The 121896-nt window shown below is 43.2% G+C and overlaps 3 long non-coding RNA genes across 3 annotated transcripts; 1 reads left to right on the plus strand and 2 right to left on the minus strand.

Annotated features, from left to right (window-relative positions):
- Positions 1-51455: 51455 nt before the first annotated feature.
- LOC129784226 (uncharacterized) lies at positions 51456-66955 on the minus strand. Its single transcript, XR_008746690.1, has 3 exons — positions 64780-66955; positions 54350-54441; positions 51456-53423 (listed from the first exon to the last, which is right to left on the minus strand). It is a non-coding gene; the product is annotated as an uncharacterized LOC129784226 (long non-coding RNA).
- A 72-nt stretch (positions 66956-67027) lies between these two features.
- LOC114013248 (uncharacterized) lies at positions 67028-121012 on the minus strand. The gene is made up of 3 exons (XR_008746694.1): positions 120111-121012; positions 107987-108105; positions 67028-67864 (listed from the first exon to the last, which is right to left on the minus strand). It is a non-coding gene; the product is annotated as an uncharacterized LOC114013248 (long non-coding RNA).
- Positions 102501-109824, plus strand: LOC114013247 (uncharacterized). The gene is made up of 3 exons (XR_003556135.2): positions 102501-102660; positions 108901-109010; positions 109145-109824. It is a non-coding gene; the product is annotated as an uncharacterized LOC114013247 (long non-coding RNA).
- Positions 121013-121896: the final 884 nt, after the last annotated feature.

Consider the following 121896-nt stretch of genomic DNA (forward strand, 5'->3'; position numbering starts at 1 on the left):
CTAAATATTATGTCTTTAAAAGCATTTAGTTTTATGCTAGCATTCAGCAACTGTTTACTCTCCAGAATTATTAGCTATTTCATGGTTCTGCTGCTGAACTGTATCTCTTATTTACAGATCATGCCAGCATGCGGGTTTTTATTCATTAGGAACTCTATTGGAGCACCCACTGTATTGCATTAAAAACAAGACCATCTATACGCAAGCTGTAGCTATAGGTAGGTGAAATTTTTATACAGTATTTCAATAAAACCAGGGTAAATTAGATTACCCCTAATAGTCTCCTATTGCATTACTGCTATTAAGATGTAGATGACACTGCATCATAGAGCCTAAACTGCTCATTCCTCTTTCAGCAGCACAGACTGAAATTTGCCACTTGCTCCACTTTCATATTCAAGGCACTTTTGCTTCCCTGCTGAATTCTGCTTAATTCCTGGACCCTGAATGCTGGTGCTGTGCTGAAGCTTACTCATGTCCTGCTTTGGGTGCAAAGGCAGGTGCCTTGTTCTCAAGGGGCATTTCAAGCAGGAAGGTGGGAGAGGCACATAGATTACTGCAATCGTCAGGCCTTTGTGTGAAATCTGTAAAGGACTCGGTGCCCTCCCTCACACCCCCACCCCGCAAGTCTCTGACACATGGCCACTTTTTTTTAAGGACACAGGGTCCTCCTACAGCATGGAAATGCAGGGACCAGGCACAGGGACTGGCAGGGAGAAACCTCTGTCAGCTGGTGGAAGTGAGGAGAAGAGGGGTACCTCCTTAAGGTACCTATTCCCCCTCACCTATATTCTTCTTAGTGAAACAATGGACACTAAAGACCCCGAGGTTTTAGTCATATTCTCTCTTCAAGTCTTAGCACCCTGGTTTGCATTAAAATGTAGCTCTGCAAACTCAAGACACTTTGCAATAGCAGGGCTAGTGTTAGCTGCATATTTTGAGCAGCAAAGATATTTTTAATGCTGCTTGAGGGAAACAAACCAGCCCTTATTTCTTTATCATAACTATACTTTTTCATGGCTAGGTTAAAGAATGAATTAGTTGCAAATCACTACTACTACTATATCATTAATTCATCATCACTGTTTAATCATTAGAGTTTCTCAGCAATGCAAGAATTATTAGGTTTTGTTTCAGATATTAAAAAACAGGCAGCTGATAACTTTAAGTAGCTTCATATGCACAGAGCTGAGTAAATATTCATAACTACGTAAAATAATCTGAGGAATGCTTAGTAGAAGAGACAACCAAAATCCTATTTAGATTTCATAGGAAACTTCAAATAAAACATCTGTGTTTCAAAATGTACCATGACCATAATTTTCTAGAAATAAATTAAATTCCATTTCATAAAATTGCCTCCATTCCAACAGGATGGAATTGTAATTAAACAGAATGTTTTTACATTCGGCCTTTGTCAAAAATAATACAGGAAAAATTGAGATTTCTCAGGCAAGCACCTCTATTTTGCTTAAAGTTATTTTTTCTTTTTTAAAAAAATCTATTCTAAAAGTTAGAAGTAGTTCCATCTACAATAAAAGTAGCAGATGACTGTCAGTTTGCACCAGATTTCATACCACTTCAGCATCAGAAGATACAACCAGAACTGGTAGGTTTGAAGCCCACTGGTTTGGAAAGATGCACATCAAATGGTCACGCCCCTGTACGCTCTATATATACCACTAAAGAAAACATGGTGAAGGATTATTTTGTGTTACTTGAGTAGGTATTGTTTCTTAAAATGAAAATTGTTAAGATATCATAACATTTGTGATTATTTTTTTTTCAGTGTCTGAAATATCATGAAGGCTGTGCTGCCACCCAGCAGGGCAGCGTTTTTATGTCATGCAACTGAGGACATGCCAGTGTGGTGCTAGGGCATATGGAATGTGGAGGATGCAAAGCCCTGGTAGGATAAAACTAGGAGACTGTAAAGCAGAGAGGGAACCAAACCTACTGCAGCTTTGTCCAGACTGTCTTTTGGAAATCCTCCTGGCATGAGCTATCCCCCAAACCGTGGACGGGTACTGTCTGGGAACCACTAGCTGGTGCAAGTCAAAATTATGCTGGGAGGGTGTTAGTAATTAAGCAAACTGGGCATATGCAGAGCTTGTGCTCAAAGTGGCACTCCAGCCCCATTTTCTTAACTAATACAAGCGCTGCCAGGATTGGAGCTGGTAACACAGGTATAGGGATCAGAGCAAGATCTTTGCCATGACTAGACAAGAAGAGCACAGCTGTGCCTTTCATTACAAGGGAAGCCAAACAGTATATAAAAGTCAGGGTAGGGAAACTGCCTTTATTCAGGAAGGAAGCTAAAGCACATCGCTAGCTTCAGGCGTGTGCTCAAAGCCCCACTGAAACCCCTGACTCTGAAGCACATGGTATAAACCCTTTTCCCGAGTCCAGACTTCAGCAGCTGCTGGGCGATTCCTGCAGGTGAACAGCGTGTGCACTGCCTGTTCACAGAGCCCAAAATGCGGCCAGAGGAACTGCAAGCAGTGTCTCTGTCAAAATAGTTGCATGCATCAATCACAGTCTTCAGGGGACATGTTGTCAAATGCTTTCCTCTATTTCTGGATCTTAATGTGGGACTTGGAACATACATAATGAAGTGGGAAAACAATGGGCTTTTTTATTTTGTTTTATACCAAGGCACCATTTCCTCACAAAGAACATTAAGAAATTATCTGCTAGGCATCCAAAAGCCTCGTCCTACTCTTTTATTACATGTTTTCTTTTCTAGGGAATATTACACATAGTATCAGTGTTAAAAGATATTTAAAATTCTTCCTTTATCATGCAAGCAGCAGCATGAAAAAATTCTCTCTGGATTGATATATCACCACAGTGGTCTACCAGTCTGCACTTTGTTGTTCAAACAAGATCAAGTCCTCATTATCTTACACTGCATAAACACATTAAAAAACAATCTGCTACTTAAAGGGCTTTTAGTTTAAATAGAGCAAGTAGCCAGACAAAGGATACATTTCTATCTTTTATCTATTCTACTGAGAGGAACTGAGGCACAGAGAAGTGATAAGACCAAGGAAAGTCACACAGGAATTTTATCATATAGCCAGGATCTGCCCCCAGGTTCCCAGAATATCAGTCCATGTCTTAATCACAAGTTAGGCTTTTGTATGACTGGTGCATTGAAAATTTTTCAAGCCAAGAGAAGTGGCAAAAACAAACACAATGCGCCAACAGTGTAAACTAATTACATTTTAATAATTGCTTCAGTTTCCGTCATTTGAACCGTTATTAGCAGCTCAAGCAGGGAACGTGTGGGCTGTGCTTTCGAGTTAGGTTATTTAATCTTGTATTCTTTCTTTTCATGTTGGACAAAATTGAATTCTATTTTGCCATATTCATTCCCTGTGTGTGATTAATGCTCAGGTGCTAGCCTCTGAAGCACCACAGCAGTTGAAATACAGCTGTATTTCCAAGGCACAGAGTGGCGACTGACAGAGATACCTGATAAAATCATATTGAGCTAATAAATACAACAAAAGCACTTCAGCCTTGTTAACTGTGCTTGATGGGACCGGGGCTGTTTGACATCTTTGTGGGTGACAAAGACAGTGCAATCAAGTGCACCCTCAGCAAGTTTGCCAGCAACACCAAGCTGTGTGGTGCGGTCGACACGCTGGAGGGAAGGGATGGCATCCAGAGGGACGAGGACAGCCTTGAGAGGCAGGCCTGTGCAAACGTCATGAGGTTCAACAAGGTCAAGTGCAAGGTCCTGCACTTGGATCAGAGCAATCCCAATTACAAATACAGGTTGGGCTGAGAAGGGATTGAGAGCAGCCCTGAGAAGAAAGACTTGCAGGTGCTGGTAGATGAGAAGCTCAGCATGGCCCAGCAATGTGTGCTTGCAGCCCAGAAAGCCAACCATAGCCTAGGCTGCATCAAAAGCAGCATGGTCAGCTGGTTGATAGAGGTGGTTCCCCATCTCTGCTCGTATGAGAACCCACCTGGAGTGCTGTGTCCAGATGTGGGGCCCCCAACATAAGGCGGCCATGGACCTGTTGGAGCGAGTCCAGAGGAGGGACGTGAAAATGGCCAGAGGGCTGGAGCACCTCTCCTATGAAGACAGGTTGACAGAGTTGGGGCTATGCAGCCTGGAGAAAAGAAGCTCTGCGCAGACCTTACTGCAGCCTTCCAGTACCTAAAGGGGCCAACAAGAAAGCTGGAGGGGGACTTTATACAAGGGCATATAGTGACAGGACAAGGGGTAATGGCTTGAAACTGAAAAAGGGTAAATTTAGATGAGCTATTAGGAAGAAATTCTTCATGATGAGAGTGGCGAGGCACAGGACCAGGTTGCCCAGAGAAGCTGTGGATGCCCCATCCCTGGAAGTGTTCTAGGCCACATTGGATGGGGCTCTGAGCAACCTGGTCTAGTGGAAGGTGTCCCTGCCCATGGCAGGGGGGGCTGGAAGTAGATGATTTTTAAGGTCCCTTCCAGCCCAAACCGTTCTATGATTCTATGAACGGCATCCACAGAGAAATTGCCCAGGAAGGGCTTGTGCTCTTTGACTGAGACAAGGCAGTACTTGATGCTTCTCCATCTTTGGGGACCTGGCAGTTTCATCACCCCCTACCAAAAGCCAGGGAAATACTAGAAAGACCCAGCTTGTTAGCCAGTGGATCCTTTAATTTGCGCTTGGCAGACAGTCATGGGGATGGAGGGAGGGAGGCCAAGGGGTTGTGCTGCTGCTGTGCTCGTGCCAAGCAGCCAGGCCTCCTGGAAGGATGCTTCCTGTGTGCAGCCTATATCATCTTTCAGATGTTTTTGTTCTTCTGAAGCAGCAAGATGATTTTATTTCCTTCAGTAAAGTTAATTTCAAAAGAACAGAAAAACAAATAATATAAAACCCAAACAAAAAAAAAAAAAGCCCAGTCGGGTCTGACAGCTCAGCAGATGGTTACCTAGGACTAGCACAAACACCACCAGCCGAAGCATGACTTTGCCAACTCCCTCCCAGTCTCCAGCTGATTGTGCTTTCCTATGCAGGCAGTAGCTTCTTCTGTGTTTTAGCAGTGGTATCCTCAAATCTTTGATACTTTGCTGATAATTCTCACCCTCCTTGTCAGAGCCACTACATTGATTTCTCGCTTCCTAGCACATGCTTGCATTTCGTGCAGGGATACTTGTTTAGAAAGACCAACGAAGGTCACAACAACACCGTTCAACACATACTGCAATTCGATATGCAGCTGGGTAGGATGGAGAAAGATCGGGGTAATGTGACCCTTCCTGTGTGCTGTGGGAGAAACACCCCAGCCAGCTCTGCAGCTGCACTGTGGACTGCAGCAAAGGACTGTTCTGAGGAAGGACAGGCAATCCCCTCAGTGGGACACTCACTCAGCCAGATCCTCAGAGTTGTTTCCTCACAGTCACCTGTCCTGATGGAGAATCCTGACCAACCCTGTTGAGCTTGTAGGGTCACTGCAAGGCAGCAAGACGGCAGAGCACGGCATCAGCTGAGGAAGTGCCTCAGCAGGACCCAGTCTGGCATGGTTTTGGGTTCAAGGTGAAACGGACTTGAGGTCATCAGAAGGGTTCCTATTTGCAGGCAACCTGTAGGCACCATGAGTAGTGTCAGAGCACTCCCACTCTGCCTCTGGATCTGAAGGGGGGGGATTTCACCCCTACAGTCACTCCTCAGAAATTTTGCTACATCTTATATGTCCATCTTGGAAATCTTTCTCATCTTCAGCAGCTTCCACAGACCAGTTTTGAAGGCTTACAATGTGGATTTTTGCAAGGACAAGCCACATACTTCTTCAGCCAGCAAAGGCTGAAGTGCAGGAACAAAGGAACCTTCATCAGTCTCAGCTTGTGTTTTACTTTGCAGGTGGGAATAAACATGTCCTAAAAGACCCACACAAATGAGCTGTGTTGGGCACTACTATCCTTATGCAGAGCACCAATATATCTGTCCTGACTGCTTTGGCTTCTGAAGATCAGGATGTTGTCAAGGTCCAGTAAATGGTGCGGGCAATGGAAGGAAGGAGGAGCCATCTTCATACAACCTAGCAGAGGTAGCTTACTGAAGCATTGCAATTTCTCTTCTCTCATGCTGTAGGGACTTATAGCCTGGCATCTCTAAGGAGCAAGAGTGTGAACTTTATTGTTCTTTTGAACTTAGAGGAGATTGTATGCCCAGTACTCTCTACAACCACAGCTTCACCCTCTACACAGCCTTACACCTCTACATAAAAGACCTATAAGAGCACAATATAGTGTGGTAGACTGGGACGTTTTCTATCAAGTTGTGTGCAGGAAGGAAGGTTTCCTATCCAGATCCATCCCTGGGTAGATCATGTCAGTTGTCAGGTTTAAATTCATTTTTTATTTCTCTCTTTTCATTGCAAAACGGCTGGTGAAAGGGCTTCCAGGGCAGAAAAGCAGTTCCTGTTTGGCCAAGAGAGCCCAGACAAACATGACTTATGTGGTATTTTTTTGCAAACTTCAACAAACTAATAGATCTCAATAATTTCAAATATTCGACACTGAATATAGATTATGCTTGTGCTAATGGTAATTGCTGAACTTGACCTTTTTCTGTGTTTTGTTTTGTTTTTTTTTCTTCTGTGTCCAAAATAAGAGGAGCAATATCTGTGCATCGTTTTTTGGAAAGCCACTGCTGACAGGTGCTGCATTAACACGGTATTGCAACAAACACAGCTCAACCCAACAAGAAAGAGATCCCTGCTTCAGTGGTGGCAGCAGGCCTGTAGCAGAGGAAACCCCCACACAGATCCAAGCACAACTTCAAAATCCTTCCCTTTCTTGCTTTTATTCCCTAACATCATTTTCCAAGTACAACCCGGTGTCCTGGACCAGGCCTTGGGCCATCAATAAATCCATTGCATGACTGAAGGCACTCAAACCTCACACTGAATCCACAAAATTCAGCTGTGCAACTCTGGAGCATCTTCCTGCTCAATTACATGATTTGGAGAACCTGCTGTGCTCCACCAAGAAGCCATGGGATATGCAGTGATTACCAATGTGGAGCCTGAATGAGTCCTGAGCTGTAGATCTGATCACTCTGGAGTGACAGCCATGGGCTCTCCTGGCACAGAGGCCTGGGCTGTGTTTGAAGATCACTGTTTTGGTTCTCTAGCCCCATATCTCCAACAACAGCTGCTAAAGATTAGGAAAATAACATTAAAGGCCTGGCTGGCACTTCTAACCCAGTCCTTTTACGTAAAGGTATAACTGCACATATGTCCCCTATCGCAGCGCTTCATGGGGCTGGGAATTCCGCATCACCATAGCTCAGTTCCAGGCAACAGTAGAGTAAGGACCAGCATGGCAGAAAGAGAAATTGGGAAAGATCTTAACATCAGAGAGTGCAGTCACACCAACCAGTGAGAAATTTTAAGAGAGCTGTGAGGGATCTAAATGTGCCTCATTGTGATGTCAGGTAATTTTTATGAAACTCTATTTACTTAATTACAGTGACTATTCATTTTTGCTAACATTTCAGAGATCAAATATGTGTCCAGGGTTTATTTTCATACCCATGTTGTTTTGATTAATGAGTGATTCATCATCAGCTTATCAAGATAGAAAAATACTGAAAAAGCATATATTTGGATTTTTAAAATAACTACTGCATAAAACTCAGTTCTACCTGATACCAAATGATTAATGTGAAATCAGTCTTATGGCCAAGCTCAGCTAAAAGGGTTTTCAGAGAGCTCCGATCTGTTGTCAGTATCTGTGAGCTCCCATTAAAGTGTATCCCTGTGATGGTGGAAGACTCTTGCCCTAGTACAGTTAAACCGGGAGGGGAGTAGGTAGTTTGCTAAGCTACATCTGAATCCTGAAATTTGTGATACCTTAAAAGTCTTCCAGAACCCTTCTGAATCCCATATATAATAACAATATAATTCTAGAGGTCCTGCTAATAACCCAGACAAAAAATTTGGTGTACCAGTCAGCAGTTCCTATTCCCAGATCCCTTACACCATCAATTCCAGCTGTGCTGTATGGATCTCATTAAAAGACTTTTCCTCTTGTGCTGTAATTTCTCCTGAATTTCCTGAATTGGCCCCATTAATGTTCACAGCTGGGCTAATAAGATCTTAGTTTATCTCAAGGGGAGCCATACTGAAATTATTCAAGCCAAAATGGGATTGTCATAGTTCAGATTGCCTCTTGATTCCAGGTGGTTTGGTTATTCTATCAAAACACAGCCTGCATGCCTTTCTACTGCTACAGTTTTCTGGGAGCACACAGGGTTGTGCCCCTCTGACAGCTGTACCTGCTGAATTCCCCCTTTTAGCCATCCATGTCGTGCCAGTCAACAGCATGAGGTACTTAAAATGACTCTAAGAATTTGGCCTAAAGGGCATGCCTGCACGGTGTTGTACAGTGCTACACACAGTTCATACACCAGATGTGATAACAGCCAGTGCAGCATAGCGATCCAACCAGGCTAATCAACTGGGCTAATTAACTCAGACTCACCTTTACACCAAGATCACTTCCAGTTTGTCCATTGCTAGCTCACAGCCCAGCCCAGCTCTGTCCTGCAAAAACATGTCCCCACTTCCACGAGGATGCCAGGCTGGAGACCTGGCCAGGTGCACAGCATGTCTAAATCCCCTGGAGCTAAGAAAGCTCATGTCCAAGGGGATTCCAGTGAAACCTCTCTATGCACATGAGTGCCTGTACTCTGTTTTAGGGACCAAGCTTGATGACTGAGTTCATGGAGTTGAACTTCATCTTTTAGCACTCCAGAAATGGCATTTTCTTGCACCCTGTGAAAGCACTCTGAAAATCCAGGGCTGAATTATTTTATGGTGTTGGGAACACAGCCCGGGCTCATCACTGGTGGTAATTACAGTCCCTCTGGTCTCATGTACTGCAATTCAATAACCCATTATTAACAGTTGGAGGCGGTGATCTAGCCCTTCTGATTTTCACTTCTGAATGCAGCTAATTAGTTATGATAATGAGCAGAATTGCACCTCTCCATTCCCCACTTGGGAGTACAACAGTCACAATCTTATAACCACCTACTTTAGTCTCCATCCCAGCTTCCTTCAGAAACAGTCAAACACCTTGATTAGAATTTCAGTCCCACAGGGCATAAAAGGCAGAACAAAACAGTAATTTTGCAAGGCAGGTTGTTAATATAATTTCAGTTCTTTCTCCATTACAGCTTTGTTCCAGGGCTACATACCAAGCACAGGGCCCGTGCAGAGCCCAGTCCTGCAGGCTCTGTGGCAGCATTTGCAGGGTCTGGCTCTAATGCGATAACAAATTTTAGTGAAAATCTAGTTCGGAATCCTTGCCAACCCTTGGTGACCCAGAACCAGCTGCTTTCAGAGGCAAGAAAGGAGAGAAAAGTATCTTAAAATTTGATTTTGATGTTTTTTGACTGCTGAGGTGTGTCCTCTAAGATGAAGGGTTTAATTTCACTCCCCAAAGTTATTAAACACTATGTTTGACAGTGCCAGCCCTCTCACAGTCCTTGCCACATTCCAGCTTTCGTATCACAAGGTCACAGAATGGTCGGGGTTGGAAGGTATCTCCCAAGAACATCTAGTCCAACCCTTTGCTAAAGCAAGTTCACCTTCAGCAGGTTGCACAGAGTCGCATCCAGGCAGGTTTTGACTGTCTCCAGAGGAGGAGACCCCACAGCCTCTCTGGGCAGCCTGTGCCAGTGCTCTGTCACCCTCAAGGTAAAGAAGGTCTTCCTCATATTCAGGAGGAACTTCCTGTGTTTCACTTTGTGCCCGTTGCCCCTTGTCCTGTCACTGGGTACCACTGAAAAGAGCCTGGTCCCATCCTCCTGAATATGAACCTCGCCTTTAAGATATTTGTAGGCATTGGTAATATCTCTACTCAGTCTTCTCTTCTTCCAGGCTAAACAGGCCCAGCTCTCTCAGCCTTTCCTCATCAGGGAGGTGCTCCAGCCCCCTCATCATCATCACAGCCTTCCACTGGACCCTCCCCAGTAGTTCCCTGTTCCTCTTGAGCTGGGGCGCCCAGAACTGGGCACAGCACTCCAGGTGCAGCCCCACCATGGCAGAGAAGAGGGGGAGGATCACCTCCCTCAACCTGCTGGCCACGTTCCTCCTAATGCACCCCAGGGTGCCATTGGCCTTCTTGGCCACCAGCGCACACTGCTGGCTCATGGGCAGCCTGCTGTCCTCCAGCACTCCCAGGTCCTTCTCCGCAGAGCTGCCTTCCAGCAGGCCAGCCCCAGCCTGTGCTGGTGTGGGGGGTTGTCCCTCCCCAGGTGCAGGACCCTACGTTCGCCTTTGCTGAACTTCATGAGGTTCCTCCCTCCCAGCCCTCCAGCCTGTCCAGGTCTGGCTGAATGGCAGCGCAGCCTCTGGTGTGTCACCCACTCCTCCCAGTTTTGTATCGTCACCAAACTTGCTGAGGGTACGCTCTGTCCCTTCTTCCAGGTCGTTGATGAATAAGTTGAACAGGACTGGACCCAGCACGGATCCCTGGGGAACACCACGAGCTACAGGCCTCCAGCCAGGCTCTGTGCCGCTGATCACAACTCCCTGAGCTCTGCCATTCAGCCAGTTCTTAATCCACCTCACGGTCTGCTCCTCCAGTCCACACTTCCCGAGTTTACATCCCAGGAATTTATGGGTGACCGTATTACAAACCTTGCTGAAGTCAAGGCAGACAACATCCACTGCTCTCCCTTCCTCTACCCAGCCAGTCATTCCATCACAGAAGTCTATCAGGTTAATCAGGCAAATTTTCCCCTTGGTGAAGACATGCTGAATACTCTTAATAACATCCTTTTACTCCACATGCTTTGAGATGACCTCCAGGATAAGCTGTTCCATCACCTTGCCAGGGATGGAGGTGAAGCTAACCAACCTATAGTTTGCTGGGTCCTCCTTCCAGCCCTTTTTGAAGACTGGAATGACCTTTGCTTTCCTCCAGCCCTCAGGCCCTTCTGCCTTTCTCCATGACCTTTCAAAGATGATGGAGAGTGGCTTGGCAATAACATCTGCCAGCTCCCTCACATAAAGTCATGGGTCTGTAGTCCATTTTCTAGCAATCCCCACTTCCAATGCTGCTTTCCGTTTTAAAGTCCCTTCCCACCAAAGCAGCCACAATGCTTTATCTGCAAAACTGTTTCACATTATTATACTGAAACAGAATCTACACAGAATGACAAACCCCTTGTGTCAACTGGGGACCACTGTTACGGGCACCAAGGATATTCTTCAGCTAGCAAAACCCACTCTTCCAAATCTATTGTGTGCAGACAGTGAGAGAACTTTCCAGTTCTTTAACTGTACATCCCACTGGTGTCCCTCATAAAACTATGAAAAATGATGTTTAACAATGTGCTTGTGTTCAAAATTTCCTGTATTGTTTCCCTCTCTGAGGACATGCGAATGACAAGCAATATTTTTTTATTCTCTGCAGTTTATTTTTTCCTGCCTCTTTTGCTCTTGCTAGATAGCATAGCAGGCTGTCCACCTCTGGTGGGACACACTTATTTCCCACTACAATCAATTCTAATATTATCAAGTAGTATTATAAATTGAGATATAAAATGGGGAACAGGAAAAATAAATATGAACGACGCAGGAAGAGGCAAAGTCCTGCAACTCCTAAGTCCCAGCAAACTCCTGCGAACTTACACAGAGGAGGAAGGCCCGAGGAAGAGCTCAAGTCCTGGTTATGCTTTCAAGGCCTTGTAAAGAAAGCGTACCTTTGCTTCCTCCAAAAGGACAGTCAGTCTCCACTGCTGTACGACCTCTCTGGAGGAGGAGTTAAGATCATCCCCAAACTGTGATGTGTAACACCCAAGTCTAGAAGGATTTGGAGAGCTGAGGCACACATGAAAATGCACAGAGATTATCTGGAAAGCTAATACAGCTTTTGCTGGGAATTCCTGACAGTCTTACATGCAACTAACGGGCATCTTTCTGAACAGAAATTATATAGGTCATTACAGGTGCTCATGTGAACTTGAGGAAAAAATTTAGCTGAGGTGAGAGTACACGGTCCCAGCATTCAGGGCAAGAGAAGACCCTCATGCTGGCGCATGATGTCAGAGAGCCTGGGGAGTGCACAATGAGACTTTGATTAAGGACAACAGGATTTGGTCAGTGTCTCCAAGTGGTTTTACTTAGGCTGAGAAGTTAGAGGTGTAATGCAAGTTTAACAACACAGTGAACATTCCCAGAAACGCCTGTCAAGTCATAGATAATCAGGAGTGTTTGTAGGCTTCAAATAAAAATATTTACTCCCCAGTGACACACAGTAGCTGTTCCCCAGTTCTCTGAAACCCAGCCACCATAAATGGTAAACAAATGACACTGCAGATGAAGCTACGAAACTTGTTATGTTATTTAACATCGACCATTCCACATAATTAAGGGAGCACAATTACTTAAACATGCTTGTGATGTAAACAACCATGCAAATTGCATTTCCAACTACTTTGACTGTACCCACAGCATAATTAGAAGTAGCAATTTATTACTCAGTGTAATAATTAGAAGTAATTAACTACTAGGGGTAATTAGAAATAGTAATTCATTTCTTAATGCAATGAGCTGCTTTTGCAGCATGTGTGTACTCGCATGCAAGTGCACATGCAAATATTTAGCAGTGGATAGATAGCTACCTCGAAGATGCCTTTATCCAAGGCTTCTGATTCTGCCTTGTATGGAAATTATTTTATCTATGGGGAAGATCGATCATAACTCTCTACTAGGTATCTCCAGACATTATTTGTTCAGCCAATATATTGGTGTTTTTTCTTTCTAAGGTCAAGTAGTGGATGGACAGCCTCCATGAAAAAATCAATAACAATAACCAGATCCAAGAAAATTTGCATTTTTTTGTTTGCTTACAACTCTACCTGCAATAGCAGGTACAGGAAAAGCACATTGGAATAGAACCTATAGGTCATTAACAGTGACACCTAATAATAGAAAAATTATAAGGGATCTGTACCATGGCATAACTACTGTGTACTTATTGGAATTTTAAAATATTCCCTGGCCCACCTTAATGAGTAAAAGCAAAATAAGAAAACTACTAAAGAAATCTAGTGAAACTGTGTTTTGCTTTTTGTAGACATTCAAAAGGGAATGGACAAGCTCTTTGTATCAAGAACCCCCTTTCCTACCTCCAGATGGTTGCAAACCTTAGAAGCATAGAGCAAGGAGCGTCAATGAGCTTTCCAGGAGGCAAAAGGGGGACCCACAGTGGTTTGTGAGGGAGACCAGGTGAAAGACACTGTGTCAAGAGCAAGAAATATTGGACCAGTCCCACTCCATGGAACAGTGAGACTAGAAAATGAACATATGAAAATATGAACTAGAAAATAACAGATATGTTGTCATATCTATTATTAGTTTAGTAAATTACCTCCCTGAAAATCTTTTGGTCTTATTAAATGATACTTTAAAAAAAAATCCACCTGTTGCCCAGGGTGGCCTGAGTTAAAACTATGCATTAAAACCCCCTCCTCTCTTTCCTGCATCCTTTGGCATAGCGATGCTACCAGTGATGGACTTGGCCTGGGAAAGCTGCAGGAAGCTGCAGCCACGGGCAGACAGTGGAGACTTCCTAGCCTCTCTGCAGTCTGTTTGCAGACTACACTACTACCGCCTAATCTGAAACTCTCCTGTTCTTTTTCACCAAGCTGCACGTGAATGATCGTACCTTGGTCAGAGATTCATCGGTTAACTCTTTTCTCAAACAAGCTTCACCCACAATCCAAACATTACCAACAGTGTCCAAAGTCTTGGCTGTTCACTTGTCTGTTGCTCCAGCTTCATTTTTCACCCAACGAATCTTCTCTTCTCACCTTTTAAACATTGTTTCTAAAGCAGATTCTCCCTCCTCATTTCTCACTGGCCAAAGCTGGCTAACGTTATTGAAGATACTGCTGGAAAAGAACAAAAACATTCTCACTGACCCTAGTTTTCTACAGAAAATGCACCCAAGGCAGGTGATTATGGTTTCTCCCCCCAGAGAGTCATAGCTTTGAAACCATGCAATATCTGTAAACAATGTCCAAAGGTATACAATCAGAAAGTGCCATAAAATGGTAAAGGAAGTGCTTAACTGCAGGAATGCAGCTGCTTGTAGTACCATAGCTTTAAGCCAAAAGGATCTCAGAGAGGAGAACTCACAGTCATTCTCTGCATTAAAATCACTTTCCTCTTCATCTTTTTCTGATGCAGCATTTTTCCCAACAATTCCTAGAGTTCCACCCTCAAAGCAAACTTCTTAACATGACTTGGCATTCATTACACCACATCAATTAATCCAGTTCAGTGAGTTGTGAAGTTAGGGAACAAGCCGTCAGGTACATTACAACTGTGAAAGGTGAAAGGGAAATCCACCAAAGTAAAAAGAATAGCAAAACCAAATCACCTTTACATTTAAAATACAAATGAAAATTACCATAGCATAACTGGAAGTCCATTTCCTGATTGCCAAGCCTTTGGCTTCAGTCCAAAGTTTGGGCATCTGTGATAGAACAATCATCTTGCCTGGAATTCCTAAGAGAAGAAAGAAAAGCAGTTAGGAAACACTTCTTTACCATACTCCTTTGCTCATTTAACTGTAGCCATGGCTGAGGTACAATGCAGCTGTAGAAAAGAGATAGGAGACTCCGGAGTTGTCTATTGATTTTGTTGCCATTATTCCTGATTTCGTTTTAGTTATTGTACTTTCACTGTAGTTACTGCTAACTGGGAAAAATAAACAGTTCTGCCAAAGATGTCCTGGATCAGGGACCTTCCCCAGTCAGAGAAAGAACACGATATTCATTGAAAGGTCATCCTGAACTGAAGCCGTGGGTACAGCTGTCACTGAAATGAAAAGCTGGAATCTGTTGCCAGATAACAGGTGTATAAGTACATGGAAGAGTAATTGCTTACATCTTAGTAGCCCTAACAGTTTCCAGCAAGGATCATGGCACCATTATCCTGAATGTAGTATGAACACATAATTCCCTACATACAGAAACCCAGAGTCAGGCTTGTTCTTGCAGTTCTTAATCTTCTATACTTGTCCTCTAAAGGAATCTTTTACAGTCCCACATCTTTCTGCAAAACCCCTTCCCTCCATGTGCACTTGGATGTGCTGTGGCTCTGCAATCAAGCTTGCATGTCCTTTAGAATGGTGAACGAAGGTGCACGCCAGGAGAAATAAAAGCAAGGTCACCTGTGGCACTTCCCTTTAGCTCTTGCTAAAGACCACTCCAGAGCAATGCATAATTTTATAGCCCTAGAGAATACTATAAATAGCATTAGGCCACCTCTGCACTCTGCAGACCAGGGATTACTCCAGATACTTGAAAGTCTTCTAACGTACTAGCAACATCCCTCAATACTTGTCTTCAGCTGTAGCAACCTGCCAGAATTGCCTTCTGGAGAATGTTTGCCTTTCTAAGATTCGTCTATTCCCAACCCAGGATTGTAAAGGCACTCTCAAAGCAGTCCCAGCTAGATTTAAACTTTTAGGCCTTTTATCTGGTCTAACACAAGCAAGATGATAGAAATGTCATCCTCAGTTTGGTATTTTCTAGGTCTCAGGCTACAGCTGATATAGCATAGGGTACAGTGAGAGGAACGGATGGTAGAACAGCCGTCAACCGTTGTCCCTACCTGCACATCTGAATACAAATTTGACGTTTCAACAGTGGCTTCAGTTTGTCAGTGAGGTTGTACCACAGTACCACAGACAGGACTACTTTTTTTTTTTTTTTTTTTTTTTTTTTCTGAAATAGTGAGGTCAAGGGAAGATGAACTTTGACCAAAGGCTTTAGTCAGCATGAGTTCTGAAATTTCCCTTTTATGCAGTAAGCATGACACACAACAGAAGTACGCCCACTCTAAAAATGAGATGGCTTGTTCACTGGACTTACTAGCTCAGTGGCAAAGTGTAAGAAAGTGCAAAGGACTGCTGAAGTCTACATACTCCTTGAGTCTTACTGATGTTGTTCAAGCAAAGAACAAGCAGCATTTCTATGTGAAAGGGTTTCCAACCACTCAATACACTGGATTTCCACAGGCAATCAGAAAGAGCTAAGCAAATCTCATTTGTGCAGCTGAATACTCTCTTACGGTGCACAGATCCTGAACTAACCCTCTAAACCCACCTGCATTTTCTCTCCTCTCCGCCTTTGCTTGAGTTTTCAGCTTACCAGCTAGATGGAGTTAAACAACTATATTTCTAACATATTTTGCCCATATTTTGTTTCACTTGTATTGTCTTCTGGAACCCTTGCCTGCATACAGCTGAGAAGATTATTTTTTAGAATTATGTGTACTCTGCACACATGCATGAAGAATATATCAGGTAACGTGAGTGAATACAAGGTATTTTATTTCAAAAACACCCCAAGATGTATTAAAGCCTACAGACTTTTGTTGGTTTATAGCAAAGAATCTTTGATTCATCAAAATCAGGTTTTGTGTTTTGGAATAAGGCATGTCCTCACAGTTCAGAACACTATAAATGTTCTCAGGTATGGTGCTGACATGCCACAGAACACGTTCCCCAGCAGTGTAGGAGCAGCTGTCCCTGCCATGATGGAGGTACCAATTCATACAGAGCTTTGGGTGGTGGACTCAGCTCTGTAAGTCCCCAGATGCAGGGCAGAGCTGATGCCTCTCCCTGAGTCTGGGAGAGATTATTTTCTTTCCTGGTATGTTCTTCTTGCAGCGCTGTGCCACCATGTGGAGGAGTTCTGGAAAGGAGTCAACATCAGAGATTATGAGAGAGGTAGACAGGATCTTCTCAGAGACTTCGTGGCTTCAAGAGCCCTGGACACCAACTGCAGTGGAGACACAGGTAGAACCTGTCCCTAGCAGGATCGTAACTGCAAACTCTAAGGCGGGTGAAGGCTGAAAGCTGGTGACTTCAGGCACTGAGAGGAAGGCTTCTGCTCCACCACCTGAAGACTTAAAACTATGGAATAAGTACATGCCCCTCAAAGCTGAGGAGAAGCCAGGTATGCTTTCAAGTGAAGTATCTGGGCCAGCTGACACAGACTTGTGCAGGAGCACCAGGACAAAGCGGTAAGCAACATTGTGGGTGGATCTCGGCTGTCGGAGACACAGGACCCATTTGCTGACCCAACCTGTCATCTAGAGAAATTTGCTGCTTGCCAAGGCCTGGATCTGAGATATTGTGGAGAGACTGCCAAAGTTTGTCCAACCCTCTGACTACTACTCCCTGCTGTTCTTCCATGAAGGCACCGATGATAATTACTAAAGAGCTGTGGGGATGATAGGCAGGGGTATGGGGGTCCTGGCAGTGTTCTCCTCAATGCTGCTAGTGAGAGGAAAGGGTGTGAGGATGAGGGACTAATGCTGCATGTTAACAACTGTTTGCAGAGATGATGTTGGCAAAAGGGATTTGGTTTCTGCTGCCACATGACCCTGTTTGAGGACCATCATCTGCCTGGGAGAGACAGGCTCTACCTCATTAAGTGGAGCATAGATCTCTTTGCCAGCAGGGTGGCTGACTTGGTAAGAACAGCTCTAAACTAGGAATAATTGGGAAAAGGGAGAGTTTCCAGCAGCCCTGTGAGGGAGTGATGGACAGGGTAGACAGATAAAGGTCCTGGTGTGATGCAAACAAAAGTGAAGACAAAAATCAACAAAATGGAGCTTAAATGGTGTCACCTCAAACATATGCACGTAAACAAGGACATGCCTGCAAGGCACGATTATGGGAAAAAACTCAGAGCCTTTCAGGGAGAAAAGGAGTTTCCCTCTGCATGTCAGCAAACACTTCTATACCATGAGGGTGACCAAGAACTGGAACAGGTTGCCCAGGGAGACAGTAGAGTCTGCCTCCTTGGGGATATTCAAAAGCCACCTGGACATAGTCATGAACAACCATCTCTGTGTGGTCCTACTGGAGCAGGAGAGGGATTAGATCAGATGACCTCCAGAGGCCCCTTCCAACCTCAACCATTCTGCGATTTTCAGTCATAATATAATCAGAGTTTTGAAAGCTCTGTGTACTATTTTCGGTGTTCGAGTACAAAATATTCTTTGGAGAGAGTTATTTCTCTTTGATGAATAACAAAAAGTATTTAATTAAATGGTTTCACTGTAATCCAAAGAAGAAATCCTTCAGACCTATTCAGCTTCCATTTAGCAAACACTCCTATTCTGCTCCTGCTGACATTACAATCAGTGGCAAGACTACCATCCACTTCAGACATGACCCTTCATATAAGTCAAGTTCATCAACAGGCTTGATGTCAAAGTCACAGCAGTACAAGTTAAAAGCAGATGAATGAAGGTGAACACCATGCTTTAATCATAAAGCAAAGACAGGAGGAGAAGCAGGCACAATCTTTTTAGCCAGTTTTGCTATAGCATGGAGGCTTTAGAAACCTGCTAATCAAATTTAGCCACGCCTGGGTAAATAGCGGACTCCTCACTGGTAACTAGGTTCCTACAAGATTTAAAAAACAAGGCAGCTCATGAGAAACAGGTAGAATATTCACAGATTCACCCCAGCAACTCTTAAGCCCCTCAGCTAATTTCTATGATCATATGCAATCAGCTGTTCATCCACCACACAACAGTCCTAGAAACAATGGTCATGAGGGATGAGATTAAAAAAATGCAAAGACAGATGCAAAGATTACAAACAAATGCTAGCGTGAGTCAGTTACCAAGTCGCTCATCTGAGTGATGCAAATCTGTTCCAAAATCAGGCTTCATTAGTCTACTGCTCACAAATTACTTGTTTACAGATTTTTGTTTTTGTCTTCTTGTAAACAAGATCATGAGCTTAATTGGATGGGATATTTACATTCGTGTTTTATCTGAGTAATTGAAATGGGCCCTTTTACTAATCATAAAGCATTTTATTACTGTAACTTTTAGTAATGCAATATGGAACCATCATATATACCGGGTGAGAAACAATTAAATGACCATTAGTAGAAGCCTGGCATTAGAAAGGACTGCTCTTGCTTTTCTGGATACTGAGTCCTGCAAGGACCTAGGTGCTAATTTCCATGGGGTTGCATGAACATGAACAGACATATCAAAGTGTGAGTCTGTGTGAGCATTTTAATTTCAATCACAAACTACTTCATGCATTGAATCTCCAGATCAATCCCATTTCTTTGTTTTCACTCCAATGTAGAGTTGTTACAGGCATATAAATGGGGTTCCTGATGAAACTGAAGTGGAAATTATGCTTTAAGAGTGCACCTGATGCATTCCAACCTCCTATGGGCATTCATTCAGTCCACGGAAACAGGCTGGAGCTAGTCCAAAATAGCCTCTGCACCCTGAAGAAGATACAGGGTGAACTGCAGGTCTTTGGCATCCAGTGTTCCATTCTACAGATCTGCTCCTATCGCACCACAGTGCTTGATAATGTAACTATAACTTCTGTGACTGCCAACACTGGGACCTAAAATGAGGCTTAGCTCTGCAAATAACGCCTGAAAAATAATATTTACCATGTATGTGCCATCAGAGACTGTATAAATGGGACTTGAGTTGTGCATACAGCAAGTATTCTGGCCTTCTCTCTAGAAACAAGTTTTAGACTTGTTCATTACACATTAGAACAGTCAACTCCTAGAGATTCCTCATAATTCAAAAGTTTTGATTTTGGAAAGTGCTCTCTCTTTGTCACACACACCCACAACAAACGCATGTTCACATAAACACATTCAAATATTTATATATAATGACATTTAAAGAGTCGTTGTTGGCTAGGTCTTCTACTTCAGTACTTAAATAGTTCCCTACACCACATGCACGATGTTTATGTAATTGCTTTTCTAATAATACGATTGGTTTCTTTTCTCCTTCAAAAATGAGCAAATAAAACTTTTTTTTTTCCGCAGCATCACCATTCTGTAACACAATTTAGCTACATGCAACAGAAAATTCTTCTTAATGAAGACTTCTTCTGTCCCTTCAAGCACAGAATCATTTTGTTACCAATCCACCACAACCACTGTTTTGACATTAACAAGCCCAAAATTCACTATCTGGCTAGGAAACTAAGAGGACACCAAACCCTGCATGGATTCTATAATGTCAGAATATTTTTCCCTTGCACAATTTGATTATCTCATCTCAGAACCTGGAAGGAAAGGTATGTAAAATGTTTTCATGAAAACCTTGATAAAGTGTGCCCTTATTGTTACTTTGTTCAAACTAATTGGCATAATGGGCTGTGTGAGTTACTTCTACTTGTGCCTACTGCTGGGAGTTCATTACACTCTAGTTAAAGGTGGCTCCTGGTGGGAAAAAAAACAAGCAATATTTTAAAGGATCGTGGTTTTCAGAACTATTCTTGTTGGAAACACTATGTACATCACACACAATTGTTATATCATGGTTGTCATATCATTGTAGCTCTCCTAAAATCACCGGTGTAAAGTCCCGACTCAACCACATCTTAATTGGTGAGATCTTGGGGACTTGCAGGGGGTTGCAGCCCCACACCACCACTCTCCCTACTACCCAGTACAGCCTCATCACTGGAATGTGTACCAAGAGACAGGCAGCGCAGCACCTCCACCCCCTCCACATCATGGTAGGAGCTATGAAAGATCCTGGGCATGGTGGCATTGGTCCCTGAGACATACAGACACACCACATCACACAACCAGCACATGCAGAGTACATGGAAAGCACCAAAGTGACAAGCCTTCAGCCAGCCCTCCTCTTCCTTCCCTCATGCCCTCCATAAACTCATAACAGATAACTCTTTCAGAAAATAAAGGAGGTGCAGAATTGCCATTGCACTTTTTGTTGAATTTTTGGTGGATTTTAAATGAAAATGCAGCTTTTTTAGGAGAATGTTTTCAGTAGTATTGTCCAGATTTGTATCAGAAAACCCCACTTTTTTTGCTGAAAGCCAAAACGCCCAAAGTTCACTGTTCTCAGCAACAACAAAAGCAGAGAAAAGTGTACTTTTTGTCCCAGTGGCATTGGATTTTGCTGGATAAAACCTGCAGCAATTTTGAAAGCAGCACCAAGTATATGCCCATAGTCTCAAAATGGCACAGTTTCTGGCTAAGTCCAGTGGGATTTTTCCATTAAAAGGAGAATCCAGCCTACCTGCAGGCATTTGCAGCAGATGAGGGAGATATACAGTCAAAAAGCAAATCAAACATCAAGGGAGTCACTAAGCTAAAGACATCCCTTATGCTTCACTTCACTAACACTTCTCAGGAATCACTGATCTTCTACCTAACAGGATCTTAACCACAGGAGCCAGATAAGCTCAATATTATCATGTCAATTTGTACATTAGTTAAGAATTAAGTGAGGTCTCAAGTTCTGTGGAAGCTTTTCTTGTTCAGCCCCTGGAACTGTTGCTTCGTACAGCCGACTAGCTTCTCCACCAGCTCCAACCACTAAAGCAAACTTCAGGATCACTTGACAGAGACTAATGTGAAGCTACAGCAGGAGCAAGTATCACACAGGACAGACACCATTGCCTTTGGGAGAAATCATTTATTTTGTTGGAAGGCTGATTTCTTTTGTTATTCTGTAGAAAAATTGATAGAGTACAAAGTTCTAGTACTTCCAAGACCTGGATCATTATTTTCTTGCAACCCATGATGTTTCAACGGTACCTAGTTCTGTCCCTTCACAGGAAGTGCTATGCAGGGATTACTTGCAATCAAAAAAAAATATTGGCAGCACATAAATCACACATTTGGTGCTTTATGTGGCACCAGAAAAGGCATCTCAAGAGGAAAGCTTAGCAATCAAGGTTTCCTCTGCACACACATCACCTGCCTGTGAGCTGCTATTCTTATTATTAAGCAGGAGTGCCATTTAACAAGCTTGATTAGCAGAAAGAGCTAGAAGTTATCCATCAGTCAATGTCAAATCAATGTCCATCAGTCAATGCATTGCCTGGCACCTTCAGGTTGACTGTGAAATGAGTGGATGCAAAATTGAGAGGCCTTGACTTGTTGTTAATGACAAGAAGAAGACAGGGGGTGTTAATAGTGCAACTTGGACATAGCCTGGGTTAGGTAAGTGCAAGGTACCTGGTGAATTCTCTCCTGTGGTTTTTATTGGTCACAGGGCAATCTGTTCTTGCCTTTCTGCTCTCTGTTGTGCTGCGTACAATTCAGCGCCAGCTGGGCTTGACTCCAACAGCATCAGGGATTCAGGGAAGAATAAGGAAAGGCATGCTGTGCCAGTGAAACATAAGATTTCCAGTAACTGATTTCTTCAAGAAAATGCAGTCAATTTCACCTATCTCAACTTCTGCGAAGCTCTACAAATTAAATTTGTGAAGATAGAGATTAGCACAGGAACCCAAAAGTAGAAACAGTTGTAGTGAAAAGGAGAGCTACAAGGCTGGAGGAAGGCATCCCACAAAAGCAGAGTTCTTCAGGGATGGATCCATGCTAGCAGTTATAAAGGATGAAAAGGGGGGTACAATGACAACACAAAGATGGAGGACACTGTCAGCAAGACAACTGGACAACCTTAAGAACCAGTTAAAAGGTTAAATTTTCATACAAGGTAGAAAATGCATGCACAGGAAGATGCATTAGCAATGAGTTATAAACTGTGGTGAAAGCAAGTGCTGCCAAAAAAGTCATGGCAGCCACAAAAAAAGCAAAAGCAGTCATAGGATGCATTAGCTGAAGTATTTCCAATGGACATGGGCAAATATTAACAACTTTCTATGGGGCATCAGAAAGATCTCATTTGGAGTGATATGTACTATACTGGTAATCTAGTCCCAGGTCAGTTAATTCAGACTGAAGCAGTGCAGGATAACAAGGAGAATGTGAAGGCTGCCTTATGAAAGGAGCCTGGGAGAGTCTGGTTTGTTTAACTTCTCAGATGAAAGCTGAGATAGACAGAATTGCTTTCTACCAACATATCCAGAAAATAAGTGCCAGAAGAGCTATTTAAACCATAGGGAAAAGATGGCAGCAGAACAAAAGGGTATAAACAGGTCATGAATAAATTTAAGCTATAAATTAGAAGTTCTCTAACAAATAGAAAGTAGAGATTCTGGAATAGCCTTGTCACAGGAGTAACAGCAGCAAAATATTAACCGATTTTAAAATAGGAGGATATTTTTGTAACAAGGGAAGATATGTCATGGCTGCCTGCAATAACAGAGGTCAATGGTCAGAAACTCCTGCACTGCTTTCCTGTCCTGTGTTCTCATGAATCCTCAGCAGTAATATCTATGTAATTTGTACTGTGGCTGGGGACCCATCAAAAGCCGATGTTCTCTAGGCTGCGTAAACTGCTGATGAAAAATAGGAAGCCATCGTGGCTTTTCTGTGACTTCCCATTTCCCTGATGCTGGTGTTAAGACCCCAAAATGGTGCTGCCTCAAAATTCATACTTCATACAAAAAATGTGCCAGGGAAAAATTCATAGAATCACATGATCATAAGATAATTCAGGGTGAAAGGGATCTGAGGGCATCCCTAATCCAACTTTTAGCTCAGACCAGGGTTAGCTTTGAGATAATACCAGGCTGTCAGGGCTTTATCCAGTCACGTCTTGAAAACCTTCAAGCAGAGAGGCTGCACAACATCTCTGGACAAATTGCTCCACTGCTTGACTGTCTTCATGGGCAAAAAGTTTCTCCCTTATAAGCAGTGTGAACCTCTTCTCTTTCAGCTTACATCTGTTGTCTCTCATCTTCCCAACACGCAGCTGTGAAGAGCCTGGCTCCATCTTCTCAATAACATCCCCAGAAGTACCAAGGGACTTCTGTTAGCTCCCCCAGAGCTTTGCTTCTTCAGGGTGAACAAGACTAGCAACCTCAGCTTGTCTTCATATGGCATGTGCTCCAACTCCCAACCATCTTAATGCCCCTTTTTCTACCACTTTCTAATTATAAGGTCTCAAGAACAATGTGGACATGACAACCACTTCCTAGAAATAACCCTTATGCAGAAGGCCAAGAAGAAAAGCTCTAAACACTTTTACACCAGCCAAATACATCTCATGTGCAAAAGAGGGAAGGACCTGCTGCATGTCCTGTCCTTCCAAGGATTGCCCTATAACTCATATTCCCAGTATCCAAGCAGCCTTCCTCTAAAATCCAGCACTTCAACATTACCTTGCATTAGAAGAAAAGCTAACATTGTGGTTGCACAGCTCTGTTCACCTGTGTTTTCCTGCAGAACAAGCAGCAAGCACAGAATTGCAATTGAAGGCTTACAGCAGAGAACAAAACTCAGGAGGCAAATGTGGGACTTGGAAGAGATGCACATTTTAAACATTCCTCAGTTAAGGCTCTAATCACCCAATTTTGTTTCCCATGAACATAAAAAAAAAAAAACCTAAATCAAGAGAAACTAAAATCACATTTCTAGATCAAATCAAGTTTTCCAAAATGCCTTTTTATTCGGAGTCAGCTGACTTCAGCAATCACATGGCTAGAAAAGCCACTGTCTTTTGACAGAAGACACAAACCACCAAGGCTTTAAAAGTGTATAGTAGGGAACCTGTGAACTAAAACCATGCAGATCTTCCCTAGTTCTGAAATAAGACCTGATAAACCTCTGCATTCACTTAAATACATAAGATGGGAGATGACACAAAGGACTCAAAACATACCATGTCACAGCAGATGCTGACTACTCTATACTGACACAGTTCTGTTCGTTTGGGTTCAGTACCTTCTTCTGGTTTAAATATTTCAGCTGTTCCTTTGCTGTTGCCTGTTACAACTACAAAAACACTGCAAGCCTTGAAGCACGGTGTGAAAAGTTAGGGCTAGTTTACAGGTACGGTAGCTGGTAACTTGGAATCCAGAAGTGAGACCAGCTCAAGCTGTTCCCGTTCTTCCGTCTCTGACGGCTCCAGCTGCTTCTGCTGGGGATAGCAGGGCTTTGGTGAACATTACAGCTGCAGTGCAGATACTGCCATCTGCACAACCACAGGTGGCTGCACAATTAGCCAAGCACATTCCCAGCGTTATACAGCCATCTATCCACTACCTCCTTCTCTAATATATGTCTGTTCACTGTTACAATTAACTAGAAACAAATCTGTTTCTTAGCTAAATAAGTCAGTTCACTTGCACCCATCCCATCATGCAAATATTTGTAGGATATTACTGATGATGATGCCTCACTAATTCTGAATTACAGACCAGTATTACTTCAGCACTACCCTTGCTTCTAAAGACTGAAGTCTCGGAAGTGTTTGTGCTAAGAATCCTTATTAGCAGTGGTTTGCAATAGAAAGATTTTTAAAAAGGCATAAAAAAGCCAAAATATTTAGCCAATATGTAATATGATCCACAGGATGGCTTTTCCATCCTGAAGTTCAACACAGTCACTTTCACTGGTTGTTTTTTGAGTTTTCTAAAACATCAGACTCGGGAGACAAGGAAAAGTCACATAACTCAAATCACCCTGTAGCAGCAAAATTTTGTGCTTTCCAAACATTCCTGACATCTGAACCCACTTCAGATTATAAGAACAGATGAAAGCCAGAGAGTGAAAACAAACCTTTCTGTTTATGCTAGTTTTTGTTCTTGTGAGTCTCCTTCAAAGCATAAAAGGTGAAATTAACTTACAGAATGCTAGAGTCATTAGAAATCACAAATTGTCTTGGCATGGCATTGTATTTGAAGGAATAGAATTGATTATCAGGATTAAAGCACCAGTGATCTCAAGTAAGTCATGTTCTACATGCAGATATTTAGTATGAACTATGCTTTCAGACAGGATAAAAGAAAAAAATGTGGGACAATACAGGTATGTAACAGAGGGTGCTACAGTCAGACTGGAGGCTCTAGAGCTACAGGAGCATAGTCTGTACTGGGAAAGACATGGTGATGTATGAATTTAGTCATAGGAAATATCAAGATAACTGAAATATTACTCGCTTCAGTGGGGTTCGCGGGGGTGGGGGTGGGGAACAAAAAACAAACAAACAAAAAAAACCCCACACAAAACACCACCCAAAAAACCCACAAACCAACCACACACAAAAATCCCACAGACCAGTATATCAATGCAAAAGTTCAGAAAACTAGGTGTAACTCCATCCATCATTCTCCACCCCCCGCCAGCCTCTAAGTTACTTTGGTTTCTGTTCTCCTCTCCATAGCTGCAGTAGCTTAAACCAGTCATGTCACACGGACACAGAGGAGTGAATGGAGCCCCAGGCTCAGCCATGACCTTTTCCTCTGCCTTTCCAGTGGATCACCTCAGCTTCTCCTGTCCCTGGGGACCCACATCTGAGCGTTATGCAATTGTACTTGCCTTACACAGAGGGGAAGCCTGTGAGAATACACACATAAACAACTTGAAGTGTTCCAGTCACCTAGGAATAAGCATGCAAGCACCTGGGAGAGACAGGCAGGTAGAAGGTAAGAACCCAGCAAGCTGCATTTCCTTGGACTGCAATGTCAAGAAGCAGGTTTCCTCACAGAGATGGGGAGGAAGTTAGGAAGCTCTCAGCTCCAGTCTTTGCTTTTACAACATGTGCATAAATCCCTCAAATTGTGCAAAGCCATCCAAGGAATTCTGAAAAGAAGGCTGAGATCTCTACTGCTGCAGAAAAGGAGAGACTCTGCATACGGGTCTCATAAGCATGATCAAGCACCTCCTTTGACACAGGAGGACCAAATCCTTGAGAAAGAATCAAAGCTGACTTGTAACAGTATTGGTCTTGCTGTGTTCAAGCGACACTTGGCCTGAAGATATTTCTTGGTTTTTTAATATAAACTGTTGCTTAAAAAACTTGTTTACTGCATAGCTGAGCTGTAATCAAATGAACACTGCAAGCAAGAGAACAGTAACTTTAAAGACCATGTGTTCAAATATTTACCATTCCATTAGATAAAGCTCTCACTAACAGTGCAATACTCTTCTGCTTCATTTATGGTCCTCAGTAGTCTACAGTACAAGTGTGGTATCTGACTGTGTTGAGAATCTTTTATGAGACCTCAGAGGTGAAAACTCAGATAACAAAACAAAGAACCCACCTTGCAAGCACAGCTGCTAAAACAAAGTCTAAAATCAAATCTCTTACTAGCAATGAAAAAAAAAACCACCTTCCAGGCTTTGGGACAAATTGCAAGACAATAGTGTCTTTCATGTTGTGTTATTTAACTACGAAGGCTCTGCAGATCTCTCCTTCCTCTACCCCATAAAAGCCACACTGTCTTCATCAGTGATCCAGCAGATGGGAAGTGACACAGGTGAAGGAGAAGGCAAAGCTGCACTTAGCATCTGCCAGCACAAAACCATCCCTCGCAAACTGGAAATGCAGAAGCGAGAGCAGGTGAATACTCCCAAAGGAGGTGGTGCATATCTTTTCTTTTTTCCTCCTAGAAGTGGCATGAAGTGTGAACTAAATCAGAGAAAAGATTTCTCACCATTACAGCTTCTTCCAGGAGAACTGGTAGCCCTGAGAGTATCATTCTGCAAGCTGCATGAAAGCAGAAACACAAGAAAAACATAGTCCCAACCTCAAAAACATGCTGTGCTCATAGCAACAATGGGCTCCCACAAAAAACCACTGCCAGCCTGCATTTACTGGTTAGTCCTGGTTAGTCCAAGAGGAATTAGATACGTGGTTAGAAGTACTGAACACTCCCAAGTCAAAAACCGAACTGATGAGATCAATGAACCAAGAAAAAGCTTAAATAAGAGAGCAAGAATCCATTTTCAGTTTTCCCACAACGATGGGAGACAAATAGCAACAATAAAAAAACCCTATTTTTCTGGAAAAAGTACTGGACAGAGCAGGACTTGGCAAAAGATCTGAATAATGCGTATACTGACTGAGAGAATTTATTTTTTATTCCTGATAGGGAGAGAAGGGAAGGAAAAAGGCTAGGTGTGTGCGCTGCCACACAGAATCAGCTGTTGGAGTAATAAAGGTCAGACCCACATCTTTTCTGCAGAGTCTGCTGAAGGTCACACAGACACACGCGGTGTCTGGAGTCAGCATCTCTCTTCCTGAAACAAGTTTGTGAAGTGCTTGACACTTGCTGCAATCTGCTGCCTTTCAAGGGAGAAATTTTAATTGTTTTTTCTCTGTAGCTTTCACTAACGTTGCTGTTGCCTGGGTTGGGTGGGAAGGAAGGGATTCAGCCAAAGAATTGAGGAATGACTACATTTTTCACCAGAGAAGAACAGGGATGGGGGATGCAGAGATTAACAACCTACTTAGAGGTCCTGGAAAAAAATGAACAGCCTGTTGTAGTTGTAGTGACAAGAGACATTCTGCAAGTCCTGTCCTCTGCCTGGAAAGAGGGATGAACACCAGGAGCAAGGAGTCCTGAACACTTTGCAAGAAGACAGAGGCACCTCCCTCTATCACTGCTCAGCTGCCTGATAACAAAAAAAAAAAACCACAAACCACACACGCACCCACAAAAAATATAGCAATTTTCTTTTTTTCCCCTAACAACTTCCAGAGACTTGGTTTTTTAGAGATGCAGCTGCCCCACTTGAGCTCTCTCCTGCACCAAAGCTGGCATTGCAGTTTGAATGAGGGCAGAGCAAGAAAAGAGCTGGGAGCTTTCACAATGGCTTACCGTGAGGACCAGACTGGATTTCCTTGAAGCAAGCTCCACCACATATAAAATGCTCCTTGTCATAGTTTCTCCAGCATGCACTGTCACTTGAGTGACGAAGACAACATACTGTGTGTTACCCCATACCATTCTGCTGGTGGCAAACTTACCCTGGAATTTCATCCCAAACGCTAAACGGCGGCTTTTCTCTGTAGTCTGAGCGATTCCCTGTTTCACACCCTGTGCCTCCTTCTGCTGATGTTTGCCTGAACTGCAAAAAGACATACAGCAATACCATGCGTACAAAATAATTCCTCCGGCAATTTACTAGCAGCCAATCTACGACTATTCAGCTCAGCATTGCTTTTGCTTAACTCTCACAACTTTCAGAGTCGTAGAGCTTGGTTGGATCCACCTTCCTGGGCAAAACCACTCTCTGGCAATGAATAAAGCTCACAGGATGCTGGGCCTCCAAGGAGGGGAGATGACCCTACCAGAGGTTTTTGCTTATTTGGAGCTCAGGAAGCGCCAGCTCACATCAGTAAGCAAGTGATACAAACAGCAGAGGTTAAAACAAGTCTGTCCTCATGCTGACTGTAGCCATTTGAAGCCCTTCCCATGGGTCACCTGGGGATTCCTTTAAAACTGGGTGTGAGATGCAACCTGATCAGAACTCCCAGTGTCAGATGGGAAGTTGTAAAATAAATCACTGAGCCAAAGAGAAAATGGCTCTTCCTTACTGTTTCCTAGGGCAGTTCCTCTTCCCAACCTACCCACCCACACAAAAAAAACAAACCACTTGTCCTTCATGCACCAGCAAGTTTTACCAACACCACAGCTGTTGAAGCTGCCATTTGCTTTAAACTGGGCTTCATAAGGCAACCGGGTCATCTCAGTGCATCCTGTTTTCCAGGCCATTTTGCCAAGGGTGGCCATGCCAGCACCCACACTACGGCAGTAGCCTGAGCCAGTAAACCCAACTACAGCCAGCTCTGGCTCACACTTGCTTTTGCATGATTGCAAAACAGCTGCTCACCTGCAAACTAACACATCAGTTTGAGCAGATGCTCTGGCAGAACCCTGAAATCTCCAAGTAAATGCTTTTCTTATCCATGATAGTCCTTCAGGAGCAGCACAAATAAATGTTCAAGACAAGAGCTAGCCTCCATCCTCTTCTCAGATTCCACCTAGCACTTGTTCTGAATTAGGTTTTATGTGTTATGTACAATTGGGGCATGGGAAAAAAAGAAAAGGAAACCATCAGGAGAAAAATCTCTCTTAGGACTAAATTCTGTTGGATGAAGGGTTTTTTGGGTTTTGGTTTTTTTTTTGTCTAGAAGTGAAGCCATTCAGTTCTGTGAAACACCAACAGCTGCTTTGCACCAGATCATGAGCAGATTGAAAGCCTCATGGAGTATGAAAGAAATGTTACTTACCAGTGTGTTCAGTGAAGGGTGTCTAACATTAAGCAAGCTCTATTTCATGATTGAATCATATCCAAGCGTGAATGAAAGTGACTGCAATAAAGCTACATCGCTTCCATGAGGTTTAGGTAACTAACTCATCCTGTGTTCCTCACCAGAAGACCAAGCAAATGGAGGCTCAGTGGCTGCCACAAAAGATGGGCTTGAAACAGGTATGAGTGGTTGACAAGCCATGACCCATGAAATGGAAGGGGTCATGTTAGATAATCAGAAAGGACCCTCTAGCATGAAAATGCATTAATTTATTACAACATTGCTCCCAGATTAGCCACAAGCCCCATCAGGTCACAGGATATGCCGGATAAACTTGACAAGTAATCAGAATATATGATTATTGGATAAGAGTCACAGTTGTTAGAAATGAACCAAAGATGTTCATGCGCAGTAATTGAAGACTTGGCTTTATGACACCAGATAATTAAAGCATTATTCATTTGTCCTTTATGACCAGTATATTACAGTTTATTTTTCAAATGCTTCAAGCTATTAAATATGATGAGGAATTAATAATAAAAAGTAAAGCAATAAGATAATTCTATTGAGCCAAGTCTCATATATGTAATTGATGTTCATTTCATTACCAGGGGCCAAAGGTTGCTTGTTTCACTGACATGAATAGCCCCATTGATATAGTGCAAGTACAAAGTAAAGTCCAGCCTCCAATGAGATGCTCACATTGTATCCCAAGCTTGAACAATATTGTGTTAATTTAATGGAAGATAAATTCTAAGGGACTGAAAAATATTGATGTGACCCTATGTGAACTAAAAAATTCAACATTGTCCAGTATTTTGAGTGCAGGGACTTTAAAGCAACAGCCATTACTAGAGATCTTTTCCCAACATTTCTTAAAGAGTTTGTTAAAAACATTTGGAATGTAAAGTATTCACAGATAACTCAGTTTTCTTTGGCTGAAGAGAAGCCCTGTAAAGTAAGAACACTCCTGGAAGTTTTTAAATAATACTAATGGTAACCAGTGTCCTTTTTGGAAAGAAAAGTTGTTGCTCTTGTTAAAATCTGATCCAGCTTCCTCGCAGATAAAACAAGACAAACTACATAAAAGCGGGGGGTGGGGTGGGGGTGAAAAAAGATTGATGCTGCATCTGCCTCAGATAATGGCTCTTTCTTGTAGTTCTCTTTTTTTTTTTTTTAATAAGTTTGAGCACAACACTCAGTTTTACAGGCCAATCTGAGACTTAGCAGAATTGTTGCAGTATCAGACTCAATAAAGCGTTGTTTGTCCAGGCTCAGAGCGATGGTCTCGGCTGGCAGATTCAGGCTTAAAAAACAAAAATAGAAGGAATAAGCAGAGGAGATGAAACAACACATGAGCAAGAAGGTGACAAGGGGAAATTCAAATCCTGTGCTCTGGATGATATATGTTAACTGAAGTTTAAAGTCTGTGAACGCAGCATATAAGGCTCAAACAGAGCATCCTGGTGAATGCCAAGGCTGCATGATCCCCACTGCTGTGAAGAAATTTCCCAAGGGAACATGTTAATGCTATACTGGAAAGGAGAAGTGAAATCCAATCAACTGTCCAGGGTCACATCACACAGACATCCTTCTTCTCTAAATTAATTGAAGAGTATGAGATTATGAGTTACTCCATCCATCTGTAACTTGCAATACCCTGTATTTCAAATCATGTGTCCTAGATCAGTGGAAAGCTAACTTGAAGGACGATCCATGTATCTTATGGAACCATTCTAAAAAATTTAATAATTACCTTTTCTTCCCCGAGGGTGTTCTCTGAAGCTGCAAATAGCAGTGACTGAAAGAAACTGTAAAACATTCGGACTTGCAGGCATCTTCCTGAAATGTTACAGGCCATGTTTTTATGTCTGATTAAGGAGAAATCTTTTTGTGCTTATTTCCTGATTTTCATAGAAAATCCAAACACACTATTCAAATAGGCATCCCTTACGCTTGAAAAAGGATGCAGAAAAGCAGGGGTGTTAGACATGTCCTGCAGGTAGGTAGTCTGAGGAAAACTTAATTTTTAGTGCTTGTCTTTTATTCCTTGACACTTAAACCATCTGACTAAAAATCAACACTGTTTCAGAAATTCTGAGTTCTCACCATTATCCCTGTATTTCAGTGGTAGCTTTCCAAGACGAAGATCTGATTTTTGAAAGAAAAAATGAAGCCTAATTCCATAGTATCTGCACATAGTGTGGCTGCTCTCAATGTCAGGAGCAGGGCTCAGCCAGCTCTTTAATAGCCAGAGCTTTGCACTGTTAGTCAAAGATTCATATTTATGCCGAACTCCATAACCATATCCCCAGAATGCTTGGTGGTATGCTGAGTTAGAATGGAAATAGATGCTTTTCCTGCTGAGTAGAGAAGTAAATCAAAAAGAAGCAATAAAATGAAAGCTTTATTGCTGTCTAGCAAAGCTATTTTGTATTAAGAATTTAGTATACAAAACTGTAGTCATGTTGTGCAAAATGTTTGGTATACTTTGATAAGAAGCCAGTGGTAATGGCTTTCTTAGACAATTTATTTTATACCAATTGCAAAACCTAACAAAAAAAAAAAATCTTGACTTTGCATGCATGAAAGAAAACATAATGAAAAGCTGCAAAAGACCCTGTGAGTTTGCCAGTATCTCAGCATGCACAAAGAATCCAGCAGCAGCAAAAAGTCTGAGCAGAATAAGGGAAAGGACAAGCAGCTATAAGCAAGCAGAGTATGGATACCATCAACATTGAGACTTCACTAAACAATATGTGCACATGGGCAGCTGCCATCTGCAGTGCTCTTGCTACACACTTTTGGAAGTTTTGCCTTGCTGATGAGTTATACTCTTTCTACCATAATAATCAACAAGCTAATGAACTCATAGTGATGAGTCTGTCTGATCTCCCCACCTTTTCCAAAAGACAATAAACCACAAGTGTCAGGTGAAGAGTCCAAAGGATGCCATCTCAGTAGTCACTTTTATTACACTGTCACCAGACAATAACAACAAGGAGCCAAAGCAGGAAGGAATTCTTGCCTCAGAGGGTTCATATCCCAAGGGCTGACTTCTGCAAAAATTAATGTAAAAATGATTTATTTTTTTTTTTATTAAATACCACCATTGTCTCGCATGAGCAGAATCTGATGCCAGGCATTTGGGGAGTTTTCCACTTCAAATCTCACTCTCTCCCTTCAGAATTTTGACACTGCCATGCACAAGAGGTTATTCTATCCAACTGCAGATCCAAGCGTGCAGGTGACCTGTCACCTAAATCCCAACTTATATTTCTACCTTCTATACACATTTAACAAAACCCGCTGCTGAGATTTTCTGCAAGGAATGTCAAGAGACCTGCAGCAGGTCTGGTTCACTTGTTATTTTATACAGTCATAAATCAGGAGTAACAGCACAGGAGTGCCAATGGACACAGGAAAGAATGGGAATTACACCCTAATTTAGCATCAGTCTGTTGTGACCAGGTTTCCTTCAGGACTTTTTATTTTATTTATTATATTTTCCTCTGTCATTTTGGCATCAGAAAGCACAAGAGTTATTTAGAAGAGCAGCAAGTAATCCAAAGTAGCAGGGTACTTTTGTCTTCATGATTTGAGGGGTATCACATTTAGAAAAGCATCCTTATTCCTTCAGCTCCTAAACACAACACCCTGAGCAGTTCAGGAACCTGAAACACCCTGTTGTAGATCTGCCCTTCACTCTGACAGAGAGAAGGCCCTCAGATCTTCAGACTCAGGCCCCTCATGAACGCATGGACTAAACCACCTGAGTTCTGGTGTCATGGTATTTTCAGAGATGTAACTCAAGTCTAAACTCCAGAAAACAGCCATGCCTCACTTTCCTACAGGCCCAGTCTCCCAGTTTCCTGGAAAGGATGATTCAAGACCATGTTCCAAAGGATAATTAATTCTTTATAAGAAATAGCTTTAGTAAGTCAGCCTCAGTAGCATTCCTCCATCACCAGCAGCAAGACCCAGGGTTGAGTTTCTGAGCAATTTCAAACCTGAGTCTCTTAAAACCCATCAGGCCTGTAAAGTCAAACACTTGCCCATCTACCCTCCAGAGATCTTGGGTTGTTTGTTCCCAATAGCATCCTATAAGATGTAAAGATTAATCAAATAACAACTATTAAATCAGGCTACAGAAGATCATAGAAGAGAGAAACATAGGATATGGTTGATCAGAAACCCCGAAGGGATCATAACTGGGTGGTTCTGGATACCCTCAATGGAACTATGGATGTCTTGGGATTTTAAAGACAAATTTGAAACTGCAGGAGCTTTGAAGCTTTCAACAATGTCATAACACTCCATTTAGTTACTCAAAGTGGCTTTTAAGCTTCTAACCTCATTTACGATTCTAACCTGAATAAATTTCTCCTAAGATCCTATAGCTCCTGCACCTCCCACACCTTTTTCCTCTAGTCCCCAGCCAAGAAGTGACCCGTTAGAACAAACAGACCAAAGTTCTGACACTGCAGGCCCATTTCAAATGGAAACCATTTTCTGAATTCAGAATATACTTATTCAGATGACTTATTGGACTGTACCTAGACCTCATTTGATTCTTAAATGCTGATGAAAATCATGACAGCACTCATTTAGAAACAGAATTTTTGTAGCAGTTAAAGAATGTTTTTAATCACTGGACTAGATGAGTTGATCTCTTCCCCAACAGTTCAGCTACCAATTCAACAGAGGCAAGAAACAGCCTAAAGTAAGTCAGTGGCTAACCCTTAGCACAACAGATGGGGACATGGCTCTGCGTATCAGAACATCCAAGCTCTGCTTCTCTACACAAGCAGAAGCTTATCCAGAGATTAGTAAAACTCTGTGCAAAGCTGCCGAAGAGTCTCTACTCTCCCTCCCTCTCTTTCTTCCTCCCACGGGTATGGGATTAGCAGCATAACTGCACAGTGGCTTCTGCTTCCACCCCCATGGAGAAAAAATCTTCTAAAATGCTGTATCCCTACTCCTCCCATTTTGGGAAGAAGTTATATCAGCTGCATACCCTGATGCCTCCTTGCCTACACTCCAGCCTCCAAAAGGAAGGGCAACATGTGGGTCTAATTAATTGGCTGACAATGCTCCTGTTTCTCTCTAAAGCAAACATGAACAGTAAAACTGCTTTAAGCAGATCTTCAGAGCAGAAATCCTTCAAGTTCGCTGTAGACACATTTAAACCACAATTCATCAAGGCCTGAGAGGGAGTCCAAATCATAGGCATAGGCATGAGCCCTTTGGGGTCAACAGGCCTCTAAGTACCCCCAGGCTACAACCACACACTGCACTGGGACTGTAGCTGGGTATGGTTCATGCCTACAACAGCTGTCTGTCACAGCACTACCAAAACTAGCCAGCTGCAACAAGGTCTTTTTCCCATCACGTACCGAGTTAACTTCAATAAGTAGTCAGCACGCCTTGCCCCGGCATGGCCACCAATCCCCCACAAGGTCTCAAAGGTCCCTCTACTGCCTTCTCCTTGTCTCTCCTCACCCAGATCTCTCTTCATTGGCTATTCTCCATTCATTGGCTGCCCAACCACTTAAAAGAACCAGCCACAGCTGCACCTTATCTACATCATCCAACCCACCGCCCCTGAAGCCAGCCCACAGCTGTATGTTATCAATATCAATTAACCCAGCTTCATTCCTCTAAGTTGTCCATCTGCCCTTCATGGAGGGTCTGAGTTCTATGTAGCAAATTAGGATGCAGCAGGCAACAGAGACTAAGGTCTTCCTCCAAAGGAAGACCTGAGGAAGTGTCAGAACTTAGGCCTACTGCCCTGCTAGAAATTACCTGCTCTTTACATACTGCCCCAAGCACCACTCTGAGACGCTCTGACTTTTAGCGTAGGTTATGGAGGGAGTTAGGCACTACCACAAGCAAGCACAATCCTTATATGTTCAGCAGAGAGCCAACTCAGAGCACCTAAGAGACAACACTAGCTACAGGGTGCATCAGTTCTGGTTCTCAAGCATTCCTGTGCTTCAGTCCCTGCCAAAGCTGGTAGTAGGTGCTTAACATTTTCTCATGGATGTCATTATTTTTCCTAAGACCCTACCATCAATGGTGGTGCAGGTGGTCACTATTTTGCTACCAACCATCATGTAGGATCATTTGCCCAACTAGCAAAAGATGAGGATTTATTTCCCTGTTACTCTGCCTCCTTTGAAGAAGCCCTTCTTCTTTGCATGGCACATACACAAGTGATTCATTAAGCCACTCAAGACAGCAAGAGAAAACATGTGCTTAGCACAGCCAGAGCTGTTTCTTTCTGGAGGGAACCTGGCTTCAGATCCTTGCTCTAAGGACAGTACATTAAAAAGTCACTGGATAAAATATGAGACCAGCCTCTGTAGCAGTGAATCAAGAAATCCCCATTCCTGTTAAGCACCTCCAATTATTAAAATTCATGTTGTCCTAGTTCTTGTATCTTGGCCTTGGCCAAATTCATCATCTGGGAATCTCAATTTGTTCCCTGTAACTGCATTGCTTAGGCACTGTCCTTACTTGTGGGAAATGTGGATTTGAATTCCCTCAAGTAGTTACCCTGCCAGATAAAAGAGTGCTCTGACTTCTCTGCTAGAAAACAAAAGCAAGGAGTGGTGTTAATGACACTATATAACCCTCCATGTTCTGTGAGGGGCAATTTCTTAGAATGTACTTTCTGGAAGAAGTCCTCCAGCTAACACTGAGAAATAAGAAAATCATTTGTGGCTTCCCATGGCACTAAGATGGGAGATGAGCAGTGAACTCTTCAGCTCTGATAAGATCAAGACATTCCTGGACAAGATTCATCTAACTTTTACATGGACAGTTGGACAGATGCATGGATGGATGGACAGACAGATGGATAGGTAGACAGATAGATAGATACATCAACTGATCAATCAGTCCTAAAGTTGGAGCCTATCAAGTTAGGCAGCAGCTGAAGTTTTGAGGATGACCTTTTCAGATGAAGTCCTTCCAGCCCTATCCAACTGTATGGCATTGGGGTGACTCAGTTGTCTAGTATGACACCAGGAGTTTAGGAGAGGAAAAAAAGCTAAAACCCATCACACTCCAGACAGGCTGGCTGATGACCAGACCAGCCTTCCTCCTCTGGGGCAGATCCAAATCCATAATCTTCTGGGTCACTGAACTATAGCCTGAACTATAGTTCTGTGGTTTCCATGCACAAATAGAAGATGCTGGAGAGAGGAAACAACCTGAAGTGGCATGGATTTTTTTTTTTTTGGCTTTACTATATTCCTGGCAATAAATAACTCACTGGCTACTCTGCTGACAAACTGCAGATCCCCAGGCATTCTTGGAACCGTTACTATGACAAATCTGGTAGAGTCTTAAATCCACTTAAAAAAAAAAAAAAAAAAAAAAAAAAAGCATTTATTTTGCCCCGGTTCATTCTGTCATCAGAAGACAATAACAAATGCTGCAGTCCATGGTCTGTCTTTGGGATAAGCAGCAAAAAACCCAGCTGTCCTGGTTCTAGAGACAATGATTTGCTGTTCTAATTCTTTATTTTATCTCCTCTTTTTTATTATTCTGTAGCAACATAGGAGGCATCTCCTCTGCCTTCTGTACCTGTGCAGAAAAAGGGAGTGAGTTGAGGAGGCAATGCATCTCACCTTGTTCCTTAAAACCAAAACAGCCTCCATTTCTTCTTAAAACAAAGTAGGGGCTACATCTTCCCATTAGGGCATTATCACTGCTGATAGCAGTGGTGTTTTTCTTCAAAGTCACCTTGCCCATCTCTATAGAGAAAACTTCCAGATCCCTTTCTGTTCCCCTTGTTTCTAACCTCAAGCTACAAGGGACTAGTTGAGTTTAAGAACAATGGCTGGTTAATTTCTTTCCTGGCAGCCCTTAGCAGTTCATGTAAAATTGAGTTCCCACTGTTAAAGGAGCCTTAATTGGCAGCCTACATCTCATTGTGGTCCCACCTCAACAGGTACTGGACTAATTACTACAGACCTTTGCATAGGACTTGAGTCAGTTCATTATTTTTTTTAAAGCATCTTTGTGTTGCTGAAAATCTTCAAATTACAAATAAGAAAAACACAGTTCTAGCCTCCACATTCAGTTTGAAAGTTCTGACTTATCTACAGATAATTTCACCAAAGGCCAAACTCCATGCTGGGGGAGCCTGTTTCTCTTTCCACTTGGCTTGCACAAATCCCAGATCATATGAATTTAGTGCAACTTAAGGCAGAAACTGGCATCAGTCCCATTTTCTCAAAGTTTGTGCAAAACTGAAACGAAGGTTTGGCCTGTGGGAGAACCCATGCAGTACTGCATGGGCATATGTTTTGGGAACATATTACCAGTGACAGCCTTGCCAGAACTTTTAGAAGATGATGCTAGAAAGGTTCATTTATCTTTTCAGCTCAGCCCCAATACATCTTGAAAGAGACCACATAATCCTCTGAAAACATCATCCAGTCTGTGGCTGTTCTTAGAGATGCTGGGGTGGTTTGACCCTGGCTGAATGCCAGGTGCCCACCAAAGCTGCTCCATCACTCCCATCCTCAACCATACAGGGGAGAGAAAATTTGACAAAAGGCTTGTGAGTTGAGGTAAGAACAGGGAGACATCACTCAGCAAATATTGTCATGGGCAAAACAGACTCAAAAGCACCTTCCCTCCCACCCCTCCCTTCTTCCCAGGCTTAACTTAATTCCCCATTTCTCTACCACCTCCCCCTGAGTGGCACAGGGGGACAGGGAGTGGGGGTTGTGGTCAGTTCATCACACATTCCTGCTTCTCCTTCCTCCTCACACTCTTCCCGTGCTCCAGCCTGGGGTCCCTCCCATGGGAGATAGTCCTCCATGAACTTCTCCAGCATGAGTCCTTCCCACATGCTGCAGCTCTTCACGGGCTGCTCCAGCATGGGTCCCTCCCACAGGATGCCGTCCCTCAGGCACAGCCGGCTCCAGTGTGGGTCCCCCCAGGGTCACAAGCCTGGGATCTTCTCACAGAAGCCACTTCTGTAGCCCCCCTGCTACCTAAATCTTGCCATGCAAACCCACTACAGATGCATATTTAAAATGTTAAGGCATGCAAGAGAATTTTGGGCCCTCTGTTGTTATTTTTCCATTTTTCAAATTTTCCATGATTGCTTCCCATGTAGTTTATCTCTAAAAGATGCAAGGTGCAAAGTTCTTTCTTTGCAGCCATTAAGAAATCAAAAACCACCACCAAAAGGGTTAGCTGGGCTACCAGTAAAACTCAGGGTATTGGTGCTGGTAACAGACATTCACACTAGTGAACAGCACTTCTTTCTTGCTCACCCAGATGCTAGAAAGTCCAGTAGAGGTAAGACCAACTTTCTCCCAAACTGATGCTTAACAGGGCCAATTTCAACAAAAACCATAACGTTTCACAGGTAGAACTCAGAGCAGAAATAAAAAATCATATTTGCCTTTTAATAAGTGTTGATTGTTAACAACTAGAGACCAAGGCCCACAGTTCCTGCCTCTTGTTGCCTACAGACCCTGCATCAGTCCACATACACTTTTGTTTCAACACTGCCATTCAGGCTCGAGGATCTCCTTCTGCTCATGCTATAAGGATTACTGCAGAAAGGCAAAGCCACACTTATATCTGGGACTAGCTGTGAAATACGCCTTTAGCTACCCCACCAAAGACTTCAGCAGTTCAGATGTGTTTTTCATTTCTGCTGGTTCTGAGGCATTTCCACTGGGAAAAAAAATCATGTTTCAATGTATTTATTTTTAAGGAACCTCCATATAGGAACAACATAAATGACCTTTAAAGTTTTCCACTACTATGAGTGAAAGAAGACTGGGCCGAGGGAAACAGGAGTTGGAGCAGGAAGGTATAAGCCATCCTCAAAGCATCTGCTCCAAGACAAAAACAAAAAGGAAGACTCCTGTGGCATTAGAGAGAGCATGGGGCCAGCCACTCTCCACAGGTCATTATCCTACCACTTTATCACCACTGTATTTAATAGGTTAATCCTGAATGCCTGGAGGAATCTGAACTACTTAGCTTAGGCTTCCATAATGAAGAACCAGAAAAAAGTTTAAAAAAGAATAAAAAATATATTCAAATAGAAGACTAGCATCAGGTCGCAAAAGATGTCTTTCAGTTCATTGGTATGAAAGAACTGATGCAAAATACCTAGATAGATGCTGAAATGTCAGACTCATCTCATCTGCTGCTGTCATTGGGCTAATTAGAGTGGTTTCTGAACCTCTGTAATTAAGCAAGTGACAGGGTTTCCATTATAAATCTAATTTTTACAGCCTATCAGTGAAAAAAGCCCTGCTTTTAGCTAAAACTTAGAAGTTTCTTAAAAGTGCATGATTTTGTAGATATAGAAAGCTTATTTTATGATAGGGAAAGTAAAAATGTAGCTAATCATTTTGATTTCACTATTTAAAAAATAATAATTAGTTACAAAATGTCTCCTGCATTGGATTTGTATCTAATATTTTTATCATATATTTTGCTATACAACTTAAACATGCATAGTTCAATAAAGGGGACCAAATATATTTCAAAAGGTTTGAACATAATAGCTAGAGGGGGGAAACCAAACAACACAATTCATTCCAGTAGAAATAAAGAGATCATACTTGGAAAAAAAATGTTTAAGCTTACACAATGGGCCTCTAAAAACATTCATTATTATTTTTCAGATTTTCATTTGAACCATTTGAAAATATCTCCCTAAGTGTTATTCCCAGCATATTTACAAGTATTTTTCACGAGGCAATGTAGCACAAATACGATAAATAACCCTATCTGGCTGTGCCTTCCAATATTGGTATATTTTTCTGAAGTCAAAAAACACTAGCCAAAAACACCATTATCTAAATATAAACTGATGGCAGAGCCTTCTGCGCAGCAAGGCCCAAGATCAGAGGAATACAGTGAGGCACAAACCCATTGCTTGCAAAAAGGTATTTTCTACCCAGTGCTTCCTTACTGGATTTAGCCCCTTTTTCCTGTGCCATGAGCACACAGGCAACATATTTAGGCTTATTTCTTACTGATCCCTTGTATGTTCCGTCTTGAGCTGAAATTCAGTTATCGTGGTGATGGGCACTAAATCAATACTTGTAATAATTTCTGCAAGGCATCAGGCTCTTAACATATTTCTGACCAGCAATTCAAGAAAACAACACAGGATAACTTTTTAGTAAGTTTGTATCTTTGAAGGCACTGAAGTGTAAAGTGACAGTTCACTAGTCCACAACTTCTGGCTGCCCTAAAAATACAAACAGTAAATAGAGGTATTTCACTCGCTGATCTTTTGTTGTACTTTACACTAAATTGTTCATTCTCTGTGGAAAAACTCAAAGTGATTGTTCCAAAGAATACTCTTTGGCACTATCAATCAGCCTGTCCCTGAAATTCAAATACCCATTAATCGCAAAGCATTCCTCTAGCAGCCTCCACCAAATAAGCTGGTGTTCCTTGTAAAGAAAGTAACATTGTTAAAAAATATTACTAAAAGCCTCTATAGGGTAAAATAGTGGTTTAAGTACTAGGGATTAATCTGAATATGAACATACTTTTGATTTTAAGGTGCTATCTGTACATTTATCAGAAGTGGTAAGACATGAATGATTTTATTCTGTATAGCTCAACGAATCTACTGCTATCAGTTTTTACGGTACAACATGATGCTTATTTTATTTAAATAACTCCATGAAGAGAAAATAGGACAGAAATAAGGGGCTGGACTAACAGCTAATTCATCACAAAATTAAATATTCTGAAAATCAGGGTTTACTTTTAATTGCAACACCATCCCAGTATACGATTATGGGTGTTATTTATGCATTAAATTATTTAATAATTATGCAAAAAGCCCTGAAATCATGCAAGTTCAAACCTATTTTTTTCTAACCTTGGTCCATTATGTAAAGTAAGAAAAATTCTAGTCTTTGTGTATTTTGTCATATTCCCTGAAGACTGTAGGTTCTTTTTCTCATGCTAAAATTAAAGTACAAAACATGATCAGATGTTACAAAAAACCAATCCACATTCATGTAATAAGTCGGGTACTTGCTTTTTCTTAGTGCCAGTGGCCATTGCTTGGGGTTTTTTTTCTTTTTTTCTTTTTTTTTTTAATGTGACTACACTGAGGATCTGCTTTCCATTATAAGCTGAAGAACTAAATCCTGAGTGACAGGTGTCTGTACCACACTGGAGCAGATCATGATGTGGCAGAAATCTTTCTGCTTTTTTAAGCTGTATTGAAAATTCATTTTTGTTTGAAGTATTTCCTGCTGAACAAGCTCTCCCTTCATCTCCTCAGATTTGTTATGACTTGCCAGGATTAAGGATGCTTTAGACAACAGCAGATTCATCTACCAGGTCTGCAGAGCAACCAGGGACCTCTGAGGTCCTCTAGGTGGTCAGAGGTCCTCAAGCTCACTGTATAAGTGTAGCTCAGGAAAGTTTCCAATCAGACAGATATGCATTTTTGGGAGTTGGTGCAAATCATCCTCAAGTCAAGTGTAAAATAAAAAATGCATTGATGAAGGTGATAATTGTATTCTTGGCTGGTAGGTAATAGCAGGGGTTGGAACAATACCTTGCTGAGACAGTTCATTGCTGCCATCCTTGCTTTTGGAAGTTATAATGTGCTGGCTGTCCTATCCCACAAACAGAACAGTAAGGGTACGTGAGATGTGCTGGAGAGAAAGAGTAGGAGTTACAACCTAACACAGCAGGTCCAAGATTTCCCCACAGAACACTCTTGTACTGGAATACATAATTTTCGATAATCCTGAGCTTTCTATGGAGAAATGTTGATTTCAACAAAAAAATCATTTTGACAAAGTAAAATAACCCAGTGAAACCTCAGATTGAAATATGTACATTTAACTCACTTTTCTTCTTGAGATCTTTGTATTAAAAAATAAATCCACTAGCAACATCCAAGTACAAATTAAAAGGTCTTTATTTTGTTGAAATAGAATCTCTCAAGCTATCTAGCATGAAATACACACAAAATTTCCACTTGAATTGAAATTTCAGAATTTGCTAGTTTTATAGCAATTTGTAACAAGCTTTGAAACTGTACCCTTTCCCACAATATAGGAATTTCCATTCTTGCTCAGATCTACAATCTCTCCCTTGAAATAAATAACAACACACACAAACATACCTTTCTAATGAACATGGCTGGAAGATCAAAATGAATACATTTGTTTTATAGATGCTATCACTGTGTTCAAAACTCCAGGCTTCAACAAATCTCCACTGCGTTAGGTGTGTTACAAACACAGGGGAAGCAAACATCCCTGTCCCTGAGGAGCCATCTGCCAGTTTAAGAAAAGACACATCAGCAAAGTAAAACCAGCAGAAAGGGACTATGGGCCCAACATAAAAGTATGCAACTGAGTAGCTTCATTGCTCCAAACACACAGACTGAGAGAAGGGTAAAAAGGAAAATCAGACTATAGGTTAACAAAAAATTTGCACGCTATGAAAAGGAGGAGTCTTGAATATGAAAAATTACTCTTCCCGTTTGTGCCAGGAGAATCTGAACATTTAAACATTTAAAAATTTAAACATTTTTTAAATATTAAGTGTGGAGGCAAAGAAGCTGGGGTGGGGCACTGGCAAGTGGAAAACAGGGAAAAATATGTTGAAGTGAATCAGAGCAAAGGAAGCAAGGTAGTGACCAGGAAACAGCAGGGTACTTGCACAGACTGCAAAACATCCAGCTGATCTCACAGCCCTCCTTTAACACCAGAAAAGAATTGTGTGTGTGTGTTGGGAGAAATTCACAGCAGGAAAGCTATCCAACAGTGAGCATTTAACTAGCACCTGTCCTGTGTGCCTGTCCAGGAGGGCTTCCCTTCCCATCTATACGAGCTGCCCAAAGTCAGCATGTGTGAGTATATCCCGTATATTCTCCCAAACCTGCTGTTCCCTGAACTGTGCCTGAGATCTGGCTGGGGAAGTGCTGGCTGATGCCACCCAAGACATCCAGGAGCACATAAACAATTGAACATCATGGGTACTGGTAGACTAGTACCCAACCCTATGTCACGGTGCTGTTATATTTTCTAGGACAGTCACAGGCAATGAGACAATATTTACTCCTGAAGCAGATCCCAACAGATTAGAAACAGACAAGTAACAACTGGAAAAGGGATGCCCAGATGACATATGGCCCTACCCTAAATGAGCCATAGGCCTGAGGGGTCATATCTCTAGGAATCTTTCTGTAGCTTGTCATTTCAAATCATTTGACAATAATACAACCAAAGATGAAGATACAAACTTATATCACAGAATGGTCAGGTTGGAAGGGACCTTCTGAGAACATCTAGCCCAAACCCTGCTAAGCAAGTTCACCTTCAGCAGGTTGCACAGAGTCGCATCCAGGCAGGTTTTGAATGTCTCCAGAGAAGGAAACCCCACAGCCTCTCTGGGCAGCCTGTGCCAGTGCTCTGTCACCCTCAAGATAAAGAAGGTCTTCCTTATGCTCAGGAGGAACTTCTTGTGTTTCAGTTTGTGCCCGTTGCCCCTTGTCCTGTCACTGGGTACCACTGAAAAGAGCCTGGTCCCATCCTCCTGAATATGAACCTCGCCTTTAAGATATTTGTAGGCATTGGTAATATCTCTACTCAGTCTTCTCTTCTTCCAGGCTAAACAGGCCCAGCTCTCTCAGCCTTTCCTCATCAGGGAGGTGCTCCAGCCCCCTCATCATCATCACAGCCTTCCACTGGACCCTCCCCAGTAGTTCCCTGTTCCTCTTGAGCTGGGGCGCCCAGAACTGGGCACAGCACTCCAGGTGCAGCCCCACCATGGCAGAGAAGAGGGGGAGGATCACCTCCCTCAACCTGCTGGCCACGTTCCTCCTAATGCACCCCAGGGTGCCATTGGCCTTCTTGGCCACCAGCGCACACTGCTGGCTCACGGGCAGCCTGCTGTCCTCCAGCACTCCCAGGTCCTTCTCTGCAGAGCTGCCTTCCAGCAGGCCAGCCCCAGCCTGTGCTGGTGTGGGGGGTTGTCCCTCCCCAGGTGCAGGACCCTACATTTGCCTTTGCTGAACTTCATGAGGTTCCTCCCTCCCAGCCCTCCAGCCTGTCCAGGTCTGGCTGAATGGCAGCGCAGCCTCTGGTGTGTCACCCACTCCTCCCAGTTTTGTATCGTCACCAAACTTGCTGAGGGTACGCTCTGTCCCTTCTTCCAGGTCGTTGATGAATAAGTTGAACAGGACTGGACCCAGCACGGACCCCTGGGGAACACCACGAGCTACAGGCCTCCAGCCAGGCTCTGTGCTGCTGATCACAACTCCTCTGCCATTCAGCCAGTTCTTAATCCACCTCACTGTCTGCTCCTCCAGTCCACACTTCCCGAGTTTACATCCCAGGAATTTATGGGTGACCGTATTACAAACCTTGCTGAAGTCAAGGCAGACAACATCCACTGCTCTCCCTTCCTCTACCCAGCCAGTCATTCCATCACAGAAGTCTATCAGGTTAATCAGGCAAGTTTTCCCTTTGGTGAAGCCATGTTGAATATGCTTCATCCTTTTCCTCTACATGCTTTGAGACATCCTCCAGGATGAGCTGTTCTATCACCTTGCCAGGGGTGGAGGTGGTGCTGACCAGCCTGTAGCTTGCTGGGTCCTCCTTCCAGCCCTTTTTGAAGACTAAGTGACCTTTGCTTTTCCAGCCCTCAGGCTCTTCTGCTATTCTCCATGACCTTTCAAAGATGATGGAGAGTGGCTTGGCAATAACATCTGCCAGCTCCCTCAGCACTCACGGGTGCATCCCATTGGGGCTAAATCTGAGGATTAGAGGATCTCTCTCATGGGGGTCATTTTAGGACATAAAATGGTTCCTTTTTCCTCTTCAGTGGTGATTACGTTCTTGCTTACCAAATACATTAATTATAAACCACAAATCTTGACTCATTTTAATTTACGTGACTAACAGATTGGGCACAAGATGGGTGATGCCAATTCCAGCATATGGATATTTGCCACCTGGATCCACTCCATTTCTGATTTTGAGCTTTCAGTGACAAGAAATGGAGCTTCAACTTCTGTATCTTTGACTCCGTAACCACGGAAACCAGCACTAATTATATGTATCACTAAGTTTTAAATGTATTCAAATTTAACACATTTCTCTGAAAATATTGAGATTGTTTTTCTTTTTCTCTCTCACCTTAATATGTTGCAGTTTGCCTTCTGGCTTATTTGGCTTATAATCAGTTCACTCATAAAAAGATAAAAGTATGTAGGTGAAAATTACATTCATTTTCTTTTATGTAACCAAGAGGTACAGTCATGTAAATGTTTGATCACACACTTCCTACTACTGCTGTAATTGAATGTGAGGGGTTGCATTTCATGTTAAAGAGGTGCTATTCCCAAAAACAAGTGAGAAAGAAGTGAAGTTCTGCCACTGACACTACGAAAGATCAACATCTCTGTGGAGAACCACAGTGATGGCTCATGGAAACAGGAATACGCAGGAAAGGAAACAAGGAGGAATGAACTTCATGCCTTTAATCATTCCTCCTGTTGATGTCCCATAACCCCTGCAGCTATATGCCAGAGGAAAAGCTGAACTAAACCTCCTAGTAAAACTGCCTTCCCAAGACTCGTAACTGATCTTTTGGTTTAGTGAACCACCAAATCCCCAAACATGTTTGCACTGTTTTATCAAATTCCATGACCAATGCCTGCAGAATCATGAACCTGCATGTTCACGATTAGTCCACTAAATGATCAGAGACACATTCGATCACTTTGCACTTTTTTTTCCTCAGCTGAATAGGCGTCTGCCATAGTCAAAATGTGATGTGGAAGCACCAAAACAGTGAAAAGCTAAGGCTTTTGGACCAAAAACCTTCCAGTTATCATCCTTTTTTTCCCTCCTACCAACAGCTGGGTATGGAAAGGTAACTCTAGTGCAAAAACCCCCAGGTGTATGACAGTAAGCAAGGCTTGGACCAGAGTTTCTGGGTATGAGTACACAAGTAAGCTGAGCAGTCTCTGGGACTAACACCAGGCAGCAGGACTCAACCATGGCAATGTTAAATTGTGAGGCATGTCCTCAGGATGGTTCTGGCCACAATCAGCTGTCTTCCAAACAATTCCCAGACACAGCTCAGGAGCTCACACAGATCCAGGACCTTTACTAATGCACAGTTTGGATGTGGCTACTCTATTTTGGAGACCAAAGGCTTTGAATATCATGGACACAGGCCATTAGTACCAAAAAAAAAAAAAAAAAAAAAGAGACACAAGCATGATTTATTGGTGTGAAAGTGGGCTCTGAGGCAGAAAGTTTAATCTGAAGCCCACATGTGCTTGATCACGCAGAGCAACAGGTTCAGCTTTCCACAACGTCTGACTGCTGCTCTCCATCTTTCACAAAACTTTGTCAGATTGATATTGCTAAAACCTGACCTGAAGGGACTTCACAGGAGCCTGAGAAGGCTATTTCATCCTCCAGGACTGTGTGGTCTCTGACTCTGACCAATTTAGTGTTCATTACCAGCCTGCTCAGGGAAAAAAAAATACCCATTCCTGGAGTCAACTAGGGGCAGGGGATGCTCACACTCGTTTGTCCTAGGCTTCTTATCTAGTCAATGCAGAGACACAGATCCCTCCAGGAGATGATTCGAATGAATTGTTGAAAGTCAGCTGCGGTAGAGGGCAATTTGGGACCCTCTATATGAAAAGACCCAGGGCAAAGCAAGCCTCCTAACACAGGCTAACTTCAGGTGCCTCCCACCACTCTTTAATTCCTCAGAACATTTTAAGATAGAGTTAATATTTGATCATTCATTAACCTAAATCAAACACTTTGCATTTCATAATCAAACTCAAGAAGAAATTGCTCATTTAGAATGTCACCTCTAGTACATAAGAAAGGGGAAAAAATAGTATCTTTAACAAATAAAAGCCAGGCAAAAGTCTTCTGTTAAATGGCCACAGGCAAATCAGTTTTAACAAAATCTGGTCTCCATAGAGGGTTTGCTTCGCTCTATGTTTAATAACACTCATGAAATTCAAGAAGTAAGAAATACCTGAGACTGACAATTGAAAAGGAAAAAAAACCCAAGGTAATACAGAAAGGGTTGCACATTTTATCTTGCCCTGTTTCAGTGAAGGGACTTCAGGTACGGCTGTTTTTTCTGCCTGGGCTTGTTCTGACAACATTGTAAATCAAAGGTCATTTTTATCTAACAGCAAAGTTCCAAACTGATCACTTCTCATTTCAGGAAAATAACAAATTTGAGAAGCAGAAGTAGATCCCCCTGAACTGAAGACACTAGCTAAAATATAGGCATTTTCCTTCTAATGTTATTGATTTGCTGACTGGCATTGCAATGCAGTATTTATCCTTGGTTTACTTACATTTAATAGTAGCTTCCAAGATACTAAAGTGTAGGCACTGTAATGCAACCTTTGGGGAAGATATATTAGGACTGCACAGACATTATTATTTATATTGTAATAGTCCCTATTGCTAGTGGAAGTTTTGTAGACAAGCTAGCTCAGTCCATGTTCCAGGCTGGGCCGGGGATTATTTGTCCTTGGTGAGAGTCAGGGCACTGCACTGGCATGTGGATGGGCTAATTAGTTCCTGAAAATACAAGCTGCTTTAATTAAAAAGCTGCAAAGACAACACATTTTTAAATAATCTGAGTTCCGCATGGGGTAGCAGTAGTTGACAACACTGATTTTCCTCCCCATTTTGAGGGGCCAAATGAAGTGAATGTCCTGATGGTTTCCACTCAGCAGCCACAGAATCTGATTTACACTCAGTATGTAGCTCCATGCAAAAATCAATTAGACTGAAATTCCTCAACTGAAGAAAGAAACAACTGGGAAGAAAGTAGAATACATGTCTATACCATCACAGTTGGTGTAAGGAAGAAAAACAAAGAATGACTACCCACTGTTTCTTACTATAGAAAATTTAGAATCAGCTAATGAAGTTACCGGGTGATAAGCTGAGAATAAATGAAAAGCGGTTGTCTACCCCCAAGAAACACATACAAAGCAAAATTAAATTATAGAACTCATTGCCACAGGATACGGTGGTTTATAATCAAGTTCAAATAGGGATGAGACAAATTCAGAGAGAATCCACCAAACACAAATGACCCAGAGGCAGGATCTCCTTGAATACAGTTGGATCACTTATACACTTGCTTTAAGCATTTGTTACCAGCCAATGAACGACACATGAGGTAGGACTTGTACCTGTGTCATTGTGCTTATGGTCCTCTTCGTTTGTCTTGGTCACATGCTCAGGGCTTAAGAGTGAGAGCTGGTTGTGCTTACTACTGTTACCAGGGGGACTGCAAGGCAGTTGTGAAGATGCCTTCCCCTCAGCCAGTGGATCAAGGCCCTGTGCATGCAAACCTGTGCCTAAAATACTCCCAGATAACCACACACCCTCTGATAAGTCCACTGCAAATGCTGTTACTCCATATCACCATGCCAAAGCTTGCTTATCGCACTTAAGAATAAAACAAAAAAATCCTCCATTGGTGGTTATTTTTGCTATGTTAAAGATTTTCTTCCATATTCCTAGATGACTGAAGTCTTCAACTCATCCCCCTACTATTCTTAAAAAGATAAATGGTGGGGGGGAGGGCAGGGGAATGGAGTTTGTCTCCTCTACTTAATCAACAGAGTCATCTCTTTTAAAAGCAAGAAGTAACAAGCTAATCTGTACACAAAGTCACTGCTGTGGTGTTGGTAGAAAATAACACTCACCTTTCATGAACTCTTCTAAGGCACAGGATTTTCCAAACCCTTTCAGATTTTTAGATTTTTAACAATTTAAATACTTTGTGTTCAGCTATATTTTTACAGAGAAATTATTCAAATTATAGATTTAGTCAGACTAAATGACAGCAGCCTCTGAAGCTGAGGTTGCTGTGGAGTCTTTAATTCAGAAGGGTTTACCTTCTGAATTCCAGTTCCACTATTTCCTATTCACTACAGGATGAACTAGCTGCCCAGACTCACTGATATTAACCCAGCTTATGAACTCACCCCTAATTATCTCCGGAATATCTGACAGCCAGCTGAGTGCAAAACTCGTTGGTATTTCATCCTGTTACAGGAGAAAGAAATGGGCCCATTGAACTGGCTTCTTTGTCTAAGCACAGCGCTATCGCATCTGCGTAAATTCCTATTTCCATCACCACAAAACAAACATTGCTTTTGCAGCAATAGGGTAGCAGCCGTATTCTGCAGTGCAGTTAAGTACTTCATGCCATTGTCTGCAATACATCCTCCTATAAAAGCAAGCTCAAGCCCACCCATGCCTGAAACACAATTTAGATAATGGAATCTTAACAATCCATCCCCAAAACTACCAGAATCCATTGTAATACAAGACTGTTTCAAGGAGGATTTATAGGTAGCAGGCCTTTGGTAGATGGCAGTGTTACCCATCTGTGAATTCCCATTGCTGTGCATAATTAGGAAGTATTTACATATGCTACTGCATTTCACTGTTCTGAGGCACTCTGAGGATGCCAAGCTACTATATCATAAATCGTATTGTTGAAGCAGATGGAGCTCCTTGCTCAGTTAAAACTTACAGTTAGGCATAATTAGAGAAGCCTGTGCAGAATATTCTTATTTTCTTTAACAACTTATCAAGTACTTTATATTGCAAAGCAATTCAGATGAGAGGTCTTTTGAAATGTGTTGCTAATAAGCATTTTTCCACAGTATCTTGCAGACGGCTCAATCATTACATATTGAATTACTATTTCCCACCCTTGTCCAGGCACCATTACACTGCAATTTCCCTTCCTCTTTTCCTTTTCTTGAAAAATTACACAACTGGCCATTTCTCTAATATTTCCATTCAAGGATCTTAGAGCATTGCCACTGTGAATTATCACAATACACTCCTTCAGGATACTAACTCATTAGCTTCTAAAGAAATTGAGGGCAAAGAGATTAATGTGAAGTTATTTTAAAAGTTGCCGAAGGTTTGGTCAGTTTCGTTTTTTAGGTCAAACTGGTCTCATTTTCAGAAACGCTGGTCAGCCACAAACCTGAGCAGCGGAAACTGTGGGTGCCTCGTATCTCAGTCGCTTTTACAGGGCTCAGGTTCGGTCTGGGTAGGTACCCTGACTAAGCCAGTGTTCCAATTCAATATTGCAGAATATAATTTTGTAATTTGTGGCATGGAGTGGGCTGGAGCATCCTAAATAGTGGGAAATCTGTTGGGTATTTTACAATAAGTTAGGAAGTCTAGTAAGGTCCCCACAAAGAGTCAGTTTTGCCAGGCTTCATCACTTCATTTGGTCCTGCTGCTTGCAGCTGAGTGTTGGAGCCTCGCCTCAACACCCCCCCCAGTGCTCAGCTGTGTGGGGTCTGGTGCAGGCCAACCCAAAAGCCTACTCCTTGCCTTCGGCAGTAGCCCATGGCAACCAAGAGGCTTTCCAAGCCAACCACTTGGGAGCACGTGCAGATGCACAGCTTCTAGGAGAAATCACCTCAGATCCTGCACAGCTAACGATGATAAAACGAAGATAAAATCAGCATTAAATGCAGAATGGCCCTGGCTGCATTCCTGTTCCAGAAATGTGATGCAGAGACCTGAATCAGGTTCAGAAGGATTTATTAGTCATGGTAATAAGTTGGAAGGTGAGTTAGACAAACAAACAGCATTTCTGGATTGGTGAAGCACTGCACCTCAGTTAAGTAGCCCTGCCAGATCCAAGCAAATTCTTCCTCTGTGGCATAGACAATCCATGGTTTGGGTACAGAGCGTGGGAAACTGAGAGCCAATGCAGAGAGCTGGTGCCATGGATACAGTCTTCTCCCTCCTCCCATCATTCACCACATCTGGATGAAAAACCTTCCCTCCACACTGGGACCTGTGGGCCAACTGCCTCTCCCCCTCAGGCTCCTCTGCAGTTTAACACACTTCTACCTTCTCACCAGTCTGGGGATGCAATCTCTACAGAAGCACTGAACTGATAGGAGTAACAGTGACAATGTTCTCCTTCCCCACACCCAAAAACACCAAACAAGTCATTTTAAGACAAAATTGGGTCTGTGTTATGAGCGAGATTACAGGATACAGGTTACTTCTCATCCCATGTAAGCAAACCAGGAGACTTTGTGCAGGGATTTTGAACATGCTATTGTACTTTCCTTGGCAGAACAAGTATTTTGAGGCTTTTGCTCTGTTAAGCCCTTGAGGATCCATTTGCATTCAAGAAAAAATTTCTTTCCTCCATTTCATGCTTCTGAATATCCATATGTGGATTTGAAGATTTCTCCCTCCTCTCTTGCCCAACAGAGCAACTAGAAGAGCTTCTGCCCAACAGTCACAGCCCTGTTTCTCAGGTGACCAGCTCCAGTGGGCAACAAGCACCCTCTAGTAAGAGGTTTAGTTGCCAGGTAATTTCTCACATGAAAAACACTTTTTTCTCTCCTGAGCAGCAGTAAGACAGTAGTTTGGAGTGTTTGCAATATGATGGGAGCACTCTCGAGTCAATGATCTTCACCAAATACCCACCTGAGTCACCTCAGTAGGTCTGTGCAGTGAGGAAGGATTACTGCAGCAAGGCCAACATCCCCTAAGGGTATTAGACCAAGCTGAAAGTAAAAGGACAGCAGGAGGGTAAAACCCAGTCAAGCAGTCAAAATGGACATTGCACTCTGGTAATTCCCAGTTTGCACTCTACCTGAACAAAACAGCAAGCTATGTAAAATATTTTAAGAACTGCTGGGAAAAACAAGCAGGCAAAACATGCAAGTGCACACAAGCTATCACCACAATCCATTACAATCATGTTCTTCCCATGCTCCTGCTATGACCACCTGTGACTTGTTAGCTAGCCTCTTGGCATGGGAGGAATGCCAGTTTCTAGCCTCCCACCTTTGTTTCTTCTGATGTAACCCAGAAAGTTTTGTCACATCCTACTGTAGCTTTTAAATGCACATATTGTATCTGACTTGCCACTCCTGACCCTTCCCCAAAGGGTTATGGCTTTCAGTTTTGTGATCATCTTAGTGGCAAAATCAGCTGCTGACAGAAAATAATGCATATACCAGTACTGAAGCCTTGGGGAACAAAACAACGCTAAGTGACCAAACAAAACCAACAGAGGTAATAAAAGAACAGGATGATTTACACTGGAAGAAACAATAGCAACTTGTCAAACGGATACATGAACTCATTAGCCTCTCCTTAATCACAGTAAGGAGGCTGTGAGGTCATGTATCAATATTGATAACTACTTCAAATGTCACCCTTTTATAATTCACTCAAGCCACAGATAACCTGTGTTCCAAAATCTCCAGAGGTTCACATGATGGGCATAGCAGCACCAGCTATGAAACTCAAAATTTATCTGCCTTTTCAGTTCACATCCTCCTGAGCGATCAGCCTGTCCTCTTCCAAAGATTTTCATTGCTCCTCTTCAGGCAGAAACATCTGTAAAGATATTGATGCTGTGAGTTCTCAAGCACCCTGGTCACTCTAATATGGTTAGTGACTATTGTCTCTTCATCTTTGTAGCCTTTTCTTGCTATGGCACATTCAGGAGCCCTGTCATGGACTGATTTCTCTCCCTGGTCACATAACTTCTTCCTATTCCAGTTCTCACAAGCTAACTACAAAGATTTCTCACATCGCCTGTCTTTTTCTGGTGAAATATCTTTCCCCCCCATTGTGCAGGACATGTGTACTTTGGTCTCTCTGCGTGCTCAGAACTTCTTCCTTCACACTGTGCAATTATCTTTCACAAGCTGCTTCAAGCTCTGCAGCAACCCCAAGAGCTGAAAATCTCACCGAACATCACTGAAGAAACTGCTTCCTCCAGTGTGAAATGCCAGATATGCCACTGTATGCAATGTTATCTGCACATTGCTCTCCAGTCTCCACCTCTTAAATAATCCCCCCACCCCTGGGGCAGGAGAAGATGTTTAACTCCTAGAGCCAAAAGCTGCTTGGCACAAGTGTCAAATTAGCAGCAGAGACTCCTTCCTGCTGAGTTTTTACAACCTTCAAAAGCTGTGTCCTACCATACCTTCTGTCTCTTGAAATGAAACCTCACCATTCACCCCACCAGCACATCTCATCAATTCATTTTAACAAGTTAAAGCTGTTCTTCCTTCTCCTTTATTCTCACGGCAAAGCTCCTTGCCCCAAAGACTACAGGCGCATTTGCTCCCTACGTATTACAATTTCAAGGTCTGTACAAGGGCAATTTTAATTTTTCCTTCCTGTAAACAGCACCAAGCACAGGAGGTCCTAACTTTGCACATCACTAAGCACTGCACAGTGTAAGTCAAGTCAAGTAATGAATAGAGCTGTGAATATTTAATTTAATGAGCATTTCCCTGGGGCCCTCAACACACCTCTCAAAAACACTTGCTTTAGAGGTTCCTTCACAATGAAGAAAGCTCATCCATTTGATCAACTCATCTTTTAGACTTCTCTGTAGTATGACCTGCAAAACACAAAAATGATACTTCCATATCAGGCTCATCATCTCTGAATGCAAGTCCCTCTGCCTTTTCACTCCCTTTCAGATCAAGGCAGCTCACTGAATTGTGAGACACCTTAATCTATTACCTTAGCCCTTTCTCACCAGCCATTTCAAGCTCAATTAGTGAGAAAGGAGAGGGGACAGTACTGACACACAGGACAGACTTGAACAGGCTTTCCTCCCTTTTTGCCCCTCACAGAATGTGTGCTCCAGAAAAAGCAGGCAAGAGAAGACATTAGAGGAAAGGTCTTGCAGGAGGGCATAAAGGTAAAATATACACACAATGCACATGTGTCACAACATGTGTTTATCACAGACTAAGTGAAAATAGAGATGAAAAGAGCTTTAAGAAGTCACTTAGTTCCATCAAGGCAAGGTCACATATAGTTAAGTCATCCCTTTCTTTCCATTTTAGAGCACAAAATAGTAACATGCAATTTACTGTTTCTTTTGCAAGACGAGACTTCTTGTCGTACTTACGACGATATCCAGGTAATCCTCAAGGAGCTCTGAACACTCAGAATACACCTAGGCTAATGCAATGGGCAGGAGACATCACCTGCCAACCAGGCAGATTCAGAAAGATGGATTCATTCCCAGAAAAAAAAGGAATTCCTTCAAGCCAGAATAGCAGTTGGGTTTAAAAAAGCAGACCTCATGAGCAGAACAAGGCACAGGGAAATAAAAAACAAGGGGAGAGGGAAACTTTCTTAACAGTGTGTTCGGCAACTGCATTTCAACAGCTTACTGAGCACTGTATAAAATGTAACACGACAGGACTTTACAGCTTGAGGCAACAAGGAAGGCAGGGAGGGCCAGTTCTGCTGGTCCTACTGCTCACTGGTGCTGTGCCAGCATTTTAACAGGGAAAAACCATGAAAATAATCTCCCTTCAGCTTGCAGCTCAAGAGTCTATACATGAGAAAACATCTAAATATATTAAAGCTTACCCCATTATATCCAACACAGAGAAAATGAAGGAAGTCAGACTTTATCTTAAAGAATCACTTTCTTCAAATTGGGACAATGCTTAAAGTTCAAAATACTCTGAGTTAGATTTGCAGTAGGTACAGATATAACCAGAACTTTTGAAGGGAATTATACTGACTTTCATCAGCTGAACATCTAGCTCTGCTTTCACCTGCTGTCCTGATTGCAAAATCATCTGTTTCAAAGACAGATTTTTATTTTTTTTTTAACCCAAAAATGCATTCATCTTTATAGGTTCATTGTTGTAGCTTCAAAGCAGGATTACACAATCACTGATAAATACAGGAACTTATTTTGTCGTGTCTGGATGTCTGATCCTGCATAAATAGATTTTTGTTTAACAAACAATCCTTTGTTTCCTGTCACTTTGTTGCCTAGGGGTTAATTTTGGCATGCCACATGCTAAGGGGATATATTGCTTTGAGTCAGAAAACAGTGGGGATGCTGTTTGTCTGGAATGCAAAGAGAATGGAGCTAATCACTAAAGAAAATAAACATTCAGCCCTATGCTTTGCAGCCTTTTGATGTGGAGCTGGTTCTGAAGGTGGCACTTGGTCTGCCTGATTAAAAACAATCAGACATTGTTAATACTGTGACTCAGCCCACCTGTGCTCGCTGCAGAACGATATATCACTGTAAAACATGAAGCTTGATATCCAGAGGGAGGGTCTGTCCCACTGCACGGAACAACACGTGACATTTTGCAAGCACAGCTCTATCCTGAAAAAAGTCTGACTCACCAGGATACTGTGGGAAATGTACTGGATTAGAAAAGACTTGCTCAATGGATGGTCCCACCTGCCCATGCAAAGGGTGAAACTGGTGAAAATTAGGGTACAAACCAGACAAGCAAAAAAGGCAATGTTAGTAGCAAAGGAAATTGCAAGACTAGTACCGTGACTCAAGAGCTGCTAATGGATTTAGTCTGCCAGTCTTCCAACTCGTTGTACATCAGCCTGGTTCAGGTTGTCAGAGCCAGAAAGATCTGAGTTGGTCATGTCTGTTCGCCTGATCACCATGTACAGTGAGGGAGCTCTTAAGGGATCCCAGCAAGTGTGGCAGTTTAATAGGAGAGAGGTACTGAGCAGTGGTCTAACAATAATAAAAAAGGGAAAGATCATCCTGTGGCATCATATTTCTCCAGACAATGAGACTGTAAATCTTCATAAAGTGATTTCCTCCTGTGGTAAAAGCCAGTTCTCTGGAGAAAAAGCAGGAGTCCACCATTTCTGTAGGAGGTGGCAACATATGCTGCTTAGTAAAGGGCAAAGTGGCATCAGGATATATGGAGATGCCACATGAAACCAGGAATATTAAGATCTCCAGGGTGTTTCCCTTTGGGTTTTGTTTTCTGATGATCAAGTTGGAGTTTTTGTGGCACTGGTTTTGTTAAAAGGTGTGAGATGGGAACAGGTGACCCCACCATTTAGGGAAGAATGTTTTTGTCCTTCAGTTAACAGCTTCTTTAGCTAACAGTTTAGTTGCAGTGAGGAATGAGAAGTGGCCTATTGAAGAATCCCCACAAGAGGCCAGAGAAGCCAGAGAAGATCCGTCTAAGGTTACATCGCTCCACCTCTCATGCCAGGCTGGGAGCCCTGTAGGTACCTGGCATGCTTGCTGCCATCAGCTGCCCCTGCAGAAGAGCAGCCCCTCTCAAGGACAAAGGGGCAGGAAGGCTCCAGCATCACCCGATTCCCAGCACGTGATGGAGGAAAGGGGAGGCCTCACCCACCATCTCCCTCCTCTACCTCAAGTACCACATAGAGGTGAACCCTGCCTCGCACAGCTCTAACCAGACTCTGGGATCCCTGTTCATAAAACAAGCAGGGAGGGTGGTGGAGGCAGTCTCTGAAAGCTCCATATCTGATTTCATCCCAAGAAGAGGGCAGGAAATGGGTTCAAATGCCTCCAGGGTCCTTCTTTGTCATTCCTCCTCTTCCCATCTCCACCCCTGTAGTTTACACCTAAAGAGAGGAGCTTGAGAGACTAACCAGAGCCCACTCACGGTAATAGTCCCCACTATCTGGCTTTATTACTCCATTCAAATTTTCATCCTTCCTCGGTCAGAAGACCTTAGCCTCTTTCTTTGTGAAAACAGCTTTCAGTCTTCCTGGACTTCCCACAGAATGCAATCTAAACAAGCAAACATTAAAAACAGTCTTGGTGAGGGAGGAGCACAGCAGAATTCCTATTTCCCCCTCCTAGATTTCTGCCCTGGCTGGCTTTGAGTTGACACCAGCAATGCTGGCATAGACAGAGTCTGCAGGAGTCCTCTCAGCTCATGCAAGAGCAGCCAGGCTAGAAGTCCTTTAGCATTTTCCTCCAGGACACGCAGAGTCATAGCCCTGGGCATTTAAGCCAAAGGTCTGGTTCTTCAAGCACATGAAGAGGAAGGTATCAAATCAGTGGTGCCAGTTCCCTTTATTAGTCTTTTGGGGCAAGAAATAAGGATATGGAGAAGAAAGGACAAGGATGAGAAGAAGAGGGTTGTATCTCAGGATCTCCTTGTTTAAGCGACTCTAAACTGGGACAATATCCAGCATTACCTGGACTTTAAATCCACCTGATATTGTTTTCAAACAGCCATTTTCCTGTTGATCTGTTCAAGATTTCTGAATTTTTCTGCACTCCCTGAATAGAAACAGCAGCAGCTCCCAGTACTGAGCTGCAATTCAATTGCCAGCACTGCTCTGAAATCTAAGCTTTTGCGCCAATGTGTCTTGAACTTGAAGGACTGGACCAGCATCTGTGACCCAAACTCTGCTCACAGCTTCATTTTATATAAAAGGCCATACTGCTTCATATTTCTTGAAGCTGCTTGGTTCTCTCTCCTGCCTGCCATACATATGCAGTACTGAATGGCACCGTGGGGTATGTTTACCCTTTAGGGTAAACCCAAAAGGCCAATTCAATCATTAGGAAGTAAAAGGGTTTTACCATGGGGCAAACCTATCTGAGTGTCAGTGGCTGATTTCCAAAGGGGACAAAGGGTTTAGTTCAACTCTATCATTAATTTCAGGGACAGCTTCTTAGCTAAGTTCCACACACTCCTTTGAACCATATCTTAAGGCCTCCATCCCCAAGGGAAAAAAACACTCTTCAGGCAAAAATTAATGTAATGAATAAGACATTTAAGCAAGCTCCTTGAGACTATCTTTTCCCTGTGTGTTTGCTCAGTGGGGCCCTGGAATACACATGCAGGTCACAGACAAAGCTGCAGAACAAATAATTGATTATTACTTCTGCCAACCTCAGGACTAATCACTACATGGATAGCTGTACCGCTCTGTCTGCCTTCTGCTTTCCCTGTCTGCTTTAACACGCTAAGGAGAGGATTCTGAAAAAGAGCTTATGTTGCTTGTCACTCCACTCTTCTAGGGCTTTAGGGAGAGCTCAGCACCAAAGTTCTTTAGGTGCCTTCAAAAATGCCAGCCCTGGATATCAACCCATTTCTCTTTTCTACCCTCACACTTCAGAGTTCTTCAGCACCAGAAAAAAACATCAGTAGAGTTTTAATTTCCTTTTCTTAATGTAAGAACATTTTCTTCCTTCCTGCTGCTATGCAAAGTAGAGGATGCAAGAAATGAAGATTAAATGTTTAATTTCACTAGGCTCTCAGATGTCCAGCCAGTTATCAGTATTTCTGCCTTCACACTCTTTTTATTTCTCACCTCTTTACTTTTTCCCACCTCGCTCCACCCTTTCCTCCCCTTCCCTTGCAGGCTCCCTCCTATAGCAGCGTTCTCTGGCTTAGCAAAGGAAAAAAATTGCTGAGTATTGGAGAAGAAATTCTAATGGTGCTTCCTTTAGAACAAGACTGGGATAGTCTCCTGAGGGAAGAGTACCAGAAGTCCAGTTGATGGAAACATTTAAAACAAGATGTCATGTTGTGCAGGAACAAAAAGGAAATATGACGTGGAGAACAGTCCTTAACTGGCAAGAAGGAACTGTTAAGATCTAGTTACAAAATATTTGATGATGGTGGGACTAGATGGCTTTCACAGGGATTCTCTGCTGGGGAAAAGCAGAGGAGACAAGATGCAAAAGGAGGTGTCTGTATACCCCCATTAGCACTGCCAAGCAGAGTGCACATGATTAAGGAGGCATGACACAAAGCAGATGCACCAGAGTATGTTCCTTCCCTCCCCTTTGCAATGTCCATGCCCTTCAGATCCCTTTCTTTCCCCCCTGCTTTCTTTCATTTGTCTCTAGAACACATATACTATATTGACATATCAGCAATCCTGCCTGTTCTGCTCCCAACACCATCAAGTTTTGTAATTATATAGAAAAAAAGGGGGAAAGGAAAATGGAGCTTGTCTAGCACAACTTGTTCCTTACAAACCCATTCTGCTTCCCGTATTTTTGGTGTATTACATGCTCTTGAGCTATTCTGGATTGGGCCAAATAACAGGATCTGTCACAGCGAGAAAGGCAACCAAAAAGGGGTAAAAATGTGCAGGTAGTGCTGTGAGGTCAGTTTGATGTAATGCTTTCATTAGCATCTAGAAGGGGCTTATCAAAACCAACACTAGCAGGGGAGTGGGTGCTTTTGCAAAGGAGTTACAGGACAGAGGGCAAGACTCAAAACACAAAATTGTGCCTGTGGGACTGCAGACTTCTGCCAAAATCTCACCCACCAGGCATGAGGATTCGCAGAGCTCACTCCTGGCAGATACCTGGCCTGCGCCTCAGGCATGAACAGGACAGTGACATGGCTTCTCTTCGGCATCATGACCCCTTCAAATGAAACTCAGCTGGTGACCCAGATCCACCAAGCAACTCACTGGGTACACAGGGTCACAGTGCAGGAGGGAGGCAGCACCTGGGATACACCATCTGGTTGAGTCTTACTATCCATGTGACACCTCTCCAACAATATACTACCACCTCCAGCCCAGCATCCCCATTTCATGACCAGGTACGGTAAGTCTCATCCACTGGAGGAAAGAAAACACACCAAAACGTGAGCAAGCAGCTGTCCCAGGGATAAAACCAGATCCTAGATTCATTATTTCTAATCAGTAAGTGATCTAACACTGACACAGCACAGGAGTGACTCCACATAACACATGAAGATCAGTCAGGCCCAGCATCAAGAACAAAACTATAATTAGAGCGAATGCCTGAAGAGCATCAGTTCTGTACCATAGCACTGACCTTACAAAAAGTCTTGCTATAATTAAATCAAACTCTTCAGCAAAATGTTTATGCCACACTGTAATTGCACCAGCTGCAAGATCTGCAATGATGGAAACCGTTTGAAAAGGTTAGAATTATAATTCTATAATATGATCCTATTAATGGGCATTTTATCATTTAAACAGTGAGTCAGGAAGAATACTTTTTCCTTTCCTTCTCCCTTCTTTTTCTGGCCTTCTGCTGTGGATGCAGACACTGTGAGCAACCATCACTCATACTTTTTTTTATTATTATTTGCAAATACTTCTCTTCCTAGTTAGAATGCCAATCATGAGACAATTTGAAAAGAAAGCTTAAAGGCTTAAAAAAGTAGTAGTATCTTGCACTAAAAAGAAAGCTTTTGAAAAATCTCAAAAGCAGTAGGGTTTCATACTGAATAAAAGCTAGGAATAATAATACTTTTCTTTTTCTTCTTTTCTAAATGTTACTTTGCAACTTCATAATTTAGAATTCAAAAATCTACTTTATTCTCAGCTAAATACAGCATACGGGCATACAAGCCTAGCCGAGGCTGAAGATGTTTCTACAGGGAACTCATATTAGCCTGCCATCTACTCAAACCACACCAATAGCCAGTTTTTTGGCATTATTAACGTGCAAAATTGCATTTCTCAATGTTCTTGTAGGAATCTGAATCACACTGACATTCAACAGGATTTGTGCTCCTAAGTAATATTTGAAAATTCTGCCCATAAATACTTACATTGAAAAAATTGCCTGGAATACATCTCAATAAAGTCACTGTCCCAGTTGTACAGGGTAACGACAGAGTAACTCACAGAGTAACAGCAAAAAACAGGCATTGCGCAAGTGAGCCGCTAAAGTAGGTCTCGCTGAGAAGGAAGGCTGAGCAGGGTCCAGCACAGGGTGACACAGTAAATCACCTCATTACCATCCTAACAGACAAAAGCAGAGCAGAAATACCCAGCAACAACTGGCATTTCAGTGGCATTTCAGCACGGCACCGAGCATACTAATTACCAGCAAATAACACAGCCCTTGCTCGTAAAGTTAAATTGAGGCTATTGCACTCCAAATAGGCCAAGCCCAAATGCACACTTGATTTAGCATTACACATGTACCTGGGCATTAAGGGTGTTTCACCCCTGTGGGCTGCCCACCGGGCCAGCTCCACCGAGGAGCTGCAACAGCCCCAGCCAGGATGGAGAGCTCGGGCGGCTGCAGGGCTGGGCTGGGCTCGGCCACCTCACAGATGCACTGTTGCACAGGGCTCAGAGAATGCCAGAAGAAGCCAGACTTGCATTTCCAAAGGTGGAGCAGAGAGTAGGGGGCTGGGGGGAAGGATTTTGCAAGCTTTCAGGGATGTACCTAAAGTGCTGTGTGCTGGGATGGGAGTGTGAAAATGGGGCAGCTGGGAGATGGCAGCAGGGGAGGACAGAGCAAAGACCAGTTCTATATCCCTCCAGACAGCCCTTGAATGTCAACGCAGAGTTTCAGCAGTGGAATAGAAACTACTGTAGGGAAGCTTTTGTACCAGAAAAATAGTAGGGAGGAGATATAAGCATATCTATGTTACATGAGCACAAAAGCTGTGGAATTACAGAAGTAGCAACAGGTACTGGAAACAGCAAGTCTTTGGGTGAGTTAGAATTGAGGTGTCAGATAGTCATCTGGCAATACTTGCCTAAGATTTATATAGCCCTCAAAGTGAAATGAGAAAGGAGTAAATAGTTCAAAAGTATTTCTCACAGGTGTTCAGGGTGAAAACCCTTAGGAACAACCCGGAAGAGACCAAAAGAGAGTAGCCCAGAGGCTAAAACTGTGGAGAGCTTCAAAATCCCAACCAAAGACTGTTTATGAATACAAAAGGTATCTCCAAAGCAGTGAAACCCCCTCACTGGCTTGACTTTGAGCTCACAGCAATAGTGTAGGGTCAAGCAAAGACTTTGATAAGCAGCTTTCCCATGTCAAGAATAACAGCCACAGACTGCACACACTGCCCACATGCGCACACAGAAAATGCTTTCAAAGCCCCATTGTCTCTCTTGCTAGGACATCACTGCCTTCTGGGGGGAGTGCAACTACATGGACCACTCCAGCAGAGAGCAGAAAAGCCAGTCCTAATAACAGACACTCAAAAAAAAGAAAATTCCTAAGTATAGAAGCAGAAATTTCCCCTGTAAGATATTCACATTCCAGCCTTGCCCCCAAAACAAAGATGCAAAGCTTGTTACCCAAAATAGGCATCCCAGCACTCAATGCAAGTGCAGAGCAGTGGTGCTGGTCACTTATAAGAGCCTCAGGTTTGGCTCAAGGGCCGCAGCAAAGGCAAAGGGCACCACTCCCCTTGGCACGTACTTGTGTTCTGGGTACCAAAGAACAGGCTGGAGCAGCTTAGCTGCAGTAACACAGAGCCGAAGTAGCTTTTGCAGCCCACACTAAGAGGCATGGCAAATTCACCTGAGCTGCAATCTGCTGTGGCTAGTTTGCAAGTGGTACCAAAGTCAACAAGTGAAAAGCCTCTGGGTATCTCTGCAAGACGCTGCTGTGGTGTCCTGGCACAATTCCCGCAGAATAACAGTGGATACCCAGTGACATAGTATCCTTTTGCTAAAACACAGGAATTCCTCAGTTTCCAAATGTTGCATTACTCTTTTACTCACTGTCAAGCAAGAGAGACAAGTTTCAACTTTACATGTGATTGACTAGATTACCTGAGTGATGCACTTATTTCCCTTGGCAAATGAAATGAAATGTTAATGCTCCGTAAGAATTGTGGGCAGTATAGCACACACTTCTCTTCCGGCCATTGCCTGTATCATGGGCAACAGCAAATGGGTTTGCTTTCATTAAAGTCCCAGCTTCAATATCTCTGTTGTTCTAGTAGCAAGAGCTACTTTTAGCAAGTTGATTTGAAAAAAATTAAACACATTTTTTTCCTATTCTGGTTGGCAGCTCCTCATAACCTAAGTGACATCCACATTTTACATAACCCTTTCTCTGCACACCGCAGTGCTAGAGCATTTCCCAGCATTAAAACACTTTCATCTTGTGCCTACCACTGTTATTAGGGGGTGAGGTTTGTATGTGAGTTCACCAGGCCAAGAGGTCAAGCAAACCAGCCACGATCCCTAGCCATGCTTGAAGCAGTGCTTCTAAAAGAGCTACTGAGAGCAAGACTGGACGGATGCCCACATCTCGATGCTGTTGCTAGAGTGATGTGAACCAGCTAGATTACGTATGATTTGGATACATGCTGCAACCACATCGCCCTGTTGCAGGAGAAATAAACTTTCACAACAGCTGTTTGACAGGAGACAGAGTATGGTGAAAGGGCTGGATGGGTCAGAGTTAAGATTACAGTAAATGAGCTGTAATGTCACATGCAGCAATAGGAGCCATGAGATCAGTTACATGCCTTAGGAATGGTAACTTCTCGTTTCCTTGTTTTTTTCTGCGTCTAGCACGTGGTTGCTGGAACAAATCAGCTTAATGGTGTTTCTCCATCTGTTGGGATACAGTGTGATAAGCTTGTATAATTTGTAAGTTAATTATTTACATGTGTTCCTGAAATTGGAGGAAAAGAGAAAACTTTATGCAGGGAACGAGCAGGGATGGAGGAGTTAAGGGACGTAGTGACTGTGTTTGTCTCTGATCTCATTGCAGCTCAGGGAGAGCTTGGTGGCTCCTACAGATTTCCAGGAAAATTATATGAGAGTGAAAGAAAGGAATCTGAAATGCAATCATCAGCTAAGAGTAGTTCACGCAAAAGTATCCTATGATCAGTTACCAAGTCCAAAGTTACCCGACTGAAGCACGAGGCTTTCAAGCTGGGCAGGAGGGAGGGGAAAGCTGCTGGCAGCTCAGCGGCCCCCGTGAGCCACAGGCTCCCTCTGGTAAAGGCAAGGAGGCATTTCTCACTGGCAATGGATGTGTTGAAATATCCATTTCATTTTACATCATTTCCAAATGCAGCACATTCATAAACCTGGTGGAACAGACAGAAGGATTTGGGCTACACCTGCTGTCCCCTGCAAACACCAAAGATTTAAGAGCCTCGTGTGTCCAAACTGCTTTTAGTCATGGATTTTGTTTAAGTTTAGCAACAGCTTATGTCCCGAGTTCAGGAAAAGGCAGGAAACTTACATTTTCCAGTTTTCTCCTTGACATCACTTGCCAGTAGACTCCAGAGGGATGACAAAGCTGTCTTGCTTACTTCTTCACTCCACAGATTGCATCAAATGTGAAGGAGAATCTAAACAAGTTGTCAAAACCGTTAGAATTTCAGTTTTTACTAAAATGCAGGTTTTGTGAAAGAAACGTATTTCCATTGAAAAACATATTTTCCCTGAAACTCCTATAATGTGTTATTAGCTAATTTCACACCACCCCATTCTACGCTATAAGTAGCAGCTTTCAAGACCACACTGTGGTCAAGACAAGATGCATCTGGACCAGGCTACCCTGAGATGGTACTGTCCCTTGCCACAAGAAGGAATGCAGTGTATTATAGGAAACACATTCTCCTAAAGATCCTGACCTGTGGGAAAGAAAGAGAAAAATACATTGAACTAAAATTTCCACTGCAATGGCATTTGAATTTTATTCCTAATGCAAATTTCCCAGCAAACCCACTAAAACTAATCTTTAACAAATCAGAACAGACACATGTCAATATTTGCTGTAATTCACTTTTCATTTCTGGAATTGAGGGTGCTTTTGACAAAAAGACAACACTGAGGAGACAATGCCACGACAGTACAGAGTTTTTTTGCTGTTCTTACTCAGACAAGAAATTCTTAACAAGACAAGTAGCACCATCCTCTGGACATCAGTGAGAATCGAGCACAAAGCAAGCTCCTGGTTCCTCAGGTGGTGCCGGATTCAGATTTCACCATCCGTGTGTGGAGTTCCCAGTTTCTGCGCCACTTGCTGGAGCTCAGCATGAGGTCTCCACCCACACCATGCTCACAGTCTCACAAAATTAATTCATTAGAAAAGAAAAGCCTCTGGAGCAACAAATTAAAGTTGGAAGGAAGAAGAAATCAGCTGAATAGATGAAGCCAAGAAAAAACAATATATATATATATGTATATAGGTATATACCTATAGCTCTTTATTTTCCATACTGTTGTACAAATCTGCAGATCACTATCACAGTCTCCAGATTAACACTGACTCATTGAGTCAAAGCATAGTGCAGAATTAATTTATTCTGATATTTACATTAAGGAAAGTTTTGACTACACATTAATATAAAAGCAAATCTTGGTGGGTTTTCTTCATTCAAGGATGTAAGGACCCTGCAGAGAAAAAAAATCCGAAGACTTATAGTTCAAAACAGTTTCTCTATCAATAGATTTTAAAAGATTTCTTTCTCAGTTATTTTGATTTTTCTGTTTACTTTTAATCTGTTTTCAAGTTTGCATGCAACCATGTAAGAGTGAAGTTAGAAACTAACAGCTTCTTTTAAAAAACACTGCTAAAAAGGAAAATTCATTCTTGAACAGATAAGGCTGGATTTTGAACTATAATGGAGTAAAAGAAAAGATTCAAATCATCACCCTTACTGGAAAAGTCAAAGGGGAGATCCTGGGAAGTAGTTTATCAGAGTCTTGGTAATTCCTTCTTGTCACAATAATGATACCCTAATGGCATCTTTCTAAATGATGTAACCCACTTGAACAACAGCCTTTGAGGCCTAATACCACTCAGGTAAGATGCAGAAGCAGAATTCATGGAAGAGGTGAAATTCACAACTCTGCGACATGCAAGAATGTTCTGTAATACATAGACATTACATTAGGGGATTTCCACAGACGTCACTTTATGAAATCCAGGTGCTTATTTTGTAGCTGCTGTAAAACAAAGCACCTTTTGAATATGCAGGGATAGTGATAAACCTAGGTCAGATGGGACTGTAAAACCTTTCTGGTAGATTTTCAGACAGTCTCCTGAAAGGAAGGTCACTTGGAGTTTTAGGCAAAAAACAAAGATCTTGTTGCTTGCAATATAGAGCAGAAAGGAGAAAGCATTTAAGTTCTCTAACTACACTGACAGCGCTAATATTTGAATGGGGAATAGGTGATCAGCCTGTTTGATGCCTTCCTCTGTTTCACAAGATCAGATCTAAGCCATAGCATCGTCCCTATTGAGAAATATGAAAATATTTCACACCAGCAACTCGAGTCCATTCTGTGACACATTTTAGTAGATGCTGAGGGTCTTCAGCTTTGATGACATCAGTGGGAACAAAAGATGTTCAGCTGGGCCCATTAAGGAGACAGTGCATGGCCTTCACTCACAAGCAGCTTTCCGTACTGCTGATGACTTCTGCTCCCCGCCCCCCCCCCCCCCCCCCCTTAAGACCTCCTACAGAGGTGTCCAGCACAGATCAGGTTAGAGTTTGGGGCTGGTTCTTTATAAACTTACCTGGGTCTTTGCATAATAGGAATAATTTATTACAGTAACAGATAGCACTGCTAGCACCAGACTTGCAGTATTTGTATGTAGAAACACATATTGGCTGTAGAAAAAAGTAAAAAGCTCATATTCACAGATGCAAAGGCATTTTTCCCAACTTTGAACCCACTCAAGACATTGCAGTCAGGAGCAGAGCTGAAAGCGCCACAGCCCTGGCCTCTTGCCAGCTCCCTGCCCAGCGCTGATAGTGCAGGCGGCTGCTGCTGACAGAAACTCTGAACTGGTTCAAGCCTGTGTTTCTTGGCTTGGGGAAGAACTTTTTACAGCACAGATTAGGAAAATTGAAGGCAAGGATCCACAGATGACTACAAACTGCCTGGGCCTTGCATAGAAAGAAGGACAGTTGCTCACTTCTGCTGTTCTTGTTGGGTGATTGCGCTCTATCAGAAGTGAGCACACGTACACGAGCATACATACCAAGATACACTGTACCTTCCTCTCAATCAAAGGAGAAGACAAATGGCCCTACCAGCCTCCAGGCACTCTCCTGTCCAAGTGGTGTTGCCCCTCTCTTGATACTGGATGAAGATCCACTGGTCCATTCTCCTCATTTGCTGTGCTCCAATCCCACTCCCAAGTGAGCTGCTTTAGAGGTGCAATTCCTCTTATCTACTATTACATCAAAATAGAAACCCATGTCTTCCTCCATCTGCCATGTAATCTTCCTGTAACACCCATCCATTCCTTGCAGATAAGTTCCTTAAATGGAAACCAACTTAGAGCATGATCATTTCTTCATACGGTCAGCCTAAAAATAAAAATATAAAGGCAAGGGATTTCAAATTATATGTGGCGCAATGATTGTAATCATCAGATCAAGAAGATGAATCACAAGATCTTGAGCTGAGCAGCAGCTTCAGGAAGGATGAATGTACTGATCACAAAGCTGAAAAACAAACACTTCTGCCTTACTTTCTTTACTCAACGTGCAGAAACTGTGACAAGTGCCCCATTAATCATTTAATACTTGTGTGTTCTGCTATTGACGTTGAGCTCCTATGTACTGCTACACCACTAATTTGTTCTGCTGAAGTTAGAACAGCACCCTGTCCCCCTGCCATTTCTTGAATGTTACTGTTGTTCAGCCTTCCTTTACAGCAGTTTCCTAAAATCTCTCTAACGGCTTGGGGGTTGTTTAAAGAATACAGTATTTATTTTCATCGCTTTTTTTTCCCTAGAATGTTTTGGCCACTGGAAGTGGAATCACAGCCTCAAGGTCACATGAGTTTGGGGAGATAACCGTCCTTAACTGGTGCTAGAAAACTTTGGCCTCAAGTTTCATGGCTCATTACATACAGAGATGTGAGAAAATATTATATGGCCTGAAGGGAAAAGGGCCTCACTTACTAATTTTGCTCTTTGAATGATGCAACTTCCACTTTAGGAAGAGGTGAACAGAGTTCTTTGGTGCACAGTTCACACACAGCTTAAGGACCCAGCAGCTTTTAGCTGGGATGCTGTAGGATGGAAACACACAAAATCATCTTACCCACAGCCCAAACAAACCAGAATTTTCCAGGTGACATGTCAACCCGCTCTGGCCTTCTGTTGTAATGGGAGAATTGCACTGAAACAGAAAACCATCTGGAAATCCAGTGTTCTCAGATATCCTAAAAACGTTACCAGTAATTTCTGTTCTTGCCTCTGGCTGAAATAAGCTGTAAATATTTCTAAGTGCTTTTCTAAATGCCTAGAATTTCAGCATGTACAAACTAGAGGGATGGTTCTTGAAATACTTGTACTAACTAACAAGAGAGCAATGAATGAAACAGATGCTTATTTTGGTCCTGGAAAGGAGCACTGACATACACCTGCTTTTGCAGAGTCCCATGGTTCAGAATATGCCAAAAGCCCCAACTGCCTCTTCAAAAAAGCAGTCTGTAGCAGCTCTGACTTCACAGCTCCAGTCTTGGTCCAGTACTGACCTGGATGGAGCTGGGGGAGGCAGCAGGCAGCAGGCAGCACGAGCCACAGGAGATGCAATACTGGTGATGGACCATCAGGTCTTCGATGCAACAGCTATTGCCGCTTCCCCAAGGAGGACTTTTTATGATTTCTGGTTCTCCCATCACAAACCTCACCTTAACATCTACCTGAGGAATCACAGCATCTGAATTCCATGAAGGGACCCCAGTACTCATTTTTTCTGCTAGAATTCTGAGCCATTTAGAGCTGATTTCCTTTTCCCTCTACAAAACAACAGTTTGAATTTGTCTAGTTTTATGATGCTGTATTTTATTGTCAATTGGGAAAAAATCCCAAATTTCACGATTCTTCCCTCACATTTACTGCACAGTTACATTTAAAGGAAGTTTGTAATCTCTAAATGTTCTTTTCTTTTTCCTTGCAGCCTACCCATGTAGCTATTCACAACCCATTTATTTATTTATTTATTTATTTATTTATTTACTTTTACTGTTGCAGCCACAAAACTCTAGGTGATGCTAACAGAGTTGCTGTGGTGTAAGTAAAGGCTGAGCTTTCCTCATCCTAGAAATTCCTGAAGCTTCATATTGTGACCTTTTGCAAGTCCTCTTCTCTGTGCTGGTGTATTGAAATAGATATATTTCCAAATGCGTGGCATTGGAAAACCAAGAACTCTACATATGCTATAATTATGCTTATTTTGTCAAGGTCTGTGCTACTCTGAAATGCTTGCAGTAGGCCACAATCCAGCATATCCTGTAAAGCAGCATCAATTTCTAAGGAAACAGATTAATGTACTAAATATATTTGCTTGCTACCCTGCACAAGCATGTTTGTGAAATATTCAGCAATGAACCATCCTAGTATTTTCCATGAGCTATTCAGAGCAAAGCGTTGTCACTGCTCCTACTGGAGCTGTTTTGGTGCATGCAGTACATCAGTCTGATGCGCCCAGTAAGGAGAAAGGGAGTTCCATAGTGGACACTGGCCAAGAAACTGGATCCTTGTAATTTTGCCAGGCTACTCCAACAAGCCTTCTTCTCCCTCTCATAAACAGTAAGATTAAAAGGATTTATCTGTTTACCAACTACAGGTCAGAATTTCTTTGAAATATCTGAGTCTACTCTAGGGAAGAAGAAAAAGTTAATACTTTCTTTTAACCTCTTTGCATAAGCCTTTGTGTTAATCTTCTCCTGCTATTTTTTATTTGTCAGGTCCCTTAAGGCTGTTTCTATATGTGTCTAAGCACATCACAGCTTAAACACAAAGGTTTCCCATTTAGCAGTAATATTGGTAATCCTCTTCTTGTAAGTAATAGAAACATTGTGTCCTTTGACATTTCAGTGATGAGTTAACCTGTTGTCTGGAATATAAATGTAAGCTGAGAACTGATTTTGCAACAGAGTAGATTAACATTTTCCTGGAAAAGTGGTTCAGCCTTTTTAAGTTCTGTTTCCAGCTTTTTCCACTAGGCAGGCAGAATTTGGCATGATTACACATCTTTGAATGAGGAGGGTACTTCAGCACAGACATTGTCTTACAGAAGTGATTATTACAGTGGCCAGGAAAGTCTTGTCTAAGTGAAATGGCTCCTGTGAGGTACCTGACCTTAAGGTAACTTGCTTCTGCTAAGCAGAACGTGCCAGGCTAAACTGCACGAACCTCATTAAGCAGATCCAATAAAACCAAAGTCTGCTAGCATATTGCTTCACTTTGTATGAGCACTAGATGTTAAAAAACAGGATGTCAATGTGTAAGTTCAAAATTGTTCTCAAAACCCCTATTTATAGAAAAAGCAAATAGGGGATTTTCAGACTAATATCAGACCCCCCACTGCAGGAGGCTGCTTTTTCCCTGTGCATCCCACGGGTCAGCCCTTGCACTTCCAGAGAAGAGACCCAATTCACATTCCGTGAACTTCCCTCTGGAGGAATTAATTGCTCTCTGATTGCCTGGGCCTGCTGTCTTAGAGACCCTTCAATTTAAATCTGGAAAGTTAGGCAGTCTCTCCTCCATTGCATCCCCAAAATCATGCTCCAGTTTTTTCTTTAAAAAAAACAACCAACCAAAACAAAACAAAAAACCAAAAACCACAGATGTGGTTGTAGTGCTGAAGTGGTAACTACAATTTAAGTTAACTTTTTTCTTTAAAACCTTTAACCTAAGCAAACAATAAACCTAGTCTTCCAACACATCATAAGAAACTATGTTCTTCTGGAAAGTTGAACTCTCCTGTGCTTGAATACTTCAGCCCCAAATTAGTTCAGTTTATTAAAGAATTGGTGAGTCAGATTTGCAGTGACTGTAGCTATATGCTTTCTCCTAAACTAATGGCAAAACATTCTCTGCAGTCACATATTTTCAAGCAGTGATGTGACTTGAGGGGGGTCATTAACAGACCTGACACGTTTGAAGAAGTTTGTGAAAAAGGAATACATCACTTCTTTTACAGCAGCACGCTCAGTAGCATCAGTTACTCTATAATCCCATATTGTCTGGCACATAGGAAGCATGTAACTGCAAAGTAACACTAAGGGAGATCAGATTTGGCCAAATCTCAATTCCCCACTACCTATAAGCACAGGTTTCAAGAGCTTTCTGAATCTGGGTCTCAATTATAAATTAAGCAGTGTTATAGGAGGATGAAGGGGAGTTTGAAGCTTTCCATTTAAATAGCCTTTGCAGGTAAAATAATTCAGACCCACTTTTACCCAGTGCAGCTGCATGCAATTTCCAGTCAATAAGCTGAGCAAATGGCATCTGCTTGCAATAAAGCAACCAGCAACAGCAACTGATAAAGAAGCAGAAACATGTCCTAGCAGGGACTGCCCTTTTCCACAAAAGCCTTCAGGGCCAGGCTTATGTAGGGGAGACCACACACGCACAAGGGAGGTAACCAGTTCCCTGTGGCCCCAGGGCTCCTCCTCCTCCCAGCAACATCAGCTTGGCAGCCGGCACCCCAGGGAAAGCAGCATGAGGTGCAAGAGGTGGCAGCAACCTCTGCTCTTGGTGGAGTCAGGCAAGGGTGACGACACCAGGCTGCTTTCTGCAGTGGTAGTGGGGGATTTCACCTCCCTGGGGCCAACAGTCCTTCACAGTCCTTTTCCACCATGGACAAGATGCTTTTCGTCAACTCAGCCTCCTTTCCTGCCACCTTGTCCATGACCACTTCTCCTTTCCTCATTCTTTTGTTCAGTTTCTCTTATTGAATATACTTTACTACAGGACTCAGCAGGCCTAAAGCTCCCTCACCATTTAATTAAAAACAAAAAGACAACTTCACATGGCTCTTTTCTCAGTTGGTTCCCACTCCCCCTCATCCTTTTCAGCTGTCTTGGTATGGCCCCTCTAAGACAGTAAGACTTTGTTGTCTCACTGCTTTGGCACAGAAAGGACCCAGGTATTTCTCATCAGCATTATGCAAATAAGTAAGATGCAACCCAAGAACAGGGCTGCTCAGGTTGTGGTGCCCTACACCACTGGGCAACAAAGCACACAAACCTATGGTGAGACTGGTGTTGCCTTCTTGTGCCAACACAATGTCAGGTGCTGACACTTCCATCGCACTTTCTCAGCCACTTGTGCTCACAGTTCTGAGTCTTAATCAGCAGTAAGGATCCAGTGCAGTGCTTGGTTCCCAAGCAAAAGTCACAGCAAATCTGGAAGAGGCAGGATCAGTCCCCTGGGCGTTTCAAAAGCAGCGCCCTTCATTAACTTCTCAGTGGCTGTGGTTTTTAGAGGAGAAAAATCATCTCTTTCGACATCACGGGAAAAAAAAAAAAGTGAAATATAGACTTTGAAGTGGTGGGGAAGCACCATTACCCATTCACAGACAGCAGACTGACTTTCATTATATTTGATAGGAAGGTTGCATGTGGCAATGCATGTAAGGACACATTTCTTACAGACACCAGGAAAGGTGCATGCTTTATGCTCACATGCCATGCAAGCTACTTTTCACACCATCTGGCTAGCTGGCTCTTACTGTCCCCTGCTCTGGAGAGCCATGGGGTTTATCCCTCTTTGTCCTTTCTTCTTTCTGGGGCATCCTAATGCTAGTCAGAAGTTTACATGCAGGCGTGTGGATTGTCATCTAGCTTTGGCATTCTCCATCCAGCCACATAGAGCAAACTTTTCCTTCTGTTAACTTCCATCTCCTCCCCACTTGAAAGCCTGAAATCCTTGATTTAGCTATATTTTCTGTATCCCAAATCCCTGACAGCATAATCAATGGCTCTGATTTTTACAAGGAATACTTGCCATCGTACTGATGACATCATGATGATCTGTCACTGACATCCCGTATCTTTTCCCTGCTCCTACCACCATTCTTTCGTTCACCCATAAGCTTATTATAAATTCTATAATGTAGGCAAGACTTCTTGAAATGCCAGGCTGGCTTTCAAAAGCTAAAAGCAGGGCCAGCTCTAACCAAAAAAAAAAAAAAAAAAAGGATCTATATTTAGATTATCTAAGAAATTCCAGTTCCTACTCATTGATAAAATAATATTAGTTGAGCATGTGATGAAAATTAATAGTAAAAGCAAAGATTTTAGCTTTATCGTTACATTTCCTGCTTAGTCAGGGGTTTTTTTCTCCCCTTGGAGACTGCATCGGCATTGTTTGCATTGGATACCACAGTTAGCCTACACAGCCTGTTACTAAAGACATTTCATGAGGATATAGTCACCCAAACAAATATCACAAAGGTATTTGACAAAGAAATATCACAAAGAATGAGAAGACTATGACTGGGGCTTGACGTCTAGGACTATTGCCTCCTTTTCTTGACTCTGTGCGTTATTTATTTCCCTGCTATGAGCCTGGCAGAAAATCTACCTTGCCTGCAGAGCCCTAAACAGCCATAATCCTACAGAACTGGGGGACCACTCAGTTCACTTGAAAATTTCCAAATCAGAGGGCATGCACTAGGGATACAAGGGATTATCACCTGTGTTACATCTAGTGGCATTAAGGACAGCAGAATCATCACTTTCCCACAGGGTTCTCTGCTGAAGCAGCTCCAGGGAGGAAGATTAACATGCTCCCTATCTTCCCCAAAACTGCACCTATCCAAAACCTGTTCAATCCCCGTGTCATCCTCTGCCAGCCCCCACCAAGCTTCCCCACCTGCCTGTGCAGAGATCTGACGAGCCGTGGGATCTCAGGGGGTTGTGGGGAAGCAATTACGAATGGATTTTGGATCGTGGATGAAAGAGCTTGACAACAACTGCTCTAGCTTTTCCGAGGGAAACACCAAGAAACCAGATCCTAATCTCCCAATCCTGTCCTGACAGTGTGATCTTGCATCAGTCACTGACATCCATGCGTTAAGATTCCTTCGGCACCAAACAAAGCCTGATAGTGCTCATTTACCTACAGAAGTGTGGGGATGCAGCGTGGATTAATTAGTACTTGCACAGAATTCAAAGAACAAAGCAAATTTGTACTCCTAAATGCCTCCCCAAGCCAAAGTCACCTCTGGACAGCCAGGTTCAAGGGTGCATTTGGTCTTTCATTCCCAAGAATTACTTTCCACGTAATAATAGTGTTTTCAGCCATTCTCAAGTTCAGACCCTGTTGGGGACTGTTTCCACAAACAGATATTAAAACTGCTTTTGACTTTCTTCCATGGAAGTAGAAAGATTAAACCAGTTCACAAGAACTGTTCCAGCAATGCTTCTGTTACAGAACTGTTCGTGTTAATTACTGTATTACCTGTTTTACATGCCCTAATTTTCTCCCCATGGCATATTGGGGGAAAAAAATTGCAATTTTTTAAGAGAAAGCCCACAAGTGGGGTGTTTCGGGGGTTTTTTTCCCCCTGGTTAAAATAGAATTTCAGCAAAATGTACTTTCTCTGCTTCTTTGGGATTCAGGCAGAATATGAGCTCCCCCTGCTGTTTGCAAAAAACCTGATGTATGGCTGAGCTAAATCTTAATACCGAGTTTTCTGGCCAAGGGCAGGCCCTGGGGATCCCGCTATTCAGTCTTTGGCTCAGGATGCAGCATGGAAAGAAATAAGTAGCTAGATTTCAGTCAAAGCCTGTTCTTGCAGTCCCACCATTGTATATGGAAAGTATTATGTTCAGAAGGAGAGAAGACAGCTGTACGTAAAAACCAGCTATTTCATGTATGAGTCAGAAGAGAAAAACATTTTATACAAGCCCAAAAAGGTGTTGACCTTAAACCATCCTCTAATCTGTAGCCAGAAGTGGATCCAGCCCTTTTATAGTAGGCAATATTCCCAGCAACACTCCTAGGGCCAGAGCAGAGGCTGTGTGACGCTGGAATTACTACGTCCTTGATGCAAACAGCGAGTCTGCCCATGGAAAGAAATGTTTTATATATATGAAAATACTCTGTGCTAAGGTTGTTGGAAGAAAGCCCAGTCCCACTGCCAGAACAGCTCTAAGTCAACAGGGCATGGGTCTACACTAGGGATATCGACGATTTGGGGATGCTCACCTTGACAGAAGTGAACACAGTCCGGTTATCATGAGCCAAGGGTTTCAAGTCCCATTATTAAAATGCCTCTGGCACCTTGGTGTGTGGTATGAATTCCCCTGAGATTAACCAGTCATTGCCCTCAATCTTTTAATTCGCTCCTCAAAGAGGCAGACACCTCTGAACTGCTCTCCAGGGGAGGCTAAATTAGATGCTCTGAATCACCCTCTGGAAGAGCCCCTTGTGCTGCCCAGACGGGGAGAGCTTGGCAGATCCTGAGCCAGCTGAGACGCACCAGTGCCTTCAGCACCAGTCCTTGATCTCCCCACCTCATTAGGTGCTTTTGAAAAATAATGACTTTTTACTGATGTTAACCCCAAGGGGAGAGGAAAAAAGAAAAAAAAAGAAAGAAAATTAAGGAGAGTTCTAATAAAGATTCCCAAAAGTTAGTATTTTCCTGTTTTTCTAGTTGTATGTCAGGTCTCATTAGGCTGTATTAATGAACTTGTTCCAGGCAAGTTTTGGCATAGTTGTTTGTGGTTTTGCCTAACATATGTGAAAGGGCAGGCTAAGTCTGGCTTGTTTTCAAGTTAGTTTAACAGTCAGAAGAGTTGGGTGGGAATATAAAAGGAGAAACATCTTACAGTTTGAGATTCAATACTTGCTCTATAGCAGTAAAAAATAAAATAAAATAAAATAAAATAATTAAAGCACTGTTCTACAATTCAGTCTGTTCCTCTATCACAGCACAGCAATACATGACTCTTAAGGGGTATTCAGTATGATTTTGTCTACATTTGGGTTCCATTTTAAAGAGCAGCAATCAGAAGTTACCTCACATAAATCCTGCTGCACCATTGATGCAGAAGGTATTTACACCAATACAGCCATCCTGGCAGAGCCTTGTCATTCCTAGAAAGTTTTAGTAGATTAGATACATCTTTGTGATATGGGCAGAAAGGTCACACGGCACTTGTTTTCTTTGGAAGAATTCCCCAGCTCCCAAGTATATGTGACTCGAAAGAAGCCAGGTACAAACAGCAAACAGAGATATCCAAATCGATGAGGGCTGCTGAAGCAAGAGCTTGGCGTCATCAGTATTCTTGAGATCTCGCCCCAGCTACCCCAGCCACTGCATTCCTGGAATATCAGCACCAGATTCTGAAGAGAATAAAGTTAGTGACACTGGGGGGGGGGGGGGGGCAGGGAACAGCCACCAACCCCTAAACTTTGTCTACTGCAAGAGAGATATTCTGCAATAGAAACTGAAATGCATAACAGCATCTGGATGATAACAGAGGGGATGAGTCAGCCACGCATTGCTACTGCTTGCTTTGTTTATGTTTCCCATACCAGTTTGAGTCTCTCGATTATTCATTTTTATTTATTTTACAGCATTGGGGTTGCAAAAACTGAGAGCTGTTACAAAAACAAGGTCAATGCCCTGCTGAGTGCAGAGTTTAGCAAAACTATCTGTGCAGCTGAACTCTGTTCTGCAATCCTCATATTTAAATGAGCTGTGAGAGCCCAAAACAACTGCCAGATCACAATATTCATGGGCAACTTTTGCTAGATCTTCATGTCTTCCAAAGGAATCAGAGAACTTCATCCAACTATTATGTGTACCATCAGAAATCTAAATAATTTAGAGATGCAAAGGTTTCCACTTCTCTTTAAGCAGTCAGATACACAACATGCACTATGTGGGACACTCTACTAACACTGTAAAGCTAAATGAAAGCTGTACCACTCCAGAGCATGTTTGATTAGACTGTACTACTGTCACTGGTAGCTAGCAGTCACTCTGATCCTACAGAGCTGTCTCGACAGGACAAGGTCCTGAGGAGTACTTCCTTGCCCCACCGTTGTTCAGGTGACAAAATTCTGGTGGAATAGGAAGAAGAGGTTTATCCCTACCACCCTGTTTCTTTCTGCACTTTAGCTCCTCCCTTTTATATACCGCTACTATCTCTCCAGCTCTGACAAGTATTTCTCAAATCAATTTAGCAGCATCACTGTGTTAACAGCTATCAAAATCCTTCGGGTTTACCATCAGGCAAAGAGCATCTTTCCCTCCCTGTTCCTTCCTCTAGCACAATGACAAACAGCAGCCAGCAGTTTTCTCTTACCACACCTTAATGCATAACTAATAGGCTTCCTTCGCCAATTTTTTCTACTCAGCAACCTCAGCAGGCTCTAGAGGTGCTTAACCAAGACCTGAGTGCCCTGGCCACATCGCAGCATTATCACACACTTTTAACAGACCAACAAACATGGCTACACCACACGGCATATTGACAGCACACAGAAGCACCAGGGAAAGCCTATAGCATCCTTTAATACAAAGTTGTTTAACCTGCCCCAGAGCAACACCAGTGTCCTTTCCTTAAACCCTTTGGGCAGTTGCATCCAGGTTTCCTGAAAACTGGCAGTGTAAACACAGCTGTGGACTTGGGCTCTCCTGAAGCCTCATTATTGCAGTTCAATTGTTGCTGGCTTTTTTACCTCCAAGTTTCCAAATTACCTCCAGCCTCTATGTTATTATAAACTAATTAGGCTTTAATAAGTCAGAAAAGGAGGCAGATTAGGGTAATTAGGCCCTATGATTGATTACTGGAGCTGTTGTGGAATACACCAGGTGAAAGATGTTCTCTTCTTCATAGAAGAGAGTGGGCATTTGCAGAGGGCAGACAGGGTTAGGAAAAAAAAGCCCAGACTAGCCCTGGTAAATATTCATCTTCAGCTAAACTCAGACAGCACACAGCAAAAAAACTCTAGCATAGACGCATCCTTCTCTGGTTGCAAAGGAAAAGCCAAAAGCTTAACTTCCAAGGTGTGGGCTCTCAGCATTTCAGCAAATGTGCTTGTCTTTCCCCCGCCTCCCCTTTCTGAGATGGTGGCCCGTGGGGAGCAGTGATGGCAGTGTTCTGTCCACTCAACCTGTTGCACAGGCAGCACAGGAACGAGGAAAAGCCCAAGTCCTCCTCGGTTTCCCCTGCCTTACAAGCTTCCAGCAAGGCTTTGAGTCAGCCAGAAATACCTGCCCCTGTGGCCCATTGCACTAACTGCTTGCAACCACCCAGCCAGAAGGTCTTTAGGCAAACACCCCAGAACAGAGCCAGCTCTGTGCTCACATACAGGTGAGCCATGAGTCACACCCTCTGAATCTAGGTGTGCGATTTTATTTCCCACACGATAATAAAAGACTAGTAACGCTCAGCTAGTGGGCTCATCACATCAGCATAGCAAAGGCTTTTTTTAATAACCTAATCCAGCTCTGAAATACATCCAGATTTATACCAGCTGAAAATAAAAAGTTCTTCGAGCATTTATGGATGAGTCAGTTTATCATGTAGCTTTAAGTGAATTCTGATAAAATGTTCAAAGAAAATTACGGTCCCTGTGTGAGGCAACATTGAGTAACAGGGAAAGTTTTCAACAGACACAACCATGTTTTGGAAAACACCCGAAATAAGTAGATAAAACCAAAGCATTTCTTCCATCCTTTCTTCTTCCTTTGTATCCTCAAGACAGCTGCAGATTTTCAGGTATCTGGGCAAAATATGGTTATGGTGCATCAAAGCTCTGGCTTATCAAATGCTTGGGCTATCCTGCATGGCAGCATTAAGAATGGGGGAAGCTACAACTCTGTCTGCTGGGACAAAAAGGAAGTTTTGTTCCTGAATTAGAAAGTTTCATTTGGCAACATTGGGATTACGATTACTTAAATATGCCAAGTTATCGGTCCCTTGGCAAGCACATTAGAGAGAAACTCTCTTAAGATGCCAGCCCTATAAATACACAGATTTATTAGGAAACAGGTAGGCACTGTTGAAAAAGACCCTCTTACCCAAGAGCTTTCTCCGAAAAGCAGAGCAGCACGGTGTGGCTGTTCGAAAAGATGAACTCAGGACCCAAGTTCCAATCACTGAACTTACACGTTGCAGTAATCTACAGGACAAAGGTTTGCAATGAAATGTAATTGCAATAACCTGCTCCTAGAAAAGAGCTCTTAGGTAAAGGTCTCTGGAATCACAGCACTCAGCTAAGGCACAGGAAAGCTGCTGTCTATCCCTCGCCAACCTGCATGGTTTCGGGCACATCATCAAATAGTACTTTTATTCTGGGTCCAGCACACACATTAGAAATAATTGTAAGTGCAGTTCAAAGTTGTGAACACGAACACCCCTGCTCAGCTGCCACACAAGCATCTCAGGTCATCACCTTCTGACAAAACACAGGGGTTTTGTGAGGTTGAGCAATTTCAGGCTCTGTTCAAACCTAAGCCTGGAATCCAGGTGTTCAGTCACAGCTCATTCACAGACAGGATCAGGCCCCTCAGGCAAAGCTGTGGCACCTGATGCTTTTCTTTCAGAGCAGCAGTCTAATGATGAACACCCTCAGCCAACAAGTGGGAAGCTGAAAGCCGAATTACTTCTTCTGCTAGCAGAAATTAAAAGCCTGGGTTCTCTCCTACAAGGTTATACACTGAAACACAATCACTTGTCCTGAAACAGAGGTATAGATGCAGTTCTACCCCAATAGTTCAGGCGTTTGCCTGCAAGGAACAAGTTGGGTATCAGTCTTGGGGTAAGTTTTGCACAAAACTATGGCAGCTTCTTTGGCCCTTTCTCAGCCGGTGAGTAAAATATTATTTTTTGCCCAGTGGCAGGGCTGTAAAAGAAAAGAAGGGTTGCATGCCCATATAGAAGCCTGTATTGCCGTATCTAGGGCATTTTTCAAGGAACTACTATTTACGTATTTGAAAGCTCTGAGGCTCAGGGGAGAACAGCAGCTCTGTAGCTGCTGGACTGGTACAGGGTGGTAGGTGGTACCCTCCCAGTCCTTTGCTGAACAGAAAAATGAGAATCACACTCTAAAGTTAGAGGGGAAGTGCGTTTTCCAAACTTATTCTTCCCTGACCCTGCTACCCTGCCTCATTTTTGGGGCAAGGAGTCTAAGTAGGCACAGGGCTACAGGGAGGTGCTGAAACTAAAGCTTCTGGGGCTGGGATTTACCACCCACCCCGGTTCTCAGCCGCTCTGACTAATGAGCTGTAGGCAGCTGCATGCTGAATACATTGACTCTGGGCAATTCCCTGTTGAACGCACCAGCTTTCTGGGGTCATCAGCTTTTCTTTGCCTCAGTCCTCATCTAGAGGGACAGCAAAGCCATGAGGGGACTGTATAAGTGGGAAATGTCCCCGGGAAGGAGATGCTATGGGGTCCTTCAGTAAGCCTCCTTTTACAATGCTTACACACTGCAGATGGCAAGGGCTCTGGGTTCTGCTCTACTCTCTCTTGTTGCCTGACTTTTACATGTTTAAATCTTTTGCTGGGTCTCTTCTTTTAGTGCTGCTCTCACGAGGAGTTACAGAGTGGTGGGATTGACTCGTGGCACTCTCAGGCTCTGTCTGCAATGCCTGTTACAAAAGGCCCCATGTTTTCTCCACGGGTTGCTGCGATGCAAGCAGCACACTGCAGTAATTAATACCAGGCAGATACGAAAAGGAAAAGGTTGTTTCTAGCTGTGAAGAAGCAGGTTTGGCTGAAGTTCTACTAAGTCAGTTCCCACACTTGAGCTGAAAAGCAAATGCAAATGTTTCATAGTGCCCTAAGCAAATTTCACTAAGTTCAAGCAGGGCCAGCAGGATGGTTCCTCTGGGGAGCCTTCCTCCTCAGCTCCTCCTCAGTCTCTTCTCTGCTGCCTCCTTTGCTCCTGTGCAAGGGAGAGAGCCACATTTTCCCAGTGGCCTGCTGAAAATGTCTCTCCACGTGAGCCGTGGAGAGGCAAGCAGAAGTGCGGACAAAAGCCCAAGCTTTTTTTTCCCTTGTGTGTAGAGATGCTTGTAATTATTAATCTCACAACAGCAGAGGTAAATACGATAACTGCATGACTCAGGCTGTGCCTCAAAGGTCATTCTCTGTTCCTATCCCAAGCCAAAGGGGAAGAAGGAAAAAAGCCTGTTATATTCATGTTCTCATTTCTCTCTGAGGTGAGTCACCCTACCAGTTAAATGCTGTAAAATGACAAACATTGGTAAATAAGATAATATTAATGATACTGATGACTCAACTGAAATAAACACACATCAGTCACAGCTCAGCAGCCTGAAAGAACCTTATGAGAAGAAAAAACCTGCTCAAATCAAAGACAAGATGATGATTGCAAATCTGCTATTAATAAATATTTTTCTATGACAAAGCATTCCACGCAGTATTTATATTTCATTATGCACAACACAAACCAAGCGACTGGAAACATTACTCATAGCAATTGTGGAAAAAAACTGTGAGAACTCTTTTTCATTTCTGTTAGGGCAACGTAATTGCCTTTTTTAAAAAGCAGCAAACCTGCCTTCATATAAAACCCTTTTGCCCTCTGCCCTGGAAAATTAGGCTACTTTCCCAGATTTGCACCTTTTTTCTAATGCTAAATCTGAGACGCAGCCGGAGTGACTGGCGAGCAGAGTCCCAGCTCCCTAATACAGCAAGAAACTGCACCACAAATACAGCAAGAAACTGCACTGCGTGTCTGGTTTGAAGATATATTCCCAATGCATGGAGGCAAGCCTGCAGCAGCTAGTTTGACAGAATAGCTCTTCAGCTCCTGGGGAAAGGACTGGAGGCTTTCAGCCCTAGGATATCCCAGGTTTCAGGGCAGAGGAGCCATCACAGACTTTGATTGCACTGTTCTTATGGTTACAGACATTCCTCAAGGAAAGAGCATGGGGAACAGTGGCACGGGACAACAGCAACGGTTTTGTCACCAGCATATTCTCAGGATGCACTCACATATGTGCCTGTAACCTCACCTTTCCCAGCAACGGACTGTATAGACCCTGTTCTTCCTACACATGCTCTCCCTCCTGTATTTTCATTTTTCCTAGATTAATGACTTTCTCATTCATCTGATAGTATTTTTGTCCCCCAGTAGTGTCTGCATCTATCCGGGAGAGTCCAAATTAAGAACACTGAGCCAAAATGAAGCCTAGATATTACAGGAATTGATGTGTGGGCTTTCACACAGAAGGCAGTCCTTTTTTCTGCTCCTGCAACAACCTCTCTTCATGATAAAGTCTGAAGATATAAATCTTGCCTCCCAATATGTGGCTTCAACTGAAGTCACCAGCAGGTGTTTGCAGACAGAGGGTAGAATTTGCACATAGGGAAGGATCATTTGCAGTTTCCTTTTCAGAGCAGTTAAGCCTGATCTGTTGGAGATATTTATGTGAGTCATCTCACACTCACTCACTTTCCTCCCCTTCTGAACAGTGAGCAAACTCCAATCTAGAAACCACATATCTGTTCTGCAGCATCTTTATGTCTTCTTCCCAAATACCTCATAGTCAACTTAGGAAGAAAATTTGCACCAAAATATCAAACAATTTTAGGCTTGATCTTGCAGAACAGAAGTGATGGACTTCCCTTCCTGATCACATACCCTAGAGTGTTTTCATTTACCAGGATATAAATATCAGGGAAGTTTAATGTCTTTGGGTGTAAATCAGAAATAACTCAGAAGAAGGCACTAGAGGATTTTTTGTCATTATTGCCGGAATGTGCCATATATCACATAAACCGCAAACTTCAAGGCGAAACTCTGTTCTCATCTAACATGGTATAAATCCAGAGGAACTCAGCTCAGCACACCCGAGTCCCTCCAGTACTAAATTCATCCAGCTGTATTTGTGATTTAGCAGCCACAATGCAAATGTCACAGCGCTGAAAAGGCACTGAGGACAATGAGTGGCTCTGCAGTTAACCTTGAGGCTGGGCATCTGCATCCGGCTCCTGGCTCTGTCACAAGCTCTGTTCTCTAATTTCCTCGATCCCAAAGCAGCTCTGCCTCTTGGAAACATAGGTTATTGCTTTCCTCCCAACTTCTCTCATTTATCAACTCTTCATTACAAGGACAGCCCCTTAGTAGGTGTTAAAAATCTCTGACTAGGTTGAAAAATGTACTGTGTTAAGCGTGCTGTTATACAATAAATGCAAGTTAATCCCTGCATGGCACAACTGTGGCATTAAAAAATGTCAATCTCCTTTCTTTGCTCGGCATTAATCAGACTTCTCTACAGAGTTTTTAAGCAAGAGGACTTTTAGGAGGTAAGTGTTACTGGCTATGTGACCTTGCAATAAAACTTTCCTTTGGAACTTCTGAATGCTTCCCCAGGCAGTCGAAATAATTTCAATAGCTCTGTGTCATCCCACCCCCCCAACACACCCCCCAGCCCGAGTTCATATGAAAACAATTAGGTTCTGAGAAAGCATCTACACAGCTGAGCTTACAGTCCAAAGCAATGAGGAAATAGCTCCTCCAGCTGCTGTGAATTTTATGTAAAACTATCAGTAAGCACAGTCCCAAATACAGCTTTTCCTCCTTAAAAATAGTTTCTCCAAGTTAAGCTTTGGGACCAAGCATTTTGCCATCATTTCTTTAATGTGTCTTGATTAAATGATTCCTAATAAAAAGTCTGGTTTTCTGAATGCTCTGGATTTCATAGCTAATCATTAACGGATACTAGCTGGAGCTACAGACAATAACTGTGGCACAGGAAGATGATTAAGATGCCTGTCCCACATAAAGCATAATTTTTATGTTGGGGAGGGTGGGGGGCATATCTGTTTTTCAGATAAGAATTTCATAAGAGTTTGCAACACAAAGAACTGAACACAGATAAAACAACCTAATACAGGGTTTATCACACTGGGCTGGCACAAATGTTACAAGGGACAAAGGCAGTCACTGGGCTAGTCAGGAATGCCATACTGTGAAACACTGACTTTGAAGTAAGGAGCTGCTCCTGCTGCTGCTCCCTGGCCTCACATCCCTGATCTCTACCTCATCTGTGTTGATGAGCCCTCTCCATCTCATTAGTCCTTACCAAAGAGGAACAGATTGCCTCTCTTGCAATAGCCCAAACCTAGAATAACTCCTTGTAATCTCAATTATTAGATTTAAAACACTTTCTCTGAGGCTGGAAGCAAGCCTGGCAACGGGACACAGGGGAGCGGATGGCATCATACCTAAGGTTCATCCACCACCCTCTTAGACAAAGCAAATTCCTCACTGACAAATATTCAGTGCACCCTATCCTGCAGAGGATTTCTTTTCAAGAAGAGAGGTAGGGAACCACTTATCATCTTGAGAAGGGAATTCGGGGCATTACCAAGAAAATAGAGCTGCCCCAAGGTGTGCTGGAATTTTGCCTGAACAGCTCTTCTCAGAAGGAGCCATGCAGACATCTCTGGGCTGCTTATGTAATTTGTTAAGCAAACTTCGCTGCATACCGAAGCTGGTCAGGACATTTTCCACAAAGTGAGATTTCAAAGCTGAAGTGTTCTTGTCAAGACATCAGGTTTTGAGAAAGTTTTTTTTGCAAGAGAGTCATGTAATTTACATCCTGGTGGTTAGGACAGTGGCCAGGAGATGAAAGAGCCAGGTGAAACTCCTTTCCCTGCACAGTTGAGAAAGAGCTGCAATGAAATCTTTCGACCAGGAAGACAGACAGGGTTTAAACAAGACTCTCACACTCTAGACACGCAGTGCCTTAAAGATAGGGAACAAAAAAACAGTCTGAAACCTTGAAAATTACTGCAAAACAGAGTAGTCATCTTCTAAGTCAGTTCCCCTTCATATGCAGCAGGCCTGAGTAAAGTGGTTTCATGCAGGGAACAGTAATTGAAAACAGTCATTGAAGTGGTAAACAAAACCAGAAAGCTAAATATTAATGTGCAGTAATTGACCGCGTAGGTTTTCCTTCAATGTTAAGGATTTAAACCCCACAGTGTATCGCAATAACCCATTCTTATTTTTAAAACGTTTTGTTCCAGATAGCTCAAAACCCCCCTCCCTCCTAGCAATGAGAACAATAGTTTACTATTGGAAGCTAAGGATAACTTGTTCTAGGGTGAAAAATTCTGCAAAGTTCAACCAAGTGGCTCACAGGCAAATGGGTTTTGTAGTGAGAATAGTGGATCAGAACCTTGGGGTTTACTTCTCTTCTGAAAAAGAGCACCTCCAACAACACAGAGCCCCATAGCAACATGCCCAGGCATTGACTCTACACTGAGTCAGAGGGAAGAATGCCATTTAATGACTCACCAGCACCACTTCTGCTGCATTGTATAGTGCTAAATAATCTAATCTGTCTATCTACTCTAGCCTTTAAAGAGTGCTAGTATGCAATGTAAAGAGTTTTCATTGGCATACATGAAAGGCATTAAGGACTGGATTGCACTCAATGGAAAGCTGCCATCATTTCCACTGGGAATTGGACCAGAGCTTATACATGCAATGCATAGTGTTTGGGAAAGCTCGTGGGGGGGAAGGGGCCGGGAGGGGGTGGGGGGGGTGGGGGGGGTGGGGAGCAGGAAGGAGGCTCTTAAAATCAAAAGGCAATAGCTATCAAAGACAGTGGTTTCTGGACAAAGTTCTGTTCTCAAGTATTCTGCATTATCAGTGCGTGCAGATCTCCCTTTGATGTTGATGGGAAACCTGCTCACCGGGGGAGCACCGCACCGGGCGCGGAGCCTCCTTCGGCGGAGCCGGGAGAAGGACAGTCCGTCCCGCAGGCGCCCGGGCAGCCGCTGAGCTTCCCGGCCCTTCCCTGTAGGTGGCACTGCTAAATTTTTTAACAAAAGCGATTTTTGTGAACTCTTTAAATTCTCAGTCATTTAGTAATCTCTGAATGGAAAACCTAAACCGCTCCAGTCGTTCCCTGTCACAGCAGCGTGCCTCGCACAGACACAAAGGAGTCGATGCCTGCATCCAGTGAAAGTCAAGGGGAAAAACAAATGTAAGGTCAAGACTTGTATTCGTGTCATCAACTGAATACTTTCCTGCTGGGAATTCAGTCCAGATGGAGAATTCTGGATCTGATTTCCTCTCAAGATTATAGTTTTAGGATCTCTCTGCCTTCTGGGTTGCACAGTGATACGTGGATGTGACAGAGACGTTCCTTGCCTCTAGTATAAAACACACACTCCTCTTTCAGCTAATGGCCTGGGTTAAACAGACATGCTGCCTGCTGCTGGCTTCTGCTAGCAACTTCAGTGCCTCACAAACGGTGCCGAGAGACCACCACAGGTGCCAAGGTGCTCCTTTTCCTTCAGAAGAACGACTTGTCCTTTTCCAACCCTACTGACAAATCCTGATATTTGCAGCAAACTAAAACAGTCAATCACGGATGGAAAAATCAAAGTGGCAGTGGACAAAAAGAAGCCTTCTGGAGGGCAGAGGATAAATCCCTCTGGGGTCTGTTGACCACATCAGCCCTGGGCATCCCATCTCAAACCCGTCAGCAACAGAACACAGTGCATCTGCACACAGCCTACAGTTAATGAGGATACAAGAATCTTTCTTCAAAACATCTCATCGTGCAAAAGCCAAACCCAAGTTGTCAGCTGGCTGCTTAGCAAAGGGCTGACAGTAGAAGGACAGTCCCATGCAAATCCAGCCATGTACTAAAATGTCAGCGATATATTTTCTTGCTAACCCTATCTACCTAATATCTGATATGTAACCTGTCCTGCGAAGGTCAATACTTTTCTATTCAAACAGTGTAGGTAAATTTGTAAGCTTTCAGAGTCCTGAAGAAGTCTTTTGTTTCAAGAACATCATGTGGCAGGAAGTCCCACGTGTCAGATATTATGTTACGAAAACATCCTCCTCTCAGACCAATTATGGATCTGTCACCCTCAGTTTCATTCGTTCCTTTTGTCGTCAGACACAAGGAACAGTAACTAGCAAGGACACATAAGCTGTTGGAACATCCTACCCAGAAAACCTTCTTCCTCTCCAGGCTATCAGTTCAAAGAAACTTCAGGATTCCCCACCCAAGATATGCAGCTCTCCTTACTATGAGAAAGGAAGTTAGGCAGGACTCTTGCATGTGCCATAATTAAAGCTTCTCTGGTGGCTACATTCAAAGAAACATGGATATAACCATAAGCCAGAGAGAAGCTTGTATCATGACTGCCCTCTTTGTATCTCTTCTTTTGTTAATGGAGGATCTCTCAAGCCAGCTTCTCCTGCCAGCACTGAAAGGAGAGCACAAAAATACTCCCTCTTTTCCTCCATCGCAGCTACACTCGCTTGACAGGCACTCAGCCCAAGGATGCTGCTTGCCTTCCAAGGTGAAAGCTCTGAAAAAATTGATGCTGATGTATCTTGTAAACTCCCAGGTTTTACTATCATCATGGGATTCAAGTATCTGGAGATTTGACTTATGAGAGATGGCAGCATTAGCAGCTCAAAAGTTCATTCATCCTCAAGAGCATATATATCAGCTGAAATGAGTTTCAAAGGACCATTCACTTGAACTGATTTACAGATACACCAGCAGACACAGAGACACTTCTTTCAATGACATAATTTTAATAGGCCAGGAGCATTTTTGCTACTGCAGCCAAGATCAGGATATTTTTATTTTGTTTGTCAGAAGGGAAGCTTTGCTTTGCATGCATTTAGCCTCAGGAACAGAGTTTCCTGACAGGATTGCCAAGAGCACATAATTTTTGCAACAGAGGCAACGCTAGGAGAATGATGTGCTTCACTAATCTTGACTGGCGTTCATAAATGCTTTTGCAGCCATCACACAGAAGACCTGAGCCAAACTGTCTGGTGCAGGTGTGCCGAGCAGCTGCAGGAGCCCAGTGCTGCCCTTCTCTGTCCCGGGACAGAGGGCATCTGTGCTGGGCTGCCCATACCTGCCAGCACTGGGGCAGACGAGCCCAGCTCCACCTTCAGGAAGACAAAGGTGCCAGCAAAGCTGCATGCACTACCATCACAGGGGACACTTTGGAAGAGAGTCTGGAGAAGGTGAAAAAATGCTTTATTTTGGTATAACCTTTTTTTCTGCAGCCCCAGGTATCACAAACCACAAGCAGACCATGGAAGTGCTGCCCAGGTGGCCAACAGCGCAGTACATCAGCTCACCAGTAAATCTCACTCCTAAAGCAGCAGTGTGAGCAATGCCCATGCAGAGCAAGGTTGACAGTGACGTGATGGGAGAGAGTTCGTTGAGGGAAAGGGTAAATTGCATAATATTTCCCACCCCTTCAGCAAAGCCAGCACTTGATGGGGAAAAATGAGGTGGCACGTTTTTATTTTTCTTATGTGACATTTTTACCCTCCATTAGAAAGGGGAACTTTTCAGCCCCAGCATTTTCACCTCCAGACTTAGTCTCTGGAACAAACTTTCAGCTGCTGACTCAGACCAAATGCACAGTGCTTTCAGAAGGAGCTTTGCCCAAGCTATGACTACAGGATTTGGTCACCGCTCCATATGAAATCATTTTAATTCACAAGATGCCCTCTCCCCTGTTCATGGAAGAGGTTGCCAAAGCCCATGTTATTCTCATGCTTCCTCAGTGCTCTTTCTTTAAGTCTATCCAATTTTCTCTCTATCTCAAGTGGAGGGGAGGAGAGAACTGTGAATATCTGAGCTAATTCCTCATTTTAATTTCTCAGACGTAGAGAAGGGGGCTTAAATCTAGGAAACTCTAAACACAGTTTGTAGGGAATATTTTTGCAGGCTTCTTCTGTAACGTTAAGCATTTTGCTTAAAATTAATAGTGACTATGGATCAAATCATTGGCCCTGTGAAGGATCTCATACTCCGCTGTCACGTTAAACTCATGTTAAGCGAAATGCATTCATGCCATAAATATTCTAATAGCAGACAGACACATAGTCAAGCTCGTTCCCAGATGCACTGGGCTCAGCCTGACCCAGCTGATCACAGAAATGTTTCACCCTGGAGAAGGGGGGGGGGGGGGGGAGGCGGTTAAGATGAAAGAATAATTTTTACTCCAGTTTGCCTCAGATGTTTCGGTACTGGGGTTGTTGTGCAGCAAGACATAGTCGGGTACTTGGATGGCAGACAGCCACGGCCCTCATCAGTAGCACTGAGGTGAAAATTATCGTGCTATAATTCAAGCCCTGTCATGCCTCATTGCTTAATTATACCGTTCTGATTACAACGGAATCATTTTTCTATAGTATGTCCCAAGCTGACATCACTTTGATTAACAACTCATTTATCTGATTACATAGTAACTCAATAACATTTTGAATTGGAAGAAACCCAGGAAGCCCTTTCATGCCCATTCAGCTTCCGAGCTAGCGTGCATATAAGTACCCTGTAATTTCATCTTCTTTATTTATAGCACGAACAATGCTTTAATGACCTGGAGAATGGAACAAGCAGTAAGGTACAGAGATTTGAAGATAATAAAAAAACCTAAGAGCCGTGAGAAAAAGAGATAGACCCTACAGAGACCTGTAGCAGTCCTACAGCTGGTGCCATCTTTAAGCTTATGTTCCTAATCATTTATTACAGAAGGGCTCAGAGGCCCCAGCTATGTCATAGCCCTATTATGTTCAGCTCTGAGCAGGCCTCTAATTGAGGAGAGTCTGTTTCAAAGAACTCACGGTCTTAGGCTTTGATTCAGCAAAGAACTGAGGCATTAAGTCTCTGACTTTAGACTTCATTATCATACCTCCTCTTGCAACACTGACTCTTTGTTTTATGACTCCCAATGTTTCCCATAATATGGTGTAGTTCACATCTTCAAAGTGCTATAAAATATAAGTAAATTAAGCTTTAAAACTACTCCAGTGAGATCAGCAGACAGTTGTTTCAGAGGCAGAAACTTGAGTCATAGAAGTATGAAGTGACTTACCCAAGGCTCCATGGTAAATCATTGATAGTAAGTCAAACAGAGAAATGCTAGTTCCTAAATCTCTGTTAGCCCACCACACCTTGCTATTTATTCTTGATTCACCCATTTGCTTTAGGTAACTTCCTACATTTGCTGTGGGAATAGGAAGCAAAGAAGACCACTGCTAATGACCATATGACCCTAACCATGATGGGATCTGTGGGAGAGAACTATGAGGCATAGCAATTGCATTTCAGCATAAGGGCTGCCCATGAGAAAGGGCTGATTAAGTGAAATCAGTGTTGCACAGAAGTGCACTCATTCCATCAAAATCCCCAGTGGGAATCAATGTGACTGACATAGTCATTGCTGTGTTCATTCCTGCTACTCGACTCGAGCAGCACTCCAGGAACAGGTATGCCCATAACAGTGGCTAGCATCTACCTGGAGTTCTGAAAGGTTTCCATTGCCCCATCTCTCCAGAAACCACCTTCCAAAGCCAAGTCATTGGCACCAGGACTGTTTAAACCATTAGGTATCTTATATTCCAAAACTGTTTTTTAAATAAGATCTATGACAACTTTTTTTTTTTTTTTTCCCCTGTGGCAAAGCTGATTTTTCATTCCAGCTTGTTTAGAACAGTTTTGATAACAAAATCATGCTTTTCTACATTCCTCTCAACAGTTTTAGCTGATTAAAATAGCGCTCCAGCTTGTAACATCCTCAGGAAAGGGATATGTCTGCTGCATATGTGAGGTGATGTTAACAGCTGCCTCGTATATTGGCCATTGTCACTTCATGACTATTACATCTCTGACCCCTTAAATAACAGCTCTATTGAATTTCCAAGGCATTTCCAAAGCCAGCTTAATGTACGCATTCTGGTCTACTCTACAAGTAAATGGGGTGGACATATTTCGTTAGTTAATATCTGCAGGCTGCTCTGAGTTTCCAAGATACAGCTATATTCACTACATCTCAAATCAAGACCCTTATAATGTCACATGCTGCACAAATGCATACGAAATAAGCCATTTGCTGCCAAAGCTCACAACCTGTGTGACAGATCCAATGCAGCAGGTATGACTATCATGACAAAAATTACCTTGGGAGTTCTCCGGTTGTTTCCCGGTCCAACATCTGTTTATTGACCTCCCTGCAGTCATTCTATGAAAACTTCCCATTTCTCTTCTTGACTACATGGGCACGGTATGCAGGCTTTTGCAAGAGAAAGATAAAGTTCATCATGTGGATACTCCACTTGTCTGGAAATATTTTCCTAAGTGCCCATGGAAATGAAATTCTGTGTATACATCTGTGGCAGACTGCAGCTGAACTGAACACAAAATGGCAGCTGCATGAAGCCTACAGCATCCTCTAATAAATTTAGAGGGGCAGCAGAAGGAAAATCATCAGCATTTTACCATCAGCACTTTGAGAGTGCATGATGAAATGCAAAACCCAGGACTTGATTAATTTTATTAACAAACATCACAAAGAATCCACAAGAACAATTTCTAACCTGCTTCAAAAACACCAAGAATGGATCCCCACCATACAGCCCATTGCAGTAACAGTTACTTAGCTGTCTCCACCACACAAAGCCATCTGGCTTTGGTTTCTATCCACAGCCCAGCATTTGTCATCTGAAAAGCTGGCAAATGTCTCAGGCCAAGACTGATCCAGCTCTGAGCGACTCTGGACAGACTGGGAGCATAGAGTGAGAACCATCATTACAGAGTTCCGGATCCACAGGTCATGAGACAAATCCAAACCAGTCACTCATGAACATCCCTCCCTCCCCAAATCTGAGCAAATTTGCAGTATGCTGAAGGGCTGAAGCCACTGCATTTGCTCTAGACATGCTCTGCTTTCTAATGGGGAATAAAAGACAAATCGCAGCAAAAACATGATTGTGAAAACTGATTGCAGGACCCATCCTGCTTCACTCCTAGCCCAAGGCACTGATGCTAGGGGAAGACAGCTATAAACAACTGCACATAATTATTCCATTATTACAGTACATGCCTACTGCGTGGGTGGGAATTCTTGTCTTCTATCTCTAGCATGTTTCCCTGCATAGCTTCCTCCACCCCCCATCATCTGTTCAATTAAGTAACACAACCAAAGGACATTACCTCAATGTATTAACAGGGGATACCAAAGCAATAGCAGACAATGTTTGAGGAACTTTTAGGCAGGTGTGTATTCATCTGATTAAAAATAATAATAATAACAACACTCCCACAACCTTTGGGTTCTTTACTGCTTTTCTTCGCCTTTCCAGCTTTACCAGGTGTAAGTTATTTGCATTTTATTATTATTTTTTAAAGAGTAATAATTAGAGAGGGTGTGAACCTAGAAGCACACTGCATCTGGCTACAACCTCTGCCAAACTTCAAGTCTTCCTTGCATTCCAGGGTGAGGATCAGGGAATTAAGGGCTCTTGTAATGTGGTGCTGTAGAAATACGTATTTCTCAACCAGGGCCTGACTCCTTACTCACTCAAATGGATGTAAATCAGGAGTAACTGCATCAAATCAGCTGAATGCTAGAGTTAGGACTGCAAGGAATAGAAGATTTCTTGCTTTGTTTTTCCAAAAAAAAAAAGGAGAGGGAAATAGAATGAGAGCTTTCTTGTGGACAGATTGCATTTGCATATTTATTCCCACAAGTATAGAGTTTTGTTTGTGTGGTTAATGAAAAGGTGTATTAATTGGACAAGAAGCTATGTATGAAATGGTGACCAGCAATCTCCCCAGAATATCCTAGTGCTTCCATCAGCTGAAGGGCTTGGGTAATGGAACATGAGTTTGATAGGTCTTACTCTTTCAGTTGAAAAACTGGCTGGACTAGCTCTTTGCAGGAAAAATTTTTCCAGCACCTCCATGACCCCAGCCTCAGTGGGCCAGGCTAGAGCAGATGTTTCAGTGTTGTCTCTCAAGAGTACCACTACTTGATACTGTAAATCTCAATTAGTGAATAGTCCGAAATCATACCTAGATCAGCAGTTCCTGTATGTTTTGTTGCAGAGGCTGTGTTTTTCTTCTTCCATTTTGACTAACATCACACCTACTGGGACAGGTACTTCATCCCACAGGGACAGCCCACAGTACATTTGCTAACCTGTGATGTATCTAAGGGGTCTGACACTTCTTCTGTATTTATTGACCCATTAGACACCCTGTCTAGTTTTCAAGCTCTTGAATTCACACTCAGCTTTCAGCTACTAGAGGACCACAGACTGATGTTATCCTGCAATAGCAGGGATGGGAGGCAACACCCTGGCTGAAATACTACTCCATTTTTCAGAACTGTTCACTTGTAAGGCAGGTGGGCCATTAATTTCTCCAAAGATTGCATTCTTCTACCAGTTTCCTTCCTATTGCACCCTACATTTAATACCTTCTTATGGAGTAAAGGTTCATTTCTCCAGCTCCAATTCACTCCACATGGACTGTCCAGCCTTCTGTTGCTATGGACAAGGTGCTACTGTTTACAGCTGTGCACCACAGAGATAGGATATCATGTTGTCACAAATAAAGGATAGTCCGTCCTTTCTGCATCGCCATAAAGGCTTGTGCAAGGTAGAGGACAATGGGAAGAAAATTGTCTGTTCCCTTGGAGGACAACAGTGCACAGTATACTTCTATACACATAAGTCAGCTTTCTTACCCAAAAAGGAAGAAAACAGGGCTCAGGCTTTTTCCCGATCCCTCAAAAACTTTGCAGTCAGAAGATTTTGCCCATAGATACACTATACTTCTGAAGTAAACAAAAAGTTCAGAGTGCTTATCACTTATCCACTCCAGCATATTTCTGTCTTGTGAAAAGAAATAGATCTCAGTACAGAGGAGACAGTTGTCCTGCCACGTGTAGAACTACTTTTCTCCATTAAAAGAGCATCATGTTATAATTAGTCCATCAGGCTTTGAAATACAGTTTTAGCCTTTAGCTAATGTTGTAGAAAAAAATTCTACAGCCTTTGAAACTTTAGTGAAGGGAATTATTTATGCTCAGATTGGGACATTAACATTCTGTCCTTCAGAGTTTGCTAGTATCAGATCAGACTTATTATTTGCAAAGTGAACTAAAATAGTGGCAAGACTGGACAAGGAGGGTGTGACTCAAAAAAGGCCTACTTTCAGCAGGGCTTCAGAAGGTATCTTATTATCACTGAGATCTGCAAAAAGCCTGCTCAGCTGACATCTAGAGCTGCAGGCAACCAAGTTCATGCCAGAAGCAACCTCTTGCTTCTGACACTATCAAACTTTTTGATAGCATCTTAACTAATGCCCAAATCCTGTCTGGGCAGGATTGAACCTAGATATTCTCCCACTTGTCTCCAAGATCCCAAACTAATATGTATATTCTAGGTATACTCTCTACATGGGCACAATTTTATGGCTGGTCCTTGTATAGAAGACAACTGGTGAGAAGTCAATTTTATGTTTATCACCACCTCATTTTAATTCATACCTAGGTGACTGCCCTTAGAATGACGGATATCTAGATTTATTCCCTTTTCCAACAACTCAAGAGGTGGAAGAACTAGAAAACAGTTGTCTTTTCTCCCAAATGAAAGACCTAGCTCTGAATACCCTGGTACCAGTGAAAAGACTTGTCCCTCTCCTTAGTGGGAAAGGGTCGTGCTGGCAAGGTCTAACAGCGGAAGAGATTTTTATCACATGCAATCTGTATCGGGACTGTTCTGGAGGAAGGCACCCCATTTAAGAGGCCCTACTGTTGAGTTTTCCTACCTGGCAAACGAGAGCTAAATCCTGTGCTAGAGGTTTGCTGCTGCCCCAGCTTTGCACAGGAAGGAAGTCTTGAGTGCCTAACCCGGGGCTGGCGAGGCCACGAGACAGCAGGGTGCCTGAAAGTTAGGTGATATGGTGTCTGTGATCACATAAGGAGTTAGCCCAAAGTGCCTCAGAGGTATTTCACAGAGAAATGAAACATTCTCTGACCATTGCAACACTTGCCATCAGAAACTGCAGAGTCAGCTGATTCTGCGAGAAACTTGCTGGTGAGCACAAGCATTGGCATCTTGTGCTTTCTACTTACACATGCTTTGAAACCGTAACATCCTCAGCACTAGGCTGAAAATGTTGTAAGTGCTTTCTTTTTCCCTTTTCCACTGCTGTTGATGAAAGTACTTTGCTTGTTAGAGAAAACACTCTCTCAAGAACCTCTATTGGTAAAGTCAATGAAGCAGAATGGTCAATGAAGAACACTTGTTCTTTTCTCCATTTGAAAGCCTCTTTCAAACTCCTTTCCAGCCCACCAGCTGACAGGAGAAGCTGAGAACAGCCTGATCCAGTATGCTAAGAACTTGGTTCTGGTCCTGGCTCTGACACAGACTTACTGCCTGACCTTGATCTGCATGGGAATTCATTTCCCTCCACCAGTTCTGCCATGCCTTGCTTTGGTTAGACTGAATTCTTCTAGAGAAAGACTTCTTCTCATTAGCATCAACTCTTACCTAGCTAAAAGAAGCCTGATATAAACTGGGGAGTTTTATGCTTACATGATGCAACTGCCCACCCAGAAGAATTTAAAGGAGTCAGGTACTAATGATACGCTAAAACATGATCCTCGGGCTGAAACATCTTTCAGCTTTGGAGCAATATCAAAAGGCTAGAAATCATTTCTACCATTTCATTTGTGTGTCTTGATTTTCCAGTTCTGATATGAATGCAGCCACAGCAATAGCTGGATTTCAAGGAGGTCTGTATACTGTCAAGACAGATGATTTTGTGAAGCCCTCATCATTCCATTTACAAGAGATGCCCAGAAAACAAAGAAGTTAACAAGCATCTTTTAACACTCAGCAGCCCGCAAGAGAGGCTTTGTGGGTGTATGGTAAGTCTGCACTGTCTCAACCTTGAATACACTTTCTGTTAGAAGTGAATTGCACAAGCTCAGATTTCCTCAGAAAACAGCAGTTTGTTACTGTGGGCTGCAATAAGTTACTACAGCTCTGAGAAATTTTCCAGATAAGCAAAATCCTCAGAATGTAATACAGCATCTTCATTTTCAGCAAATGTGACAGTGCTGACCCTGCTACATCCGTGAGTCAGGTTTGCATGACAAGCAGCTAGTCCCAGTGGGTGGGATTCCTCCACCTTCACTTCATTCTCCAAAAGTTAAATGCCAAAGTCTGTTCTAATCACCTCAGGCTCATCATATGGGGAGTCAGAAGCAATTTCACCCCGATTTCTTTTTCCCGTTGACTTAATGCAAAAGATTCAACATTGACTAGGTCAGCCTTAGATGTCTTCCCTGTGACACACATTCACGTACTCTGCGTCACACACCCAATGATGGCTTAGTCACACACACTAGAGACTAAACCTTGAAGCTAGAATCAAGAATCAAGGCCATCACAACTCTTTTCCCATTCCGGTGCTTGTGTTCATGCTGCTCAACTCAAGTGCTTTCACACAGGCTTATCAGTCTGAATAAACTGAAGCGCAGATCATCACACCTGCCTTTGTACTGTGTGGCTGATACTTTCAAGAGTTAAATTGGAATGGGATATTCAGATTACTAATGGACAAAGATTTTAAATTATAACGTAATCCTGAAGCATCCACACAAAAAAAACCCAACACAGTTTGACTCCTGGAGTAGCTACACCGCAATGCAATGAGCACAAGTGGAGAAAAAGAACTAAATTTTAGGCAGAACCTAGATCTTCATGACCCATGAACAGGGATGTGACAAGGCAGATAACCAAACACAAGGTGAATCTAAAGATTCTGCATTGAACATGTTTTTCAAAACTGATGGAGGTCTTTTTGTTACAAGACCCGCAACACATTTTGCGAATAAAATACCTACTTCTTCTTTTACTGGTAAGTCCTGATTTTTAAGCACACAGCAGAAGATTGGAAACATGCTGTGAACTTCAAGCATTCAAAAAATATATCCCAGAAAATCCTAGGATATGCATCTGTTTGTGATCATTGTTTGTACTGACAAAATTTGGACTGGCATCTAAATCCAGGTACATGTTAAAGTCTTTGTTATGTCAGATTTCTGAGATGTGTGCAGGGTATGCTACATGAGATAACAAAAATCATCAAAGGGACACTAATTTTGCAACCAGGAGGAATAAATCTCACAATCCTGTAGGATTTTTTTTCCTCTAGTCAGCACAGTGGACTCTTCTTTCAGTTTCATGGCAAGGGTTCTGATTCAAGTAGATGTCTTACAAAATTGCAGGGACCCAAAATTCTAATAATATGAAAGTAATTTTGGAACTATCATATGAGACACACAGCAGCAGCACTTAGAAGCAATAGTAGATCAACAAACAAGGTTGGTGCTCAGCTGAGTATGGGCGTGCAAATACACAGAAAAGGACATGTGTTTTTGAAGGATTAGTTAAGTGGCATGATTTACCTACAACTGTAGAAAATAATATAATTCACCAAGTCTCTGTCCTTCCCCCCAAAAGTAACCTTCTCATCAATTATTGACTGAAGAAATCTTGTTTGTAGACTTCTGATACAACTGAACTTTCTAGATCCCTTTCACTTGCTTCTCACAACCGTTTCCCAGCATGCTCACTTCTGGTTTCAGTTAAGGCAAAGTCCAAAGATCACCAGTCTTTTGAGTTGACTGGTTTTTCATGAGCTTTACGATAGGGGTAGGACATGGACAGCTGGGCACAGAGGCCACAGGAAGTAAAAAGGCAGGAAGAGTTTACATGAAGGACTTTGAGCCTTGAAACCAAAAAAGTATCCTATTAATAAAACATGGTGAAGCTGAGCATTGCCTGTATGCACTGGGGAGAGAAACATCAGACAAGAACTACCTCCTGGTTTTTAATTTTACCATCAAGAAAATCAGTCCTGTTGACTGTAGACATTAAGGAACTGAAAAACTAGTGTGTATTGGTGAGCTCAGCTGTGTTTGCTTACACAAAGGAGAATAATTCCTTCAGCTCAAAGAATTACTAAGGTAAATGGTATGGCCCATTTCAGGTAACTAGATGAGATCATCTGTCTGTCCCTTCTGACCCTAAAAATTACAAAACATTCCCTACCTTCTAGATACAACCATTAGGATCAGTGTCTCTGAAAGTCAAGCCACTTAGCACATTTGAAAATTCAGGCAGCTGCTCTGAAAATAGTGTCCTTAGATTCTTTAGGCCAAATATCACTTTCATTGTACCACCGAATGTGTAGTGAGAGAATCTATCCCTGGCATTCCTACCTCGCTCTTCACCTTCTACTAATGTCAGAACATTGCAGGTTATACAACAGTTTCCTGCTTTATAATCTTCTAAACTGTGTGAAATGTCCAGACCACTGCAAAGTCTGCTATTGGTTATTCATGTCTATTGGAAGATCACTTAGAACATTTTTCAATATTGTTTTCCTTCACTGAATCTGAAGTTCCAATGAGTTTTAAATGGGGCAGGGAGTAGGGGTGAGAGGGTGGGATGGGTAGGATGTGCTGGGTTTGGGTGGGATAGAGTTAATTTTCTTCATAGCAGCTGGTGTGGGGGACTATGTCTCAGATTTGTGCTGGAAACAGTGTTGATCACAGGGATGTTTTGGGTACTGCTGAGCAGCGCTTACACAGCGCCAAGGGCTTTTCTGCTTCTCACACCACTCCACCACTGACCAGGCTGGGGGGGGGCACAAGAAGCTGGGAGGGGACACAGCCAGGACAGCTGACCCCAACTGACCAAAGGGATATTCCAGACCATAGGACATCATGCTCAGCATATAAAGCTGGGGGAAGGAGAAGGAAGGGAGTGACATTGAGCGATGACGTTTGTCTTCCCAACTAACCATTACACATGGCGGAGCCCTGCTTTCCTGAGGGTGGCTGAACACTTGCCTGTCAGTGGGAAGTATTGAATGAATTCCTTGTTTTGCTTTGCCTGTGGCACGGCTTTTGCTTTACCTGTTAAACTGTCTGTATACTCTGCCCACAAGTTTTCTCACTTTGACTCTTCTGATTCTCTCCCCCATCCCAGCAGAGGAGAGTGAGCGAGCAGCTGTGTAGGGCTTAGTTGTCAGCTAGGGTTAAACCACGACAGGGGAAGAAGCACCAGAAACTGCCCAAGACTTGACTCTGTTATGTGTGCTGGCATTGACCCTGCAAGGCACTCAAGCGCACGCTTAACTCAGTGCACAGGTATGTCTTCATTGACTTTGCTAGGACAGGTATGCCAGGTATGCAACATCTTACAGGGGAAAGCTCTTCACACAGCAGTTCTCAAACACTTCCCTGTGTTTCTGACAGGGAAAACTCCGTTTCTGACATTCTCATGACTCTAAATATTAATTCAAACAGTTTAGTATCTGTTGAGTCAGGACGCCACTTGTAACCTGCTCGGGGCATGACCTCTAGTCCCAGAAGAACTGTCCCGGAGCCCTGCAAGCACACAGTGAGTTTCTGTGGTGATTATATGTCAGTATGTGACCACTACACAAGCAATGAAAACCTACCCTCTCTCATTACTGAGGCTGGTTTGGGCACTAGTCCAGTTCTGCCAAGTCCTTTATCTTCCCATGTAGTTAGTAATCAGCTTGTTTCTACCTCACCCATATTTACTCTGGTAGGTGAGCATCATCTCAATAAGGTGAGCAGCTCATTTTGTATTCCTTTTCCTAATTGGAGCCTTTAGGCATCAGATCATGTTTGTGCAAGAATCTGTAGAACACCTAAAAGAATTCAAGTTCTATGATTCCGGTAGGAGAAAGCCTGAATATTGCCTGCTACACCTAAGATTGCTGTGACCCGATATTACAGATGAGTTTTGGGTACCATTTTAGATCACTGGGAAAGGGCATTCCCATATATCTGAAGTATCCAGTATAGCTCCAGTTTCAGCCTATGGATCTAAGCACAATATAACACATCAATTAAGCAAAGGCACCAATAATCAGACATCCCATACTAAGAGGCTAATAGCAGGAAATTAGCACAAAGTAAAATAACATCTTAAATGACCATATATCTGTCAGACAGTAACACAGGAGGACTGCCAGAACCAATAAAATGCACTCTGTTGTAGTAAAGATGCTCAAAAATTATATATTTATCCACAAAGGACATTTTTACTCTGAATTCATGAAACCAGCAGTTAGGAAAAGAAATCTTAATGCTTTCAAACACATACCATCTCCTATTTTTACCCTCATTTTCCCTGTAAACAAGTATTTCCTTAAAAAAACCAACACTGTGGGATTCATCAGCCTAAGTGCCTACAAGCTGTGCAGTCCTCGAGGCTTCATCCATGCTCTGTGGTGAGACAGACTCCTCAAACGCAACTCAATCCCATGCTAAGCAAAGTGGGTTTTGTCACCTGATACTTTTTGCTTCCCCTTTAATTGAGCGTTGCCTTGTTCTTTTATAGCTCAAGAGGGTAAACACCAACACCCCCCCGACTTTCTCTATTCCATTCATTAATTTGTATAGCTCTTAGTCATCTGCTCTCTAACAAAGTATTCCTATTCTTTTCAGTTTCTTCCTGAGGGAAGTCTGTCCGTGCTTAATTATTTTTGTTGCCTGTTCTCAACCCCCCCTGTGTTTCTGCTGTGTCCTTTGTCAGGGCAAACTGCAGTTGGTAGTCCTGATTGTAGGGCTGACAATTCACACTGACAATTCACACTATGCTGGCTAGTTGTGCAAGACATTCAAGTTAGGGGAAGAGAAACTCCACATATCTTGTGTAACTAACCAAAACCATGTAAATTACTACTGAATATGCAACCAGGGCTGCTCTGCTTCCTGCAGGGGAGGAAAAAAAAAAGGGATGGGAACTTTTTGGTAGGCTTTGTGTGCATCCTGCTTCGAAGCCAAGGAGAGTTGAGCCTGTGGGAAGAAGCAAGGGTCCCCATAGGAAATTTAAACACAGCCTGAGATAGGGTGTCTTAGACTCTAGGCACCCTCTGCTTGTCATGTTTCAGTGTCATGGCTGTCACCTCACAGTCTCCATGATTTAAACCTCCCACTGCATTCTTTCCATCCCCACATCTCCCTGAGTCCCAGCCTTGACACTAGAGCAGCCCCCACCACTCTCAGCAACCAGCCCCAGAAAAGCCCTGCTTTATTATTCTGCCAGTCACCCCTCTCTCCTTGCACATCCTCTCTCAGCCCAACCCAATGACTTAGGCATCCTATCCCTGAACCTCTCTCTCCTCCTTCCTCTGATCTGCCCCTGTCCAGAGACACTGGGGGTCTCAGGTGGGTTCCACGTCCATGGGAGGAGGTTGCTGCCCCTCTAACAGACTATGCACTGGGGAGGGCAGTAATTGGGGCTGACAGGACTGTTGCCAAAACCAAGCAGGACCCTGTCCTGTTCTCCCACATAAACAATTTTCAGTCCTTGCTCTGAAGGACACAATTATGACATCAACCACACTTCTAAAAAAATCTCCCTCAATGACACCTGAAGAGATGAAAAGGACAGGAGCTGTCGAAGCTCCAATAACAAGCAGGAGCTGTTGAAGCCCTCAAAACTGGGCTTTGTTCCTCTTTTCCCCCCCTTTTTTTCTAAAAGCAGCTGTGAGTTATTGTCTGACTGGATGGCAAATGCAATGCTCTGTCCTGCTGTTGAGACCAAACACAGGCAGAAAGCACAAGCTGTTCACAAAAGATCGTCAGTCCGTGAGTGACTTGTGGGGAAAAAATGTGAGTGATTTTCAGCAGCAAGGCAGTCTTGGGTGTTGATTATTGGCACTCGCAATGAGACAGTCACAGGAGGGGGAGGCTTTCCTGTGAACCAGTAACAGGCTGGTATGTCCCGCATAAGCTGGTTAAATAACACAGTATTGACTCTGCCCCTTGGCTGGGCATCTTAGGTAAGAGTGAATTGTGAAATCCTCAACCCAATATTACCCTCTGACATTTGCTTTTGAAGAAGTTACCACAGAAACCTCAAAAGCAGGTTTCAGCAAAACACATGTAGGGCTTTGGTCCTGCACCAGCCCTGTGCAAGAAAGCGTATTTCATCCCTCCCAAGGCCCCAGCCCTCCACAGGGGTCCTTGTCCCAGAGGCAGAACTGCCTCCTCCCCATGGAAATCCCCATGGGATTCGAAGACACCATAGACCCTTGCAGGGTCTCGTGAGGTGAGGTAGAAAGTTTGTGTGAGAAAAGATTTGCTTAAATGTGTGTAGGAACCGCCATGCATGTTTACAAACCCCAACCCAGATCTGGGTATCTGGCTGATGAATAGGGATGGCAGAAGATGGCTGTAGGGGTTCCCATCTTCGCCTCCAAGCCCTGCCCTTGCTTCGAGACAGCTCAGCTGCTGGTGTGGACGTAATTGAACTACTGCAAATTACATCTTGGTGTATTAAGGAGAGCCAAAGCCAGTGCCAGTTTTTCTGTTAATATTACTGGTCTGCAAACCATGCTGGCTCAACAGCTGCCTCCCAAACAGCTGAGCCACCTTCACAGTGCAAATGAAAACTTCCGAGAGAGAGGTGGGGCAGACAGCCGGCGGCAGGAATCATTGCAGCCATCTCCGGGTAAGTCATCATTGCCCATGAATCAGAGGCCTCACAAAGTGGATCTGAGGCGGGATGTAAAATATTACACATAGCTCTAATAACTCTGGGTTTTTCTGAGCCTCATGATGTATGGCATTCCCCCATGGCACAGACTAAATCCATGACTGCATGCTTTCTAAGAAGCTTAGGAAGTGATTGTATAAAATTAGTATTAACTAGTTTCACTATTATTAAATGGAAAATTAAAGCTTTCAACACTAAGCTATTCAAGGTGGTTGCTACACGAATGCTCTGTAATGCCCACAACAACAATAACCATCATTAAGGCTGCTCCTTAAAAGCTGGGGAAAAATGCATAATCTGTTGTATTATAATCCACTTTCCTAGAGCAGCCATGAATTTAAAAATCTATTAAGAATGGCATGTACAGGAAGCAATTTCCTGTAAGATCACGGAACGGCTCAGCCATAAATAGAAAAAACCCTATCAGTTAAGTTACAAAGGAAAATCAGACATATCCTGTCCTGGATTCATAACATCAATTTATCTGTTTGGCTGACTTTGCTTCACTCTCTGTATTATAGTTTGTGGTTCCAATGTACCAGGATAATTAAGGAAATCAAAAACCATGGAGGATGTTTCCTTTGCACCACATTTTGTCATCTTAAAAATCATGCATTTATTCTCCCCTTTTCTCTTATTTTTTGAGGTCCTCAGCATTTACAGACTTCAGATCCTTTGTCTTACCTTTAGTCAGGCAAGCAAACACAAACTCCCTCTCCCGGGCCTGTTAATATAAACGAAATGAAAAAGCTAATATCATTGCCAGCAGGGCAAAATGCTGCCACCGGAATAAAGAGCAGCAGCAGCTCCTGTGTCAGAGCCTTAAAGAATTGTCCACATGCAAGAGGAGAAAAAGAGGGTAAAAGTACCCTGGGGCTGCAATGAGGCAGCAAGCTGCCAGCCAGACCACAGTGCTTTATCTGAATAGAGCACAGTGGAGAGGGTCATCTTGCATCAGACCTGCAAGGTCAGTAAATAATTAGTTTCCCTATTTTTCAGATGAGAAAGTGGGGACCAAATTATTTAAGGCCTTCCAGTGTGTCAGTGGCAGTCACATTTATGGCCCTTCAGTGGGTCAGTCACTGTTTTTCTCACAGCCTCTGAGCTATACACACAGTTTTCTAGGTTACTATATTCTACATACAGCATTCAAACTAAAATGACAAGGCTCAAGACATCAAGAACAAAGAACAGTGCAGATTTTCTGCTCTAATGGGTCCTTGATGGTTTTCTTTGCTAGTATCCACAAGAAAGGAACAGGGGGGAAAGGGAGGGAAGGGGAAGTCTAAAATATCCTCTAAGGTTCAGATTCTTGTAATTATTTGGGTGGGAAAAATTATTTTTGGACAGCCCCATGTTCACACGCTGAACATGGAGGCAATAAGTTCTCAAAGGCAAGGCAGTGAGCCAGGGACCCAGGTGAGATTTTAATGGGTGAAACTCTATGTTCAGCAGAAATGAACTGAATGTGAGATGTTTAAAATGAGACATTTATGCCTGATTTCATGTCAGAAAGGCACACCTGCGTGCTCCCAGGATTGTTAGTCAGGAGTTGTTCCTGGAGTGAAGCTCCAAAGCTAGCCTTTTCTCATTAAAACAAAAAAAGAAACAGCAACAACGATGACAAAAGAATTAAAGAAAGCCACCTAATCATACAGTTATAGTTCTTGGATTCAGATTTCTGAGATTTTTGGGTCAAGAGGAATGGGATGGCCTTGCATTTAAAGCCCCCATGTGCCAGAGTAATGCTACACCAGTGTATGTACAACATTCACTAGACAACACCAGTAAGCTTTCTCCAAATGCATTTTATAGGAAGTCTGGTCCAAGCTGTCTTTCAAAGATGCTGTGTAGTCAAATATATCTCAGAGTGGCAAATTTGAGAATCCTGTGAAATGCACCATGAGCAGAGGCTGTGACACATCCCATACAAGAGCCCTTGGGCACTTCTGCATTGCCTCACCACCGCCCTTCCCTCTCCCCTCTGCTCGGTGCAAAGCATTTTCCCTGAATATCCTTGCCTAGATTTTGTCATCAGATCTCCTAGTACCAACTTACTGTTGCTGAAACAAGGTCTGTTCTTACATAAAAAGATCTTTAAATAAATCTCCTATGTGAGCACACAGGGTTCAGCAAGCAGGAAAAATCAGATTTTCAAGATCTCTTGCTGTTGTTTTCATTAAAATTAGCAGCAAATTTCCCATTAAACTTGAGGAGAACACTGCAGCCAGTGCTAAGCTACTTTAAAAGTCCTGTCTGTATTGACTAAAATCTACAGTCTTACTCCAAACAAAAATCAGTTCCATGCAAAGAGGCTCAAAAGAACTAGACTATGAAAAATCCATAAATTAGCTCATAGGCTAATCAGCTCTTCAAAGTAATTCTTATTTGTTTCCTTGGAAATGAAAAACAGCCAGAAGAAAAAGCCTCCAAACTCATGAAAGTGTTCTCTCTATGGCTGCATGAGAAAGATCATGTAGCTTTAAGGATTTAAGCAAACTATGGATGTTCAGTAATAACCTCTTCAAAGTGTTCCCTCTATGCTAATGTCCTTGATTGCAATAGTTGGAGGAATAATAAAATTATACAGACTAAAATAAACCCATGCAAATGGTGCCTGTTGAAGCTAATTCTCTGCATGGAGGTCAAATCCAAGCCACTGTAAAACTGATAACCAGATACTGCTATGGTTTAAAATATACAGTTGATGCTTTTCTCTTGGTTTTCATAGATTTCTGTTTTTCCTGTTCAGATTGTAAAATGGAGAGGATTAGGCAATTTAGAGGACTGGAGCTTTAGTCTGCCAGATTTAATCTAGCGTAAAACCCTACTTTCCCAAGGACATACCTGGTAGCTGGTCAGTGGCCACTGTGAAATGTGCTGGTGGGAGCATTTTGGGGAAGTTTCCTGGGAGACCATTGTCTCAGAGGATTTGAAAAGGTCAGAGTATGATGGATTCTCCCACTACAGACATCACTGGGATTAATATACTCTGGTTTAGATCTATATTTCCCTTCATATTTCCGCATCTTACAGAACTGATATCATAACATCTAATCTCAGGCACACTAGCACAGAAGCTTTCTATTTCAGTTTGGATTTTCCTACATGTCAGGCAGAAACTGAGCCCATTTTAAAAAAGCAACCCACCTTCTGTCATGCTGCTAATTCGTTATTTTCTCAGATTCCCTGGTGGTTAAAGAACCTGGTGGTTATACTGGAGTATAAGCTTTTTCCACTCAAAAGGCAAACAAGAAAGTTTTACATAGATTTAATTTTTATTATTTTCAGCCCTGTCTTGTGGAAAAAAACCACCAGTCCTTATTCCTCCATCCCACCAAGTTTAAGATATTCCCAAATAAGCCTTCTTCTGTACAAGCTTTTGACATCCGTAACCAAACCTGACCGAAGATTTGGACTACCCTACCACTCTACCCCACATTATAATCAACACATTCTGAAATTGCTTCTTCAGCAAATATAGCATCCTACTTATCTCTTTTGTCAGAAAACAGAGAGCTTAACTGCCCACCTAGACAGTTCTGACTGCATCTTCCCAGAAAGTCGCAGCAGTGAAATGTCCCAGCTTCTCTCTGGTGACTGTGGCTCCCAAGTATCCTTAGCATGAAAAGGCCAGACCCTGTAGCAGAAAGACCAATGTCACCTGCTCTCAAAAAGGTCATTTATTGCCCACATCACACAAGTGCTTTCACAGTGCATTTCCCAGATGAATTCTCTCTTTAGGACTTCTGATGACTTTTCTCAGTTAGCTTGGAGGTCCTCGTGGCTAATTAAGTAAAACTACAGTGTGACCTCCCACCCAAAACTGGCTCTAGGAAAGTAAAATCAACCTCCTTAGTCACCTTTGAGATCTCTCAAGAGGCCTTTAGGCATGTGGAGTCACACATACTTTTCTGTTTGATGGGAAAACAGGAGCAAGACACCTGAAAGTCCTCTGTATGCTTACAAAGAAGAAAATCAGCAAGTCTAATCTGTGCATCAGGAATTTGGTCCACCCTCTTATTCCAGTCCCTCTTATTAAAAGGTTGGCTTGAGGAAGCCTGGCCATCGCCAGGGCACCTGCACTCTTACTTTGGCTTCCCTGAGAGTCCATCCTTCCTAGATGATCTCCAGCCCTGAGGCAGCTGTGTGCCAAGGTCTTCTCCAGAGGGGCAGCTGTCCATGGAGCCCACCACCGCCAGCCTTGCAGCCCACCCAGCCTGGGACTCCCTCTGCCACAGAGCCAGCTTTGCACTGCCACCATGTGTCAGGCCCTACTCCACACTCACATCCAGCCCAGGCAATTTGTCCACATCCTCCCCGAACAGGGAGATCTCATACAATACAGTGGCACAGGAACCTCAGCCTTCTTCCAGGCAGTGCCCTGGCCGCTGCTTGTGGAGTGCGGCTCTCTCCCTGGCACGAGAGACACATACCCCATTCTTCAGGGACCATACACGGCAACAGGATGGAGAATGTCCAACCCTGAGACATCTTATAACCTGCTGACTGGGACAGCCACCTGGGAGATGTGGGTTCAGACCTCCTCGGTAGAGAAAGAGATGGAGGCCATGTGTCCCACATTCTGTCTGAGTATCTTAACCACAGGAATATCTGAACGCAGCTTTTAGGTGGAAGTTCTGATATGTGTGCTCTGGGATGCCTTTTGGCTCAGGCCCTAGGTGACAAATACAAGCAGGAGAGACTATGGATCATGTAGGGGTGTAGGCCCTCCTCTACTCAAAACAAAATTGAAGCAGAAACAAAGCAGACATGCCTAGAAGCAGAGATGTTAGGGACTGCCAGAGCTTTGTTGGTGAAAACCTATTGCGTGCTAGTTTGATGTACCTCCTAATTTGTAGTAGATTAGTTTGTTTAATGTCTGGGCTTGCTCTTCTCTACGGGTGAGACTCCAATGCTGAAGTCGTTCTGTGAATTCATCATGACTGTAATTAAGTGGCTGGTATACTAAGAGCCCAATACCAACATCTGGGAAAGTCACGTTCCAGTCCCTGCTCCAAATAATATTTTTTAATGTAAAACAGAAGCCCACCATCCAGAGGCATTCATAATGATTCACAAAGTCCCAACAGACATGGACTTGCATGCATAACCCAGTGCTCTATCACCAGCCAAAACCAGATCTGAGCCCTGGCCTCCCACATGCTGTAAGTGCTCCCCAAGCCTCTCATCCTCTCCAGAAATGAGGGGATTTGGTGTCATATGCTGTTTTCAGAGTCAGATTGGACCATCACAGCAAGACAGGTAGAAGTACACCTACCTTGTGAATATCATTAACGAAGAATCAAACCATGACCTGCTTTCTCCATCAAGTTATCCAGAGATGCAAATGTAGAAGTAATGAAGCAATGAAGACATTCCTGGCAGAAACGGCAGGGCCTAGAAATGAAAAATGAGAGAGATATTTTGAGGGTCTAAGTTAGCAATTAGACATTTAAGTCTTTCTTCAAGCCTATCTCCATCCTTCCAGATCATGAAGACCATAGGTGTACTACTTACAGCAGCTCAGAAACTTTCAGCACTGCCTATGTTTATGTAGAAGCAATATTGATATTGTTGTCTCCATACATCACCCTTGCAAGCAATGGAGCTGACTACAAATGAGGTCATTAGAAACAAGTAAATAAACTATTATACCCATTACATGCATGGATATAAATGCATGTAGTCAGGCAGGACAATTAGTTCAAGGTATCATTATATTCTGTACTTTAGACACAAACGTTAAGTGCTGGATCCTGCCTGGAAAAGGTAACAAGAAGAAATGGAAAGTGGTTATTGGGTTGAGGGGTACTATTCCTTAACATATTATACAATTACCTTATTTCCTGGGGCATTATAATTAACACCACAGTCCTGCCCACACAGGTAAATACCTCCAGGACAGAGCTGAGGGCCATCGAGCAGCACGGTGAAAATAACTTGTGCTATACTCCCTGGGGGACTTAGGAGCATTTTTTTCATAAGCACTAGACTTTGACCTGTGTTTCCTGTAAAAATTCAGTGAATTTGGAGCAACAACATTGGGACCAGCAGAGTGTTCAGAAATGCTCAGCAACATATTCAGAGCTGCTAATGCACTTCTTTTCTTCTTAAAGTAACACAAGTGTAGGAGAGGAGGGGAATAGCAAAACCACAGTGTCTTCTCCATATGCCTTTTTGATCTCTCCTCAGCTCCTGCTCAGCCATGGCAAACAAGCTTTAGAGTTTCAATCCTAACAGTGGGGCAGACCAGCAAGCGAGCATGTGACATCTGAGTGAAAAGGTCTTTGCACCGTGGGATGGTAAGGAGCAGGGTGCGTTTTGAAAGCAAGCTCTTTGACACAGGGTCTTGCATTTCATCTTGCTGTCACGCTGTGTTACCACACCACATCACATGTGTGACATAACCAACAAACCCTGTTGTAACCTGTCTTAGGATGTGTCATGGGAAGGCGACCTGCTGCTTGATGCTTGTAAGGGCCCTTCAGGAAAAAGGCAAGCCTGCTACTTCCCCATACCCAGAAGTGTCCCAGAAGCTAAGCTGAACATAAAGAGCGGCTCTCTTCCTGCCCATCCATAATCAGCTCCAAGCAGTCATCACCTGTCCCCCAGAACATTTCAGAAATTCCAGAGTACATAGTGATATAAAGCAGCTGAAATGCAGCAATGTCCCATGAAGAAAGAAGCTGCTTGTTGAAACCTACTATTTCACATTCAAGTAGGAGGAGGTATGGTAGAGCACACCACAGCAGAGTCCTGGCAGTGCACATCAATAAGGACAAATGAACTTTTCAGCACTGACTCAAGGCATTTCAATGTTGTCTTCCACTGAAGTTTGCTCCACTAACCTTCGTGCCTTGCTGTCTTAACAGTAGTGATACCAGTTGAGAAGTGATACTAAGAAACCACTCAGTATTTGAGAAATTTACACTTTTCTTTTTGCTGCATTCCCCAGGAATTACCATTTGCCTCACTTTGTGGATGTCCCCACAGATGACATTTAAGCAAGCACTGTTCTGATTTATCTTGTCCTCAGGGCATTTCTAACCTATGTGGACTATGTCTGTGGGTAATGAAATACATTGTCACACCACAAATTAAACACATTAAATTAAATGACTGTCTCTTGTGCTTTTTCTCACTTTGTGAACTTCTATCTATCTATCATTGTCCCTGACATCTTCAGTACCACAGGCTCACCTTAAATTCAGAGAAATTCTGTCCCACAGCTCAATAAGCAGCATTTTAGAAAGCCTTTTTTTTATATTCACCAAGTAGGTCATTCACCTCTTGGTGCCAGCTCAGCAAAATGGTGAGATGCTCCCTTGCACCTTGGCATGCAGATGGATTTCATCCAGTAAGAAAAAATTGTTTTCCCAGCAAACAGAATGTAACTGTGGGTCATGTAAGCAAAGAGTTTTTTCTCTTCTCAACATCCCCAAAGCATTTTTATGTCAACAAGACATATAAGGGAGAAAACATCACCCTGTGCAATGTGAAGCACAGACCCCCCTGGTGCCCACCTGTCCCACCAAAGGCATCATGGTGCATAGCTGGGAGCATCTGGTCTGTAACACATTCACTGCAGAAGAATGAAATATTCACCTTAAGTGTTTATAGTTTGGGGTGAAAAACTAGAGCAAGATACAGGGCAAATTCTCCCACCCAATCTGCATTGCAATGCACTGGGCTTCACCTCGTGAGGTTGTGTGTGTCCTCCAGTGTTTGCAGCCTTGTACCTCTGCTTTCTTGCTGAATTTCAATTTCCTCAGCAGGCAACACAGCACGATCATGACAGAATGGTTGGCAGCCTGCCTGGGTCTCTGCCTTGAGCAGTACACAGGGGCCATACAAAGCCAGCAAATCCCTGGGTGCTTTCATCAGGTGCTGAGAGTCCTTCCGTGCATCAAGGCAGGCACTTCACTGCGTGCAGGAGCAGCCCAGCGTGACATCAGTGCGAGTGGTATGGGGAGGAGGAGGAGGGAGCTCACCCTCTGTGTACACAGCAGCCACCTAGGCGAATGGCTGCGGGCGGTGTGATTAATAAGAGCTGGGATGTGCAGCTATCTTGATGAGAGAAGCAGATTGGATTGCAGTATGGGTTATTGTTTGCATATTTTCAGGGAGAAAGGACAGTGGTAAATGTTTCCAGGGTCAGATGGACACGACTGCAACCCCAGCTCTATAACTGGGCACTTTCTGGAGCCCCAGGACGCAACAGGCAATGAAGGAGAGGTGTACTGAGGGCTAAGGCTTGGAGGGAGTGGGCATTGCTGGGCCAAAAGATGGATGGCGGCAGTGGGAATCATCAGCCAGCACCCTCCTCAGCTTTGGGGCTGAGGCTTGGGCCAGCTGCCCCCCCCCATCGGACCCTGCTGCCAGCACAGGCCACAGATGCAAGGCAAGGGCCAGGATGGCCGGCAGCACCAGGCCCACAAGACTTGACAGGCCCTCTGTGCTGATGGCACGTGTGGGGTGGTGACACAGCCGCGGGGCCAAGTGGCCACCTGCCCTTGGGAGTGGAACCAGGACCAGCATTTACAGAAAAAGAAATCTCCGGCTCCTGGCAGGTGGCCTGCCCTCCTTGCACTGCAATCTCGTTGGATCACCTCAGAGAAAATGGCTGAGTGCCTTGGCCGGCGGCCAGGTGGGACAACAAAGGGCGAGTGTGGGTGATTCACCCGCCATGCCAGACAGCTCTCCCTCCCCACCGGCACCCGCCCCGCTCTGCAGCAGCACCCCACTCGCCCCGGGAACAGGCACCAGTGGCCTCCACTCCTCAGTGACCCCCTGACACCATTTTGAAGGTATCAAGGTTTTAATCCTGGTGAACTGGCCCAGCTCCAGTGTAGAAACCCTTGGGGCCCGCAGGCTGCCATCTCCCCCCAGGAGCGCCCAGCTTCATCTTCAGCCAGCCCCTCTCAGGCACAGGCCACTTGCCTCTCCTTCCCAGGCTGTGCCCTGGGTTGGCTGCTTTGGAGAAGGAATGGGAGCAGATTACTTTTAATTACTTTGCTGTGTCTTTGGTTTCCACAGTTTTGTCCTTGTGTAGCTCCTACCACAAATCCTCAGTCCCTACAGGGCCCAGGCTGCTATAATTCCTATTAGGTAAGATTAAGATAAAGGGTAGCTAACTAGCTAATTTATCAGGGATCCAAGAAGGAATATGCCCTGAATGTTGATGCACATTAGAATTAAGGTTTAGTTTTCCTCACATCTTCACCATCTTTAGTATTTTGGGGATTCGTTAGAGCAGCAAGTTCAAGAAATTTATTCACTGGGCATTTGAGACACTTATTTCTAAAAAGCACTAAAACAACATCCAAGTTTTTCCATCCTATTACTCAGCAGCCTTTATGTAACGTATGGCCCAGCTTTCAGACACAGCAAGGCACAGAAAAAAGAGTTGGAGGGGAGGCTTGCAACCTCCCTTTTCATGGAATTTAAAATCTTGAGGTTTCTTCAGAATTACAGAAATGAGAGCAATTCAAGCAAATGTGCAGATGGTCAGAGGCGAGTGGAAGGCTCACAGCTGGGGAAATTTTATTGAGTGTACATATCATATCAGACACTGTATCAATACATATCAATGCCCAGATAGTCTCAGAGCCCCAGCCCTTTAACCCAGAAGCCCATGTTTTAATCACACTTCCAATGCTTTGAGACTGGTACAGTTACATATTGTAGTAAACATACATGCACATCTCTATTGCATTGTTACCGTATTTCTACCTCATACCTAGATATAAAATACTTCATGTTCCCTGTGGCTATGCATGTGCTTCTTAAAAGCAGAATATTTTACAATGTTGTTGTACAGTGTTTTTACAAATAGATGTATTATTAGCAATAAAATATCCTACTCCAATTTACATTCAAGCATCTTTTGCTTCTGGCTGGGGAAGCACGCCTGCAGTGACTTCACAACCTCTTAAACTCTGTAAATACAGCTATACATCTTCTGTAGGAAAAAAGAACCAACAATGTCATGATTTATGGGTAACTCTCTCTGTTAATCCTAATAACAGGGTTAGGAGGAGCAATTTGCAACCTACTTTAACCTTTAGATTTAAGGATCTTCAGAGTGTGTCCTTCTGCTGCTCTTCAGCACAAAGGCAAATGGGCAGTGAAAGAGGAGCAGCACACTTGGCCATCCAAAGGCAGAACTGCCAGATGAAAAACAGGAAACCGATCCGGTTTAAGAGCAACAGCAAACTGTAAATATGCATCTCGATGGAAACACGTTCTCAATCTGCAATGTTCTGAGCATACACCCTTATGCTTCACAAATGCCTGGAGGTCAGCGACGTTGTAAAACTGACTCCAAGCAATCTCATCTCCTGAGCTATGGTCTAGCAGCCATATAAATGGCACAAGAATGACATTCCTCTGTCCCTCACCACTGAGTCACTGTTTCCCACCTCTCAGCCGGACACACAGTCTCTTCTGACCCTGTATTTTATGGTTCCCTGACCCCATTAGTGCCTGCACAGCTCTTACAGTAATACGAAAGGAACCAAGCATAGCCTTTGCATGAAAGTGAGTCTCTCATCTGTCTCTGTACTTGTCTGTCCCAGCTAATGAAATTTCTGCTTCCCAGTCTCCATCATTTACTAGCCTCACGCCTGCTTCTTGCTGCATGAGCTAGACTCCCTGGCTGGAGTCTGTCTCTGTAATGCACTGCAGTCATCAAATTGCCATGATGCATCCTGTCAGTGTAGACAGAACGGAGACTACAGTGCGGTAAGTAAGGGTAATGTAATGCGGCCACAGGAACAAGAGGCCCAAGAGGAGCCGAGACTGGAAGCACAGGAAGCCTTCTCCATGAAGCATTAGAGATACTCATGCAGCCGCTCTGATTAATATTGCCTCTCCCAAAATTATATATGCCATCTGAAGGTCAGTGTCAATGAAAAAGCACACCAGGATGAAACTTTCCTCTTCCTCAGATTGAAAGAAGTAAAAAAAGAGTGCAGAGCAGAGGCAAGCAAGCAGCAATAGAAATAAAGATTACAGAGGAATTTAACAAGGATTAATGCTGTCATGTAGTGAAGAGGGTAGCTCTTTCTCTGTCTTTTTCTTTTATAATTCTCTCCAAAGAAGCAACCTAGGCTCATAATTCCACAGATGGGCACTGAACAATGACCTCAGCTCAGGAAGAAGTTCCTGTTACAGATGGCAAGACATGCAGATGGAAGAAAGTTCAAATGTCTCTGCAGAAAAATTGGACAGACGGTATGCGGAGTACAGAAGTTGCCTCAAATAGGGGCCTCTGAGGGTTACAGCTGGCCTCAAAGGCAAAGGGAAGACACTGAAATAATGTACAGACAAAGGAAGGAAAGGAGTAATACAGTAGGTGAGGATTTGGACATGCTTTTGCCTCTGGACTCCTGGCAGAGAAATTTTTGATGGTCTGTGGGAGTGAGGTATTTGCAGGAAGTCCAATGAGGCTACAGGAATTGGTATTTGTTTGCAGGAGATTTGTTTCAGTGAGCGCTGTGTTACACCTCTGTAGATCAGGCCCCATCATGTTCGTGAGTGACACCAGATCACAGTGCTGTGTAAATGCAGTGGTTATTATTAGCACCCCTGCACTGTGGATGTACAAGCCTCAACCACTCAGGCCCAGCCTTTGGGAAGAAACAGCCTGTGTTTAGCTGTGTACACTTGCAATGATTCATGAGATTGTCTGCAATCGCTGTAAAAATAGTACTTACGCAACTCAGGAGCTACTACTGAAATCCTGACATTATTGGGTCTTCCCCTCTTAGTCACACTCATCTCAATTAATTTCCACGCCGCCAAGAGAACTTCATACAGAAAAGGCATAAACCTGAAAGAGGAACTGGGGGAGTTAGGAAATGCAGCGAAAGGGGATGATCATTTCTTTGCAATTGTGATGAGGAAAGATTGCAGCTGTTATTCTCCCTGTAGAAGTGAAATGTGCAAACTCAGCAAAAAAAGGGAGACAAATCGGTAGAGACTTTTTTTATTTTGCCAAGCTGATATTTTCCTTTACTTTTAAACTGAGCAGCTAAGGCATGGCTGGAAGGTATGAAGGAACATAGGATTTTCCACCCATTTTCTACCAGTGCTGTCCAATTATTTCTCCAATTCTTTCTCCGTTTGTGTCTGGGCCCAGCCATGTACTTTTTGCTGCGCTTGCAGCCTAGCACGTGTCAGCTCAGCAGCACCCTGATGAGGATGACTTGAAGGATGGCTCAGAGCACACATAAGCTTGTGGGGTTTAGCCCTTTCACACATAAGCAAGCTGCCAGAACTCATCCACTGAGCCCCGGTCCGCACACGGGACCCTTGTTCCCCATGCCTTGGGGGCTTTCCTGACCCAAGCCCTACATTTCCACCCCACAACTGCAAACATAGACAGAGAAGAGACCTGGGGGTATGCAAAGGGACAAGGGCTTTTTTCAGTATTCACAGCTACCCTTAAAAAACTTGCAGAGTAGAATCTGTAGGGCCAAATGATGAGCCCTTTTCCTATATTGGCAAAAAAACTACAACTGCTGCTAGACCCATTGAACCCATGGGTGTTGTTTGGTGCAAGAGCTGCTCCCTAACGTGAGGAATACACAGGGTAGCCCACAGGCCCAGGCCATCAGGACAGGGGCACCTTTGTCACAAGAACTCTGGATTCTTGTTCACTCCCATATTAGCTCAAATCTGTGCTGTTCCATATCCATGGAGTTACACTGGTGTGAAAGTTCAGTCTCAACACTGCATACTGGGCTGGAGTTGTTCCTGGTTTCTTACCAAGTCATCTGAAGTCTAGCTGAACTTGGTAGTTCTCTGTGCATTTAGCACACCAGAAAACAAGGCTTTTGGACTGCACTGTCTCAAAATGCCCATTTGCTGGGACTGGGGTGGAATATCACTTGTGTGTGTAGAAGCTCTAATGCAGGCCTTCAGAAAGTTCTTGCCATAAAGTTTGTCATGCACAGTGAAGGAAACCCAAATGGCAAACTGCTTTATAGAAGTCAAGCCTGAAGGAGTACTGCTCGCAGTTGCAGCAAGGCAGGCATACAACATAGAATTGAAAAACAAGTGGATGTACCTGGGTCAACTTGTACAATAATATGTGGTACATAAGCCAGATTTGGGTCCCTTATCACAGCAGGTGTCAATGATCTAACATCTGCTTGAATCTCACTGCAGTCCTGCTGAGGCTGCCGGATCTTTTCTTTGCTTTCTCATCCTGGGATCCGTCGTAATTCTTCATCCTGGCATAGAAATGGGATTTCAAAGCTCAAGGTGCTCAACACAAGCAAAAGAAGTGTTGGCTTCCCAGTAGGTTAAATACAACTCGTACCTCACTGAGCCAATAGTTCCTTCTTCAGGGCTACATGGTAGACGATGCAAAGAGACACACAGGTTTTGTAGAAAAACAAGAATATAGCAATCAAGCACATATACTCAACACATTAGAAGATCCTTCACCTGTAACCCTGATATACCTGTTAGGCCTCCCTAGGTGTTATGAAAAGGAGCACTCAGAGAGATGCAGTCAGGGCAGAGCATTGAGCTGAAATGCAAACACTGAAAAGAGATTCTTAGGGCCATCATGTCAGGCTGGGCACCTTTCACACGAGTAGTGTTTCAGAACAATTTACAAGATTAGATCACAGCCTTTCAGAGTGCATGCTTAGGCAGCAGTGCAAAAAGCATAGCCCACGGATCTCAGGAACCTGTCTAAAACAATGAGCAATAGCAGAGAGCATTCAGGTGTGAAAGAGGTAGGTAGGACATGGGAAAAAAGTCTCTTTTCTAGTGTTTCCTGTCCTTTCTAGCAATGTGATGCAACATGGTGTTAGGTAAGGACATTGGTGTAACTTAGCTCCAAAACGCCTATTTGCTTATTCTTCACAGAACAGAGACAACAGATGTAGCAGGTCAACATTCTTCTTACTCAGCTCTCTGTGTCTCCTGACACTGAGAGGGAGATGTCCTTCAGAGAGATGTCCCCTCTACCCATTCAATCTGGTCTCTAATTCCAACAGAGGTGGTGATTTGCATATAGACAGCTTTCTACTTGAAAACTGCCCTTTCTTCTAGAACAGAGAGCAGCATTCAATTGGTAATTAATGATCCGTGTTTTCTGTAGTCAGCTAGCACTCAATACAATGGTGCCGTACAGACACAATCATTCAGAGGTCATGTTTTTCTATCTACAACCAGACTTCTGCAAGCAAGCCCCTTCATCTGAACAAGTCTTCAAAAAAACCCAAACACCATAGCCTCAGGATTGCAGAAGAAAAAAGAGAAGACCAAGAAGAACAGGAAGGGTGACAGGGAGGGATTCAGATTAAGAAACATCTGGACAGTTTAATGTGAAAATACTGCCACATGTGAGATGAAGTGACAGAAAGGAAAGATTAAATCTTTCTTGTCCCCCACCTGATTCTCAATGTAACAACCTGACAGAGCTCTCTTTTTCCCAGAATACAATCATGGACACCCAGTTCATGGCAATAAGTGTCCAGAAGTTATCAAAACCTGAGGCAGCTGAAGAAAGTACAAGATACTGGGTTTTCTCTGCACACAGGAAAGCTCAGGTAAGGAGTAGACATTCACTGAGACATCCATTGCCCAACACACAGGGACTCCTCTGAGTGTCAACTGCTTCTTCCCACTCTGCTCCCAAGAAGGGTTCCCACTGATTCAACACTCGGAAGCAAGCCTGGAATTTCCATGTGGTTTGGGTCCTTGTTGCATGAGCTTCTTGCTTCAAATCTCATTGTCAGAAAGCTTTCACCTGAAATCCATCTTCATACTCCCTTTCTCTAACTGTCTGCCATCCTCCCATGCTGCACATTTTCCTTTAATCAGGGAAATCAAAAACTGTGCTTGCCCACCAACCATATTAGTTTTCCTTTAAAGCTGGAGTCATCACTCTCACCAAGCAACACAGGGATGGGGAGCTCAGGGCAGTAGGAAAGAGAGCTGAGGTGTTCATGGCACAGCAGTGAGCTGTACCACTGGGAACCACATAGTACTGGAGGGCCCTAATGAAATACATTGGCACCAGTATAAACCATTGTCTCCCTGATTACAAAATGGCTGTGTTGAAATGACTACCAGGCCCTGCTAAAGCACAAGCTCTTATATACCACTTGTCAGCCATCATTTTCAAAGCACTTTCAGAGGGTGGGAAATGATTTATGCAAGGTCACTGAATAGAAGCAAAATTAAACCCCTCTGTGCCTGAGTCATCTGCCAGCATCCTAACCACTGAGATACTCCAGGAAACCCTGGCTTCTTTGTCATGTTAGCCATCCACAGGGCAGGGTATAGCAACAGCAGCAGCAACAGCTGTACAGCTGGGATTTGCTTAGACAGTTATCAGGACAATTTTAAGTGGTGCAGCTCTGAAGCACTACATGTGAGGAATAGATCTTCTTTTTGTATGCAGTAAAGCAATGCAAATCACAGCATATTTTTTTTCCTCTGGAATCTATGGGACAGAGGTGCTCAGGAAGGCCATACTAATATCACATTTATGCTTAAAGTCATCTAGCAGGAAGCAAATAATTTGTGAGGTAGGAGAAAAACTGCAGACTCTACAGTTCTGCATGGTTAATGATCTTTCCATGACCTTTCAGTTTTGCACCTCATCTTTTATTTAAACTGTCTATTTAGAGCCACAAGGCTTTGTTCAAAGCACATGTCTGGATCCATTTTCTTACAGCATTTCAAGACTAAAGTGAGAGGTTTGGGTAAGGAAGTCAGAGGGAGAAGCACTTAATGTTTGTCTCTAAGCAGTTTTACAGAGGTAAGCAGGGAGTCTGAACAGCAAGGCACAAAGAAGGCTGGGGGATAAGACTCCATCCTTTGGCTTGCCAAGTAGCATCGGGTTAGCCACTTCATCACCCAGCTTTTGGTACTTTGCTAAGCTGGGAAAACGGTTACCTCAGCTCCCTGTACTGTCAATGGAAAGAGGTAATAATGCTGAATTACTGTGTAAACTCGGGGGCTATGGAGAGCTTAGGGTGATGTCTCTCTCAGCTGTAGGGACACTTTCTACTAAAGTTGGGTGGCCTGGCCTCATTTCTTCTGTGTCCAAGGTGACCCTTCTTGAGTCCCTCCATTTGTTTGACAGAAAGATTGGGAACCTTAAAATAGCTCTCTGGGCACCAAAAAGTATTCTCTTATAGGAATACCCTGAAGGACTTGGATCGGACTGGATTAAAAAAAACAGTCAACTAAACTTTGAGTCAGTCTGCACAGTTTTCAGAAGTGGGGAGCACTGGATAGCTCTCTTTAATCTGCAGGGTATTTGCACATCACATCACTTAGCAGGAGCCAGAAACCCAAGCTGAGGACATCACTTTGAACATCTCCTTGGGAAACAGCTTGGCCCAGCATCCTAGCACTCTCACTCCCACTGCACAGGTGGCACTGAAGTGCTGTGTGTCACTCCTTCAGTTCACTGGAGCCATAAACTCACCTCATTCAGTCTTCTGGGAACTGTTTCACCATTAAAAAATGTAAATAATAGTAGCTAAAAAACTAACTCATAAAAAGCTTTGAAGTTTGCTTACAAACAAAATACCTTCATAAACTCTCCCAATCGTGTTTGTGCTAAAATATTGACTTTTCAGGGAGGTAAATATTTCTCCATTGCTCATTGCATAGAAGCTTGTTCCTGCTGTTTATTCACATGCCAAGGCCAGCAAGCACTGGTGCAGTGCATGTAATCCCAGTTTAGAGGCTGCAGTACAGTTCCCAGCCTGTTCCGCAGGAAGTTAGCCAGTGGCAATACTTTCATTAACTTTGGGGAGAGCCAGGTTTTACCCACCTGCCCGTAGTGCTAATCTGTGTCTTAAAGTGTGCTTCAAAGGCTGTTGTGCTCTTTAGAAAGACATCTTTTGCAAGCAGGCTGCTGATCTCTCTTGTGTCCTGTTGCCAGGCTCCAGCGCCTTGCATGTGCCCTTCTACAAAGTTTGAATCATTTATTTTTCCAGGGCAACAATCAATTGCAGATGATATTTGCAGCTGAGTCACTTCAAGCAAGGGCAAAAGGTGATGCCTGTTTGTGTAAGTGTAAGCCATATCCCTTCTTGGGGCTGTGCCATTTCACTATGGAGTGTGATAATTTTGCCCATCCTCCTCTCCCTTACATCTCATTCAGGTTTGTTTTACATGTTTTATCTGCAGAACAAGAGAATTGTCTTTTTTTTTTTTTTTTTCTTCCCATTCCTGTGACTACACCTCAGAGCAGCCATCACAAACACTGGACAAGTTCACGTAAAGTGCAGCTATCAGTGCAGAGGAATAACCTCTCCTATCTGCCCTAGGAGAAAAGAAAATATTTCCCTGGAAACAGGAAAAACAAACCAACCGATTGTATTTCCCTGACAGAGTCACCTCCATATCCTTTAACTCACCTCATTCATTTCCAGCCTCCCAAAGATCCTCCCTCTCTGCTAAGCCAGGAAAAGAAGGGCCACCACGGCATTGAACTCAGACCATTCCCAGGCATGGAGAAGATGGACCAAACCTGGTCTTCTGCAGTGGAAATCTAATGCTCAGCCAGAAGATAGCTGGGGCCTGAGGCCACAAGCTCATTACAAGAATGAGGAAATGCTCCTACAGCAAGACAAGCTTACACATCTGGTTGAGGCAGACAGGGAAGAGAGCTACACAGCTGCATAACTGCAAACCTTATGTGATGGGAGACGCGTGACTACTGTGCACAGGCTTAGTGGCATGGAGGCACAGACAGATCTTCCTCATCCAGACCCTTCCTCTTTCCTCTCCTGCCTTCAACCTTCTGCAGCTGGAGACAGGGGGTAGAACAACCCAAAGAAATTACAGGACTTAACTGAAGGTATATTCTAGGTCAGTGCTGGAGGGATGACTTGAATCAGCCTTCGGGATCCCAGGGTAGTGTTCTACACACAGGAAAATTTTCTTGTCCAGCTTTTTTTTTTTTCTTTTTACCTTCTTTTTGCCTTTTCTCCCTTACTCATGCCTTTTCCAATCCCCATCCTCACCACTTCACCAGACACCTTATCTCCCTTCATAGCCCCAACAGAAGTTTCTAATAATTCTCTTTGCCTGGTCCAGATGGATAGAGGATTTTGGGAAAGGTGAGTCAAATTGACTGTAGTGGACTGGACTCAAAAGCCTAACACAGACGCCTGCCCAACCCTTAGCTGCTTTTCTGCCAGACAGAAAAATGAATCCAGAGGTAACTCCTGTTCTGATGCAGTGGCAGATGTGTGTGATAGACAGATGGGCTGAAAATAAAGAGATCCATACCCTAATTCTCTATTTTTTTTCAGACCACAGTCAGGAAATTAATCTGATTACTGAACTTCCCACCTGGCAATTTTTTTCTTCCCCACACACTGACACACCTTTATTCAGTGACAGACTTCATGCTTACAAACTAGGAAAGACTGATCTGGGATATGAAGGTCAGGGGCAGTCTTGACTGCAGGGACCATAAGGTGGTAGGGGAGAGGATCCTGAAAGGAGGGAGCAGGGCGAAAAGGACCACAACCTGGACTTCAGGGTTTCTATAGGTATATCAGCAGCAAAAGGAAGACTAAGGAAAATGTAGGTGTGGTGCTGAATGGGGTGGGAGACCTGGTGAAAAGAGCATGGAAAGAGCCAAGATACTTCATGTCCTCCTCACCTCACTCTTTACTGGTAAGACCTGCCTTCAGGAATCCCAGGGACCTGAGATCAGCAGGAAAGTCTGGAGCATGGAATACTTACCTCATTGGTAGGTGAGGACCAAGTTAGGGAATTTAAAGTGAACATACAGAAGTCCATGAGACCTGATGGTATGCACCCACAAGTGCTGAGGTAAGTGGCCAATGTCACTGTGAAGCCTCTTTTAGCTGTCTTTGAAAGGTCATAGTGATCAGGGAGGCTCCTGTGGACTGGAATAAAGCAAATGTTACTGCTGTCTTCAACAAGGACAAGATAGAGGAACTGGGGAGCTACAACCTAGTGAGCCTCACTTCAGTCCCTGGGAAGGTGATGGTGCAAATAATTCTGGAAACCGTTGCCAAACATATGAAGGCAAGAAGGTGGCTAGCAGTATTCAGCGTGGATTTGTGAAGGGGAAATTGTGCTTAACCAACCCAACAGACCTCTACAATGAGATACCTGGCTTGGTGGATGAAAGGAGAGTAATGGATGTTGTTTATCTCGACTTTA

This window comes from Falco peregrinus, chromosome 3, assembly GCF_023634155.1.
Source record: "Falco peregrinus isolate bFalPer1 chromosome 3, bFalPer1.pri, whole genome shotgun sequence".
Taxonomy (NCBI): domain Eukaryota; kingdom Metazoa; phylum Chordata; class Aves; order Falconiformes; family Falconidae; genus Falco; species Falco peregrinus.